This window comes from Lepidochelys kempii, chromosome 27, assembly GCF_965140285.1.
Source record: "Lepidochelys kempii isolate rLepKem1 chromosome 27, rLepKem1.hap1, whole genome shotgun sequence".
NCBI classification, from domain to species: Eukaryota; Metazoa; Chordata; order Testudines; family Cheloniidae; genus Lepidochelys; species Lepidochelys kempii.
Window position 1 is genome coordinate 3,932,592 of NC_136406.1, and position 139,979 is coordinate 4,072,570.

A 139,979-nucleotide genomic window follows, 5' to 3' on the forward strand; every position below is an offset into this window, starting at 1 on the left:
CCTCCTTCAGGAGATGGATCGCAGCTCCCGCTTCTTCTACGCCCTGGAGAAAACGAGGGGGGCCAAAAAACACGTCACCTGCCTTCTAGCGGAAGACGGCACCCCCCTCACAGATCCGGAGGAGATGTGTGGGAGGGCCCGTGACTTCTACGCAAACCTTTTCTCCCCGGATCCAACCGATCCTGGCGCTTGCGGGGTGCTCTGGGAGGAACTCCCCACGGTCAGCGTGGGCGACCGAGACCGGCTAGAGCTGCCTCTCACCCTGGCCGAGTTCTCGGACGCCCTCCGTCGCATGCCCACCAATAAATCTCCGGGCATGGACGGGCTGACCGTGGAGTTTTACCGCGCGTTCTGGGACATCCTTGGCCCAGACCTAGTCACTGTCTGGGCTGAGTCCTTGCAGAGCGGGGCCCTCCCTCTCTCGTGCAGACGAGCGGTGCTCGCCTTGCTGCCGAAGAAGGGGGACCTCCGCGATTTACGAAACTGGCGTCCCCTCTCACTCCTTAGCACGGATTACAAAATCGTAGCGAAAGCAATCTCGCTGCGGCTAGGGTCCGTGATGGCGGACGTGATTCACCCAGACCAGACCTATACTGTCCCGGGTCACAGCATTTTTGACAACCTCTTTTTAGTCCGAGACCTTTTGGAACTCGGGCGGAGAGACGGTCTGTCGTTCGCCCTCCTGTCTCTCGATCAAGAGAAGGCGTTCGATAGGGTAGATCATGGGTACCTCCTGAGCACCCTGCGAGCGTTTGGATTCGGACCTCAGTTTGTGAGTTTTCTCCGGGTGCTGTACGCCTCCGCGGAGTGTCTGGTTAGGCTCAACTGGACCCTGACCGAACCGGTCAGCTTCGGGCGAGGGGTGCGGCAGGGGTGTCCCCTCTCAGGCCAGCTGTACGCTCTGGCGATCGAGCCTTTCCTCTGTCTCCTCCGCAGGAGGTTGACGGGGTTGGTGCTGCGGGAGCCGGAGCTGCGACTGGTCCTGTCGGCGTACGCCGATGACGTCCTCCTCGTGGTCCAGGACCCGGGCGACTTGGCGCGAGTGGAGGCATGCCAAGCCATCTTTTCGGCAGCCTCCTCCGCCCGAGTCAACTGGGTCAAGAGCTCTGGCTTGGCGGTGGGGGGCTGGCGGCAGGTAAGCCCCCTCCCACCCGCGCTTCAGACCATCCGGTGGAGTGCCGGCCCTCTGCTCTATCTCGGCGTTTACCTTTCTGCCACGCACCCTTCTCCGCCGGAGAACTGGCAAAATTTGGACGGCGGCGTGATTGAGCGGATCAGGAAATGGACGAGGCTACTCCGATGTCTCTCCCTTCGGGGGAGAGCACTGGTGCTTAACCAACTAGTCCTGTCCACGCTCTGGTACCGGCTCAACACCCTAGCCCCGGCCCCGGGTTTCCTGTCCCACCTCCGGAGATTGATTCTGGAGTTCTTTTGGTCAGGATTGCACTGGGCCCCTGTTGGAGTTCTCCACTTGCCCCTGAAGGAAGGAGGGCAGGGCCTGCAGTGTCTGTACACTCAGGTCCGCGTTTTCCGCCTCCAGGCCCTGCAGAGGCTCCTTTATAGTGCAGGTAGTTCGACGTGGAGCATATTGGCGCATGCCTTTTTACGCCGCTTCCATGGGCTCCGATATGACCGACAGCTCTTTTATCTTTGTCCGAGAGGTTTTCCGCGAGACCTCTCTGGGCTACCGGATTTCTACCAGGACCTCCTCCGGGCCTGGAAACTGTTTTCAACGACCAGGTCCGTGGCGGCCATCGTGGGGGCAGATCTCCTCACGGAGCCCCTGCTACACAACCCCCAACTTTGTGTGCAGGCGGCGGAGTCCCGCACGGTGCGCCAGAGGTTGGTCCTGGCGGGAGTTACGAGGGTCGGGGACCTCCTGGACTACGACCGGGGGGACTGGCTGGATCCCCTGACGCTCGCTCGACGCATGGGGCTCTCCAGCCTTCGCACCCCCCGGCGCGTGCTTCAGGAGGTGGAGGCCGCTTTGACCCCCGCCGCTCGGGCTTATGTTAGCCGAGCCTTGTGCGAGGGCGCGCCCCGCCCATCCCTTACCCCAGGCCCGCCGGACCTTTCCATCGGGCCCCTACCCTGCCGATCCCAACACACCCCTCATCCTTTCACTGCGAGCCGGCTGCATGAACTGCAACCGGTCGGTTTTCAAGTTGCATCACGGAAATATTTATATACACTCACGCTCCATACCCTTCATGCCCGCACCCTGGTGTCCCGCCCCGATACAAAGTGGCGAGATCTCTTACCACCTTTGGAGGGCGAGCAACCTCGGTGGGCCAGCCTGTACTCCACCTTAGTCCCGAGGCCCGTCGGGGACATCAGTTGGCGGCTCCTTCACGGGGCTGTGAGCACGGGCGTGTTTTTGACACGTTTTACCTCCCTTCCGGAGACTTGCCCTTTTTGCAATGTGAGGGAAACCCTGGCGCACGTCTATTTAGAGTGTGCCAGATTGCAGCCTCTTTTTCGGCTCCTCACAAATATTCTTTTGCGCTTTTGGCTTCATTTCTCCCCCCACCTCTTTATCTATACACTCCCCATCCGTGGCCCCACCAAGTCGCGGGATCTCCTGGTTAGCCTCCTCCTAGCCTTGGCTAAAACAGCCATTTATAAGACCAGAGAGCGGAGGTTGGCTCATGAGGCGTCCTGCGATTGCGAGGCCGTTTTCCGGCTCTCAGTACATTCACGTATCCGGGCGGAGTTCCTCTGGGCAACGTCCACCGACTCCCTTGACACCTTCGAGGAGCGGTGGGCGCTGTCCGGGGTTCTCTGCTCGGTGACCCCGTCCGGTTCTCTCCGTCTGACCCTCTGATTGAGGGAAAGAGCGAGAGCCGCCAGTCACAGCCGTTAGTTGCTGTGAATACCATCATTATTGTTTTCTAGGAGGGGTCCTATAATACATGGGTGTACCCCCCCTCCCTCCCAACCACCCACCCCGCAGCCGTGCCCATTTTGTTGGGCACTCTCAGGAGAGGGAGGGTCGGTGACCCTGGGCGCGGCACTAGGTACCTCGAGAGGGTGGAAGACCACGAGTGTCGAGGAAGCCCCCCCGCTCTAGGCCACCAGGTAACTCAGGAGGGTGGAAGACCACGAGTGCCGAGGAAGCCCCCCCGCTCTGGGCACGGGCTAACCTGAACACCTCTCCCTCCTGAAAGCTGTTGTGTTATACCTCTTGATTGCGTTGTTTTGTTACTAAGTTTTTTTTTCTCCTTTTGTATTCTCTGTAATTGTTACAAATAAATTTCCTTTCTGTTTAAAAAAAAAAAAAAAAAAAAAAAAAAAAACCTTCCCTGTTACCTTACCCAGGGAAAAGGGACCTACTTAGCCTGGGGCTAATATATCTGCGTTCTATTACTCTCCTATAGCCATCTGGCCTGACCCTGTCACACACCTTAGAGACTAACAAATTTATTTGAGCATAAGCTTTGTAGCTCACGAAAACTTATGCTCAAATAAATTTGTTAGTCTCTAAGGTGCCACAAGTCCTCCTGTTCTTTTTGTGGATACAGACTAACACGGCTGCTACTCTGACACCTAAAAACTGAGTCATGCATGGAGATGTGACTTGCCCAGGTGACTCCAGAACTCCATCTTGGAGCTGGACTTTGCATAGGAGAGAGGAGGGGGTCTCCACCCACAAGAGAGAGTCTATTTAAGCCCGTGGGAGACCCCTCCATTTTGTCTTCAGCTGGCTAAAGAGAGAGCCTCTTCACCCCCAAGAAAGAAACTGGAACAAAGGACAATAACCACAGGGGGTGCGAGTGATTGCTGGACCTGGACTAGAAGGAGATTAGTCTGTAAAAGGAAACTTACTGGAACTGGTGACGTTTTTGTCTGTATTCAGTTTTATTAGACATAGACTTGCGGGTTTTATTTTATTTTGCTTGGTAATTCACTTAAATCCTACTTTCTGTATTTGATAAAATCACTTTTTACTTACTAATTAACCCAGAGTATGTATTAATACTTGGGGGGGGGGGAAACAGCTGTGCATATCTCTCTATCAGTTTTATAGAGGGTGAACAATTTATGAGTTTACCCTGTATAAACTGGGTAAAAAAGATTTATTTAGGGTTTGGACCTCATTGGGAGTTGGGCATCTGAGTGTTAAAGGCAGGAACACTTCTGTAAGCTGCTTTCAGTTAAGCCTGCAGCTGTTAGGGGACGTGGTTCAGACCTGGGTCTGGGTTTGCAGCAGGCTAGCAGCTCTGGCTCAAACCAGGCAGGGTGCTGGAGTCCTCAGGTGGCAGCTCCCAGGGGGTTTCTGTGATCCAACCCATCACACCCAGCATTTGCAGAATTCCAAGTGTCAAGCTGCATGAGCTAAGTGACCAGTTTCAGGACATACAGAACTTTGATGGGAGCAAACCCAATGGTGCGTGTCTGGTACTCTGGGTTCTGCTGTTGGCATCTGCATGGCTGCAGTGTTTGTAATATAGAACAGCAGGGGTGGAGCATAACTGCACAGCAGTGGAAGGTTATAATCACACCGAAGATGTGAAATTGGCACTGGCCTATAACGTGGCTGAATTGAAGAGAAGAGAACCAATGCACTAAGGATCAGGAGAGGAGCTGCCCTCGGGGTGAGGGCCCTATTGTTTGGGACACTTACAAATAGATTGGGCCAGCAGCGCACTGGACTGGCAGGAGCCCTGGTGTTGAATGCTGGCTCGGCTGGTGACCTGAGGCATGTCATGTCTCCCCTCCTTGCTTTTGGTTGTTTGGGGCAAGAATGCTCTGTGGAGATGTGGTGCCCAGCACCCCCTAAGCCCCTAGAGCAGCTGAGGAGGATGAACTGCTCCCAACATGCCAGCAGCTCCCCTCCAGCATGAAGGCCTCAGCTTCCAGTGGTAACTGCAGGACTCGTGTCCCCCAGGTAATGCTCAGCAGAGGCCAAGGAATGCTCTCAGCTCTGAGTGAGTGATGCTCTCCCTGAGCTACCCCAGACCTTTGCCTTAATCTCCATGCTCTGGAGTGTATCTTCTCCCTGCTGCTGTTTCACTCCCTGGAGAGACAAGGTGGGTGAGGCAGGATCATCTCTGCTGGACCAGCTGCGGGGGGTGACGAGATGTGTGAGTGTACACAGAGCTCTTGGCTGTAAGCTCAACTGCATCTCCCCCCCTTCCCCCCCAACCAGTTGGTCCACTGACTAGATGCTATTGCCTCTCTCTGCCCCCCCACCCCCACCCCACGGGACCAACCTCATGACCCCAGCCCTGCCTGCACCAAGGGAAGGCAGCGACATTTCACATGCTGGCTGAGGAGGCCTCACGGGAGCAGCCGGGAACTGTAGCCGTAGTGGGTTTATTACCAGATTAAACCAGGCCTCACAGCCAGGATATAAAAATAATGTATACAAAGGAGCAGTTCCTGTTTCTTAAAGGCATCATATAAGTTACACATTCATTTCCCCACCCCCCACCCCGCCTGCATTGTGATGAGCGTCTGGGAGTGAGACCAAGCAGCTGGCATTTTGCCTCTTAATTACAGCAGGAAGCAATCACAGCTCTGGCTTGCAAACATGGCTAGTCCTGCTCGAAAAGCCTGGCCTAGCAAGAGGATCCATGGCAGCTGCACGCCCTGAGTAGGGCCGAGAGAAGGGGGGCGAGCACCGTGGAACTCAGGGCTCGATCTCAGTGGGCTCCTCTACTCCAGCAAGCAGGGGGGGGCTGCATCATTCCACCAGCGCCTGGGGCTGAGGCATGAGTCCGGGGGCTAAAGGGGAGGGGATGGGGAGCCGCAGCCCACAGCCCTCGCTGCAGCTGGGAGCGTAGACACACGCTGTGCCTGTGGTTGCTGCAGCTGGCCAGAGCCACATCCCTGCTCTGCAGCCAGGAGGGCACAGCTGCATTACTGCAGCCCCCTGGCAATGGGGGCACCCGTGCAGCCTGGTGTGTGCTTAGGGCTTCGACAGACATCCCGGCCAGCCTTGCAGCCCAGAGCCAGCTGTTCTGATTGTCACTCATCTGCCTGTGAAAGGCTTAGCTGTACAATTAGAGGCTCCAGCCCTGCCCAGGGCTTAGGGGGCACTAGGTCTGAGCTGTGGCCCCAGCCCAGCCCGGGGGCGGGGGGGGGGGGTGCAGATGGCATGGGGAAAGGGTGACACCTTGTGGTGACATGAGGAATAGTGCTGCTTTACCCCTGTTGATTGTCATTGTTTGGAGCCTCCCTGGGGATGAGAGAGGGGCTGCTCCCATCCTGAGCCCAGGGAGGAACAGCGGCATCCCCTCCCTCCCCCATGCAGTGCAGCATAACAAGAAAGCCAAGGAAGACATTTAAAAGCCACCCTAAAATACTGTTCCCACGTTAGGTGACCAGAGAAGGGTGTGACTACTCGGGACACTTTTTCCAGGGGCCAGGAGGGAGTATAGGTGCCTATGTAAGACAAAGCCCCTCAGCTCAGGATGGCTGGTCACCCTATTCCCACCTGCCAGCCAAGAGGGTTGGTGCAACAGCCCCTCTCAGCCTAGCACTGCTCTGTAGGTCCCCCTTGCAGCCAGGCCGGGGCCAGGGAGGCGAGAGCCTGGGCGCTCTGTTCTCACTACAACAGAGATCAGGGCAAGGCAGTGCCAAGGCCGAGCGGGAGGCTGGGGTCAGGGTCAGCCCTAAAGCAGCACGAGAAGGCCAGTCAGGGCAGGGGAGGGGCAATCACAGTACAAGATGCAGCCCATGGACTGCAATCCCAAGCCAGACAGCATCTGCCAGACATTGGCAGGCAGGAAGGCAGGGCTAGAACAGACTGCGGGCAGACCTCACTCTTGGTGCACTGGGGGGCCCCCCATCAGTGGCTGTGGTCCAGCCCAGCATGTGGTGTTGCGTGAGGGAGAAGAGGGATAGGAATCGCTACTGGGGCCCTAACCCCCCTCTGGTCTCTCATGTGGAGCTCAAGCAGCTGCCACACACGTAACATTCCCCCTCCCCCGCGAGCCAATGACTTGGCCACTGGCTTTGCTGCCCAGGCAGCAGGGACATGGCCAGCGTGGGAGAGCCCTGTGCCAGACGTGCAGGGCTGGTTTGGGGGGAAGGGTGTGCATGGCACCAGCTGGCACTCGGAGCAGTTAAGCGGCTTGAAGCTGCGAGCAGGGATTCTCCCATCGGTGAGAGTCCTTGGTTCAGGCCTTGGTCCATGGTGGCCCAGTCCCTGTGGGTCACATCCACCTCCTCTCCCCGGGCGGGGCGGGGCGGTGCTGCAGGCTGGCCTCCTCCAGTCAGGGCATCACTGTAGGCGGGCGGTCACAGCGAGATGTCAGGGGTCACCTGGAGGGTCTGGCCCATGGGTCGTTTCTTGCCGCTGCACCGGCCGGTGTCGCCGCGTCTGTACGGCTGGTTCCGCAGACCTGTGCCCAGAGAAAACGGAGCCTGGTTGGAGCCTGACCAGCAAGGGGGAAACCAAGCAGCCCTTTGCACCTGCCCTGAGGTGATGAGAGCAACTCCCCTCACTGGTGCCCTTCACCCCCCGCAGATGCCACGTGCCACCCTGTGCTGGCTGCGGGGTGGGGTGGGAGGGGCCTTTCCCATCCAACCAGCGCTGAAGGGAAGTGGAACGCCAGGAGCCAGGGACACGGCTTCATGTTGCAACGCTCGCCAGACAGGCCAGCAGGAGAGGGCCAGCACCTCGCCGGGCCTCCCCGTTCTGTGCTGGCACCAAGGGAGGCCCGCCGCCTCCTGCACCAATTGCTGAGCCACCTGCCGTTTGTCTAGGCCTCTGCCACCCCCATATGGACCGGGCCCAACCCCCCTGAGCGCGAGCGCAAACAAAATCACGGCCCAAAGCAGACGCACGTGAGCCCCCGGCCTACCGCCTCCCTGGCTGTCGTGCTGCGCAGGGGACGGAGGCAGCCGAAAAGCGGCCTCCCGCCGGACACGCACCCAGCTCAGAGGGAAGAGGTGGAATTCCCGGCAGGTGCCTGCACAGGAATCTGCTCCCCCAGCCCAGCTCCTCCAACGCAGTCAGTAGCCCAGGCCTGGGCACCCCTCCAGAACCCGGCTCCCCAGGCAGGGGTTACCTAGAGCTACAGGGGACTCTCCTCATTGAAGCTGGCCTCGCAAAAGAGCCGGGACGAGCGCTTGCCTGTCCGGGCTGTGAAAGGAACCGTCTTCAGAGCTGAGCAGAGCGATCCGCCGAGAGGCAGCAGAAGGGGGGGAGAGAGAGAGAGCAGGAGAGAGCCGCAGAAGGAGGTGAGGCCAAGGATGTATGAGAGACAGACCGAGGTGCACGGGGAGAGCTCAGCCCTGCACAGCGGCCAGGAGTGCTCTAGAGGAATGTCGAGCCCCTGCGGGGTGGATGCCTTGAGCCTGCCCCCTCTCAGCTGCTGGGGAGGTCAGTTCAGCCCGAGGCCAGGGGACGGCTCGACTGTTGGCACAGCCCAGGGAGATTTGGAGGGCTAGAGATCCAGGGGCATTACGGAAAGGCAGCAGGGAGCCCCCAGGCTGAGCTGCAGCTGCCAGGCAGAGATGCTCTGTCCCGGCCCTGGCAGCTCTTTGCACACCCTAGTGCCTTACCGGCTCACAGCACCGACCCACTGCACGGCTGGGGACACCAAACCCCGGAGAGGTGCAGCTCGCCCCAAGCACGACAGTGCCAGAGCTGAGAACAGACCCCGGAAGCTCCCTGCTCCACCTATTGAACACACTCCTCTGGGCTGCGCAGCCCATTGGCCCACCCCTCCCCGAGCCCCAGGGGACGGGAGAGCTGCCAGCCAGGCCAGGGGATGGCAGGCGATGGTGCCTTGGGAAGCAAGGCCAGAGCACAGCCCTGTGATTGGCAGCAATGGTGTGTACCACATGGCAAGGCATGGGAAAGGGAGCAAGGGTTAGTGGTCATGTGACATGCAGAGCCCAAAGAAAACTCATCACAGAGCAATGGGCTCTTTCTGGTGCCACCTGGCCAGGACCCCGCTCTGCACCAGCTGCCCTGGCTTTGGCCCCCTGGCTAACGTATGGTGCGTTAGTTCCCATGGGCGTCAGTCTGAGCGTTCAGGAAGACCCTGCTGGTCTCTGGGTCTGTGCCCCCTTACCTGAAATGATGTCCTCAATGGCACCATCTCCTCCCTCGTAAATGAGGGGCTCCTTCACCATCTGCTTCTTCTTCAGCTCAGCAATCATGTCCATCTGCTGGCGCTTGGCCTTGTGGACAGGAGACTGTGGTAGCAACCGTGGAAAGGAGAGAAGTTAGTGCCCTCAGCCATCTGGCCCCTCACACACAGTGTCTCCTTCTTCGGTAGGAGGAGACCCCAAAGTGCTTTACAAACCAGATACAAGAAACACTTCACCCACCACAGAACTGCAGCCACCTCTGGGGTAGAGCAGGGCAGCTGTGTACCAGCAAACAGCAATGCTACACTCTGGGTTATGAGGAAGTGAAGAAGACTCCAACGGCCAGGGGAGGTTTGAGGGAGGCAGAATGTCGGAGCTGGCAAGAATCTGGCTCCGACACGCCACCTCTTGGGAAAGGCTCCTGAATGAGCACATGGGACAGGCGCTTGGTGTCACGGCTGTGGGACGAAGCGGGGCCCAGCTCTGGGGGCTACAGCTTGGCTCGTACCTTTGGCTCCGGCTTCCTGGGGGAATTGGACTCCACTTCTTTGGCAGCTGCTTCCTCTTTCCTCCATAGCTCGATGTCCTGCTCCACTTTCTTGGGAGGAGAACGGTGCGGGCTCTGGTTACACAGGTTGGGGCTCTACACCCACCGCCCGGGAAGCAGACCCACCCTGCCCCCTGGCTGCGAGGGATCGCAGCAGATGAGCTTGCAAAGCCTGGCTGGAATTGGCCCTGCAGGCAGGGCCCAAGGCCAGTCTTTGGGCAGACCCTGCTCGAGCCCCGCAGGGTTACACGGCACATGGCCTCTGAGTGCCACGGAGCTCTGTGCCCATCCCTCATGGATCCCAGATCCAGTCTGCCCAGCCAATACGCCCGGGGCCAGGGGGCCCCACAGGGTCCTTGCTGGCGTAGGTCAGTCCCAGCCAAGGCAGATTCTGAGGGCTGCTGCCATTCTCTTGCCATGGCACGACCAGAGCGTCACCCCACAGGCCGCAGGGCAGCGTGGCCTCTCCCCCCAGCTCCTGGGGCCCCTTTACCTTATAGGCCTTGACGAAGCGCACGAATATAGGGAAGAACATGGTGGGGGGGCTGGTCTTGGGGTTCTCCCCGAAGTACTCCACAGCTGACTCATAGGCCTCCTGCCGGCAGGGGGGACCCATTAGCGCAGCCACCCCCAGGTAGATTCCCTGCCGGGGTCCTGGAGACCCCGCTCCCAGGCTGGCGTCAGCTGGCTGGGGCCGAGGAGCCTTGCTCTGCCTGGGGGCGCCCCGCTGCGGTGGATGGCATTACGCAGGGCCGGCAGCACGTTCGCTCCCCCCACGGCTCCCCTTCCCAACAGCGCTGCCATTGGAAGCCTGCTCCAGAGGCAGAGCCCCCCAGCAACCCCACCTGGGCCCTCCCCCTGCACCACCAGCAGGCACCGGCCTTCCAACCAGGTCCCCTTCCAGGCCAAGAGCACCCCCAGCTCAGCCCCCGCACCAGAGCATCAGCCTGCTGCGCACCCCCCTAGGCCGTCTCAGTCCAGCCTCCTCGCCAGAGCATCAGCCCCAACCCTGGCCTGGGGTGACCCACCCCCTTAGGCAGTCTCAGCTCAGCCCCCCCAGTCTGGGGTGACCCACCTACCTGGGCAGTCTTGGCACAGCCCCCACTCCAGAGCATCAGCCCCACCCTGGTCTGGGGTGACCCGCCCCCCTAGGCTGTCTCGGCTCAGCCCCCCGAGTCTGGGGTGACCCACCTACCTGGGCAGTTTTGCTGTCAGTCTGCAGCTTCTCCATCACCTCTGTGTTGGCCTTGAGGAAGTCCTTGAGCACCTGGCTGTCGTCCTGCCGCATGAACTCCTTGCGGGTCAGCTCCATGCCCCGCTGCAGGGCCCTCATGTCCTGCAACACGCTGTCCAGGGACACTGGGCGGGCAGAGGAGAACGCAGCGTCAGTGGGGAGTGGCAGGGCTGCAGAGCCGGGCCGTCCTGTGCTCCTGGCCTGGCTCCTCTGACAGGCTTCACACAGCCCTGCCGGGACTGCGCCCTCCAGCTCCACGCCCCAGGGCTCGGGCCTGGCCCTGCCTGCGGGCACCCTGAGCTCCAGCCATGCTCGCTGTGACGATGTGACGCAGCAGGGAGGGGGGAGTGTTGACCTGGGAATGTGCCCTGGGGGTGGGAGACCTGAGAGCCTGTCACCTGAGCGGGGCGGGGGGGGGGGATGGGGTGGGGGGAGGAGGTAACACCTCTGCCCAGGAATGTGAAGACAGGCTGCAGAGGGGAACCTGCTGGGGGGGGGGGGTTAGTTTTCAGTTTGGGGCTGGGTGGAGGAACACAGGGAACCCCAGGGCTGGGGTCTAAGCTCCCTGCTCCCCCAGAAGGACTTGACTGAGGGGTCCTGCTTGTACCCACAAGCTCTGTTTTGGACTGTGTTCCTGTTGTCCAATAAACCTTCTGTTTTACTGGCTGGCTGAGAGTCTCAGTGCACAGCTACAGACTACGGACCGAATGGCTCGGCAGCAGTTCTGCGGAAAAGGACCTAGGGGTGACAGTGGACGAGAAGCTGGATATGAGTCAGCAGTGTGCCCTTGTTGCCAAGAAGGCCAATGGCATTTTGGGATGTATAAGTAGGGGCATAGCGAGCAGATCGAGGGACGTGATCGTCCCCCTGTATTCGACACTGGTGAGGCCTCATCTGGAGTACTGTGTCCAGTTTTGGGCCTCACACTACAAGAAGGATGTGGATAAATTGGAGAGAGTCCAGCGAAGGGCAACAAAAATGATTAGGGGTCTGGAACACATGACTTATGAGGAGAGGCTGAGGGAGCTGGGATTGTTTAGCCTGCAGAAGAGAAGAATGAGGGGGGATTTGATAGCTGCTTTCAACTACCTGAGAGGTGGTTCCAGAGAGGATGGTTCTAGACTATTCTCATTGGTAGAAGAGGACAGGACAAGGAGTAATGGTCTCAAGTTGCAGTGGGGGAGGTTTAGGTTGGATATTAGGAAAAACTTTTTCACTAGGAGGGTGGTGAAACACTGGAATGCGTTACCTAGGGAGGTGGTAGAATCTCCTTCCTTAGAGGTTTTTAAGGTCAGGCTTGACAAAGCCCTGGCTGGGATGATTTAATTGGAGATTGGTCCTGCTTTGAGCAGGGGGTTGGACTAGATGACCTCCTGAGATCCCTTCCAACCCTGATATTCTATGATTCTATGAATCCCAGGAAGAGGGGTGCAGGGCCTGAACTCCCCCACACTCCGTGACATTCGCTACCTGAGCCCGCCTTGTCCAGGAAGTGCAGCTCGGTGTGGAAGCCCGTCAGCTCCGGGTACTTCTCCATGATCACCCGCACAATGTAGTGCAGCAGAGTCTGCTTCCGGTCCGTTGACTTCATCTCCAGCAGCTGGGGGACGGCAGAGTCAGGTTGGGGCCATGCCCAGGTGTCCACCCCCAGAACCTGCACCCAGCCGCCAGCCTCCGCCCCCTGCCCCATACCCAGCCGCCAACTTCCGCCCCCTGCTGCCCCCATGTGCCCATACCCAGCCTCTGCCCCCTGCCCCATACCCAGCCACCGCCCCACCAGCACCCATACCCAGCGGTCACCATCGTCCCCCCTGCTATTCCCCCCCAGTGCCCATACCCAGCCACCACTGCCCTCCCCCTGCCATTCCCCCCAGCACACCTAACCAGCTGCCACTGTCTGCCCCCGCCACCCCCCAACACCCATACCTAGCCACCGCCATCCCCCCAGCACCCCTATCCAGCCACCACTGTCCTCCCCCTGCCATTCCCCCCCAGCACCCTCCTCCCCCTGCCATCTCCCTCCCCTCCCTGTCCCCAGCCACTTCTTCTCAGGGTAGATGCAGCTCTATATTCCACATAGGCGCGCGCACCAGCCAGAGCGTTTTCCTGGCAGCACCCAGAGGAGGTGGCGCTCACGCCGTGTGGCCACAGCCCCTCGCTTCCTTGCCACCCCGACCCTCCTTCGGTTCTTTCGTCCCCCTGTGGCTGGAGTCAGAGCTCTGGGTGGCTCTGAACCTCACAACTCCTCCTCCTCTGACGTGGCTGGTCCGGGAGCCCATCGCTAGCTAGTGCCTTTCATGCTAGCGTCAGCGTCAGTCGGTTGGCTGGGTTAAGTGTTCCCCGGCGATGCCCTCGCCAGGGTTCAAACACCGTCCGTTGGGGTGGGGGGGAAGACCCCCATCAACGCCCTCACAGGGTGCTTGCTCCGCATAGGCGAGGCCCCCGTCCGAGAGCAGCCTTCGATTTGTAACGCGTTCACAAAACACACTCGGGTGGCTGGAGACCTCTGCCTAAAGCAGCACCGTGTCCAGAAGGCCACGAGGCCTGTTTCAGCACCGAGGCCTAGGGTCAGAGGGCACCCTCGGCCTCAGCGAGTGGTACCAGCCCATACTTTGGGACCAGGGCCTCTCCGGACTTGTAAGACAAATCGAGACCACTCCAGGTCTCGTGGACACTCATCTTCCTCCTCCAAGAAGAGCACGGCTACTGCTGGCATTCAGGATGGAGCAGGTGCTTCCAGTCACTGCCCGGTACCACACAGGGGCGAGCGAGACCCCATACCATCGACTTCGGTTCTGGCCCCGGCGCGTCTATTGAATCCGGTACCGATGTGGGTGACGGTTTCCATGCCAGCAGTGGATCAGGCGGCAGCGGATCTCCCCTGCCTTTCCCTCCTGAGCTCTTCCTTAGTCCAGGGTTTCGCTGGGGCTATGGAAGCCACAGCCTCGCTGTCCGGATGGCCTGCTGAAGCTCTGGGTCTGTCAGCACCGCACCCCGATGTGCCTTTGCCGCAGACTGTGCAAGTGAGGCTGGTGCTGGGCTTGGCACAAGGACCTCCTCGGCACCACTGGACGTCACGCCGGCAACGTTACCATGGCGGCACTCCCCAGCCTCGCCGACTTCAGTCACAATGGCCCGAGCTCTGCACTCCTGCAAGGATTCTAGGGGTTCCTTGGGGGTGCGCACCGGCGGTGCAAAGGCGCCACTACGGGTCACTACCCACAATGCCCCTTTGGGCAATCTTTCCCCCCTGAAACAGCAGGACTACCCCAGACAGGGGCACAGGTCCCAGAGGCAGCAGCATCGGGTTCTGGGGTCGGCCAGGCGAGATGCCCTCCCCCAGCCTCCTTCGCCCAGCACAGGGGTCCAGTCTTGACTTTCATTCCCTGTCCCCTCCGTTCAGGGACAGGCTTGATTACCACCCACAGCTGGGTCCTAAGCACAGTCAGATCGGGCTATGCTCTCCAGTGCCTCTCCCCTACTCCTCTCCACCCTGGCTCCCTGTCCCGCGGGCTGCAGGCACCCCACCGGATGAGTGACAGCTGCTTCCTCAGCAGGTCCTCTCTCTACTAGCTTTGGGAGTGGTGGAGAAGGTTCCTCCAGAGCACTGGGGCCAAGGTTTCTATTCCTGGCACTTTCTGGTTCCCAATGCTCCAGACCTTCGGGACACTCATTTCCATGTGATGATTCTCCCGAGCCACAGAAGATTTCTCCGATTTGTCGTGGCAAATGGCCATTTGCAGTGTACAGTCTTTCCTTTCGGTCTGTGTTCTGCCCCTCCCCGGGTTTTTACCAAACTCCTGGTCTCAGGAAGAAGGGAATCTGTGTCTTCCTGCCCCTGGAATAACGGTTACTAAGGGGCAGGCCCAGAGAAGTTCTCTCTCATGTGCACATTACGCTGTGCTGACTTGACCGTCTGGGTCTCACCCCAACGCCTGGAAGTCAACATTGGGCCCCACTCAGAAAATGGAGTTCACTGCAGTCCTAATAGACTCTATGATTTAAGGGTGTTTTTGTCAACTGATGGTTTTCAGACGATTCTCTGCCTTTGTCTCGCTCTGCACTTCAACCTTCCACAACAGTTCGGAGGTGCCGAAGGCTCTTGGGCCACATGCCCGCATGCCCACAGGTGAGTCCATTTGCCGGGCTGCATGTTCGCCCTCTTAGAATCATAGAATATCAGGGTTGGAAGGGACCCCAGAAGGTCATCTAGTCCAACCCCCTGCTCTTCAAATATGGCTCAGGACCATTGACCGTCCAACCCTTCCCGCCCCTGGACAGGTTGGTCTGCCTCCCTCGCTGATCCTGGGGGATGCTCCAGGGGAACGTCAGGGTATTCCCTTCATCCGGCCCTTACCAATCTGGACTGTGGTCACCATCACCTTCCTGATGGACTGGGGACCACATCTGGTGTTTAGGGTCTGTGGTCGGAGCAGGAAGCGTCACTGTATATCTATGTGTCATCTACAATGCCTGTCACGCTTCTCTAGAGCGCATCGGGGCTCAGTGGCTTGCATGATCGCTGACAAGAGCGCCGCGATGTGTTATGTGAACAGGGAAAGGGGTGCCACGCAGTGGCAGTTCTACGCTGGGTTCTGCTTGCCCAGAGTCCAGAACCGTCTCGTGACCAGCTCAGCAGGAACTTTTCCCTGAGTCACGAGTGGTCCTGGGAGTCCAGTGTCCTGCGCGTCACTGTCACAGCTTGGGGCACCCCAATGATCGCCCTGCTTACCACATGGGACAACCATCCGTTCTTCTCCCTTCCACCTCAGCTGGCAAGCGGCTCTCCTGTATGCTTCTCCTGCGCTCCCGACCATCCCACAGGCCATCCCTTGTTCGGGCCTTACAGTTAGTTCATTGAAGGTGCATCCGGTGGCAATCTCAGTGTTTCATCTGCCAGTTCATGGAAGATTGGTGTTTTCCAGTATCGTGGTAGCAAGACTCTTAAAAGAAATCCTTCCTCTCACTGGTGCTGGAACCGGTTCCCTTGTGGGACCGTCACCTGGTCTTGGCAGCGCTGATACAACCCCCGTTTGAGGCTCTGGCAACTTCCCCCTTTTCTCTCGTGTCAAAAACCTGCGTTCCTGGTTGTGATGACATCTGCGTGGAGTCTGGGAGCTGCAGGCTTTGAAAGCAGAGCCTCCTTACTTGTAATTCTCTAGAGTGATGTTGAGGCCACCCCAAAATTTGCGTCTAAGGTGGTCTCTCAATTTCATCTGAACTAGGCGGTGTATTTACTGTGTTCTTTCCTAAGCCACATTCTTTCGTGGAGGAGCAGCGTCTCCACACATTAGATGTCAGACAACGTCTTGCCTTCTACCTGGACAGGGCTAAAACCTTTCCATGCTTTGCCTTCTCTCTGTGTCATAGGCAGACCGTGCGAAGGGACAGGCAGGCTCCATACAGTGGATAACTTCCTGCGTCAAAGCGGTGTAAGAAACAGCTTTGGCTAGGGGCGCTGGGACAATGTGCAAAGTGGGGGGCGCTGAGAGCCACTGATCCAAACTGCAAACCCTGCATGTGATGGAAACCACCTCAAGCCCAGGGGCATGGCAGCCCCCCCAGTTCCAGCACCTCTGGCTTCGGCTACACCCCCTCGAGGTCATTGTCCCCCTACACCCCTCGAGGGGTGCGAGCTCATTAGACAAAAGCACGTCAAAGCTTCCCTCTGTGGTTTACAGCCCATTAGGCCATTACCGTGGCACCCAGAGCAGATGCAGGCCTTGGTAAGGTGGCCCTGTAATCCCTGTGCAGGCAGATGCCGAGCTCGCCTCCCAGGTCCTGCTTGTGAATCACCACGTGGAATACATGGCTGCATCTCGGAGAAGAAGAAACAGTCACTCCCTGTATCTGTGGGTCGTCCAGGTGGGATGCAAACGTCTCTTCTACGACCCCCACTCTGGCCCCTCTGCACTGGAGCCGTATCTCAGGGGTGTTCGGTGCGAAGGAACAGAAAGGGATCGGGGTGCCCCATACAGCCAGGGATGGGGTTGGCCACGAGGTGGAAGCGCTGCCCCTATGGGTGCTGCTAGGGAAAACTCCCAGCCCTGGTGCACTGGGCGTTCACGTGCCAAAGTGAAATATATGGCTGATCGCATTTGGAAGAACCACAGTTACAGGGAGTAACCGTTTCCTGCCCTGCCACTGCCCCGTCCCGTGCCACCCCCACAGGGCCCACCCCCTGCCAACTCCCACCCTCATCCACACCCAGCCGCCACCGCCTGCCCCCTGCCAACCCCCCAGGGCCCACACCCAGCCACCGCCCGCCCCCTGCCAACCCCCCAGAGCCCACACCCAGCCACCACCACCCACCCCCTGCCAACCCCCCAGGGCCCACACCCAGCCACCGCCCGCCCCCTGCCAACCCCCCAGAGCACACACCCAGCCACCGCCCGCCCCCTGCCAACCCCCCAGAGCCCACACCCAGCCACCACCACCCACCCCCTGCCAACCTCCACCTGCATCCACATGCAGCCACCACTGTCCACCCTGCCAACCCCCCAGATCCCACATCCAGCCAATACCACACACCCCCTGCCACCCCCCAACACCCACACCCAGTCACCACTGCCCACCCCCTGCCAACCTCCCAGGGCCCACACCCAGCTGCCACTGCCCACCCCCTGCAAACCTCCTGCTCCCTTCAGTTCCCAGCTGTCACTGTCCACCTCCTGCTAGTGCCCCCGGTGCCCACACCCAGCCATCATCACCCCTCCCTGGCATGATCAGAGGAGACAGTGAGAGGACACTGTTTATGCCCTGGCAGTGAAAGCAGACTTTGCAGACCCTCTGATCTAGTGCTGGATTTCCTCACTGGGGGGCAGACCTGGCTGACAGAGTCAGGAGCCCCCAGATGCCAGCTCCTCACTCCCCCAGCATGAGACCCACAGAGTGAAACCTGCTGCTTGACCCTCCTCCCCCTTGTCCAGTCAAAGCAGGTGCTGCCTGGGGACTACTGGGGCTCCTGTCCCCAGAAATCTGTGGGCTGAGGGGGGCCCTCCTCCCCAACAACCTACCGCGTCGAGGCTCTGCAGCCGGAAGCCGTAGGCCGCTCCACGCTTGCTGCTGTTCATATAGTTCCCGAAGGCCAGGACGATCTGCAGAGAGATGGCTGCTAACGATCACCAGGCCGGGCCCTGCCAGGCGGGGCCCTGCCGGGCTGCAGAGACATGGCTGCTAACGATCACCAGGCCGGGCCCTGCCGGGCGGGGCCCTGCCGGGCTGCAGAGAGATGGCTGCTAACGATCACCAGGCCGGGCCCTGCCAGGCGGGGCCCTGCCGGGCTGCAGAGAGATGGCTGCTAACGATCACCAGGCCGGGCCCTGCCGGGCTGCAGAGAGATGGCTGCTAACGATCACCAGGCCAGGCCCTGCCGGGCGGGGCCCTGCCGGGCTGCAGAGAGATGGCTGCTAACGATCACCAGGCCGGGCCCTGCCGGGCGGGGCCCTGCCGGGCTGCAAAGAGATGGCTGCTAACGATCACCAGGCCGGGCCCTGCCGGGCGGGGCCCTGCCGGGCTGCAGAGAGATGGCTGCTAACGATCACCAGGCCGGGCCCTGCCGGGCGGGGCCCTGCCGGGCTGCAGAGAGATGGCTGCTAACGATCACCAGGCCGGGCCCTGCCGGGCGGGGCCCTGCCGGGCTGCAGAGAGATGGCTGCTAACGATCACCAGGCCGGGCCCTGCCGGGCGGGGCCCTGCCGGGCTGCAGAGAGATGGCTGCTAACGATCACCAGGCCGGGCCCTGCCGGGCGGGGCCCTGCCGGGCTGCAGAGAGATGGCTGCTAACGATCACCAGGCCGGGCCCTGCCGGGCGGGGCCCTGCCGGGCTGCAGAGAGATGGCTGCTAACGATCACCAGGCCGGGCCCTGCCGGGCTGCAGCTCCCATGGGCAGCCAGGGCACAGGGTGCCGATCCCTGTTAGCCAGCCAGGTGGGGCATCCCCCTGGAGTGGGGAAGTGGCCTGGGCACGGGGCAGAAAGGCACTGAGACTGGCAATCACAGATACCCAGCCTGGCAGCTCAGGACACCAGCCAACTGGCTGCAGGGCTGCTTGGGGGAGTCTTCTCCCAAATAAGACACTGCACCCAGCCCCGCCTGGACTCTCCCCCGCAGCCTAGCCCAGCCCCTCCGACCCAGCCCGGCCTAGCCCAGCCAGCCCAGCCCAGGGCACAGGGACCCCCTCAGCCCCGCTGGGGCTGCTCTGGCCTTGCTCGGCACCCGGTCGGGCCCCAGGCCCCTCACCTCCAGGATGTTGCGGAGCTTGGTGGAGGACTTGAGGGACATGGAGGCTGCGATGATGGCATTGAGTTGCTGCAGACAGAGGGAGAGGCGGGTGAGATGGGCCAGCAAGGCAAAGCCTGAGTCCAAAGTGCCTGCAGAGACTGCCTTCTGCTCAGCACCAATCACCCCTCCCCCTGTCAGCACGAGGCCCCCCCGCTGGCCCCAGCCCATGCAAGAGTCTCCCCAGGCATCCCCACCAGGGAGCCCCCACAGTACCCAGAGCTGGGCTCCCACCCCAGCCAAGCCCTGCCCAAAACAAGGAACCCCACCCACCCGGAACACACCATGACACCGGTCCCAGCGCTTCCAGACAGCCAGCGACACTCAGGATGGGTTCTGGACCCGCTCATCCAAAGGCCCTGGCCCTTGGTCCTGACCTGCAGCCCCTGCCACCCCAGCCCTGGGCTGCCCCGGCTCGGCTGCCCCGGCCCTGGGCTCTCCCACCACGGCTCAGCTGAGGCACCACCGTCCTGGCGGGCTGCCCTCCTTGCTATCCCAGCCCCAGAGGCGAGCTGCCCATGCAGATGTCCCCCAGTGCACGTGGCAGTCTGATAGCTAATGAACTAGCTTGAGATGCACCAAGACTGTTCCCTGGGTCTCCTGACCTGACTGGGCAGATTAGAAGCCAGACTGCTGAAGAATAAATGCCCGTGATCCCCCAGCCCACCCCTCCCCTCCATCTCCCATCCCCCAGCCCACCCCTCCCCTCCCCACCCCTCCTCCTTCGGCCTTTCTTTGGAGGCCTGCGATGCTTCTCAGTGTCCGCAAGCCCCTGCTCGCCGATCTCATCGAGTCCCGGAGGAGGCCCAGGAGGGAGCATTCTGATGTCACTACCCCCCGGCCCCCGGCAGAGCCCCCGCCCGGGTCACTGCGGGTGCAGGCCAGGCGGCCACCTGCTCTGGCCCATACCGGCATCAGGAGCTGGGCCGTGTCGCTGAAGTTGCCCAGGAAGGTCATGATGTTCATGCGGTCGGCGAGGCGAGGGATTTGGCTGAATTTGATCATGAAGATGTCCTCGTCCGACAGCTCCTCGAGCGGCCGTTGCTCCTTCTCGTACTTGCGGATCAGCGTCAGCTCATACTCGGTGGGCAGAAAGCGCTGCAGCAGCTCCAGGAAATCCAGGCTCAGGCTCTGCAAGTCGTATCTGGGGGAGGGAGGCAAAAAGAGGCCAGTGCAGCATCGCACACCCAGCTACAGCGTCCCTCGCTGGGAACAGAGCCTTAGCCGCTCATCTCCCCGCCCCATTCGGCCTGCAGCTCTGGATCCACTCTGCCACTCCCCTGAACAGCCACTCCCGCCAGGTGGTCCTCCCCACGCCCGGCTCGCTCTGAGCTCTCTGGGGCTGAGCTCCCCTCTGATCCTCGCCCACGCCCTGTCACTTGGCCCTTCTGTGACTCAGCCCAGCCTGCTCTCAGCCCTCTCCTCCCTGCCAGCTCTTCCCTTTTTTTTCCATTGACCAGAGTGCCTGATTCTCTCCATGCTTCAGTGTCCCCCCACCCCCCTCACCCTTGATGTCTCTGCTCCTCTCCCATCACATGGTCTGCCTTGTCAATCTTCAACCCTGGTTCACCCTCAAAATCCCCTTCCTGCTCTCGTGCAGCGGAGCATCTCTGGAAGTTCAGACCATGCTGACTTCCATTACAAGTTAATTCTCTTCTCCAGTTCTACCATTTCCCGAGCTACGTGGCTTTACTTTTCCAGCCACACTGAATCCCGTACCCACCGCAGACACGTGTTGCCAGCCTCAGCTCTCCCACCCCCTCTTCACAGAAATGTTACTGGCTTTCACAAAGAGATAACAGACAAGATCCAGTGTGACCTCCCCCTTCCATCCTCCCTCCCCTTCTTCCTGTCGCAGACTCTCTTCTGCTCTTCCTTTGCCATCCCAGTGACGCCATCCCGTCTCCTCCCCTCCCCTCAGGGACCTTTCCCTCCCAATACAAGGATGCCTTAGTCTTTCCATACGAAACCACCCATCCTTGACTCCCCTGCCTCTCCTCCTCTCCAGGCTCCTTGAACGCAGTGTCTGCAAAGGCTGTTTGCAGTTCTCCAATCCCATTGCAGGGAATTCACCAGCACAGTTACGAGTGCTACAATTACACAGGAAGTTTCCCCTGTCGACAAGCCCTTAGACCCGCTCCAGGCATCTCTCGCTCCTTGTACACCGTCAAATCAGCTCTCACCAAAGTCTAACGGCTTCTTCCCAGCCAAACGCCAGGGCTCCACTCCATCCTCTTCCTCCTCAACCTCTCAATACCGGCGACAGCTCCCTGCTTCCGATTCCATCCTCCCTCCGCTCTCATCCCGTCCACATTCTCCCATCCCTCTCCAGCTGTCCCTGCAGCGTCCCGTTCGTTGAGCCCCCCTGTCCTCTCTGTGGGCATCCCCTGCTCCTCACCCCTGGCCCCTGCTTCTCACTAGGCCCTCACCTCCAAGCCAGGCTTCCGATGCCAGCCTTAGCCAGAGATGCCCAGACCCGCCTAGCCAGGCTCCCCTCCCCACAGCCCTACACCTCAGCTCAGCCTCCCGACATCAGCTCCTGGATGTCTGGCCAGCAACTTCAGCTCAGCTGAGCTTTGGGCCCCTCCAAGCCTCTCCCCTCCCCCGAGGTTCCACACCCCACCTCTGGCCATCACCTGGGCGTCTCCTCTCACAGGCCCTGGATCTAGACTAGAAGCGGGCAAACTACAGAACCACGGGCCACATCCGGCCCGCAGGACCCTCCTGCCTGGCCCCTGAGCTCCTGGCCTGGGAGGCTAGCCCCTGGCCCCTCCCCTGCTGTCCCCCCTCCCCTGCAGCCTCAGCTCGCCGTGCCGTGGGCACAATGCTCTGGGCTGCTGAGCAGCACAGTTGCAGAGCCGCAGCCTGACCAGTGCTCTGTGCTGCATGTAAGGGTGCAGGGAGCTGTGGGGGTTGGATAGAGGGCAGGGGAGTTCAGGGTGGTGGTCAGGGGGTGGGGGTGTGGATAGGGGTCAGGGCAGTCAGAGGGTGGGGAACAGGGGGGTTGGATGGGGGCAGGGGTCCCAGGGGGGCAGTCAGGAATGAGAAGGGGGGTTGGTTGGGGTGGCAGAAGGCAGTCGGGGGGGGGCCCAGGGGTGGTCAAGGGACAGGGAGCAGGGGGTGGTGGATGGGGCAGGAGTCCTGGGGGGGCTAACAGGGAACAAGGGGGTTGGATGGGGCAGGAGTCCCGGGGGGCCATCAGGAGACAGGGAACAAGGGGGTTGGATGGGGCAGGAGTCCCGGGGGAGCTATCAGGGGAAGAGAAGCAGGGGGGTCGGATAGGAGGCGGGGGCCGGGCCACCCCTGGCTGTTTGGGGAAACACAGCCTCCCCTAACCAGCCCTCCATACGATTTTGGAAACCCAATGTGGCCCTCAAGCCAAAAAGTTTGCCCAGCCCTGCTCTAGACCCTCCAGCCAGGCTGTGTCCAAGCCCTATGCTCCTTGCTCGCTCCCCTGTCTCCTGCCTCCGGCTGCAGCCAGCCTGGGCTCGGGCCTGTGCTTTGCACAGGTGGGGCAGGGCACTCACGTCTCGATGGCCTTGCAGATGCTGTCGATGCTGAGGCCGCCCTTGCGGAGCGTGATGGCCAGGTTCTTGGCTCGGTTGGACTCGATCAGCGTCACCTTGCTAGGGGCCTTTTGAACAGCCTTCACCTTCAGGGTGCTGATGTCTAAGCTGGGGCCCTGAGCCTTCGTCTTGAACTGCTCCTCAAAGTCATTCATGTCCAGTTCCTGTGGGGAGGGGAGCGGAGAGGCAGAATGAAGCAGGACAGAGATGCAGAGAGGGAGGGGGAGCACCAGCACAATGTGGGGGGGTGTGCAGGGGAGAGAGGGGGAGCCCGTTCCTCTAGGGCTGGGCCGGCTTCATACTGGTGATGTCCATGAAACTGTCCCAGCACTAGAGCCCCTCTCCAGGGTGCTGAAGAGCCTCCTCCAGCCACTTTCCCAGCAGGCTGGCAGGCAGGAGGCTCTTCCCTCTGCTTCCCGCACGCTGCTGCCCCATCTCACCTCCCTGGGCTGGGCTGTGCCAGGGCTGGGTGCTCCCGGGCTCAGGAGCCCACGCGGAGTCTCGCGACACCAGGCTGCCAGTCCGGCCTACAGGCCCCTCGGGCAGTCTCCACGCAGAAATGCCTCGGTCAGCACAGCTCAGAGCCTGCTCCGCCCCCCAGCCTATCCGCCCGGGACAAGGCAGCCTCACCTGCAGGACCTTCTCGTCGTTGAGCTCGTTGAAGACGGTCCCGTTGATCTGGGTGGGTTTCAGAGCCACCCAGTTGAAGATGGGCATTCTGAACTTGGTTTGAATTGGCTTCTTGATCTTGACGGCTAGCAGGGAGAAGGAGGGAGAGGAGTGGGCTGGAAAGCTTGGCATGAGCGCCCACAGAACCAACCTGTGGTGCCAGGACAGCCAGGACCTCACAGCTCCTCCAGCACCCTCACAAAGCTTGCACAAGGGTTTCCACGCCTCCAACAGAGCACGGCCCAGCTGGCCAGGGGCATTGTGGGCAATCTCCTTTCCCTGGCGCACGGCTTTGCCGCTGGAGGCAAGGCAGCAGATGGACCGATGTTCTGATCCATTTGGCAGAAGGCCAGGGACCAGGCTAAGCGGCCAGGACCCGAGCTGGAATGGCCACAGGTGCGATACTGAGTTAGACGGATCGATGGTCTGATACAGGCTGGCAGGGGGGTTTCACTGCTAGGTCAGGGGGACAGATCGGCCCCAGGTCATTTTCAGCTGAAGGCTGTTTGGTGTGAAGTGATGCATGTGATCAGTCTCCACAACACATCCAAACCCATTCCCCTGGCTGACTCAGCAGGGGTGAGGGCTGTCTGGACCAGGGGGACTGACCATCCCTTTTGTGATTAGGGTGACCAGATAGCAAGTGCGAAAAATCGGGATGGGGGAGGGGGGTAATAGGAGCCCATATAAAAAAAAGCCCCAAATATTGGGACTGTCCCTATAAAATGGGGACATCTGGTCACCCTATTTATGGTGTGAATGATGCTATGCCTAATCGGTGGATAACCAGGGGACCCGTCTTCCTAGGGCATCCCCGGCCCCTCTGCCCAGCGCTGTGCTCTGGCTCTCACCCTGCACACTCCATGGACACCATCATATCCCGGAAACTGGACTCACCTGAACTGGCTGCTGTGCTCGGGCCACTGACCTCTCCAGCTGGCATTCCCAGGGGTGGGGGGGGCGGGGGGGGAGGTGCCGGGCCACCCTCCACTGAGAGGGGAGGAGGTGGTGGGATTTCGACCCCAGGAAGGGGCGGGGCAGGCGGAGGGGGTGCAGAAGGTGGGGCTTGCTGCTGAGAAGGCAGGTTGACAGAGCCTGCGTCATCGGTGTGGGGCAGTGATGGGGGAGATGGAGGCGGAGGAATCGTCTGGGCAGCAGCAGGGGGCGGCAGTGGGGAGCAAATGGAAGGAGATGGGAAATCTGCAAAATAAGTAAGAGAAATGTCACCCATCCACCCTGCCAGCAAGGGAGAGACTAGGCTCAGCAAGACGCCGAGGCGTCTGTCCCCAGCCACTGACCTGCTGGGTGACCTCTGGCAAGTCACAGCCCCCTCTCTGTGCCTCAGTTTCCCCATTTGTACCATTGGTGTACGATGCTGACCCTCCCCTGCAAAATGCTTTCAGATCCTCAGCTGGGAGGTGTAGCCAGAGAGCGTATCTGAACAGATCCGTGCAGCCCCTGGCCTGGGGGCCCCGATCCCAGGCAGCGGCCCGTGTGCACCATGGGGCGAACACAGGCAGCCGGTGGGCAGCGGGGCCAGCACCAGCATGTGGAGATCCAGCTCCCTGCCGGCGAAGAGCCACCCTGGGGGCTCCGGGGCTTGCAGCCCCAGCCGGGACAGGCCGGAGGGGAGGAGCCCAGGGGTGGGCCACGGTAACCCAGAGCCTCACTCCCAATGCAGGGGTCCTCTTAACCCCTGCAGCCCCCCAGCTACGCTGCCCACTGACGGTACCTGTGCTGGTAGAGGCGGCAGCTTCTATAGGAACCGTGGGGACTGCTGTGGTTTCCATGACAACAGGGACAATCTCGATGGCAACGGCTCCCTCTGGCCCACGCAGGATCCGGACTAACCCCTTCTCCTCCAGCTCCTCCAGCTTCTGCTCCAAGGCCGAGGGCCGGGCGTCTGCCGGCCGCTGCTGCGGGGGGGGCCGGGCTTGGCCGCTGGAGTCGTTGAGCCGCTCCTGAGCGGACACACACAGCACCGCGGGCATCAGTGCCGTCCCCCCTCACAGGCGGAGGGACCCGATCCCCTCTGCCTCGCGTAGCAGCCAGCAGGGACCAGCCCGCCCGAGAGATCCAGCGGGGGTGGGGGGATCATCCACGAACAGAGAGAGGCACCACCATGCCCCCCCCGCCCCATCTCCGGCACTGGCAGCTGGGTGCCAGGAGCCCACCGACAGCAGGAGGGCCCCCGTCCCAGCCTCGCCGCCCTGGGAGAGGAGCCACTCGGGAAGGCTGACAGCAGCATCACCCCCCCACCATTGCGAGATCTCAGTGCGGGAACATCTCCCCACTGGAACGCCCCCCACGCTGCCCGTCTCCCTGCCCCCACCCCGCCCGACACCTCTCTCACTGCCCCCCTGCACCTCCCCACTTGGCCTCACCCTGCCCCAGCCGAGGTGCCCCGCCCTCCCCTCCCCGCTGGTCTCACCCGCAGCGTCTCTGCTTCACGGCGCGTCTGGCTCAGCTGTTTCTCCAGCTCCGCGATCTTGGCCATTGACTCGTTCTCCACATCTTGGAGCTTCTCTGTGAGCTGCAAGAGGAGCCAACGCTCAGCCAGTCCCCCACGAGGGGTGGGCCTGGGCACAGGCTCCCAGCATCCCGAGGGAGGAGGGGAACTGCAGGTCAGACAGCCCCGATGCCAGGAGACCACGCTGGGAGCCCCCTGCCCAAGAGAAAGGTCCCAGCGCCCCCCCTCCAGCTGCCAGGGGCTGGGAGAACTCCTGGGACCGCAAGCCCAGGACGTGGGAAGCCCCTGGGCTAGGCAGCGTGCCAGGGCACTCGCTGCCAGGGTCAAAGCTCCTGGTCCGATAGAGCCACAGGCGGCATGGAGGCCTTGTTCCCTAGCAACTCCCATTGGACGAAAACAGGAACAGCGGGGACCAAAGCAACCAGCCCTCCTGTCCCGGAGCTGGGCGGTACTAGGGGCCTGGAGGAGCAGCCCTGGAATCCCTCCCCGCTCTCAGGTCACAGAGACGCTGAGCACACGGCAGCGTTTTCCTGCCCATACGCAGATGGGCTCCTGCAGCCGCCCTTTGCAGGAACGGCTCCTCGCTCCCTGCCTGCCCTGGCTGGTGCCCCAGGGCCCTTACATGCCCCACTTGCTCCTGGAGGTCCTCCATGTGCTCCAGCACGGCATTCTTGGTCTCTGTGTCCTCCAGCAGGGCACCCACGTCGAAGATGTTATCCAGGTACGCCTGGATCTGCACCTGCAGCTTGTCGCTCTCCGTGTAACGCAGCCTCTGTCACAAGACAGCAAGGGTCCCCATTCAAAGCCAGGCCCAGGCCCAGGCGTCCTGAGTCTAACGTTCTCAGCTGAATGCACATCCACACACACCTCCTCTTCTGGGGTCTCCGCGCAGCCTCCAGAAACACCCTGCTCCTCCAGCCAACACAACTGGTCTGGAATGTGGCTCTGGGGAAGAGGGAGCCGGAGGAGCCCAGTCCTAGCCCAGCCCTTCTCTTTCCCAGCATTTCCAGGCTGCGTGGCCAATAGCCCAGGCTGGTGTGTCACACGTGGTGCGTGCGGACGAGGCCCATTAAAGGAGATGGCTGTAGACAGAGGATGTCCCTCCTTGAGAGGACAGTGGCTAACACCTCCAGTGATGGGGGCATACAGACCAGCCTCCTCTCTCCTCCCTCAGAACTCAGGGGGTCAGAGCAGCCTCACCTCCAGATACTCATCCAGCCCCAGGTGAGTGAACTCGTACTGCAGGAAGACGCGGAAGTTCATGTTCTCCACCGAGTGCACCACGATGTTGATAAACTGCATGCAGGCCACCTGCCGGGGAGCCCCAGGGTTAGCACCAGAGCCTCTCCTTCCACCAGGGCAAGCGGCGGGCGGGGGGTAGTGAGACACAAGCAGGGACACTATAGCCATCAGTGACCAGCACCAGAAGCAGCTGCCTGGCCTCCCAATCTTGTGACCTTGCCGCTCGAGGGTCTCGTGCTAGGCACATAAGCCAGCGTGAACAGTTCCAGCACGCATGAGATGGCGTCTCCCAGAGCTAGTGCCCTAGCGTGGCCGCGGAGTGCTTTAAGGAATTAGCAGAGAGGAGGCCCAAGGTCAAGCAAGTCAGCAGCAGAGAAGAGAACCCCAGCGTCCTGCCACCCACTCCAGAACACGGTCTCCCTTAATCAGAGCAGAAGAAATCATTGATCGTTTTTGTTTGGTGGCTAAACCCTAAATAAATAAATAAATAAATAACTCATTTTCTTTCAAACCGAAGTGGGATTTTTTTCGTTTTTTCCTCTCAATGAAACAAAATCCACCACCACAACAATGTCATTTGCACTGAATGCAACGTTCGGAACGCCGACTTGGGGGGAGGCATAGCTCAGGGGTTTAAGCATTGGCCTGCTAAATCCAGGGTTGTGAGTTCAATGCTTGAGGGGGCCATTTAGGGATCTGGGGCAAAAATTGGGGATTGGTCCTGCTTTGAGCAGGGGGTTGGACTAGATGACCTCCTGAGGTCCCTTCCAACCCTGATATTCTATGATTCTATGATTCTATGAAACAAAAGCGTCAACCCAGTTTGTTTAGACATTGGCTAAATAATCTTTTTTGCTTTCAGGGTTTTTTGTGGCTGAAACTATTCACTGTGTTCAGCCCAAATTCAGTGCCCGAAAAATTTTATGGTGGATTTACTATTTGCCAAAGAAGTGTCACCCAGCTGGACCCTTAACACAGGCACGCTTAGTGGGAGGAGAGGAGGCAAGCCCAGAACCAACACAGCTGCTGGACACAGGGAAAATCAAGCCTCGAAGACCCAGTCAGAGGGGCTAATGGCATTTGGCTAATGGCACCCCTGCTCGCTCCGAGAGACCCTCCAGACTTGCAATATATCAACTACTGCCCTCTAGTGGTCTGATGCCTGTGTACGCTAAAAGCCCTATTACTACTGACCCCAAATGGGATTCACCCGTAGTTCAGGTGGCAGAGGCCTGGGAGTGAGGTTACAGGTTCTTTCCTCAGCGCCGCGCATGTACGGTTTAACAGAGGGCTGAAGGCTGTGTGCGGAGCCCTGGATCCATCCCAGGGGCAGGGGGGCATGCCCACCTATGGTGACAGGCGGAAGGAAGGGGTGCTGCAAACAGCTCTTTCCTGCACTAAGCAGATGGAAAAACCAGCCAAGTCTTCACATCACACAAGCCCTGAACACTCAGGCAGCAGCAGCATGTTATGGATGGTCTGGGGGATGGGGCAGGCGACGGGGCTGCCCTCCCCCCCCCGTCACTCTCCTCCCCCAATGCTCACCATGAAGTCAATGTTACTGTCCTCATTTCGGAAATACTCCATCAGCTTCTCAAAGCGATTCTTCTCTCCGCAGACCTGTGGGCAGGAGCAGAGACCGCTCAGCGCAGGCGGGTTCTGTGCCACGGGCTGCTGCTGCTCCCTGCCAAGCAGAGAAGCCACCCAGCGAGGGAGCCGGGCCCAGACGGTGCCATCCTGCTGCCCTAGAGAGCAGTACGGTGTCTGCCCTGCAGCCAGCCACAGTCCAAAAGCTTTGCAGTGCCCAGAACACGTGTGAGCCTGGGCAGTGCACGGGTCTGCGAGTGTAGGTGCACGAATGAGTGTGCCAGAGCAGACACCCTGCTTCGCTGAGCTCGCCCCAGCGTAACCCCACCCCTCACCACAGCCTGTTCCAGCTCTGAGCCCTCGGCGTAAAACCCCTGCAGCCCGTCTTCTGTTCCAAGGCTTGTGGGACTGAGATTTTTGTGCACTCCTAGAAATGAAGCCAAAGGCAGCTGGGGGAGAAAGGGGGGTAGATTTCCCAGGGGATCTCCAGCTCCTCCTCCCTGCCACATTACTCTAGTAGGTCAAAGCCCCCCAAGGTAAGAGACCATGCAGCGCCCCGCACATGGGGCCCTGGTCTGTGACCAGGCTGCCAGGTGCTGCTGCAGTACAAATCCTCGATAACAACTCGGCCCAGGATGAAACTCCAAAAACTGGCATCGATCTGCCACTAACTGGCATCCATCAGCTGACCAGATGGCTCAATAAAGCCAATGCCTTGCTGCCCCATGGGACTCATAATGACAGCGACCCAGAGCAGGAGAGGGACTCTTGTACGTGGACATGGCCAGGGCACACCAGCAGGCGGCCACATGGCGATTGCTGGAATCCCAGCTGCAGAGGGATGGAAACCACGGAGGCATAAATGTTCAGTCCAGTGCAGCGACTCCTGGGAAGGGTCAGGCCAATGCAGTGCAGCGGGCAGCCCTTTCTGTGAGCCTGGTAGAGGCTGGGCCAGGCCCTGGGAAGACCCAGGATAGGGATACGAGGAGAGGTGGGCTGGGAGCTAGAGCCAGAGAGAACCGGAGGGTGCGTCTGAGTCCAGCAGCCTCCTTGGTTCACCATGGCCCTGCCCAGGCTCCTTCCCTACCAGGAGGGACGCTGCAGCTCAGAACAGGGCCCTGTGATGGTCAGGGCATTTGGGTCCAGCTCCAGCGCTAGGTCCTTTGCCCAACGTCAGGGCATGAGGACATGGGCAAGGTCTGGCCCTCAGAGAGACGGCCTTGTTCTGGGCAGGACTTCTCCAGTTAGCGATGCCTGCGCCATCCTACCCCTGTGCAGTGCAGGGGCAGTGCCCGGGCCACAGGACCTGGGCCAGAGCCAACCAACGAGGGGAGGGAATTGGGGGGTTGTGGACAATTAAATTCCTCCAGCTGCTCCCTGGCTCTCATTTCTCTACTGTTCCTTGCAGGGTGGGGGCTCTGCCATGGGGCTGTGAGCCCTCCATGGCCCATCGTGCAGTGCCAGCAGGGGCTTGGAGAACTCACTCAATACATTAATTAATACCGATTCCCCTCGGATAGCACCTTCCAGCCGAGGCTCGGCACTGGAGCCTCACGCCCCCTTTGAGGTGGGTTAGTTTCATTATTCCCATTATACAGATGGGGAAACAGAGGCATGGAGCTGGAATGGTCTGGCCCATGGTCACCCAGCATGCTAGCAGCAGAGCCAGGAATAGAACCCAGCCGTCCTGGCTCCAAGCACAGCCATGGCTGGGATGCAGGGATAGGAGAGAGACAGCACGGGTAGCTGCTGAAACAGACATGCTAGTGAACTGTAACCCGAGTCACGGAGCCAACAGAGCCCCCCGTGTCCGGCCCCCATGACTGCAGGCCATGCTCCGGCTCACTGGCCCATCACCAGCACAAGAGACCAGGTCCTCTGCCCTCCATTCATCGTTCAGCTGTCAGCCTGGGTTCCCGTCTCCCGCTCGCCTCCCGCTAGCCTCAGCCCAGCTCCCTGCTGCTGCACCCGGGAATTCAATCCAGCCTGCAGCCCATGTCACCCAATCGGCCCCTTTGTTGGAGCCCCCTTGTAGGGTTACAGCAGTAACAGAGCGACAGCTGGGGCAGCTCATTGCCAGGCACCAGCAGCCCTGCCCGAGCATTGTATCGCTGACCGAATGCGGCCAGCACTTCGCACGCTGCCAGCGTGGAACAGCCACCACGCAGGGGCCCTCGGCACATTGGTTCTGTTCCACCAGGGGAGAAGGGGGAGCAGCAAAGGGCAACAGCAGGACACGGTGTGACGAAGTGGGACTGTTCTTAATGTTTCCTCTGAATATTGTGGGGGTGCCTCAGTTTCCCCTATGCAGTTCTTAAGTATCTAGGGGGTGGGGTAAGGTTGTATGATCATTGCAGAGCCCTAGAGGGCAGGTGTGTGCAGGGGTCTGGACACAGAGAATGGCCGACACCCTGTTTCCTGGCAACTGATGGCCTGGGCCCTTCCCCCCTGCAAGGTGAGAGCTAAAGGGTTGGAGAACAAAGGAATCAGGTGACCTCCTGGCCCGGAAAGGGACAAAGCCCAGAGGAGGAGGGGCTGGAGAGAGTTTCAGTTTGGGGCTGGTTGGAGACATGGAGTGAAGGGCGGACGTGGTTGTCTGGCTCACTGCCCCCCAAAATGGACCCAACTGAGGGGTCCTGTTCTCTGCACTGACAAGCTCTGGTTTAGACCATGTTTCTGTCATCTAATAAACCTTCTGTTTTACTGGCTGGCTGAGAGTCACGTCTGACTACGAAGTTGGGGTTCAGGACCCTCTGGCTTCCCCGGGAGCCCGCCTGGACGGACTCGCTGTGGGAAGCGCACGGAGGGGCAGAGGAGGCTAAATGCTCTGAGGTCAGACCCAGGAAGGTGGAAGCCGGGTGAGCTGTGTGTCCTGCAGACAGGCTGCTCACAGAGAGGACACTCCCCAGAGTCCTGCCTGGCTTCGTAGGGAGCAGTTCCCGAGTATCGCCCGGGGATGCCGTGACACACGGCCCCGGGGGCTGCTGGGCAGGACAGAGGGACACTGACAGCGCTATGCTGGGTGGCAGGGCTAGGCTGGGGACAGGGCTAGACTGGGGCAGCGTGGGGCTGCCAGGCAGGACATGGGGACACTGGCAGACTTCATGCAGGGTACCCAGGACTCTGGCACAGCCTCTGCCCATCGCTTGCCATCATTAGCAGCACCACACTCAGGAGCCCTTCCCTCAGTGCCCCGAGCTCTCTGGGCGGGGAGATGAGGGAGCTTTCCCCAGTGCTTGGCCTTCCCCCGAGAGGCAAATCTCCACCACTGCGTGAAGTGCCCCCGTCCCATCCTGTGCTGCACCAGAACCTCCCTGAGGGAGCCCAACGGGAGACGCTGGCAGCACCCGGGCACTAGCCACGCCTGCAAGAACTTCACGGCTGGCAGCGCAGAACCCGCTCTGAGTGCCTGGCAGAGGAGCTGGGCATCCCCCTCTCCGGGGGCACGGGCCGTGGGGCCGTTGCAAAGGGACGTCAGACCCTTCCTTCAGAGCCGCGACACCAAGGGGTCAGAGGTGAGGGGATTTTACAAACCCCAACAGCAAGAGGGATGGTTTCAGGAGCCCAGAACGGGCAGGCTGTTCCCCAGGGACGGCAGGTGGGGGGGCGGCTAAATGTGAGTGGGACGGAAGGATTGTAGGCTGGCTCCAAGGTCATTTGGGGGAGATTTTCAGAAATGTTTAAGGGAGTTAGGAGTATGACTCCCATTGATAGCCAATGGGACTGTGCTCCTAGCTCTCCTAGGAACTTCTAAAAGACTTCCCCTTCCTGGCTGTATGGGGGCAGGGCAAGACTGGTCATGGGCAGAGATACCGCTTTCCAGGCAACGCCCTATGGTCAGAGCCAGGGTCGAGGATTAGGAGACCTGAGGTCCATTCCTGCCTCTGCCACTAACTCACCATGGAGCCTTGGGTGAGTCCTTTCCCCACTCTGTGCCTCAGTTTCCCCATATGTACCATGGTGGGTAACTGTGACCTCCCTCCATAGGATTTACAAGGGTCAATACATCAGCGTCTGGAAAACACCTTGAGATCGTTGGCAGAAGGGGCTAGGGAAGGGCGCCGGATTGTTCCTTGCTACCACTAAGGGCTGGCGCAGAGAGGAAGAGACGGGAAACCTTCGGTACGGCGTCCATCCGACACCCTGCGACACACCCGCATGCCAGCTGTCAGCCCTGGGCAGGGAGCCACGGAGGGCAGAGGTCACGTTCTGACCCCATTCTGAACACCCCCACCTGCAGACAAGCCGGAGCCAGTGCTGGGGGCTCCCAGGAGGCAGCAATGGCAGGAGGGTTGGTTCTTGCCCCAGCACTGGCAGCAGAGACATGCCCTGCCTCTGCCCATCCTGGCTAGAGCATGGGGTCCTGGCCCCCTGCTCTGTCTGCAGAGACACGCCAGCCCTGCCAGCCAGGGCATGCTGCGGAGGGGAGGGGAGGGGATGGAGGGAAGCGTGAGCCAAAACACACCGAGCTGGTGAGGGGCTGGCTGGCGTGCAGATGGCCGCTGGGCTCGGGGAAATGTCTGTGTATTCCGGGGACGGAGGACAGGCTCCAGGGAGCGGGGCTGTGAAGGAATGGGGGATTGCAGAGGGGAGAGGGTCCCGCCGCTCCAGCCCTGCGTCAGTGCCAAGGAGAGCCCCTCATGGACCCGGCCCACAAGGTGTGAGGCAGGGGCTCCTCAGAGAGAGACGTGCTCCATGATGCTCTCCCCAGCCAGAGACCTGTCCCTCAGAGAGACCCCACCTGGGCCCAACCCGATGCTCTGCTCAGTTCTGGCACAGGGCGGGCCGGCCACGCGCAGCACCCACGTCCTTACGCCGAGGGCACAACGTGGTCCTCGGACTGGAGGGGAGACGTAGCTCGGCCCCCCCACAGCAGCGACCAGGTTACCTATCTGACTGGCCAGAGCCCTAGAGGAGGGCCGTGGGGTGCAGCCCTGCGCAAGAGGCGGGGCGGGAGGTGACCGAGCAGGGCTCCCCCAGCTCCTGACACGCAGACACAGCAAGGCGGCACCGAGGGACCAGAACCAGGCTGCTCAGTCACGGAGCGTAAATTCCTGTGGCTGCCACGTTCCTTAGTACCTGGCGCGTCTCCTCTCCTCAGACCTGGCCCAGCTCAGCCCCCAGCAGGCAGCTGGGTACCAGATGGGGAAACTGAGGCCTGGGGAAGGGCAGGGATTTATCAGAGCTACACTGAGAGCTGCTGTCAGAACTGGGACTAGGAGGCAGGAGTTCCTGGCTCCCACCCCTAGGCCAGGCCCCACCCCCATTGCCCCCATCCTCTCCAGCAGGGGCTCTGAGATCCTCAGGGCCAGCCGGCTCCTGGGCCCCACCGGCTCTGACCCAGTCGCTGGGGGACCCACCTCTTTGAAGTTGTCAAAGGCAGCAAGGATGATGTCGTGCCCTCCTCGGACCAGGCACACGGCGGCCAGCAGCTCCAGGACGAGGGCTTTGGTCCTACAGGGAGAACACAGGGTCTGACTCCCTCTGGGGGCTGCCCCTTCTCTATGGCATCAGCCACAAGGTGCTTGTCTTCACTCACAAGCCCCCGCACAGCCTGTGCCCCCTCCCTATGGTCTCTAGTTCACTCCCAGGTCCGTCAGCCCCCTGCCAGCCTCCATTGCCCATATGTTAACCTCTCAAATGACGTGTCCCGTGCTGCCCTGCACGCTTGGGGGAGCTCCCCAAAACATCAGCAAAGCTGCCTCCTGACCCTCCTTAAATCCCTCCTTTGCCACCATGCCACAGCCAGGCCACCGCTGACCAGCCCTACCTCGCTGCTTCCTTGTGCTCCCCCATCTCTGTCTGCAGCTGCCGTCTCTTGTTTCTTACTTAGTCTGTCAACTCTCTGGGGCAGGGCCTGGCTTTTTGTTCTGTGTTTGTACAGCACCTGGCGCAGCAGGGACCCACAGCATGAGGAAGAGGGGCGGGGAGCATACCTGGGGTTTTTGTTGTTCAGACTCAAGGTGATCTCGTTGACACAGGCTGGATGGTTCATCACCAGGCTGAATCCAGACTAGGGGGAGAGGCAGGTGTTAGCAGGTTTCATAGAATCATAGAATATCAGGGTTGGAAGGGACCTCAGGAGGTCATCTAGTCCAACCCCCTGCTCAAAGCAGGACCAATCCTCAACTAAATCATCCCAGCCAGGGCTTTGTCAAGCCGGACCTTAAAAACCTCAAAGGAAGGAGATTCCACCACCTCCCTAGGGAACCCATTCCAGTGCGTCACCACCCTCCTAGTGAAATAGTGTTTCCTAATATCCAACCTAAACCTCCCCCACTGCAACTTGAGACCATTACTACTTGTTCTGTCATCTGCTACCACTGAGAATAGTCTAGAACCATCCTCTTTAGAACCACCTCTCAGGTAGTTCAAAGCAGCTATCAAATCCCCCCTCATTCTTCTCTTCCGCAGACTAAACATCCTCAGTTCCCTCAGCCTCTCCTCGTAAGTTGTGTGCCTCAGCCCCCTGACCATTTTTGTTCCCCTCCGCTGGACTCTCTCCAATTTATCCACATCCTTCTTGTAGTGTGGGGCCCAAAACTGGACGCAATACTCCAGATGTGGCCTCATCAGTGCCGAATAGAGGGGAATAATCACTTCTCTCGATCTGCTGGCAATGCTCCCACTAATGCAGCCCAATCTGCCATTAGCCTCCTTGGCAACAAGGGCACACTGGTGACACATATCCGGCTTCTCGTCCACTGTCACCCCTAGGTCCTTTTCTGCAGAACTGCTGCCTAGCCATTCGGTCCCTAGTCTGTAGCGGTGCATGGGATTCTTCCGTCCTAAGTGCAGGACTCTGCACTTGTCCTTGTTGAACCTCATCAGATTTCTTTTGGCCCAATCCTCTAATTTTTTTAGGTCCCTCTGTATCCTATCCCTACCTGCCAGCATATCTACCTCTCCTCGCAGTTTAGTGTCATCTGCAAACTTGGGGCGGATCCCACGCCTCACCCTTCCCCCACACACACTCTGAAATGCTTGTGTGTCTTTAAGGCAGAGACCACCTGGGCAAGACCAGAGGGGCACGGATTGCAGGCCCATCGCGCCCAAGGTGCTGGCAAGCACCTGCCAGCTGCTCTGCCCCCTCTGCCGGCCCCCACAGGACCCGACACACCAAGCTGAGCCAGGCCAGTTACAAGGACCACACTGAGGAGCAGCTGATGCCATGGTGATGCCATGATGGCAGCTGATGCCATGATGGCACTCAGAGCCCCCTCCCCTGCCGAGGAGAGACCGCAGCACTTAGGGGTCTCTCTCGTGGACCAGGCCCCCAGGCTCAGAGCCACAGAGAGTCCAGGCTTCCAGGCAGCACATCAGGAGGGGCTGCAGGGATGGCAGCTGGGGGCAAGAGGGAGAACCCAACCGGAGGTGAGGGGAGAAAGGGGAAAAGGAAGGAAGGGGGAAGAATCATAGAATCATAGAATATCAGGGTTGGAAGGGACCCCTGAAGGTCATCTAGTCCAACCCCCTGCTCGAAGCAGGACCAATTCCCAGTTAAATCATCCCAGCCAGGGCTTTGTCAAGCCTGACCTTAAAAACCTCTAAGGAAGGTTCCCACCTCCCTAGGTAACGCATTCCAGTGTTTCACCACCCTCTTAGTGAAAAAGTTTTTCCTAATATCCAATCTAAACCTCCCCCACTGCAACTTGAGACCATCACTCCTCGTTCTGTCATCTGCTACCATTGAGAACAGTCTAGAGCCATCCTCTTTGGAACCCCCTTTCAGGTAGTTGAAAGCAGCTATCAAATCCCCCCTCATTCTTCTCTTCTGCAGGCTAAACAATCCCAGCTCCCTCAGCCTCTCCTCATAACTCATGTGTTATAGACCCCTAATCATTTTTGTTGCCCTTTGCTGGACTCTCTCCAATTTATCCACATCCTTCTTGTAGTGTGGGGCCCAAAACTGGACACAGTACTCCAGATGAGGCCTCACCAATGTCGAATAGAGGGGAACGATCACGTCCCTTGATCTGCTGGCTATGCCCCTACTTATACATCCCAAAATGCCATTGGCCTTCTTGGCAACAAGGGCACACTGCTGACTCATATCCAGCTTCTCGTCCACTGTCACCCCTAGGTCCTTTTCCGCAGAACTGCTGCCTAGCCATTCGGTCCCTAGTCTGTAGCGGTGCATTGGATTCTTCCATCCTAAGAAGAGGAGGAAGGGGGGATGCTGGAGAAAGGGATGCAGGGGAGAGCAGGAAGGTGGCAACTCAGTCACATTCAGGTTTCAGGCCCCACGTGGTGGGACTGACCCTCTGGTCAGCACAGCCCACCCAGGAACGCCTCCGGGGTGCCAGGTGGAACCCGCACTCGCCCCCACCCTGTGTGCCTGGGCTGGAGATGAATCAAACAGTTCACTGCCCGAGGGGCAGGCGAGAGGTCCCCAGTACCATCTGGGCTTCGGGGACTGTCTCCTGCTGGGACCCCGCAGATTAAATGGTGGGGGCTGCTGGCACTGTGCCTCTGGGGTCCCTCCATTTTCACGGGCGGCTGGTGGAGTCCGGGCCACCGCTGGGCGGGGTGATTTCCCTGAGACCGTCCCGGAGGGGCAGCACTTGGTAACAGCAGGGGACAGCGAGGCTCCCTGGGGTGGCTCACAGCTAAGTGGGGCCGAAACTCAGCAGGGAGATCACAACGCCAGACACGTCTCTCCCCGCCTGGCTGCTGGGAAGGGCGAGGGGCTCCCTGTCCCAGAGTGGGGGGGCTCTGCTCTGCAGTGCCTGGACAGGGAGCTCCAGCCCGAGGGTTACCATGGTCCCTGCACAGCAGCACAGAGCAGGACCCAAGCCCCCCTCTCTGCCCAGGAGTCTCCCACCCCACCGGGAACTGCCTTGCTGGCGAGCGTGCTGGCCGGGGACCAGCACCTGGCCCCCCGCAGGGCTGCGCTCGGGCCGCGGCCTTGCCCCACCTGGTAGTTCATGATGGCGCGCAGACACATGATGCAGACGTGGACGTCGTCCTTCTGGCCGATGATGCGCGAGTTCCGCAGAGCCTTCCTGCTGGGCGCCGGGTTGAGTCTGGGCCAAAGGGAGAGAGCGGGTGACGCCAGGGAAGGGCTCGGCGGGCAGCACAGTCACAGAAAGCACCGGCTGGGGGCCTGGCTGGCTCAGACTGGGAACGGGGTCCCCTCTGACCCGTCCACAGTCTGCAGCCCAGACACCCCCCCACAGGCCGTCCTGGCAGAGAGGCCAGCGACTGAGTGGGCTGGGCTCTGCCTCGCGCCAGGACAGGACTGAGGCCCTGCGGTGGGTCGAGCGGGGCAGTTGCTGAACCTGCTGCGGGAAATCAGGAGAGGACCCTTGTCCCAGGGCTGTCAGTCCGGTGCCTTTCACCAACACTACGGGGGCTTATGGCCTGGAATGACCTGGCATTGCGGCTGGGGGAGAGCAAAGGGCACCAGCCCGGCCCAGTCTGCACCCTAGTGCACTGGTGATCTCAGATGGCTGCGGGAGGCTCACCGGGGCGCATAGGAGTTCATAGGTGGCCTGGGTTTACTCTCCTGATCGCTCCAAGGGGTGCTGGAGGGGACGCTTGGGTGGACTTGTTGAAAGAATGTGTGGATCTGCTGGTTCAAGTGGCAGCACCTGAAGGAGGATTACGGCCTGCAGGACAGGAGGGAGAAACAGTCCTTGATGGGGAGGTGCCCTCCTTGGAGGCACGTGGCGGAGTGGAATGGCGGGGGCTTGGCGACCTCTCTGGGGCACAGGCAGATGGCCAGGAGGCCTCAGCGTCCAGCAACGGAGCAAGGCCAGGTTGTGCACTAAGCACCACGCTCTTCTTACAGGTGGCTAGAGGGCCCAGGGCCTGGATCTTCCTTGGCTTTACCACCAGGCCCTGCTCATCACACCTCTGATCTTTGCATGCAGTGAACTTCCTTTGCCTTTCCATGCTCACATTTCTAAATATCCAGTCCCTAAAGAGGGTCCCTGCCCTGTCCATGTCACTGCACTGGCAGCTGCTCCCTCGCGTCCCAACCCCTCAGAGCGGATGGCACACATTGACACCCCCACAGCCTGCAAGGGCGCAGTCTCCAGGGGCACATGTGTGGGCTTTAAGCCAGTAATTCTGGGCTGGGTTCCTGAGCAGTCACTGCAGGTAGCAGCCGGGTGAGCTGGGAACTCAGTATGTCCCTATTGATTCTTAAGGGGTATTTCTGCTCTGGAAATCAGCTGGCACAGTGCCTGGGGTGCCATGGCTATCATCTCTCTGGCTCCATGCCCAGCGTGCTGTGGTTAGGTGATTTCCTAGCTGCCAGCCTTGCAAACACACCCCGGGGAGTGGGGGGGACGACACTCCAGGCTCTTTCCTCCTTGCACATCACCATCAGCAGCCAAGGCTCTGCAGGCCAAAGCAGACACCACCTGCGCAGCCCTAGAACTACCCAAAGGAGCGATTCTATGCATGCACAAAAGGCTCCTCCCCCGGCTAAACAGGTCCCGCAGCGCTAATGGGGTCAGACTCCGGCCGTCCCCTGCCACCCGTGGCTGGGCTGGCCCCACAGGGCCAATGGGATCAGACTCCAGCTTACTCCCCCTGTGGCTAGGCTGGCCTCACAGGACCAGTGGGGTCAGACTCCAGCTCCCACCCCCACCCCCTGACTGGGCTGGCCCCACGGGGATAACAGGAGTAAACACCTGTATCCCTGAGTCAGTAGGTCTGACTGCACACAAAGGGAGCGTGAAGCGGCACCGTAGGACGACCTCACACACGACGAGAAACAGAACTGGGAAGTGAGCCAGAGCCTGACCCCAAGCACCAGGAACCCTGGGGCAGACGGCAGAGCCAAATCTCCACCATCCCCAAGAGCGAGCCCTGGTTACCTACCGTGAGACACGGCCCGAGGGAAGCGTGCAAAAGAAGCCTGTGGTTAGAATGTAGGAGGGGAACGGACATGCACAGAGCCGCATGAGGTGAGCGGGCTTTGAACTAGAACCGTCTCCCATCAATATGGATCAGAACCAGCCAGATTCAGCCTGGGTGTGGGTGGGTCCAGCTCCACAACGTCCACTTTTAACATTTCACCTTGTTTTCAGATCCACAAGATTTTACCCTATTGTCCTTTTAGGCCTCACAACCTATCCTGTGCTAGCATCCTGATGGGGAAACCGAGGCACAGGAGGGGACAGGACTTGTCCCAGGTCACATGGTGAGTCAGGAGCAGAGTCGGGATGTTTTAGTGGTCAGGGCACTAGGTTCAATTCCCTGCTCTGCTACAGACCTACTGTGTGACCCTGGGCAAATCGTTTAGTCTCTCTGTGCCTGAGCTGGGTGAAATGGGGACAATGGCACTTCCCTACCACCTGGGGGTGCTGAGGAGAAATACATAAGAAGAGGCCAGTGGTAACAGATAAGTAGTTATGATAATTTCTCAGGGACAGAACCTGGATTCCTGGCGCTGGGTCCCTGCATTAGACAGTCCGTGCTTCCTGGGGCCGCGGGAGTGGGGTGTAATTCAGGTACAGATGTTCTCTGAGTCACCAAGCTCCATGTTTATCAGTTTAGGGGGCAGTTGTTAGAGACCTCCCAGATTATCATTTACCCACACTTGGCCTTCTGGCCAACATCAGGTCACTGCAGTTTCTGGTGGTCCTCTAGCGGCTACAGCCCTGACCCCGCTGCGCAAGCATCACTCAGCCACAGCCAATACACTCAGAACTCAAGGAGCAGTGCTGGACATTTATTTCTTGGTGGTGGTGGGTCTTCTTAAATTTATTTTTATTTTAATTGTGAAAAATTTCAACCGGCTCCATTATTCAGGGCTCTAACCCTTCCCTGACACTCACCAAGCCATTAGCCTCAGTAACATCCTGCAGCATGGAGTGCCACGAGTTAAATATATGGTATGCAAAAAAGGAAACGTGGTGGGGAGAGGGGCGGGTTCCTCAGACCAGCAACTCCAGGCTGTACTGACTCCAGATGGGCAGCGTGTCAGCACCAGAGCAACTGAGACAAAGCTGTGTGTGTCGAGATTCATAAGAGGCCAAGTGCAGTGGTGCCCCGGGCGCTCCCACAAGGGGAGCTGATGTTCTGGTGTGTGTGTGGATGTAATTCTTCCCCACTGGGAGCTGGGCACCTCCCTCCCGGCCCAGGGCAGAATCAGGCCCACGAGCTGTGCTAACGTTGGGACGGGAGAGGACTCTCTTCAGCCTGTTTGCTTGGCCAGAAGAACCCCGACCGGATGGCTGCCTACTTGCAATGGCCTCTCCTCCAGCATCTCTGAGGAGGGCGGGGGTGTCCCATGCTGGCTGCGTGTGTTACCTGATAGTCAGGTGCCTCGTTTTGGAGGAGCCCTGTGTGGGGGACGAGGAGCTGCTCTTGCTGAGGTCCTCCATGGATCTGTCCGGGGACTTGCCCTTGTCAGAGCCCGGGCTCCCGTTATCTGCGCTCTCCATATTGTACCTGGAGCCACACACGTGAAGACAGACGTGTGAGTCAGCAGAATGTAGTGAGGCCTCATATGAGGCCGCAGGATCCCGGCCAGTGGCGGGGAAGGGCAGACCCAGCGACAGAGCCCGGTGAGAGGAGGTCCCCCGGCACAGATACCTCACGGCTCCTCGGCAGAGGCCCCACACTCGAGCCCAGGGGCGGCATGAGACTGCCCAGCCCAGCCCAGCTCTCGCTCCTCTGGGGCTGCAGAGACTGGCCCACACCAGCTCGCTCCCCCCGCCAGCCTCCAGCCCCCTCAGCCCGACGCTACCACTCAGCCAGCCAGAGCCACACGTAGCCGCACTCGCCCAGGGCAGAACTGCTGCCTCCAGAGCCCTGCATGGCCCCGCAAACGCCCCCGGGGACCAGCAGTGCCACGGCCGGCGGTTACGCGCAGGGGCGGCCCAAGGCAGCAGGTTGAGGGAGTGGAGACGGACGGGCTTTTAGGGAGATCTCTGCAAGCTGCAGAAATTTCAGCACCCAGGACAGGGACGGAGAAGGGGATGGGGGAGGGGAACCGCTCCTACATATGGGGCGACATTTGTTAAGGGGCCGGGGGTTTCAGAGATTTTAAGGCCAGATAGGGTCATCTAAGCCTGTCCTCCCGCACAGCACAGGCCCCAGACCCGCCCGCAGGGGTGCCACCCGGCCCAGAACGTCTGAGCTAGAGCAAGTTTCTCAGCCTTTGCCAGCTGGCGACCCTGTCTCTGGAGCCAAAATCCGTGCAGCCCCCTCAGCATGGGCGAGAGAACCGTCCCAGTGCCCCCATGCTCAGCCAACCCTGCCTCTCGGCTGGGGGTTAGACTAGATGGCCCCTAACCCTGCGGGTCTGGGAGCTCTGCATGTTCCCAGAGGCTGGCACGACGCACTTGGCCCTGAAGGCTCGGGGCGCGTGAGGGGAGGGGGACGAGACTTTTCTTGAGATGGTGACTCTCAGGTGACTGGCCACCCCCGATGGCCTCTCATGCCACCCATGGCGAAATGCCAGGCTTGAGCAGAGCTGTCAGGAGATGGCCAGTCTTGATCTAAACACTCCCAGGGATGGAGAATTTACCCTGTTCCACTAGTCGGAGTTTGTCCGGCTTCAGCTCCCAGCCCTTGGGTCTCGTTCTGCCAGGCTGCTCAATCCCAGACCCCTCTGCTCTCAGAAACCTGCTCCTGGTCACACGGGGCCGAGGGAGCCCCGCTCCCACAACCCGCTGGCCTCCCATGGAGAGCTGGGGCCCCAGCCCTCATGTCGTAGGGGGCAGGCTTGTGTGGCCCCTCCCCTCCCACGACCAGTCCAGGACAGGCTCTGTTGCACTAGGGGCTGGCACTCCTTGCATGACACCCGGGCCCTGGTGCCAGAGGGCACAGACTGGTGCACTCGTGGAAGGCTCCTATGGCAGAGACGTGGGCTGCCCCAGCCTGTGGCTCTTGGCCCTGCCATCCCGGGAGGCTGCTTTCAGAGACTCCTTCCCAACGAGCCACAAAGAAAGCAAAGGGACCGCCTCCCCCCGGCTCATGGGCTGCTAGCGAGGGATGCAGAGGGCAGTCTAGAGAAGTCAATCTGTGGCCGAAGTCCAGAGCCAGACCCTGTAGACGCAGGAGCAGGGCTCCGATGAAGCATGGTGCTCAGGCAGGTCTCCCGCGTTAGGCCTGAAGTCACAGGCACGACTCGTGCTTACAGCTCGGTGGGGGTCTGAAGCAGGGCCGACGCTTGGGGAGGAAATGGCACCCGGCCCATCGCCCTCCCCTCCCCAGCAGGAGCAAAGGGCTCAGCAGCAACTTACGTGACGGCACACTGGGCGAAGGCGAGGTATTCCAGCAGCACGTCCAGCCCCTTGTTCTCCTCGTTCAGGAACTCCTGCACCCAGCTGGGGGAGAGGAGGTGCGTTAGCCAGGGAGATCAGGCAGGGACAGCCCAGCTGCACCGCCATCCTCAAGCCCATTTCTCTTTTCTTCCTTTTACTTCCTTTCTAGAGCATCTCTCCCCAGCTGCAGGCTGGTGCTCTCTCCCCACAGCCCTCCCCTCGGGCCGGAGCGACCCAGCCCTGTGGCTACCCCTGCTCAGACTGAACCCAGCTGTGACGGGTCTGACGAAGCAGGACTGTTCTTAATGTTTCCTCTGAATATTGTGGGGGTGCCTCAGTTTCCCCTAGGCAGTTCTTAAGTATCTAGGTGGTGGGTGTGACGATGTGACTCAGCAGGGAGGGGGGAGTGTTGACCTGGGAATGTGCCCTGGGGATGGGAGACCTGAGAGCCTGTCGCCTGAGCCAGGAGGGGGAGGGGGAGGTAACACCTCTGCCCAGGAATGTGGACGGAGACTGCAGGAGGGAACCTGCTGGGTGGGTTTAGTTTTCAGTTTGGGGCTGGGTGGAGGAACGCAGGGAACCCCAGGGCTGGGGTCTAAGCTCCCTGCTCCCCCAGAAGGACGTGACTGAGGGGTCCTGGTTGTACCCACAAGCTCGGTTGTGGACTGTGTTCCTGTTGTCCAATAAACCTTCTGTTTTACTGGCTGGCTGAGAGTCTCAGTGGATCCCAGGAAGAGGGGTGCAGGGCCTGGACTCCCCCACACTCCGTGACAGTGGGATATGGGTGTATGATCATTGCAGAGCCCTAGAGGGCAGGTGTGTGCAGGGGTCTGGACACAGAGAATGGCCGACACCCTGTTTCCTGGCAACTGATGGCCTGGGCCCTTCCCCCCTGCGAGGTGAGAGCTAAAGGGTTGGAGAACAAAGGAATCAGGTGACCTCCTGGCCCGGGGAAAGGGACAAAGCCCAGAGGAGGAGGGGCTGGAGGGAATGGCAGTTTGGGTCTGGCTGGGGACATGGCGTGAAGGGCAGATGTGGTTGTCTGGTTCACTGCCCCACAAAATGGACCCAGCTGAGGGGTCCTGTTCTCTGCATTGACAAGCTCTGGTTTAGACCATGTTCCTGTCATCTAATAAACCTTCTGTTTTACTGGCTGGCTGAAAGTCACGTCTGATTGCAAAGTTGGGGGGCAGGACCCTCTGGCTTCCCCAGGAGCCCGCCTGGGCGGACTCGCTGTGGGAAGCGCACAGAGGGGCAGAGGATGCTGAATGCTCCGAGGTCAGACCCAGGAAGGTGGAATTTGTGTGAGCTGTGTGTCCTGAAGACTCCCCAGAGTCCTGCCTGGCTTCGTAGGGAGCAGTTCCCGAGCATCGCCCGGGGACTCCGTGACAACTGGTGTCAGAGGTGCGATGTACTGCACCCCATGGATGGCGCTTCCTGCAGTAAGCGACGGGGGAGCAGTAAAATGAAGGGGGATTGACGAGGACCAGGCGTGCTGAAGGCTCGGAGAGGAGCGGTTTCGGGGGGCGGTTAACCCCTGGGAGTGTGTGACCAGCGAGAAGGACTGTGCAGTAATGGGGTCCCCTGGGGACTGTGGTGGGCCGTCTCAGGGGCGGAGGAGCCTGCGGCTTGGCCCTGGGAGAGAGAAGGACTTTTGCAGTAACAGGGTTCCCCTGGGGATTGCAGCGAGCAGTCCAAGGGGTGGAGGAGTCTGCAGCTCGACCCTGGCAAAGAGGTGGTGACCTCGAGAAGGGCTGGCACACTAGGGGTTCTCCCTGGAAACCGTGGGGAGCTGAGAGCACACAGGCCTGTGAGTCCACAACAACTTGGGAAGAGCGGAGTGATGGCCTGTCACCGTCTCCTTAAGAAGGACATTGTAACCCTGTGCAGAAAGAGAGGGTTGCGCATTGGAAAGTTCACCAAAGCACAGTTAATCATGCAGCTGGAGGAGGATGACCGCTCTAAGAAACAGATTCCTGACCCCAAATGGGGCTATAGCAGGATCTGGGAGCAGCTGGAGCGGGAGCCAGGCATCGCCAAGACTCCTGTCCCTGACCAGACAGGGGTCTTCACGATCGGGTTCCCCATCGGGGGATTGGAGATGGACGGGATTGGAGCTGAGTCCGAGAGAGCCAGAGGACCGTGAGAGACAGCGAGAGCCCGAGAAAGAGCTGCAGAAGCAGCAGCAGCATGAACTGGTGGTGGGGGAGCGGAGAGGCCTAGGGGACCTCCCCGGGGTGAGTGGGGATAGACCCCGGGGGGCCAGTTCCGCAGGGAACCTCAAGACTAAATTGCTGCCCCTGGTTAAAGGGGGGGGATGTGGATGCCACGTCACTGCCTTTGAGCAGGCTGGAGATCTGAACCAGGGGGACCCTGCGGAAAAGCCCCGGTGTCTAGCTCCCTTGCTGGGTCCCAAGGCCACAGACTCCGTCAGCCAGATGGGTGGGGAGGTGGACAGGCTCCCACTCCTGACCCCAACCTATATGTCTGTGTGGAGTTTCCTGGGCTCAGGCCCCTCGGACCCCCAGTGGGAGCGGAAGGTGATAGTCAATGGGGAGACATTCCTGGGGTGGCGAGATCCTGGGACAGAGAGAACTGGTGTCAGGCCCCGGCTGGTGCAGCCTCACCAGATGCTGAGGGGCTGTGTGAGCTGGATGAGGGTCCTAGGGGTGAAGCCCCTCGCCCTGCCTACGGCCCAGATCCCTGTGCAGACCCAGGAGGGGTGGGGATGGCTAGTTGTTGGGGTTCTCCAGGATATCAGCTGTGAGAACCTGTTGTGGGGTGACTGTGTCTCTTTGGAACAGGATCCAGGCCCTGCTCCTGTAACAGCCAAGGGTTTGAATTTGAATCCAGGGAATCACGTCTGATTGCAAAGTTGGGGTGCAGGACCCTCTGGCTTCCCCAGGAGCCTGCCTGGGCAGACTCGCTGGGGGAAGCGCACGGAGGGGCAGAGGAGGCTGAATGCTCCAAGGTCAGACCCAGGAAGGTGGAAGCCGGGTGAGCTGTGTGTCCTGCAGTCAGGCTGCTCACAGAAAGGAGACTTCCCCAGAGTCCTGCCTGGCTTCGTAGGGAGCAGTTCCCGAGTATCGCCCGGGGACTCCGTGACAATGGGGAGCACAGGGGCAGCCAGTGGGAGGGGCAGAGTGGGCTGGAAGCATGTTGGCTCTGCTCCTCTCACACACGGGCCACAGCCCTGGAATTAAGTAATCTGCTCCCTTCCTAGAGCTGTGGGGAAGGGCAAGGCTGCGTCCCCCCCATCCCAGCTCTCTCCCCACTAGTCTAGGCCGCCCACACTCAGGGCGGACAGCAGAGTTAGGACGCAGCCCTCTGAGGGTATGGGTGGTGTCGAGTCAGCCTGGTCCGGCCTGGCTGGATGCATGGGCAGGCTTCACAGGAGCAGAGAGGTTCACTTTCCATCAGGACCTTGCTGTGTGGCTGCATCCCCCAAGGGCAGCCAGCAGTCCCTCTTCTTGATTCCCCCACTGCATGGCTATTCACAGGTTCCCTGCTCCAGGGGGAGCCTTTTACTCTTTTCCTGAGAGCTCAAGTCCCTCCGCCTGGCCCCCAAAATCTCAGAGCTCTCCCCAGACTGAGCCATAGGTCAGGCATGCCATCACTGCCACCCCATCTCGCAGGTGGGGGATGGCAGCTCGGAGACATGCGGGGACTCGCCCAGGGCCAGCAGGGGGTCTGTGGCAAGGCTGGAAATTGCCCCCAGGTCACCTGAGTCTCAGAACCCAATGCCTGAACCCCCAGACCTGCCTTCCTGCTCTCCATGCAACCCCGCCGCTTGTCTCCTGTTCGGCTGCCGTCACCCCCAGCCCATCTACCACAGGACCCGCCCACAGATGCCTCCAACTGCCTCCATTGCTTTGAGACATGACTGGCTTTGGGCCAGGCCCCAGATGGCACCGGACAGCCCCAGCCCCACGATCAGGGAGGGGCACTGCCCATCTGCTTTTGCCCCATGCTCAGACAACAGTTCCAGATCAGTGCTGGGTCCCATTTGCCAGAGCACTACCCAGTGGGTTTGCCCCACAGCACGGGGGTAGATTTAGCAGTAGACATACTCCAGGTCACCCTGGCAGCGCAGACACTGGGCTGGCCAGGCCTCACTGCCCATTCCCACCCAGCCTGAGTCTGATCCTGAGAGCCCATCACACGCTGCACTCCAGGTAACTTCAGAGAGGCTTCTGCACGAAGCCTGGGGCCACAGACGTGCCAGTGTGGACACAAGAACAAAGGGATATAAACTGCCCATCAACAAGGTTAGGTTTGAAATTAGGCAAAGCTTTCTAACCCTCAGAGGAGTGAAGTTCCCATCTCCACCCAGACTTGCACCTGTTCTGGATCTTCCATGATCCGGATGGGGCTGGGAGACAGCCAGGGGCCCACAAAAGCCTCACCACCACAGTCATGAGATTTTCGCAGTGGGATGGTAGCACTGAGGCAAACTCAGTGGGGGCCATCCCTAGTTCCCCACAGGGCTCACCCCCACAGACACGGCACGACCAGTTATGACATCTGAAAGCCAAGCTGAGGAGCAGCAGCAGCTGGAGCATGGCAGGAACCCACCCTTGCCGGGTCGTGAACCAGGGACCTTTGTACTCAAAAACCAGCCGCTCTGCTGCTGCAGCCAAAGCAGACCTCCGGCTAGCATTGGTAGCAGCTCCTGCTTCTTGCCTCCTTGCAGGCCTGCAGCGATTAGCAGCCAAGAGTGCAACACCCCTTGTCTGCTAAAACACAGACCTGCAGCCCCAAAGCACAAGCCCTATCGCGAGTTGAGCCACATGCAGGCTGGGAGCGGCCACTAGAGGGAGACAGTCATCTGCACTAACCCTGGGCATCAGATTCTCACCGGATATAGTTGGTCCTCAGCGAGATCTCCAGCTCTCGGAGCACCTGTGTGGACTCCTGCACTCGCCTCTTAAACTGCGTTTCAAAAAGCAAAGGGGAGTTAGACAGATCTGCCACATCACTGGCCAGGTCGCAGCCTCATTTCTCTTTTACCACCTGTGTTAACTCCAAATAACCTCTAGAGCAGCAATTCCCAAACATTACTGGTCCATGTACCACCCTCTGAGAACAGATGCTTGCCTTCCCTCATAGATTCATAGATTCATAGATATTTAGGTCAGAAGGGACCATTATGATCATCTAGTCTGACCTCCTGCACAATGCAGGCCACAGAATTTCACCCACCACTCCTAAAAAAGACCTCACACCTATATCTGTGCTATTGAAGTCCTCAAATTGTAGTTTGAAGACCTCAAGGAGCAGAGAATCCTCCAGCAAGTGACCCGTGCCCCATGCTACAGAGGAAGGCGAAAAACCTCCAGGGCCTTCCAATCTACCCTGGAGGAAAATTCCTTCCCGACCCCAAATATGGCGATCAGCTAAACCCTGATGCCAGCATCCCCTTTTTGTGCACAGTTATTTTAGGCCTTAACAGACTTAAGTATTTACAGTCAAAGTGAAATAAGTTTCAAATTTGGCTGGTGGAGATCTGCCTGGGGGAATCTAGAAGAGAAGGCCTTTTGGCTGGGGGTGCCTGGTGGGGAGGGCTACAGGACGTTAGGTTTAGAGGGGGTTGGAAATTTTTTGACTAAATGGTTTTTCATCAGAAAATGCCAATCTGTTTCGCAGGAACGTCCCAGCTTCAACTAAACTTTTGTAAGGAAGGTTCCTCGGGCCCAGGATGGAATTTCGAGTCAAAATGAGAGAGCGACGCAGCCTCAGTCCAGAACAGCCTGACTCAGAACAAGCCCTGGGACCTGGGGCTGTCACATCCCAGGGGAGTACCCTGACCCCAGGCTACCGGCTATTCTGGAATGATGGGGGATGGCAAGGGGGAGGTGTCTCTCTGAGGTTTTTCCACACAAAAAAACTACAAAAAGTCGCAGTTTCATCCCGAGGCAGAATGGGGAAGTTCTTGAAATCAGGAAAAGTTTTGTGAGCTGGGAATCCTGTTTCCCACCGGCTCTAATGAGGTTAGACTGTGGGGAGGGGCGCTGCTAGTGCGTGAGGGAGTGGGCGTGTAAAAGGCCAGAGAGTGCTCAGAAGGGAGGCATAGGGAGCTGAGCTGAGGGGGCCTCAACTGGCAGCAGGCAGCTCCAGCTCCAATTCACCTCGTTCCAGGGCTCCCTTCCCATTTCCTCTGAGCCAGGCAGCTCTCCCAGCCCCGACCCCTCTGGAGCATGGGGGGAGGGATAGCTCAGTGGTTTGAGCATTGGCCTGCTAAACCCAGGGTTGTGAGTTCAATCCTTGAAGGGGCCATTTAGGGATTGGGGCAAAAATTGGGGATTGGCCCTGCTTTGAGCAGGGGGTTGGACTAGATGACCTCCTGAGGTCCCTTCCAACCCTGATATTCTATGAAAAACCAACCAACAAATCTTTCCCGTGGGTCTCTCTCTGCCCCGGTCCCTGGACTAAATGCCTTCCTCGCAGCCAAGGGATTCCGCAGCCCCTCTCCTAAGGGCTGTGCTGTGACTCAAGCCAGCTTCCCCAGCCCGCCAGTATCCAGCTGCCAGCCCCGCTCCAGGGAGCCTCCTTTGCTCCCCCATTTGTTCCCTCTGGTTCTGGGGCCCCCACCGATCCTTGGGGGCTATGCTGTGACTCGGGCAGGCTCCCCAGCCCCCAGTCTCTCCTCTGGGTCCCAGCCCCGGGACCCTCTCTCCTGGGCTGCTGCTGCCCTGTAATTCTGCTCTCCCTCTCCTCCCGGGAGCCAGCCAGCCAGCCAGCCAGAAGGAGGTAGCCACCTGACCCGACCCCCAGGTAGTCTGCTGCACCCTGCAATACCTGTGTCCTTGAAGGGCTCATGGCATGGAAAGGGGTTGTCTGGTCCAGGCTCTCCTCCCCCTTACAGAGGACAGACCACCCTCTACAGTGCACTACTTCTGACAGCTCCTGTGCCCCTGGGGGTGCACTACCCCATTTCGGGGACCTCGGCTCTCGACTGCGGTACAAAAGCTAAGGGGCGGCAAAGGAGAGGGGAGAATAAAAGGGGAGGATAATACCGCCATGGCAATCAGCCAATCGGAGGTCACCTTTCTGCTGACTCCGCCCGTGTCCAAGTAGCTCTTCAGTTTCTGGATGTACGCAGAGGGGGGGTTCTTGACCTGGAACCGCTCCTGCGAGGATGGGGGAGAAGGGAGACATTCAGGCCCAGCTTCCTCAGACGATGGAGGAGGACACACAGCCCCGAGCACCGATGCAGCGTGTGCACAAGTGCACCCGCAAGCGAGCGGGACGCTGAGGAGACTGCAGGGGTCTGAGATGTGCGTGAGAAACGGCTGAATAGGGCCAGGGAGAGAGACTCGCTCTTTGGAAGCGACCTGCTGCCCAGGTTGTCTGCCCCCGGGAACTAGCCAGACGGGGAATTAGTGGCTTTACACAGACAGGACGTTTGCCAGGATCCAGCAGGATTTCCATGCTGAGTGGGAGCAAGTGAGCCTGCCTGGCTCAGAACTCACAGCCAGCCCTCTTCTTTAGGGCACCAAGCTGCCATAGGCCAACAAGCCACTCTCAGACACCTGTCATCACGTAGTGCTGTGGCTGCATGGGGGCGGGGGACTCACAGGGACCCTCCCCAGCTCGGAAGCTACGCCAGTGAAGACAGAACACAGACGCTGCCTGTGATAACCCTGCAGTCCCCTGCCCCAGACCACACCACCGCGCTCTCTAGTCAGGTCTCCAGTCTCACCACCTCCAACCGCCAGTCCTGCCCAGCCAAGGATGAGCAGTGCCCGGAGCTGGATGCTCTGTAAACCTCACAGGCCACATCTGTTATAGTACGCCGCACCTTCCTATCCCCTCCAACCCAGGCTCTCAAAGCTCTTTACATGCACTCGTCCATAAAGCTGCACAAGCCCTGACCACGAATTAGGTGAATATTATCCCTATTTTACAAAGTAGAGAAATTAAAGGACTTGCCCAAGGATAAGTTTGTGGCAGAGGTGGGATTAGAACCCAGATCTCCTGATGTCCAGTCCTGTGCATAACCACAGACCATGCTTCCTCATCCCATGATATAGCACCAGGCCTGCCTCCCTCCCTCACATGGCCCAGCACTGGGCCTTCCTCGTCCCCAGGGCACAGCGCTGGGCCTGCCTCCCCCCCTGCAGGGCACAGCACGAGGCCTGCCTCCCTCCCCCGGCAGGGCACAGCGCTGGGCCTGCCTTCCTTCCCCCCACTCCCCCGGGGCAAAGCGCTGGACCTGCCTTCCCTCCCCCGGCAGGGCACAGCGCTGGGCCTGCTTCCTGCCCCACAGTATACTATTGTGCAAGAGGGATTGTTACCTGACACCAGCCGGTGAGCAGTGTGCCCATCAATCAATTGCTATCTAGTGTCACTACAGATACTGGGCACACAGATGTTAACTCATTTTAAGAGCTACTTGTCCTAGGTCTGGTCTACACGGAAAACGTACATGGGCCTAGCTCCATCTCTGGGGGCGTGACAAACCCACACTGCTGAGAGATATCACTGTGCCGACCTAACCCCCGGAGCAGACAGCACTAGGTCCACAGAGGAGTTCTTCCACTGACCTAGCTACCGCTGCTCGGGGAGGTGGATTAGCTACAGTCAGGCCATGTCGACACCACAAAATTACATCGACCTAACTTACATCGGCATCCAGCCACTGCAGTTATTAAATTGCTTGTGCGTGCACGCTTGGCTCCTTGTGTTGGCGGTGCACAACCTCACCAGTCGCACGGGTACCGTCACTGGGGGGCATCGTGGGACGGCTCCTGAAAGTCAGCACCTTTCCATATAAGCATCAGAGTCTGCACTGACACTGTCCACCTACGTACAGTGGCCGTGACTCTCCACCGCTCGGGGAAGTGGCATTGCTAAACCAGCGTAGAGAGGCACTTACGTCAGCAGGACCCACAGTTAAACGAAGACACTTCCATGGCTAGGTTGATGCAAGGCAACTTACGTCAACCTAACCACGTGGCTAGGCAGCAGTCCTGCAGAAAAGGAGCTGGGGATTACACTGGACGAGAAGCTGGATATGAGTCAGCAGTGTGCCCTTGTTGCCAAGAAGGCCAATGGCATATTGGGCTGCATTAGTAGGAGTATTGCCAGCAGATCGAGGGAAGTGATTATTCCCCTCTATTCGGCACTGGTGAGGCCACATCTGGAGTACTGTGTCCAGTTTTGGTCCCCCCACTACAGAAGGGATGTGGACAAATTGGAGAGAGTCCAGCGGAGGGCAATGAAAATGATCAGGGGCCTGGGGCACATGACTTACGAGGAGAGGCTGGGGGAACTGGGTTTGTTTAGTCTGCAGAAGAGAAGAGTGAGGGGGGATTTGATAGCTGCTTTCAACTCTCTGAAGGGGGGTTCCAAAGAGGATGGAGCTCGGCTGTTCTCAGGTGTGGCAGATGACAGAGTGAGGAGTAATGGTCTCAAGTTGCAGTGCGGGAGGTCTAGGATTACCTAGGGAGGTGGTGGAATCTCCTTCCTTAGAGCTTTTTAAGGCCCGGCTTGACAAAGCCACAGCTAGGATGATTTAGTTGGGGTTGGTTGGACTAGATACCTCCTGAGGACTCCTTCCAACCCCAGTCTTCTATGATTCTGTGTAGACCAGGCCTGACAGCAGAGCCCCTCCCATCACTGTCTCCACTGCAGCTATACCACTGTAGCAGTCTGAGTGTGGACGCACCCTTCATAACAGAAACATATAGTTCTCTAATGATGATCCTTCTATGGGGCTTGAACTGGGACCACTGGATTTAAAAGCTTGAGCCACACTTTGCTGGCCTGGGTTAGGCATTGAGATCCCCTTTCATCCAAGTGCCTCAGGACTTCTCCTTCCTGGTAGATCGATGGGGTAACTGAGGCAAAGGGAAGGGAAGTGACTGCAGCAGAGCAGAACAGTTCTGGGGACAGAGGCTGGCACACAGAGGTTTGATAATGGGCTCTTCAATCCAGCAGAGGAAGATGTAACACGATCCAATGGCTGGAAGTTGAAGCCAGACAAATTTAGACTGGAAAGGTGTAAATTTTTAACCGCGAGGGTAACTAATCATTGGAACAACTTCGCAAGGTGGATTCTCTAACCCTGACAATTGTTAAATCAAGATAGGACGTTTTTCTAAAAGACCTGCCCTGGGGATCACTGTGGGGCAGGTGTCTGGCCTCTGCTATCCAGGGGATCAGACTGGATGGTCCCTTCCGGCCTTGGGATGTAGGAATGCACGAGCCCCCTCTGAGATGCTGGACTCCTGGCACCCTTGCAGGGCTTCACTGATGGGTGGGAGATAGAGACAGAATCAGGGCCCTGAGGCTCTGGCCATGGAACAAGCCAAGAAGAGCCTCCTCTGCGCAGTATCCCCAGTCAGCACGTGATGACTCCTGCCCTGCACCATCTCCTCAGGGAGCACATGGCCCAGCAAGCTCTGGTCAGACTCAGGCCCCCGGACCACAGGCAGGCGAATGGGGTGATGACACCCATTGCCTTTGCACAGCCCTGGGACCCCTGAACAGAGCTCTGGGCTAGGGCCAGGGATGACTGTGCTGGGTGAGCCCCGAGGTGAACAGCCCATGGCCTCCATTTATCTAGAGCGCAGGGACAGCATGATTAGCAGGGCACTGAGCCCCAAACCTGCAGGGACTGCCCGAAGGTAGACAGGGAGGTCAGTCTCCATGGCCCACCCAGCCTACAGCCTCTCCGCTGGCCGGTCTTCAGCCATGAATAGGGCTTTGTCATGCCTTCCATGGCCCCCAGGAGCAGGAGCCAAATTAACTGCCCATCAGGAGAAACAAGGCAGCCCTGGGGCAGCAATGCCCAGTGGTCACTGCCAACCTGAGTGAGCCTGGGGCCTCGCTGCTCACAAGCTCAGCATCCCGCCCCCATCCCCAAACCTGAGGGTTTCGCTCAACACAGACCCCCCCAAAGCAAAATCTGGAGTCACCAGAGCCCCTGAGCTAAGAAGCAAGTGCAGAGGCTGACTGGTTAAAATATCCAGTCACTAGCAAAAACTACCAGCCCCTCCCCCAGGGAAGCAGTCGCTCCAGTGAGATGCATCAATTACAGGGTTTTCTGAGGCATTTGATCTTTCACCGGTTTCTAATAATACTCAGCACTTACACGGCGTTTGCATCCTCAAAGCGCTTGGCAGGCATTAAGGGCCCCATCCGGCAGGCCTCGGAAGCACTGGGCCTTGCTCCCCCCAACCCCTCTGAACTGGATAAGAACTAGTGCACACACATGCCCAGTCCCTGCTCCCTCCCGAAGGCCTCTCAGCACCAACGCACAGCGAGGGGATCGACCCCCAGCTTTCTTTGCAGATCACCAGGAAAAGGCTACTTGAGCCTGGGTGGAAGCCCAGCTAACGGCCTCTGGCAGAAAGCCCATCCCTGCAGCGGAATGAATCTTTCTGCTGATAAGGAACTGACTGGCTGGGTGCAGAGATGACAGACGGGGAGAGAAATGACTCATCGAGGAACCGCTGGGATTCCTCCTTGGCTTCAGAGGATTCAACCCATCAGATTCCTCTCAAGGCACCTCCAATGACTGCGACTGCTGGCAGGGGAGCCAGCCCCAGACCGTCCCAGCTGGGAGCAGAGGCTGCCAGCCTAGCACCTCCCCTGACATCTGGAACATCTGTGGGCTGAAGCAATGAGCGTGACTTCTCCTGCTCTGGCCCCACTATCGTGAGTCATGCTGCGAAGCGGCAGACTGAACGCCCGTGATCAGGTACCAACCTGAGCAACACAGGAAGTGTCTGGGTGTGAGTTTCCTGCTGTGAGTGTTGTGTAGCAGTGGGTAACGGATGGAGCTGAATCTCTGGCAGCAGGTGCTAGGGTGGCCATGGGGGGTGGCGCATGGGTGCCCGCAGCTCCTGGAGACTTCCCTGGATTAGGCACCTCAGTCTCACCTGGTCACAGATCAGCTCCCACTTCTTCTCGCTGTCGTACTGGCTGAGCAGTTTCATCTTGTCGGGCGGCAGGTTCATGGAATCCTGCAGGGGAGACAGACAGGATGAGACAGGAGTGGGCGCTGGGCGAGGTACATCCCAGCTGCCAGGACCATGAGGGAAGCAGATGAAGGAGGAGAGCCCCTGTGTGGGGAGGGCTGAGTCCTATCCATCTGTGTGTCTAGGCCCAACCTGGACGAGGCAGGGTCCCTCGCATCCCAGGTATCTGGGTGATGTCACCCCATCTTCCTCCAGTGCCCTGTACCCAAGGGGCTGAGCTCAGGTCTCCACCTCCTACCAGCATTGCATCCCCACCACCCCACCCCACCCTTCCACCTCCAAGGACAGAGCCCCTGAGTTCCAGCTCCAAGTCAGGAAGTGGTTGGGTTGCTCCATCACCAACCAGAGCTGCCTGGCCTGGTCAGGTCTCAGAGAGACAGACTCCCAGCCCAGCATGGCCACTGCCAGCTGGACCCCGGCACAGACACAGACAGTCTGTCCTGGACAGGTGGAGATCTCCGACATCCACTCTAGTGTCTGGCTGCAGAACGAGAAGCTTCAGCCTATAGTGTCCTGAGGACTTCCCCCTCCAGTGCTCCTCACCACCAACCCAGGAGTCGGCCCATGCCCTCTCGGGATTTGCACTGTGCACGGCGCCGGGGGGGCAGGGGGGAGAACCAGGCCAGAACCCCAGGCGCTCGCTCAGTGCTGGGGCGCGGCCTGTGTAGGACACAAGGATCAATAAAGCCAAGTCGAGTTTCAGTGCAATGATTTAAGCTCCCCATCACCCGTCTCAACAAGCTCAGACTCCCTCTGACAGCATGTTTTAACCGGGGGTCTCTGGACGCTTTACAATCAGCTACTCAAGCCTCACAGCTTGGCCCTGCCTGATGGGTCAGTAACGTTAGCTCCCATTTTATAGAACGGGGAAACTGAGGCACTGATGGGGGATGTGATTTGCCCAAGTCCGCACAGTGAGTGACTGAGTGGGTTGTAGAACCCAGGAGTCCTGGCTCCCAGCCCCCAGCTGCAGCCAGTGAACATTGCCCCTTGCCATCTGAAAGGCTGCATTAAGGGCGGTTAACGCTCTCCCTCCGAGAGACTATATGAGAGCCGTGTGCAGCCGCGTGATGGGTCTCAGCCCATGAAATCGGTGTCTGTTTAGAGGCATTAGCTCAGCGGCAGGATGTTGTGTGCTGCAGTGTTCCCAGCACTGATGTTGCTCAACCCAGCTCCTTCCTGCTTCCCCATCCCGTGGCAGTCGGTTAGGGCCCAATCTGGAGAGACGGGGAGCCAGCGAGGGCCCTGGGCAGCTCGGCATGTCCCAGGATTGGGCCCCTCGTGTGGTAATTGGGCACAAACGGTTGGCTTCTCCAGAGGCTGCCCCCGCCTCGCGCGTGAGGGAACAGGACATGACCTCACTTCCCCTTTCCAAACAGGTAGCACGCGGGACTTCACTTCTCCTTATGCTCGGCTGTGCTGGGGGAGGGCTCGGGCCTGACCAAGTAACATTATGTGCAGCTCGCTCCCTGAGTGTTGGTGCCGGGAACCCAGCGAGGAAGCCACCAGGCCAAAGTCCTGCTCCCTTCCAGCACAGGGCCCATTGAGCTACAACTCCCAGCAGTCCATGCTCCACCCTGGCGTCCAAGATGGAGCCCGAGCACACAGACCTGCCTGCCCTGGGGCTTCTGGGGCTCCCCGGGCAGCCTGCCAGGACTCAGGGCGGCAATGGGGTTGCAGCCATGAAAGGAGCCCCGAGGGGCACTAAAAGAGGACGGGGGCCACAGATCCTGCTCAAGAGATGAAGCCCACAGTTCCCCACAGACATTTAATGCAGGGTGTGGGTTATTTTCCTGGTTCTAAAGCAAATCATCACTTTTCCCCACAAACAGCAAGGAGACAGGAGCTAAGGCCCCAGGGAGGGGCAGCTGTCAGGAAAAGCGCCATTGCCCAACGAAGGCAGGAACAATGGCACATGGGGCTCCGGGGATGCACCTCCATCATGCGATGAGCTGGCGGGTTTTTATGTAAACCAGCGCCCTCTACCGGATGGACTGAGAACTGCTCCACTGAGGGTCATAGACCCTACACTGCCAACAGGGGTTCTCCTTTAGCCCAAGGGCTCAGGGCTTGTGCTTTGCGAGCAGGAGGATCTGAGTTCTAGCCCCACCGCTGCCATGACTCTGAGTGGTGACAGTGACAGCTGTGAAGTGCCTGTAGATTTCTCACCGTGCTCAAAGTGGAGGGCAGCCAATGCTCATGGCATTTCACACAATATAGTTTAAGTCATCAGGCTACCAGGCTGCAAAGCCTGGGCAACATGGACAGAACATCCTAGGAGCCCAGCTAATGAGAAATGAGAGGAAACACACTCCCAGAGGGATTTGGGATTAAAACCAAAACTGCTCAAGAACAAAGCGAAAGAGACTCAGCTCACTTGAGAGGAGTGCATCCAGGAGGAGACCTGCCAAGCCACTCATGAAGCGGAAATCTCACCACCCGCTAACTGCACTTCAGTGCCCTTTGTGGTGCATTCGGGATGAATGAGGCTGCCAGAGACAGTGTGTGCGACTCAGAGGAGATGAGATTCTGCCGAGGACACGGAGCCACCTCAGGAGAGGGCTCAGGGATTCTCCAGCAGTGGGGAAACCTGCGGCAGAAAGGCATCCCAGGGTTTGGGGAGAGCCTTGCTCCAGGCACAGCTGGGTTTAGCCAGGTCCCACTGGATCCAGCTCACTCCCCTCCACACTCATCCCATCCGTGCTGGCTCATTCGGTCCCTTTGCTTTGGAAACACGAGGGTGAGCATCTGGCGGGGTCTCTCCTCCCTCCCTCACGCAGCCACGCAGAGCCGAGCTGAGCAGAGCAGGCTGCGAGGCTAGAAATAGAAATAGCCTCGCTGAGACAATCAACAGCCCCGGCGCTCACTGCCTAGGTGACCAAACAGGATTGTGCTGCTGTTGAGAGCAGCCGGCTGAGAGCCCACATTGCACCTGCACTGGGCGCTCTCCTAAGGAATGGGTCCCATCCCCACGGCGCCCACCAGCCAGAGGGGATGCGGGTTATGCTGCACGGTGCCACCTGGTACCCAGGAAGCAGTGGACACAAGGACGAGTGCGGCATGTCAGGCGGTCCGCTAACTAACAGCACAGGGCACTCCGGGCAGGCAGGGCTGCCTTCAGCTCCCTGAGCGTCACACACAACCGCCCCCACCTACCCGCAGCGTTTAACGGCCCAGTCGCTCACGGACAACGTGGCGTTTCCCAGCATGGACCAGCCCTGGCAGGATGATCTTGGGGCTAAAGCACAGGGCTGGGAGCCAGAACTCCTGTCTCCAACCAGTCACTTCCCCTGCCCATCTGTAAAGCGGAGATACCCTGATGGGAGAGATTTACGCATCACAGTCCTGGCTGTGGAGCCTGGCACGGGAGGGGCTGGCAAGGGGTGGGGCTTTCGCTCCAGCAGAGAGAGAGCAATGCCACCCGCCAATCATAGCCCCTCTTTGGGTAATGTCATTGACCAAGGAGAGCTGCTGGGTGCCACCATCCAGGGGTGGCTAACGCAGTTGGGCAGACCCCTGCCGTTTCACCAGTCCAGGAAAGGCAGGTCAACGGGACTTGAAACCAACGTGAGGGCCCCATGGACACGGGGCAGCTCTGAACCTGGGCACTTGGTTCCTGTCCCAAGAGAGCCACCTTCCTAATTGTCCTAATGCCTTTTAGGGCAGGTTCCTGCCCTGGCTTAGTGACCAGCCCCTCCTCCCCCACTCTGCTGGGGCTAGGATCCCTAACTCCCAACCGTTCAGGGAGTCCCACTTGGCCTCCTCTCCCATTTCCAATACATCTGGGGGCTCCATTAAGGATCCAGGAGCCCAGCTGGGCTCGCAGGTCGGCATGCTCCCAGCCTGAGCACTAGCCCACAGAACGTAGAGCTGCCGTCCCTCGTAGGGATGTACTAGAAATACTCCGGGGCTTTGTTCATCACAATTGCTGTGGGCAGCTTGCTCGCTGTGCTTCATGTAGCCTCCAAAGCGCAACTGTTAATAAACTGGAGCCTGCCCACCCACTTGGCTCGCCCTAGGGAAAGCAGCCATCTGTGCTCCCACAGCTCCCAGCTGAGCTGCCAGCTCCCCACTGGCCTCTGGCCCAGACTTGGCTGCCTGGGCTGCTGCTGGACGTGAAGCCCTCAGCAAGCGAGATGCTGCACTGGCATCGCCTAGACCTGAAAGTCACCAGCCCATCGCCTCAGGAGCGGAGGAGCACATGCTGCCTAAGGCCCCCCCCACCCCGAGCCTCCAGATCAGACCCTGCTTTGATTCCTCCCTGGTCTGGAGCTGCCATCCTGCAGGGAGCCGTCAGCACATCTGCGCGCTCTCAGGTGGGCTCAGGGCACCCAGCTGTGCACCCCGCCCATGCCAGCACACCATTACTTCCTCCCCTGGGAACAGAGGGCAGCACTTGGGCACAGCACCATGCTCTGGGTGTCCCTGCCCAGGTATGTGGAGCGATAACCGGGCCGGGGGAGCTGAGAATGAGGCAAAGCTTCCTCAAGCAGAGGGCAGTAAACCGACTGAATGCTCCATGCCTGCCAGCCCCCTCATCAGATCTCAACAGCTGTGTGGGCATCGCCCCGGTCAGCACTTGGAAGGGTGTTCCCCAGGTGGGGCTGGCACTGCTGGGGGGCGTCTTCTGGATGAGACATTGCACCAAGGCTTCGACCACTTGTGATCATTCAAAATCCCACAGCACCCTACAAGAGGAGGGTCAAGTTAACCCTGATGTCCGGGCCAAGTGCCAGTCTGGTTGATTACTTCCTGCCTCCCTAGCTCTTTCCAGCAATTTCAGTTGCATAAGGAATCCTTCTCCACTTCCTGTCCTAAATGAATGCACTATAAGGTGGGTAGAAAGCTGCCTAGATTGTCGGGCTCAACGGGTAGTGATCAATGGCTCCATGTCTAGTTGGCAGCCGGTATCAAGTGGAGTGCCCCAAGGGTCGGTCCTGGGGCCGGTTTTGTTCAATATCTTCATAAATGATCTGGAGGATGGTGTGGATTGCACCCTCAGCAAATTTGCGGATGATACTAAACTGGGAGGAGTGGTAGATACACTGGAGGGGAGGGATAGGATACAGAAGGACCTAGACAAATTGGAGGATTGGGCCAAAAGAAATCTGATGAGGTTCAATAAGGATAAGTGCAGGGTCCTGCACTTAGGATGGAAGAATCCAATGCACAGCTACAGACTAGGGACCAAATGGCTAGGCAGCAGTTCTGCGGAAAAGGACCTAGGGGTGACAGTGGACGAGAAGCTGGATATGAGTCAGCAGTGTGCCCTTGTTGCCAAGAAGGCCAATGGCAGTTTGGGATGTATAAGTAGGGGCATAGCGAGCAGATCGAGGACGTGATCGTTCCCCTCTATTCGACATTGGTGAGGCCTCATCTGGAGTACTGTGTCCAGTTTTGGGCCCCACACTACAAGAAGGATGTGGATAAATTGGAGAGAGTCCAGCGAAGGGCAACAAAAATGATTAGGGGTCTGGAACACATGAGTTATGAGGAGAGGCTGAGGGAACTGGGATTGTTTAGCCTGCAGAAGAGAAGAATGAGGGGGGATTTGATAGCTGCTTTCAACTACCTGAAAGGGGGTTCCAGAGAGGATGGCTCTAGACTGTTCTCAATGGTAGCAGATGACAGAACGAGGAGTAATGGTCTCAGGTTGCAGTGGGGGAGGTTTAGATTGGATATTAGGAAAAACTTTTTCACTAAGAGGGTGGTGAAACACTGGAATGCGTTACCTAGGGAGGTGGTAGAATCTCCTTCCTTAGAGGTTTTTAAGGTCATGCTTGACAAAGCCCTGGCTGGGATGATTTAACTGGGAATTGGTCCTGCTTCGAGCAGGGGGTTGGACTAGATGACCTTCTGGGGTCCCTTCCAACCCTGATATTCTATGATTCTATGATTCTAAACTAACGTGTTGCATTGTTTTGCGCTATTAAGCAGCTGCCCATTCCACTCCAGAGGTGGCTGCATTTCAGTGCTGGGTGAAGCAATTCCTCCCTCCACATGGCACAGTGCGTTGGGATAAAAGGAGCTCTATAAATGTAGGTCAGTATTATTACTACAAACAAGGAGCTGCAACAGAGGCAATTGCCTACATAGGAGTTTTTAAACTCCAGTGAATTGACTGCCAATTAACACCTTTGTACATGCTGTCTGGACAGTCGATAGCGCCGGGACCCAAGCCTTAGTGGCTTACCCCAGCCTAGGGGTCCAGACTCCCAGGTGCCCCTTGAGTCTTTGTGCCGCATGGTCCCTACTGTTACCAGTGAACACAGTAGGGCCCCATCTCAACTGGGTGCTCTGGGGACCACTGCAATACAAATATAAGAGCGTAAGACTTGCCACATGGGGTCAGACCAATTGTCCATCTAGCTCAGTATCCTGTCCCTGACAGTGACCAGTGCCAGAGCTTCAAGGGGGACTGTACAGAACAGGGCAATTCTGGAGTGATCCACCCCTGTCTTCTACTCCCAGTTTCTGGCAGCTGGAGGTTTAGAGTCACCCCAAGCACGGGGTTGCATCCCTGCCCATCCTGGCTAATAGCCATCGATGGACCTATCCTCCATGAACTTGTCTAATTCTTTTTTAAACCCAGTTATACTTTTGGCTTATACAACATCCCCTGGCAATGAGTTCCACAGGTTAGTTGTATACTGTGTGAAAAAGTACTTCTTCTTGTTGCCAGTTAACCAGTGCAATCCCCAGCTATACCGATTCCACAAATGGGCCATTGTGCACCACTTTTCCTGTTTAGAGGGACATTGGTGACCCAGCAGGGAGAGGCTGATGTAATGGCCTGAGCAGAGGAGTGAGAGCCAGCAGCTCCTACCATGTCTCTTTCCCATATGTGTGCTCAATACTGTTTGCAGCCAGGACTGGACTAAATCATCGGGCTTATGACCCCGTGGCTAGGACCCCAGGATCTCAGCTGTCATTTGAAAACATTACATTTCCAGCCTTTGCAGATGTAAAGAAAAAGCTTGAAAAACGTGACCGGAATGTGACTGCCTGAGTCTGCAGAGAGCCTAAAACAACATCTCCAAAAAGCTCAGACTTCCCCAATGATCTTAACTCTGACCCCTGCTGCCACTCCTCAGACAGGCAGGGCCATGGGGTGGCGGGGGGGTGGCAGGGGGCCTCCAGTGGGCTGTGCCACCAAAGCACCAGATCCCACCCCCAGGAGCTCTGCCCCAAATCCAGGCTCCAGTGCCCGAGGAGCTCTGTGCTGATCCGATTGGCATGCAGTCACCTGAGGTCCCGCAGAGCAGGGCTGTGGAGCAGGCAGCTGCCTCCCCAGGGAAACCTGGCCTATATTTGGCAACGACAGCGGGTCCCTTGCGCTTCAGTCGGCAGCCTGAGACATGAAGGCAGCAGGCTCCCCTGCTCCCGCCTGGCACAGGAATCGATGCTCGTTGGGCTGGCAACACTGCTCCACTTGGGGGACACAGGGCAAGGTTTGCGCGGGACGCTGGCCCTATTCCACAGCAGTGCCAGAGAGGCACCAGCCCGTGCTGGGCTGGGATTCCTGGGGACACCGACCTAAGCCATCTGGCTCCTTCCCGGCTGCGTTCCCTCAGCTGCTGTGTGGGCTGCAGATAACGAGGCAACTGGGCTCCGATCTCAGCCCAGGCTTCCCCGGCAGCCCCACCCCAACACACGCACCTCGCTGTGCCAGGCAGGGGGCTGCCACCTTACTTCTCTCTGCCCTGTCCCAGGCACCCATGGCCTCACATAAATAAGGATCAGAATGCTCTGCACTGCTTTAGCACTCTCATCCACTGATCTCTGGTCATGAGCATCATTAGCCCATTTTACAGACGGGGAAACCAAGGCCCAGAGAGAGGCCATGACTTGCCCCAGATCACGCAGTGAGTGGCGGAGCTGGGAACCCAGGAGTCCTGATGCCCACTGCAGGGCCCTGTGTGTCCTACAGAGAGTGGTTCAGACACGTTTTGAAACCTCAGGAAACAGGGCACCGCTGGGGGTGGCTGAAGACTCGGGCTCAGACTCTAGTCTGAGCTGGACCAGAGGACCCTCTCCAATCGGGTTACGCCAGCGCCTTTAGCCCAGAGGGGGTCCTGCCTGGCCAAGGGCAAAAGTCATTGACCCAGCCCAGAGAAACTGTTCCAGAGGGAAGGCAGGGTAGGGTGGGAGCCAGAAGGGCAACCTTGGACATGCTGGCATTTGTATGCCAGCAGCACCCAGAGCTCCACCAAGATCAGGGCCCCATGATGCCAGGCATGGAACAGACACATGGGTACAGCTACGCAGCCAGCAAGAGCCCGCAACAGCGGGCCTCCGAGCCCAGGCTGAGACAGGCTCTGGCTGATGGGCTCAGAACAGCTGTGCAGACAGCGCCTTGAAGCCGTGACCTGGGCTGGAGCTCAGGCTCTGAAGCCCCACACCCCACGCCCCACCCCACAGGCTTTGGAGCCCGAGCTGTACCATCCATACGGCAATTTTCAGGGTGGCAGCACGAGCCCAGGGGCATCGAGACAGGCCCAGGGGCTGCTGTGCAAAGGCACCCAGAGAGACAGGCCCTGCCCCAAGGAGCTCACAGCCTGAACAGACAAGAGCTGAGAGGGGAAACTGAGGTGCAGAGGGGGAAGGGAGTCAGCCACTGTCACCCAGCAAGTCAGGATGGTGCTGGGAGCCGAACCCAAGTCTCTGAGTCCCAAGGCGGTGCCCCAGTCAGTAGACTGCACTCGCTCTCCCACGCTGGTGGCAGGATGGGGGGTGAGGCTCCAGGGTTGTCACCCAGGCAGATCGAGGGATGATGTGGAGACAAAGCAGCAGCAGCCCCTGGGGGGGTGGGGGGTGGGGATGCAGCCAGGGGCTGCCTTGGCCCAGCCAAGCCAGCTGGCAAGTATGCTAATCCCACCTGACCGCTCAGTGATGAGAACAGATGAGAGAGAGCGAAACGAAGTATAACATGAGCCAGGGTCTGCCCACATGCCCAGGGCACACCCCAAGGGCACCCAGAGACAGGTACATGCCCAGGGGCGCCCAGAGACAGGCACACGCTTGGGGCACACACCCACAGGGGCGCCCAGAGACAGGCACATGCCCGGGGCACACCCACAGAGGCACCCAGAGACAGGCACATGCCCGGGGCACACCCCAGGGGCACCCAGAGATGGGCACATGCCCGGGGCACACCCCAGGGGCACCCAGAGACGGGCACATGCCCGGGGCACACCCCAGGGGCACCCAGAGACGGGCACATGCCCGGGGGCACCCAGAAACGGGCACACGCTTGGAGCACACGCAGAGGCCCCATCACACGGAAGCCACCCATGGGCGGACACACAGCAGGCAAGCGGGAGGGCAGCCACAGCTACAGCTCAACACCAGCCCTTCCCCAGAGGCAGCCGCGCTGTTTCCTGTCACCACCTCCCGCCAGCACAGCCTGGCCTGGCAGCAGCACCCAGGGCCTGTCTGGGAGCAGCTGGGCGGTGGCTGCGGCTCGTGGGGGGTCCCCCTCCCTCCCGCTTCCCAGTGCCCCTGAGGCCGGCCAGGCAGCGAGGGGCAGGAAGCAGCCGCCCTGCTGCTCCCCTGGCTGCCATCACGGGTGGCTTCAGCGAGTTGTGGCACGAGAAGCAGAGCGAGAAAATGCCGGGCCCTCCCTGTGGGTTCGGTTTCCCGTCGAGAAACACGTGCTCCTGGCACCTTGGGGAGAGGGGGAACTCCCAGGGCAGGGGCCTCAGCCTGCTCTTGGGCGAGGACAGGGGGTAGAATGCAGGAGCACCCTAGGGTGCCAGGAGCTGGTCGTGGGCGGGAGTAGTGGGGCATGGAGAGGACTGCGGCCAGAGTCCAGCTCATGCTGATGGAGGGGCCAGTACAGCAGCAGCCCCAGGGGAGACTCCTCATGGGGGAGTCCCCAGAACCCCCCACTCTGGGGATGCTCATGGGTCCCCACCCCAGCCCCCCATGCTGCCCTTTGGAGACACTGGACTCCGAGGGCCCTGTTGGGCGCCAGCCGCGATCATGCCCCCAAGCTATGCAGAGGGGCCTCCGACCCCTCCCCCCCCGCACCCCGGGCAGGTTCAACAAGCCCCACAGGTTCGGCACCTGCTCCTGTGGCCCCCCCAGCCCCGACGCTCCCCTGGCTTGTTTACAAACTGGGCCCGGTAACATGCCCATGAGCTCCTCCACCCTCCTCCACACCTGCGCCTGTGCCCCTGGGGCTGGTCAGTATCCAGCCGTATGGGCCCTGTGCATAGGGACTGCGTGGCCAAACGAGCTCCAGGGGCCTCCTTCCCCCGAGGTGCCGTACTGCACGGTGCCGCTGGCTCTGCGCCCACCCTCCACGTGCTGTTGGGCTCTGCCTGCTGCTGCCATGGCCACGCCGGACACCGGGCAGCGCAGCCGCTGCCTGCATTCTTGATGGCCCAAGGTTCGGCTCTTCCCCAAGGAAGGGAGCGGATTATTCAGCAGATGCAACCACCTGGGCTCCGGGCCCCTTGCAGAGCAGGAGGGATGAAGACGAGCCTCTGGCCCCCGAATCGGGGGGGGGGGGGGGCTTTACACTCCCCCACAAGCCGCCAACCCTCCTGATACAGTGCCAAGGAGGCACCTGGCAGGGACCATGCTGCTGCCATGGTGCCAGGCGGAGTATCAGAGGGGAAAAAAGGACTCGCTCCGACTCCCAACCAGGGCTGGGATGAGGCACTTGCTACCCGCGTGGGGGCTGCCCAGCGAGGAGGGAAAGCAGCTGGCCAACTATCAGAGCTGAAGGGTTCAGCTGACGGAGGCTGGTGACTGGGTTCCATAAACCCTCCTAGCTGGCCCAGTGCCCGTGGCACTGAGACACGGCTAATGCTGGCCAGCACTACGCTGGCTTCCACCCGCTATTGCAGTCCTGAGCTTCTCAGAGCCCAGAGCGACCTTCCCGGGAAGCTGGGGCCAGTGGCACCATGCTGTTGGCATGCAGCCATCTCTGCACTGGGCACTGATGAGAGACCCCCACTTATTTCAGGGGTGACTGGATTGGAGTCCTGGCCCCAGGGGCAGAGACTCAAGTGCTCGGATCAGCCCCACAGGTGCTGGGCCACAGGAACCGGGGGCATAAGGCCATGGGCAATGAAGGGTTATGGCCTTGAAATGCAGGTGCCCCTGGCCTGGGCCTGCTTGGCCCCAGGCGGGGATTATGGTTCTAGCTGCTGAGAGGGGAAAGAAGCAGAGCTGGATCCAGGGCACCTGGAGCAGACTTGGCTGAGCACTAGGCGTGTCCTGTGTGGATGGCCGCCTTCATTCCCTTCCCCCGGGGCTGGGGAAGTGGGAGCTGAGGGTTGGGCCCGGCTGACGAACTGACGGCTTCAATACATTGTCCCACAACCAGACGAACCAGATCCACTCTGGAGACTCTGCGCCCCAGCACGGCAGGGACCAGCAAGGAGACAGGCCTAACTGGCTAATCACTGGGGGTTATTCATCCACCTAGGCTAATCACTGCTGGCTTCTGCCATCTGTGCCATATTAACCCTCCCTGACCCGATGCCCCACCCAGGGCACCACGGCTTATTTCTGGAGCCCAGAAGTCAATGCTGCCTCTGGGGAGAACAGTTGTCAAAGCACTTCCATTTATACAATGCCTTTCCCTGCAAACGGAGCACATCCCCTAGCACTGAAATGCAGCCACTGCTGAGGGCTGAGCATGGCAGCTGTTTAACATCCCAGCGTGGGGCAGGGTGGCTGATCCCCAGCTTTGCGGGAGCATTGGGAGGCTATGCCGTGGTACAGCTCTGAACAGCACACGGTGCTCAGAGCGGAGTGACTGCAAATTCCACCGCGGAGGCAGGGGGATGAACTGGGGGCCTGGGATGGTGCAGGTAGAAGTGATGGGGGATGAAGTTAAAAGGGACAGTTTAGGCTGAGCCATGAGATGCATGGCGCTGTATAGACCCAGAGGTCTCCTGGGCTGGGCCCTGCATCAGGAGCCAGGGTCACTGCTGCCAAGTGGGAGTGGCAGGTGCGTCCAGGGAACGTCACCCAGGATATCCAGGGATCGGAGCCTCACGCTGGGAGGCAGAGGGAGCTGGGGCCTGGGAGAGAGCTCCTGCAGGGGAAGCCCCAGGAATCGCCACGCGGGGGAAGAGAGCTGAGGCGGAGGGTTCTGTCTGGTGGAGCCTCCATTGCTCGGGACGTTTAAAACTAGCACATTACAAGAGGGACCACTCCTGCTTGGGGGGCAGGGGGGGTGTCTCCATGAGCCAATAGGCCTTCTCCATCTCAAGCTTTTAGAATGGCATCACTCCACCCAGCATGTGGGGCAGACCCACAAAAACTCAGGGGCTGGTCCTGAGGTGACCCTGACGATCAGTGCAGGGGCAGACACGTGCGGTGGGAGGGGGCTCTGCCCTGGGAAGTGAGGGACAGGGCAGCCTCGCAGAGTCCATCTCCCGAGGTTCGGGGGAAGGAGCGGCTCAGCTGGAGCCAGTCCGAGCACAAGCAGGAAAGACGCGTCTCACACTGAGCAAGAGATGCACGAACCGCACCCAGATCTGGTGTGGGAATAATCACCAGCCCAGCTTGTGTCTGAAAGGCAGGAGCCTCGCGTTGCCCCTCACTACTAGCATCACCATCAGAAGCTCTCAAATCCCTGCCCATGGTCAGCTCTCACACTCACCCGGATGGAGGGAGATTGTCCCCATGGCACAGAGAGGAGACCCAGGCCCAGAGAGGAGCAGTGACGGGCCCACGGTCACACAGAGGATGGTAGAAAGGAACAGAACCCAGGAGTCCTGGCCCCAGGTCAGCGGAGTACGGCCGGAGCAATGGTTCACACTCCTCCCTGAAGTAGGCTGAAGGTTTGCCACTGCCAGGTTTGCCACTGCTCCAGTTGTCTCTCGACCGGCTCCAGGATCAGACAGGAACCTGTCCTGTTCACCCCACCCTGCTGGACCCCTGCTCTCAGGCATCCTGCACCCAGGCCCCAACAGATCCACTTGCAACGGCCCCACGGAGACAAGCCACCGGGGAGCGATTGCTGCACTCCCCAGCATGGCGGCTGCCTCTGCAGTAGGCGACAGCAATGGTGGGGAGACAGACCCCTGGAGCCCACCTAGACCTTTACCGGACCACTCAGAATACATGGCAGGTGCAAGAGTCAGATCTTCCCTCCCATGCAAGCTATGGTGGCACCATGGCCTAGTGGGTAAGGCCCTGGATTGGGCATCAGGAGGCCTGGGTTCTATTCCAGAGTTGGACACTGAGCTGCTGGGTGACCTTGGGCACATCGCGGGGCCTGAGGGGCCACAGGTCGCCTGTGTCTTCAGTGTCAGCACAATGGGCCCTGATCTCACTGGGGGCCTCTAGTGTTACTGGAATAGAAACGCCCCCCTCAGCCCTGCTGGGGCAGGATACCCCGACCTGCCCAGGGGAATGGGGGAGGCAGAAACAGACTCCAATTCCCTGCCCAAGTTTGGAATTTGTTCAGCACATTTTCCCCCAAGAAAGAATAAAGTGCATCTACCCCCCTGCAGCAACTGGCCGAGCCACTCCCAAGGCCCCCATGCCTTCACGGCGCTCAGCTGGGTCGGGGGGCAGCAGGGCTGGGCCCGCAAGGAAAGCCAGGGCTTAGCTGAGCAGCCTCTGGCCCCAAACCCACTGACCCCATCTGAGGAGCAGGGCCAGTCGCCTTGCCCCAGGCTCAGGGTTGACAGGAGCCTCACCTGGCAGCAGGGCCCGGCTTGCCTCCTGCCCAGGGTCTCTGGTGGTGCTTAACCTGGCCTCAGGGCCGGCTCCTCACTGCAACACCTACTGGCTCCAGCTCAGTGAGTTGTTCAGATCAGGTAGGTCCAGAGCTGCCCCCACTTCGTGGGAACGTCACGCAGAGCCAGGCAGCCCCTGCCCTGGCCCGGGCTGACCAGCACAGGCTTCCAAAAGCCAAGGCCACTGACTCTGCTCCCTGGGTCAGGTCTCCATCCCTTACGAGGTGAGGCTCCGGGGGCCGGAAGCGAGCAGGTCCCCAGGCTTGGAGCATTCCCCCCTCCCACCCGCAGCACCAGCTATGGGGTCTGCTCGGCCCTCCCGGGACCCTGATGCCAGGAGAGAACCCGCCGCTCGCGCTCCACGGCTGACGCAAGGAGCTGCTAAGACGCTGGAGGCTGCTTAGCTTGTTGCTGTGACAGAGCAGGCGCCTGCTGCTCCCACCTCTATTTTAAGAGCAAGCAGCAGCTTCTCTCTGCACATGGAGTCACTGTGGTTGCTCAGCCACCCTCGGTCCCAGCCTCTCACACCCCCTCCCACACCCCCCGCGGCTCCAGGTCCGCGCTCCCTCCGCTACCTCACAGGCCCAGGTGCAGCGCCCGCCCAGGCAGCCGGCAGAGAGCCCACGGGTCAGGGCGGGGCCGCACGGCCAGACGGGGCAGGCAGTCGTGCGGAGGAGGCAGGGACGGTGACTGGGGACAAGATTCATTGCCAGTCCAGGTGCTGGGGAGTATGACCAGGGAAGGGCTGCCAAGCAGCAGGAGCTCCTTCCACCCCAACCCACTCCAGTGCAGGATTGTACAGAGGGGCAGATGGGTCTAACCTGTTCAGTAACTTCTGGGCTTGGTAGGAGGGGGAGTCCGCAGCGCTCAGCCCCAGCATGGGTCAAGCTGCTCAGCTGCAGAGGAGCCTTATAAAAGAATGGCAGGAATGGGTCACTGCCTGGGCTGGAGAAGAGAATCATTGCGTGTGCTGCCAGAAGGGATCGTTGTGCTCATTGGGTCTGGCCTCCTGTATAACACAGGCCAGAGAACCTCACCCAGCCCAGACCTTCTGGTTGAGCCAGAGCGGGGCCGTGAGAAAGACACACCCAATGATGTAAAGGCTCCAGGCCACAGAACCCTACGTCAGTTGTTCTAATGGTTATAAATTGTGCCTTGTTTCTAATCTGAGTTTCTCTAGTTTCAGCTCCACACCGCTGGATCTCGTTATGCTTTTGTCTGCTAGATTAAAGTGCCCTCTGCTATCAGAAATCTCCCCACATAGGGACTTGCAGACCATAATTATGTCACCTCTCAACCTTAACTAAATACACTGAGCTTCTTCAGTTTCTCTCCCTAAAGCTGGGCTGCAGGTCTCTTCTCAGCAATTTGTCAACATCCCTTTTGAAGGGTGGACACCAGCCCTGGACACAGCAGCCAGGAACAGTCTCACCAATGCCATACCAATGCACCTTCACCTCCCTCCTTCCACATGCACAGATTGCATTCGCTCCCTTAGGCCTGGTCTGCACCTGGAAGGGCTTGCTGTGTTCCTAGTGGAGACACAGTTTATGCTGATCCCTGAAAGAATAAGCCACCCTTGGAGAAGGACTTTTTGCCCTGTCTTGTGAGTGTGATCTATGTTCTTTGTTCCGAGGGGTCTGACCTTCCAACTACCTGCATGAAGACACACATTGTGCATGTGAGGCCATCCTACCCAGTTATCCAGATCACTCTGTAGGAATGACCTGTTCCCATCATTGTTTACCACTTGCTCAGCGTGTCTCATCTGCACACTTTACCAGCAATGCTTATAGTTTGTTCCAGATCCTTAATACAGACAGTGACTAGCAATGGGCCAAGCACAGATCCCTGTGGGAGCTTACTGGAAACACCCCTGCTGGATGACGATTCCCCATTAACAAGTCCTTTTTCAGATCTATCAGTTGGCCAGCTTTTAATCCATTCAACATGTGTGGCACCGATTTTGTGCAGTGCTATTTTTTAAATTAGATTGTGGCCAGAGTCTTCAAGAGAGCTTCCTCCGGGCCAGATTTTCCAAAGTGCTCAGCTCCCATTTTAAGCACCAGAGTAAGAGCCAGTTTTTCAGAAGAGCAGAGCACAGTGGGCTCAGAGCTCGGTGGAGAATCTGGTCCCAGTTGTGGGTGCTGAGCACTTGGAAACTGAGAACTGGAGCCCAGCTGGTCCACTGGTTGGACTGGTGTGGTGAGCGTAGGAGGCCAGGCAAGATGGACCAATGATAAGATCCAGTGGGGGCCACGGCTGCTCCAACGCGGCAGGCTACAGGAGTGCAGCAGGAGCCAGAGAGGCTGGCCAAATGGATGTGCTCTGATTCACTGAAGCAAACCCACTGTTCACGAACACTGCGCAGGCCTGGTGTAGACAGCCCAGTGAGCTCACAGAGCTGGTTGTTGCTTTCCCTGGTAACGGGGTTGGAATTCCCTGGGGCTTTAGAGAAGCCCAAATCGCTTCCCTACCTCATGACCCCACCTGGATTCTGCTGGTCGCTTTTAGATCTGAGGAGGAGAAAGAAAAACCTGCCTGGGTGAAGAAAGGGAGTTTGTAGAACCTGCATCGGGGGAGGTTCACCTGCCCTGCCCTGGAACCGCAGCTCCCACTGTTGTTATCCCCAGCTGGCAACACCCCCCCCAGTTCCCATCTTCTGAGCCCCCTCCCGGCCTGCGCATAAGCCCCACAGCCAAATTCGGAACAGAGCTGTTGCGAGGGAGGGGTCATGAGGCCTCGCCAGCCCAGCTGAAAATTCATTCTGCTATTTTTGGCCGGGCCTGCCTTCAGCCCCTGCTCACATTCCCCTCCCCGCATCTTTGGCCTCAATTCCCAGCTCCATCTTCCATTCCGGACCTCTCCCCCCCTCTCGGTGCCAGCGGAGAAGCACCTGGGCTTGCAGGCTTGTGGGCACCGGGGAATTCTCACAAACTGCCCCTGGAAAAGCTGCACCAGTGGGAATCCCTCCCAAGCCTGGACCGAGGGCACGTCCAGGCGGAGAAGCTGACGGGTAATGCTGCAGCAGAGTACCTCTGGGTGGATGCTCTTCTCCATAGGAAAAGCGATTTTATTCCAGATTAGACTGACTTTATTCTGTTCCCATGGGGAAGTTCTAGAGGAACAGCTATTCCGCTAGAGCAATTCCAGTGTAACTCGCCATGGAGAAAAGGCTTTAATAATCAAGGATAAAAAGCATTGACTACAGCCAGGAATCCTGACCTGCAATCCCCCTGCAATTCCAGCCCTGGGCTGTCCCCCGTCCCCCAGCTCTGCCAGTGCCCCGCAATTCCAACCCCCAGCCCCCTGCTATCCCACCCCCAGCTCTGCCAGAGTACCTCATTCCTGACTTACAGGCTCATCCTCTGCTAGCCCAGTCCTCAGCCCCTTACCACAGTTCAGCCTGCCCCTCGGCCATCTCCTGCAGGACCTCTGTAACTGCCAGGCCTGGCTTCTCCTGAGCCCAGGTTTCCATTCCTGCTGTACTGTGTGACTGTGTCCTCATCCCTTGCTGTGTTTCTGTGACGTGACTGTTCTGTGGGGATAGGCCGTTGCTCATCCCCTGTCCTGGAGGGCCAGAGTTCTGCCTTTTGGCTGGTCCCTACCATTTGACCTGTCCAGCTTGGGTAGCCCTCTGAGAAATGACAACTCCTGCTGGCACATCTTACAGGGTGACTGCCAAGGGGCAGTCCCCAGCAGGGGACTTTACAACACAGAGAGATCTCCAGGATAGACAGGGATGGCAGAGCTTTGTCCTAAGTGATGTCCGATGGCATGAGAAGGATTCAGAAACCCACCCACTGGTAACCTCAGTCCTGTTGCAGTCCTGGTCTCTGGGGGTGAAAGGCTAATGCATTAGGCCACATGCTTGACCCACACTGCAAATCTCTCTCTGTAGAAAGACCTAGCTGGTTCTAGTCCAAGGGAACTTGCATGGGGCTGCAGTGCCATCCCAGCTGCCTGCCAAGCCCAGCCCAGCCCAGCCAAGCCCCAACATTTCCACTTTGCTGGTGCAGCTACAGCTGCCAGGAGCTGCCAGAGAGCATGGGATGGTGTGCACATGAATTGCACCCACAACGCAACGCAGATACCAGCAACCAACCACTCTTGTGAATAAACTTTGAACTAACCAGCATGCAGGCTCCTGCTGAGGGTAATGTTTTACCCACCAACTTGCCATTACAGAGAAGCGTTTAGAGAGGGCTGTGAAAGTTCACAAGCAGATTTAGAAGGATTGGGACCTAGATAAATGCCAGGCTCCAATTCCTGCATGCCTAGCAAAAACCACCCCCCATGCTCAGAGCAGGCTCTGGCATGGGGGAGTCCACGGGAAGGAGGAAGAGAGATTGGGACATCAGCAATGTTTCACAAGAGTCAGAGTTCCCAAGTTACTGCAAGCAGGCACCCTGCTGTGAACTCCCTCTTGCAGAGCTAGGCATAGGGTCCTGGAGGTCCGGATGGGACTAAGACACGCTGTTCTAATAATGCTACTTTGCTCTTCTCATCACCTTTCAGCCCAGGATCATAAACGGCTTTGCATGCATTCTATCAGCTTCACAATGTCCCCATCTTCCCAATGGAGAAACAGAGGCCCATGGCCACCCAGCCAGGGAGTAACAGAACCCAGAAATCCTGACTCCCAGTCCCCTGCTGTAACCCGCAGACCATGCTCAGCCTTCAGCGCTGGGAGCAACACATCCTGGGAGCACACTGTAGATACAATCGTCATCTTACCCTCATATAGCCCCTGCCCCAAGCGGCATGTAACCTATAAACATAGAACCACAGAAATTCAACCACCCCTGCAATGGAAGGCAAATTTTGAACAAAGAACCCAGGCCCAACCCCCCCCCCCTTCCCCTCAACCCGCAACTGCATAGAACCCATGTATCTATGGCACATACAAGGACGAAAGGGTCGGTGGACGTTGCTGATGGTAGAGCCGGTGTTCCAGGCAAGGCAGGAATTCCAGGCCTGGTACTGATTACTAAGCCACCCACTCCTGCAATTGGTGTAAAAGACGGCAAAGTCTTGAAAAGAATGCATCAGCCTTGACCTGAGCTTTCCCAACCAGCAGCAGAGTGAAACCAACATGATCCTTGTCAGTTTAAGGACTGCCAGGTGCTAAACAGCAGTAGTGAAAACTGACCAGAGTCTTGTCAATTGTGCTGGGCTCAACACTAGGAACATCCCATGGGGCACTGCCTGGGTGGTACCAGAGTCTCATGTGCAATCTTTGCTGTGTGTCTGTAACAGCCAGAAACTTTGTATTTTTACAGCAAAAGCTGCAGGAACTGAGAGCCGAGCCTCCTTCTCTTGCCAGGGGCAGCAAGGAAGTGGCTCTTTCCAGGCTTACAGAGGGCAGTAAACTCAAGCTGCCCACGTTCTACTGGTCCCTCTGAACTGCATGGCTAACCCCTTCCCCCAGCCTTTGGGAGGTGCACAGACATGGCTTTGTTAAAAGTCAGATCAAAACAAGACCCCCGCCAGGGGCCTTCCTAGGCTGTAGCTCAAGCAGGAGTTCTAGGCTCCTGGGGCAAGATTCCCTGGCTGGCCTGCACAGGGGGTCAGACTAGATGATCATCATGGTCCCATCTGGTCTCAAAATCCATGACACTGTGAAGAGACTATTAAGGGAAATACTCACAGAGCAAAGCTCCTGTTGTGTGTAGGCTCTGATTAACTGACAGGAAATAAAGGGTCATGCAAGGGAAGCGCCCAGGAGCTCAGGACTGGACCATCCAATTCACTGTGTATATGGAGGGCACCAAGGATGATATGAAGTCATTTGGGCTAGTTTCGCTAGTCTTCGCCTGGAGCTCAAAGCATTGTACAAAAATCACTGAATGAAGTCGCACAGCCCTGCTGGGAGGAAGCTTATCCCCATGCTACAGATAGGGAAACTGAGGCTCAAGAAGGGAAAAGGACTTGCCCAAGGCCACGCAGCAAGCCAGTGGCAGAGGCAGGAATAGAACCCAGTTAACCTCGTTACCTGTGATCTCACCACAAGACCACGCATCCTTTAAAAAAAAACAACAACCCATGATGGAGGAGATTGTGAGAAACGCCAAGGGGACGTGAAGGTACTGAAGGACTTGGCAGAATGACAGGAGGGGAAAGGACCAGTTTAGGGAACGTGTAAAGCACCTGTCACCAGAGTGTCTGCGGTAGGTGCTGTGGAGGGATTACACAGTAGAAGCCCCACCACTTCAATGTGTGTCTAACACGGCTTGGTCCCAGCAACTGTACAGGCAAGACCAAGAGTGCGAGGAGCTGAAATCCCATTTCCAAAAGAGACTCAGGCACTCAGGAGCTTAGTCTCCCTTATGCACTTTCTGAAAACGGTGCCCCAAGCCTTGTTACAACTTGATCAAGTGCAGCATGCAGCGGCAAACAGATGGACGCTGAACTTGGGAGAGCCCCTGAGACATGAGTTAGGACTCGCCCCAGGAGTGAAGGAATCAGGAGCAGCAAGCTCCCCAAATGGGATAAAAGGGGAAAAATGCAATTCACAATATGGTTTAAGTACGGCCTCTTAACTTAAACCAGGAGTGGAACCCAATGTGCAGCTCTGTGCCCAGTTTTCATCACCTCGTCCTGAGGTGGAGAAGAGGCTGAAAAAGGCCTAGAAGAAGGAGAGCAAAGCTGGTGACAAGGATGAAAGGGGGGGGAGGTGTCTCTAAAACAAGGAATTTCAAAATCAAATATTGTTTAGCATGGAAACCAGTAGCATTAAAGAGGGTTTGACCGAGGTGTTGAAGATTTCAAAGAGCTCTAGTGACTGTGAAAGCTGGACTGTTCCCTTCTGTTTGTGCTTGTCCCATAACTGGATGGGGGGTGGGGGGAGGGGGGAGAAGCCACTCAATTAAATTAGAGGGCAACAAATTGAAGCAGCATATAAACAACTTGAGGAATTCCTTGCTGCAGGAGGGCAGAATGTCAAGTCTGAGACTAGATTTAAAACAAGGATGGACTCCAAATACCAAAGACGCACTGCCATGCAACTTAAGGACACAAACTGATGGCTGCAGAGGTCAGGAAGGAACGGTTCACCTCCTCTGGTGTGCAGCACTGCACAGGGGGCTGAGTGCATTACACCCACACACACTTTCATTGGAATATCAGGCATTGGCTGCTGCCAAAGGCAGGATCACGGACTAGTTGGACCAATGATGCAATCTGACAAACGACAGTTTCCAAAACATCTAAAATTCTAGGCCGTGCCAGGAGTGGGCCAAGCACTAAATCTCTGGGTTAGAATTTAACCCCTTCCCCCCAGGTCTGTCTCCCAACAATCCCAAAGATCAAGGCATTGAATCAAATTACACATCAAAGGGGGAGGGAAGTGATGTGTCAGAACTTCATTGCTCCTGCCTGGGGGGTTCCCCTGGCCAACGCCCGTCCATTTTAAATTGACATTGTGAACCATCCATTCTCTCTTTTTTGAAAGCAGAGAGAAATCTGCTTCCGTTTGCAAGGCACCGGCCCAGCTAGCCAGGCAGCCGAGGTAAGGTCATGTAACCAGAACGCAGGAGGGAGAAGTTATGGTGCCTGTGGAGCTCAGGGCGGGCGTGTGACCGGGTGGCCATGCAGTGGGGTGCCCCCAGAGGTGCCTGATGTCAGCCGGGTTTTCCAGTGCTCTTACACACCCGCCCACAGCAAAATTTCTCCAGGAGGCCTGATATTTCCTCCCCGAGGGAGAGAGGCCAAGAAGCTTCACCCACTAGCTTCAAGGAAGGAGTGGAAGGTCTTGGTGACCTTCTCTCTGGACACCAGACCATCCTGCTTGGCTTGAAATGGGGGCTGGGCTGGCCAGTCCTGTGTGTGGCCCCACCACCCCAGTGACTTGGACACCATGGGGCCTGCCGCTTTGAGGCCCTCCCTGCTCCAATGGGCAAGTCCAGAAAGTTGTCTTACAGGCCAGCCAGAGGGGGAAGGTTACAGGTCCCCCTGGGTGCGATGCACCCTCAGACATCCTCTGGCCATTAAATAATAGAGGCTGTCACTGCACATTGTTCCCCACAGGGACCCACAGGGAATGCAGGTGGGCGGGCGGGCCTGGGGGCACAGTGACTTACCAGCACATGGGTGAATCTTTCCTCCAGCTCCCCAGCGCTGGGCATGGGCTGCTTCGGCGCTGCAGGCTGCTTGGCTGGCAGAGCTGTCGCTGGTGGCGGGGTCTTAGTCTCCTTCGCCGGAGCCTGGTCCATGCTACCGGCCGCGTTGCCCATCCTGCTGCTCCTGCCCAGCCCAGAAAGCTGCTTCCAGGCTCCCAAATCCAGATTGGAAAAGAGGAAGGGGCCAAAAAGGAGGAAACTTTCCTCCCAACGCGCGAGGGGTCGGGCGACAGCGGGGCCAGCTCCGAGCCCCCGCCGGCACCCAAGGGGGGCTGTCCCAGGAGCTCCCCGCACTCCCAGCCGCCCCCGCGGATCAGCAGCGGGCGCCAGGCGCGGCTGCTCCCCTGCGGGGCTCCATCTCCACGCGGGCGGGTCTCAGCGGCTCCCAGGGGGTCGCCTCGGCGCGGCGCGGCTCGGCTCAGCTCGGCGCGGCGATTGCAGCAGGCGCTGGCTGGGGCTGGGGGAGGAAGTCAGGGAGCAGCTGCAGGGGCTGCGGTTCCGCGGTGCGCGCTGGGCAGGAAGCGAAGCTGCAGCCGGGCTCGTGTTTCGCTGTCTCTGTTTGTAACTTCGGGTGCCTCTGGCCCCGGGCTGCAGCCCCTGCCCGGCAACGGCCCCTCCCCGGCCGGCCCCACGGCCAAGGGCGCTAGGGAGAGCCGGGGGCCGGCGGCTCCGCCCGCTCCCCCAAGGCAGGAGCCATGGCCCGGGGAGGCAGGGCCCAGGCACCTGCCGGGAGCAGAGCGCAGAGCCGCGGGAGCGGGAGGGCTCCAGGGTCCCAAAGCCCCCAGCTCCGCGGCCCAGATCCGCCACTCAGCCGGGCTGGAGCCGGGAGGGACCGGGTCGGGCCGCTGCTTCTTCAGGGGGAGCCTGGCCCGGCTCTGCCCCGCGCCGGGCGGGCCCCTTCCAAAGCTGAGCGAGCCCCCCGCAGCCCCTTGTGCCCTGAGCTGAGACCAACCTCACGCCCCCCCCGCAGCCCCTTGTGCCCTGAGCTGAGACCAACCTCACGCCCCCCCCGCAGCCCCTTGTGCCCTGAGCTGAGACCAACCTCACGCCCCCCCCCCGCAGCCCCTTGTGCCCTGAGCTGAGACCAACCTCACGCCCCCCCCCCGCAGCCCCTTGTGCCCTGAGCTGAGACCAACCTCACGCCCCCCCCCCCGCAGCCCCTTGTGCCCTGAGCTGAGACCAACCTCACGCCCCCCCCCCGCAGCCCCTTGTGCCCTGAGCTGAGACCAACCTCACGCCCCCCCCCCGCAGCCCCTTGTGCCCTGAGCTGAGACCAACCTCACGCCCCCCCCCCGCAGCCCCTTGTGCCCTGAGCTGAGACCAACCTCACGCCCCCCCCCCGCAGCCCCTTGTGCCCTGAGCTGAGACCAACCTCACGCCCCCCCCCGCAGCCCCTTGTGCCCTGAGCTGAGACCAACCTCACGCCCCCCCCCGCAGCCCCTTGTGCCCTGAGCTGAGACCAACCTCACGCCCCCCCCCGCAGCCCCTTGTGCCCTGAGCTGAGACCAACCTCACGCCCCCCCCCCGCAGCCCCTTGTGCCCTGAGCTGAGACCAACCTCACGCCCCCCCCCCGCAGCCCCTTGTGCCCTGAGCTGAGACCAACCTCACGCCCCCCCCCCGCAGCCCCTTGTGCCCTGAGCTGAGACCAACCTCACGCCCCCCCCCGCAGCCCCTTGTGCCCTGAGCTGAGACCAACCTCACGCCCCCCCCCGCAGCCCCTTGTGCCCTGAGCTGAGACCAACCTCACGCCCCCCCCCGCAGCCCCTTGTGCCCTGAGCTGAGACCAACCTCACGCCCCCCCCCGCAGCCCCTTGTGCCCTGAGCTGAGACCAACCTCACGCCCCCCCCCGCAGCCCCTTGTGCCCTGAGCTGAGACCAACCTCACGCCCCCCCCCCGCAGCCCCTTGTGCCCTGAGCTGAGACCAACCTCACGCCCCCCCCCCGCAGCCCCTTGTGCCCTGAGCTGAGACCAACCTCACGCCCCCCCCCCGCAGCCCCTTGTGCCCTGAGCTGAGACCAACCTCACGCCCCCCCCGCAGCCCCTTGTGCCCTGAGCTGAGACCAACCTCACGCCCCCCCCCCGCAGCCCCTTGTGCCCTGAGCTGAGACCAACCTCACGCCCCCCCCCGCAGCCCCTTGTGCCCTGAGCTGAGACCAACCTCACGCCCCCCCCCGCAGCCCCTTGTGCCCTGAGCTGAGACCAACCTCACGCCCCCCCCCCGCAGCCCCTTGTGCCCTGAGCTGAGACCAACCTCACGCCCCCCCCCGCAGCCCCTTGTGCCCTGAGCTGAGACCAACCTCACGCCCCCCCCCCCGCAGCCCCTTGTGCCCTGAGCTGAGACCAACCTCACGCCCCCCCCCCGCAGCCCCTTGTGCCCTGAGCTGAGACCAACCTCACGCCCCCCCCCGCAGCCCCTTGTGCCCTGAGCTGAGACCAACCTCACGCCCCCCCCCGCAGCCCCTTGTGCCCTGAGCTGAGACCAACCTCACGCCCCCCCCCGCAGCCCCTTGTGCCCTGAGCTGAGACCAACCTCACGCCCCCCCCGCAGCCCCTTGTGCCCTGAGCTGAGACCAACCTCACGCCCCCCCCCGCAGCCCCTTGTGCCCTGAGCTGAGACCAACCTCACGCCCCCCCCCCGCAGCCCCTTGTGCCCTGAGCTGAGACCAACCTCACGCCCCCCCCCCGCAGCCCCTTGTGCCCTGAGCTGAGACCAACCTCACGCCCCCCCCCCCCGCAGCCCCTTGTGCCCTGAGCTGAGACCAACCTCACGCCCCCCCCCCCGCAGCCCCTTGTGCCCTGAGCTGAGACCAACCTCACGCCCCCCCCCGCAGCCCCTTGTGCCCTGAGCTGAGACCAACCTCACGCCCCCCCCCCCGCAGCCCCTTGTGCCCTGAGCTGAGACCAACCTCACGCCCCCCCCCCGCAGCCCCTTGTGCCCTGAGCTGAGACCAACCTCACGCCCCCCCCCGCAGCCCCTTGTGCCCTGAGCTGAGACCAACCTCACGCCCCCCCCCCCGCAGCCCCTTGTGCCCTGAGCTGAGACCAACCTCACGCCCCCCCCGCAGCCCCTTGTGCCCTGAGCTGAGACCAACCTCACGCCCCCCCCGCAGCCCCTTGTGCCCTGAGCTGAGACCAACCTCACGCCCCCCCCGCAGCCCCTTGTGCCCTGAGCTGAGACCAACCTCACGCCCCCCCCCGCAGCCCCTTGTGCCCTGAGCTGAGACCAATCTCCTGCTCCCCCCCAGCAGCCCCCCGTTGCTTGTGCTGGATTAGGGCTCCCCCGGGCCTGGCGCTCTGCTCTGGGCTGGGCCGGTGACTGGCTCTGGGCAGGGGGAGCTAATGCAAGGGGCTACTTCCAGGTGCTTCCCTTGGTCACTGTGAATTGCAGCCTAGGCCCCTGAATTGTCAGCTCCCGGCCTAGGGTGCCCTGGGATCCTCGCTCCTTTTCACTTTCACTTCCCACGGGCCAACTTTCCTTCGCCCCCGGATGCCTCCAGGAAAAGGGGGAAAGAGAGGGACAGCTCAGTGAGGCAGGATTCTGGCCCAGAGACGTGTCCGCTTTGGGTAGCCAGGCTCCTGGGGCGCTGGCTCACAGACAGTGTCTCTGTAGATGAAAATGAAGCAGGCGCAGGTAGTGTCCACCCACTGACCCTGTGGCTTGCCTGGCATCTCCTGCCTTAACCAGCGCCCTGTCCTGCCTCCGCCTGCAGGCCCTGCCTCGTTCTCCACCCTCCTTCGACTCCTCCGGCTAGTGAGGCAGGGATCCTGCAAAGAGCTGGGACCAGTGTGGCACTTGCCTGGACAAACCTTATTGAATTACGTGTCTGTATGGTTGTGGGCCGGGGATTGTAGGTCATTTCATGGGGGGGGGGACCACAGCCCCCTAGGACCTGAGTCGGGGGTGGGGCTGGCACAGTCACTCAGGAGAGGTGCCATACCCTGGAGCGACTCTCCCATCTCCTGGGTCAGACTGGATTCTCCAGAGACCAGGGCTGGCGTTAGGGGGTCACAAGCAGGGCAACTGACGGGGCCACCATGCCACAGGGGGCCCTGTGAAGCTAAGTTACATCATATCTACAGAGTCACTGGGATAAATGTAATGCAAGTACGACAGTCATTTCATCTCTAAAAGAGGAAATAAATCACACTAAAGCAGAGATTTCCAAACATTCAGGGCGTGAACGGTGACACCAGGCAACTCGGGCTTCAGCAGGTTGGGGGCCCACTCCTTAGTTTCCACCCCTGGACTCCAGTGAGTCTCACACTGGCCCTGCCAGAGACCAGCAGACAAAGAAAGGACTTTTGGATAAATATCCTTCTTCCTGATCCAGCAAACGGACAGGACCTTCTGTCTTAGGGGCCCCCAATCCTTCCTTGGACAGGCTGGAAGGATTTTGGCCTATGAGGCCCCACAAGACTGATGGGTGCTGGTTCTGAGCTGGGGCTGTTATGAACTTGTAACCCCAGAAAACCCCCTTGGTGGGGTCTAAAGGACTGACTCCTGCCAGAGCTTATGGGTGGGGTGCTCCTGGTGAGCTTATTAGCATGCGTGCAGGTTCTTTTATTGTTTTTAATCTGTTTTCTCTGTAATGCTCTTACCTTAAGAATAAATGGGCTTGCTTAGAAAGGGCTGGGTGGTAACTCCACCATTTACTGGGGCAACTCCACCATTTACTGCCTCTGAGGAGAAAAGTAAAACCAACCAGCTTGGGCAGCCCAGCCATGTAGGCAGGGAGCTGGGCAGTCTGGAAATACCCCAGTCGGGAGGGAGAGATACCGGTCTTTGCCCGAGAGAGCTGGTGGGGAAGCAGCTGGGGATTTTACCGTGGCTGCCATGAGGGGGAATCGGGGTGCATTGCCCTGAACTGTAAAAAGAGTCTCATTCACTCCTCCCCTGAGCGCCGTCACTCCAGTGCCCTGAACGAGGGAGGATCCTGTGCAAAACAGGACTGCAACACAGGGTCGACGTCAGGGCGGCTGGTCCAGTGGTTATGGTGCTAGCCTGGGGCTAGGAGATGGGCATTCCAGTCCCTGCTCTGCCCGGGGAATCTTGGGCAAGTCCTTGTCTCTCTGTCCCCCGCCCGTAAGGTGGTGCTGCTTGGGAAGTACCATCTCCCAGGGGTGCAGAAAGGATGAATGTGGGAGGGAGCCAGAGAGGTACCTAAGGGCTAGGGTAAGGGGCACCCTAAGTCCTGGCATTTCCTGACATTTGAGTGCTTGCCTTTGCCATTTAAAGAACATTCTTTTATTAAACATTTTTGTATTTAATCCAGTAGGTTTTCTTTTAAAAAAGACAAATGTAAAATCAAATGGGGATATATGCAACTCCCTCCCGCCCATCATACAGCAGCAGGGTTTGAACCCGAACCTTCAGCACTGCTCAAGCTTCCAACAGGAAACAGCTGTTACCCTGGGGATGGGTTGCTAGGGCCATTGGCTAGCTCTGGGGGTAACCTAGTATCTCTTTTCTCTCTCCTTCCCTCCCTCACCTTGGGGGAGCTCCTGCCCCGTGTGGTGCCCCCAGAGGGGAATGGGACACTGAAGCCGTGTGCTGGGTCCAGTCAGCAAGGGCCCCCCTGCTTGGCTATCTTCCCCACCCCCGGGAGAGGCTGGCTGCTCCAGTGTAGTGCGGCTGGGGCAGGAGGGTCCAGCCTCTTTGAATGTTCATGTTCACTTGTCATTTGGGCTGCTGCCAACATTGTGCTGAAAATGCAAGTGCTGGAAGGGGGGTGATGATTTCCAAAGTCAGCATCTCTGCAAGCCCAGAGCAGAATTTCAGGGGAGAAAGAAAAGACACTTTGCAGACCCCAGGGCTTTCTCCCTCCTTGATTTCAAAGGTTTGCTGCAAACAGCAGAGGCATGAGAGTGTCGCAGGCGAAGACTGCAGGAATCTCTTATCATGGAAAATGTTATTCGACTTATTATGGGTCGCTCCCAGCTGCCGTATAATTACAGACGTAGTTGTAACCAGTCGAGATCGGGTTCCCATTGTGCCCAGTGCGATACAGAGAGACAGGCCCTGCCTCAAAAAGCTTACAGTCCAAACAGACAAGACAAAGAGTGGGAAGGGAAGTGACTTGCCCAAGGTCACCCAGCACAGCAGGGTCTCCTGTAGCCCGGGCTCATGCCCAGCGCCCTAGCGCAGGAGCAAGCTGATGGAGCAATTCCTTTCACCCCAGTGCTAGAGGCCTGTGCTTTGAAGCCGAAGGTCCAGCTAGGTCTGTTCTGGCTGACGGAGCGGGGCTGGGCTGGGGTGTGTTAAATGCACAGCACTGCACCCAGGCTAGCTGCTTGGCCCCAGAGGCGGCGTGGTCTGCTGGGCTGTACAGTCTCCCGGGGGGCACCAGCTAGGGCAGCTTCGGGTTCGAGCGCCACAGGCTGCCGAGCAGAGCCAGGGGATGTGTGAGCTAAGGGAAGCTCTCTCCAGCCGAGCCCAGAGGGCGAGAAGCCAGCAAGGCCATTTCTTGCATCCTCTCTGGGCTCATGGACCAATCCATCTTTCCATCTCACGCAGCTGCCCCGCACGTGGCCCGTCTACCCTGCCGTGCGGCCAGAGATGGGTTCTGAACCTGGCCGCGATCCCAAGTGAAGGAGCAGGGAATGTTTTATTTCATCCCCCCACCGACATTTACAGGCTATTAGCCTCCTTCACCTGACCGTCATTTCCAGGCAGTGCTGTGCAGCCTGGCGGCTGGGAGCACCCAGAACCTCTGCCGGAGGGGAGCAGGGAAAGGGAGAGCTCAGCTGCAGGGAGGGAGGGGAGCGTCTGTCTGCTAGTGGGTCGAGCAGGGGACTGGGAGGCAGGACTCCTGGGTTCTATTCCTGGCTTCCCCACCATTGTGCTGTGGGACTGAGCAAGTCATTTCACCTGGGTGCGCAGCGGTATCTCCATTTGTAAGTGCAGGCTGACGGTTGCTCCCCGTGCCCCAGGGAGGGCGAATGGATGTTTGCAACAGTTCCACGACCCCCGTCGGAAAGTTATTATAGCGGCCGGCGGCAAAAGTGCATCCACCCGGCCTCGAGCAGGGGTCACGACCCCGAAGAGGAGCACAAACAGGGGCTTGCAACCTACATTCCCTGTAAGCTGCACCCCTGCCCCAGCCCAGCCCCGCCAGAGCTTCTGGGGAGAGAAGCCCCTTCCTCGGCCGGCCCAGGCCTGCTGGAGCAGCCACTGGGGACAGGCGCCTCTCACCGGCCCCAAGCTGCTGCCGCAAGAGAGGGCTGGGAAGAGTCCTCTCTTCCCACTGCAGTCCTGGGGCAGCCCGGCCCCACCCCAGAGCCCACCCACCCTACACCCCAACCCTCTGCCCCAGGCCTGAGCCCCCTCCCGCACCCCGAACCCCTCATCCCCCGCCCCACCCCAGAGCCCACCCACCCTGCACCCCAACCCTCTGCCCCAGGCCTGAGCCCCCTCCCGCACCCCGAACCCGTCATCCCCCGCCCCACCCCAGAGCCCACCCACCCTGCACCCCAACCCTCTGCCTCAGGCCTGAGCCCCCTCCCGCACCCCGAACCCCTCATCCCTGGCCCCACCCCAGAGCCCACCCACCCTGCACCCCAACCCTCTGCCCCAGGCCTGAGCCCCCTCCCGCACGCCGAACCCCTCATCCCCCGCCCCACCCCAGAGCCCACCCACCCTGCACCCCAACCCTCTGCCCCAGGCCTGAGCCCCCTCCCACACCCCGAACCCGTCATCCCCCGCCCCACCCCAGAGCCCACCCACCCTGCACCCCAACCCTCTGCCCCAGGCCTGAGCCCCCTCCCGCACCCCGAACCCGTCATCCCCCGCCCCACCCTAGAGCCCACCCACCCTGCACCCCAACCCTCTGCCCCAGGCCTGAGCCCCCTCCCGCACCCCGAACCCGTCATCCCCCGCCCCACCCCAGAGCCCACCCACCCTGCACCCCAACCCTCTGCCCCAGGCCTGAGCCCCCTCCCGCACCCCGAACCCGTCATCCCCCGCCCCACCCCAGAGCCCACCCACTCTGCACCCCAACCCTCTGCCCCAGGCCTGAGCCCCCTCCCGCACCCCAAACCCGTCATCCTTGGCCCCACCCCAGAGCCCACCCACCCTGCACCCCAACCCTCTGCCCCAGGCCTGAGCCCCCTCCCGCACCCCGAACCTCTTGTTCCCATCCCCCCCACATGAATTTTGTTATGTGCACCGATACGAAGGTGGGGCGTCACACATCACCTCCACCTTGGTGCACATAACAAAATTCATTCCACACACGGGTGGGAAAAATTAGAGGGCCACTGGTTGTAACTACACATCCCTTCCTCCACTGCTGAATGGTTGCAGGGTCCTGGGGAGTGGCGATGGAAAAGCCCCTCCAGGCTGGCAGGCACAGCGCCCCAACTCAGGGGTCTCAAACTCAAATGACCACGAGGGCCACATGAGGACTAGTACATTGGCCCAAGGGACACATCACTGACCCCCCTGCCCCTGCCCCGCCCCCACTCCACCCTTCCATGAGGCCCCGCCCCACCCCACCTCCTCCCAGCCCTTCCCCGAAATCCCCACCCCAACTCTGCCCCCTCCTTGCCCCCAGGGGGTGCAGGAGGGGTGCAGGGTGCGGCAGGGGGCTCAGGGCAGGGGGTTGAGGTGTAGGAGGGGAGTGGGGTGCTGCAGGGAGTTGGGGTGCAGGAGGGGTGCGGCAGGGGGCTCAGGGCAGGGGGTCGGGGTGCGGGGTGCAATAGGGGGCTCAGGGCAGGGGGGCAGGGTGTGGCAGGGGGTTGGGGTGCAGGAGGGGTGCGGGGTGCGGCAGGGGGCTCAGGGCAGGGGGTTGAGGTGTAGGAGGGGAGTGGGGTGCTGCAGGGAGTTGGGGTGCAGGAGGGGTGCGGCAGGGGGCTCAGGGCAGGGGGTCGGGGTCGGGGTGCAGGGTGCAATAGGGGGCTCAGGACAGGGGGGCAGGGTGTGGCAGGGAGTTGGGGTGCAGGAGGGGTGCAGGGTGCGGCAGGGGGCTCAGGGCAGGGGGTCGGGGTGTGGGGTGCGGCAGGGGGCTCGGGGCAGGGTGTGGCAGGGAGTTGGGGTGCAGGAGGGTTCGGGGGGCGAGCTCCGGCCTGGTGCGCACCGGGGGCAGGGCAGACTCCCCGCCTGCCTGCCCTGCCCCCGCGTCGCTCCGGGAAGCGGCCGGGACCTGTGGGGGGGCAGGGATCTGTGTGTTGCCCTGGCCACGCCTCCAGGCACTGCTCCCCGCAGCTCCCATTGGCTGGGAATGGGGAACCGCGGCCAATGGGAGCTTCGGGGGCGGTGCCTGGAGGAGCGGCCGGCGCAACACACAGACCCCTGGCTCCCCCCCCAGGTCCCGGCCGCTTCCCGGAGCAGCGCGGGGGCAGGGCAGGCAGGCAGGGAGCCTGCCCTGCCCCCGGTGCGCACGGGCTGGCCGGAGCCGCTCGAGGTAAATGCTGGGGGGCCGCGGGGAGCTGGCCGGCCGCAGAAAATAACCCCGCGGCTGCGTGTTTGAGACCCCTGGTCTACCTCCTCCTGCCTGCCCTGAGGGTCTCCAGCTCGTTAAGAGGAGCCTGTTTCCCCAGTCGCTCTCCAAGACGGCCGGTGGTCCGTGCCACGAGCCCCGTGACTTGGAGGGGGAAGCTGAGACACAGGGAGGGCTGGTGACTGACTCACGGTCACACAGCAGGCGAGGGCCAGGACTAGACCCCAGGTCTCTGCAATCCCGCTCCCGGCCTTGTGCACTGCCCACGAGCCCACACTGCGCCCTCCCGGCAGCTGCAGTTCCGGTCCCATGCGGCCTTTGAGCCTGGCACTGGTGTAATTTTACTCCCAGCTTATTACTGAGGACACTGAAGCAATTACTGTCAGTGATGAGGCTGCAGCACTGGCGCCCCCTGGAGGAGCTGAGGCACCACAAGAGCAGGGTACAAGTGTCATGAACATGGAAGGACTCTGGACAATCAGCCCCTAGGGGCCAGGGTTGGCAAGTCAAAAGCAGCCATTGCTTTTGGGAGTCTTGGTTTTTGGCTGCCCAGCTTGAGGCCCCAGGAGCCGGTTCAACCCGGAACTCAAGCAGAAGGCTTAGGCCTCTGGCCTAGCGTTTCTGGGGGCCAGTTTGTCACCCAGGGGAGCTAAGACTTGTTATTGCTACAGTAAGAGAATCAGCATGACTGTAAGCTTCTTGGGGAAGGGCATCTTTTGGTTCTATGTTTGGCCCCAGGCATCTGGGGCCACAATTGGAGCCAGGCACCAGGAGATAGATACTCTTTAATCATCATCATCATAGCTCAAAACCCCCTTTAACAAACAAACAACCCCCTTTCAGCCTCTTTTTATCCATCATCAAAAAGCCGGAAAGGGCACAAGTCCGGTGTGTTTAAACTCTAGCTCGGCGTGGTGTATGGCCCCACCCCAGCGTTCGCAGGAGCTGCCCTCTTGCCTTTCAGGATTCAGGCCCATCATTAATCAAGGGTAATTTGTAAAGCCCTCGTTGCACTCCCCTCCCCTCTCTGCCCTACATTGCTGTCCTTCCATCCCCAATCACAAGTTTTTCTAGGGCACCATTCCCCGAGGCACCCCTGGAGTAGGAGATCTAGGATTCAGCTTTTGGCTGATGCAGTGATACAGGAAACTCTTGTGCATGGGACCAAGGAGAATTCAGGACCTGCAAGGGGCTCTAGTGAGGACTTTGGGGTGTCCGGAGAGAGCCCCATTCTCTCTGGCACCAAAACACCACGAGCCTGGTTCTGGTAGCAGCGTGGGTGTCTCATGCTACCAGCTCAGCCTGGGACGCACTTGCACTGTTGCAGAGGGTGGCAAAGAGTGCAGGGCAATGGCGAGGCAGGCCCCAGATTTGGGTGAGGGAATCGCTAAGTGCCCTGTGTTATTTTCAGTGGAGGAGGACGCTGCTTTCTCCACGATAAAGGCAGGATTTGCTCTGCTGAGTCAGGAGTACAGAGGTGGACTTCTTTTGGGCTCGCACTTTGCCAGACTGAGGGCAATGCACCAGGAGGCCAAGTGCCAGGCCTAGTTTACATCGAATGGGGCACATTGCAGCCGCTCAGAGGCTTAGTGAAGCCAATATAACCGGGGTGGCCAAACTGCGGCTTGCAAGTCACAGGTGGCTCTTGTACAGGTAAAGTGCAGCTTGCGGAGTCCCCCCGTCCGCATTTTCCACCTACCATATCGGGGTGGTGGGAGCTCGGGGCTTCAGCCCTGCGGGAAGCACCTGCTGGGGCTTAGGCTTCAGCAGGACGAGGGCTGAAGCCCTGAGCCCCGGCAGCCATGCCCCACAGGGCTGAAGCCCCAAGCCCCAGCAAATGCGCCCGGCTCTCAAACTTCTGAAGACTGTCGTATGCAGCTGGGAGGGTCAGTAACTTTGGCCACCCTGCAATATAAAGCTTTGGAAGGGACAGAAACCCTCCTGCTCCAGGGCTCAAGCTGACCACTAGGGAGCAGGGTCAGGAAGCTCCCATAACTGCTGGAGGTGGGGTTCTTGCCCCTTCCTCTGAAGCAGCTGGTGCTGGCAGCTCGCAGAGGGAGGACTCAGGACCCCTGTTCAGACCCAGCCTGGCCATGCCCGTGTAAAGTGCTTGGACAAGCAGGGTCAGATTCTGATAGGGTGACCAGATAGCAAGTGTGAAAAATTGGGACGGGGTGGGGGGTAATAGGCCTATATATAAGAAAAAGCTCCAAATATCGGGACTGTCCCTATAAAATCGGGGCATCTGGTCACCCTAGATTCTGATCTCGCTTACCCGGGTGTTAATCTGCAGTCTCTCCATTGAGTGACTCTGTACTGACAGCCGTGTGAATGAGCTCAGCGCCTGGCACTGTTTGCCCTGCGGTGGGAGAGAAAAGCCACACCTCCCACGCTGCAGCCCTCTGCCCCCAAGCTCCTTCCACGCCCCCTTCCTTCCCACCCTGCACACACCGGGCAGAGCCAGGGTGCCCCCGGTGCTGGGACCGTGCAGGCCAGAGCCCCGGCGAGCGGACACTGTGGTGAGGTCTTGCTGCCCCCTGCTGGGCCTGGGAATCGGGTACATCTAAGCAAGCCCCGAAGACAGCTCCAGCCGGCTCTGGTTGTAATACAAGGGGCTGGTCTGCTCAGCGGGTCTGGGCTGCCTGCAAGAGGTGAACAGCGGTGGCAGAGCCTTTCCAGAGGCAGTCGTGCCCCTTAGCAGAGTGCGGGCAGGGGAACTCTGGGAACAAGCCTGGGCCCTCCTTGCTTTGGGCACAGCAGCGTGCGTGGCTCTGAAGGGGGGGCATCCGGGGGAGTGACAACACACCAGCTCCAAGTCCACATTCATTAACGCAGTGTTAAGGGTGCCTGGTGGGTGCCCTCCCCAGACCATCAAGTTCGGCAAAACTCAAACATCCAAACCAGGAACTCGAGTGAAGGTAAACGCCTACAAACCCTCAGCTCTGCCCCCCCTGGAGCCGGCAATAGCTTTTGGGCAGCCTCCGCTCATGGCACTCATGGGGTTGGGTGTCGCTGTGCTGAGCGGTGGAGGAGCAGTTTGGCAGAACGGCGATTGTGAAATGAGACAATGTGGCAGGGCAATGCCCAGGTGAGGGGTGCCCCTCTCCCTGACCCTGTGTGTGTGATCATAGGAAAGAGGGGAGCCTGAGCCTCAGGAGAGCCAGCTTGCCCCTGTCCAGAGCTGCGCTGTGTGGGGCAGGTCAGCAGGGGGGCACAGGGATTTTCTTGCCATGGGGCTTGTCAGCAGTGTGGTGGGAGAAGCGTGAGGTCTGAGGGGTTAACGGAGGGCAAGCAGCAGTACAATGTTAGTGGCCATGGTGTGCGCGGGGGGGGGGGGGGGGGGCTGTAGGTAGCCCCTGTCCAGTACAAAGACAGCGGGAGTATGTGTGGGTCACAGTGGAGCAGATCTCAAAGCAGGCGGGGGGCTTGGGATACCAGGGCGTCAGAGGCAGGAGCAAACTGGAGATTGGAACCACAAGTCAGACACCAGGAGGCAGCCAGGTCAGGCTACCCAGAGATCAGAGCAGGAGCAGGGTCAATCCCAGCTGCAAGGACGTCTTCCTGGTCCTGTGCTGGGTTTATAGAGACGCTGTGAACCAGTCGGGCCCCCCAGCATCCTGCCAATCAGGCTCCAGGAGTGGAGTGCTCCCTCACGGTTTAGCTTCTGCTCTAGCGGCTGTGGCAGGCTGGGTGGCAGGCTGGAGCTGACTGGTACTTAAGCACCCTGTGGCCTATGGTTCAAGACCTGTGGGTCCTGGCAGGAGCAGCAAAAGCTTCTTAAAAGGGGGGAAAGAGGCTACCAGCAATCAAACTGTGACCCTACATCACCCCTGCCCTTGTACTGCCTTCATGGCAGGTAAAAGGTGGTGGGGCCGTGGCTGCCTGTTCTGGCTCCTCGCATGCGGGCTGCCTGGTTTGGCCAGAGGCTTCATCCTAAATCTGATCATTGCCAAAATTGTCCACTAAACCAAGAAGCGTCCCAAGGAAGCAAGGGGAGTTTCCGTTGAGCTGAAGAGTGGCTGAGTATTTTCTTCCCCAGCTTGCAGGGAGGGGAGGATGAGAGGGGTCAGTGACCTGGGACAAGTCTGCTAACTTCCTCTTCCTCGAATGTGCTTGTCTTGCTCTTCTCCCTTCTAATAAAGACACCGAGGGTGGAGGGGGTAGACCTGCTTCGCTGAGAGAATGGCTTTGAATCATTTTCCTTTGCTCCTTCCCATCTTCACCATGGCAGACAGGCGGGATGGGCCCAGAGCAGGACCTCAGATCCGAACAGCTTGCACTTTGGCACAGCTGAATCGGTGTTCAAAGTGCCTAGGCCTGCTCTGTTTGAGAGGACAGCTTCTGTCCTGCGGACAAAGGGAGGGGATTGCCCTGGACACGTAATTCTCCTGCCTGTGTTTGTGTGTGGAAAGTTTGGAAGTAAGGAACAGGCAGGGCTCTTCGGCTTCAGGTTTTGGTGATTTTTTTTTAATTGTAAATTTCCCAGGTTTTACAAAAGCTATTATTCCGGGGTGGGCGGGGGGGGGGGCAATTTTCACCCAAATTGTGGCCCCCTGAAATACATGAAAATACTGATTGCTGAGGAAATCCAATGCATTCCATTAGGTGGCGGTGTGTATGTTAATAAATTAGTCTGTCAGGGATTTCCCTAGACTCCTCCCTTGAATTCCCCCCTGCAGTTACATGCAGTGTTGCCAATTTAGTTGTTGGTTGGAAATTTGAATTGAAATTGAAACATTAATCCACACTTTGAAACATTAATCCACACTTAGCTACAGACTAGGGACCGAATGGCTCGGCAGCAGTTCTGCGGAAAAGGACCTAGGGGTGACAGTGGACGAGAAGCTGGATATGAGTCAGCAGTGTGCCCTTGTTGCCAAGAAGGCCAATGGCATTTTGGGATGTATAAGTAGGGGCATAGCGAGCAGATCGAGGGACGTGATCGTTCCCCTCTATTCGACATTGGTGAGGCCTCATCTGGAGTACTGTGTCCAGTTTTGGGCCCCACACTTCAAGAAGGATGTGGATAAATTGGAGAGAGTCCAGCGAAGGGCAACAAAAATGATTAGGGGACTGGAACACATGAGTTATGAGGAGAGGCTGAGGGAGCTGGGATTGTTTAGCCTGCAGAAGAGAAGAATGAGGGGGGATTTGATAGCTGCTTTCAACTACCTGAAAGGGGGTTCCAAAGAGGATGGCTCTAGACTGTTCTCAATGGTAGCAGATGAGAGAACGAGGAGTAATGGTCTCAAATTGCAGTGGGGGAGGTTTAGATTGGATATTAGGAAAAACTTTTTCACTAAGAGGGTGGTGAAACACTGGAATGCATTACCTAGGGAGGTGGTAGAATCTCCTTCCTTAGAGGTTTTTAAGGTCAGGCTTGACAAAGCCCTGGCTGGGATGATTTAACTGGGAATTGGTCCTGCTTCGAGCAGGGGGTTGGACTAGATGACCTTCTGGGGTCCCTTCCAACCCTGATATTCTATGATTCTATGATTCTATGAAAGCGGATACAGTGTATGAGAAAATACTTCTACCTGAGAAAGCAGAATGGGTTTGAAAAGTGTGAACAAAGTGTGAAAGTGTGAACAAAGACTGGCTTCCTCACACAGCTGTTATTTATGACAATGTCGGCACACTTGTTTTGGCTATATTGGCCTACCTAATAATTTCAAATTATGATTTGTAAGCAAGGTCTGAATCAGCTCTCCCGTGACAGCCAGTGATGAGCCAGTGAAGGGTGGAAAGGCTTCAGGACCAGACCGTATTTACATGAACACACCTACTCTGCCTAGGTATCAGCAGACAGAGCTCTGCTGCCCAAGTGATCAATTTTGGCTGGTGTTGGGTTACAAATCCAAGTTTGGGGGTTGGACTAGATGACCTTCTGGGGTCCCTTCCAACCCTGATATTCTATGATTCTAAATCCCTGTAGCATTCAATGTGGGGGTCATGAACTGTTGTTCTCCTGATTGCAGGAGTAAAGGGCAGCAGACCTGGGCTTAGCCTGGGCTTAGCCTGACTGAATGAGGGGGTCTCCCTCCATGCTTAATTTGTGCCAGGGCTTGCCAGGGCTGAACCCCGTCACCTCTAGGCTTGGCCGTTCAGAGCCCTGGGACCTCTGAGCTTGTCACGTCAGTTATGAAAGTAACAAACTTGCCTGAGCCCCGGCGCCTCTTTCCTTACAGATTAAGCCCTGGTCACCCGCAACTGAACTGCACTTGCTAAGCAAGAGGTTTGGATGCCAGATCCGAGTGAAGCGAGAGAGGATGGGGACAGGTGGTTTGCTTGGTGGGGTGGACTCTGCCTAAGAGTCACAGGCACTAGTTGACCTGCCCCTCTCTCCTGTTTAGAGAGAGAGCGGATTAGGCTCCATAGAGAGTCTTTTGGTTTAAGTGACCCCTCGAGCTGAAATCCCTGAGAATCAGGTCTACGTGCTCAGGCCTGCGGCAGGACAGTGTGTCTGTGGAAGAGACGGCCCAGCCTGCACCAGCAGCGAGCTTGCCCCACTGAGAGGTGGTGGAACCATGAGAGACCAACTCGCAGAGGTCACAGTGGCAGGAGAAAGTGACAGTGCAGGGCCATGGGGGATGGAGTGGTAGAGTGAACGGTGGCACAACAAACCTGGGCCAGAGCATTGGACCATGTTTTAGTGGCTTTGCTAGATTTGTGACTGGGAAATTTATATAAATATGTGTTTCCCAGTAGGCCAAGATTTTAAAAATGTATTATTTGCCAAGGTCGTTATCTCACATCATCGCTATCTCAAGAGGTCATTATCTTGGAGTTTTTGTACTAAACTTTTTTATGATTATAAATATTTTTATGTGAGAACGGCCATATTGGGTCTTATCAATGGTCCGTCTATCCCAGTATCCTGTCTTCCGACAGTGACTATTCCAGATGCTTCAGAGGGAATGAACAGAACAGAGAATCATCAATTGATCCATCTCCTGTCACCCATTCCCAGCTTCTGGCAAACAGAAGCTAGGGACACTCAGAGCATTGTGTTGCATCCTGGGCCATCCTGGCTAATAGCCGTTGATGGACCTATGCTCCGTGAAGTTATCTAGTTCTTTTTTTTGAACCCTGTTATAATTTTGGCCTTCACAACTTCCCTGGCAAAAAGTTCCATGGGTGACTGTGTGTTGTGTGAAGAAATACTTCCTTTTGTTTGTTTTAAACTTGCTGCCTATTAATTTCATTGGGTGACCCCTGGTTCTTGTGTTAAGTGAAGGGGTAAATAACACTTCCTTATTCATTTTCTCCACACCAGTCACGATTTTATAAGCCTCTATCATATCCCCCCTTACTCGTCTCTTTTCCCAGCTGAAAAGTCCCAGTCTTTTTAATCTCTCCTTCTATGGAATCTGTTCCATACCGCTAATAATTTTTGTTGCCCTTCTCTGTACCATTTCCAATATATCTTTTTTTGAGATGGGGTGACCAGAACTGCACACAGTATTCAAGCTAAGCCAATTCAAGCTAAGCTGATCAGCTAAGCCAATACTGGCAACCTATATGAAAAGGCTGTAAAACACCACGCCTCTGGACTGCATCAACATGCAGAAAGCCTTATAAGCTAGTCACTGTCAAAGCCAATTTTAGAAGAAAGTAATGAGGCTGTTAAGAAAGCTGGAGACACAACTCAGTTTATGTGAACCAACATGGCTGTTGCATTATACTTTCTATTTAAGCAAGAGATACCACACACTGCAAACTGGAGGCCAATGTTAAGTGGAAGTTGGACACTGGTTTTGAACAAGACTGGCAAATGCTCGCTATCTTTCTGAAAAAACTCAGCTGACTCTAGAGAAGCATGTGCTGCAAGAGTGAAAGACTCCACAGTTGGAAAAGTGAAGAACTCTCTCACCATATTCAAAATATGTGCAAATGTGGCTGGTGAAGCACCAATGCAATGCAAACAGGCATCAAGTATTAAGTCATTGTGTATGCTATCTTGATGTCCGTGGTAGGCCAGTAGATGCATTCTAGATGTTTAGGTTATAGAAGACACATCAGCTGCATCTGTGACATCTTAGAAGAGTTAAATGCTTGTCAAATGGACCCCAAACAGATGGCTGCTTGTGCATTTGATGGAGCTATAAACTTCTCTGGAAGACATAGTGGAGTACAAGCTTTGCTCAGAGAACAGTGTAACCCTAATCTCTCCTATACACACTGCAGAAGCCATCTACTCCAGCTAGCACCAGTACAAGCTGCAGAATCTTCAAAAGACATTTAAAAAGCCACACATTGAATGGCTTTTTATACTCTTTTTTTTTTTCAGCAAGAGTCCAAAAGGACTGAACGACTTGGAAACAAATAGAAGATACACTGGTATTGAAGTTCAAATTAGTCCAACCTGGGAAAACCTGCTACCTTTCTCATGAGCGATTCTTGGCTGTTGTCTTAAAATTACTGCAACCGTTATTACTGGCTTTGGAAAGTATCCACCAAGATGGGACGGATCTAAGTAGTGAGCCTGGTGGATTACGTTTGTTACTAAGTTCAGAGAAGACTATCGCCCTTCTCTCTCTTGTAAGTCTACTGTTGAAACCACTTGGGTCATTAAACAATGTCATCCAGGCATCTGTTACAACAGTGGTAGATCTTTGTCCAGCAATAGAAGCTGCATTTGAATCAATCAGAGAGATCCATTGAAAATGGACTGGAAGAAGCAAAGACTTCAGTCTAGAAGTTGACTAATGAAGGTCCTTAAGTGAAGAGGGTAAGAAGTGGTTGTTAAGCCAGCTGAAAAAGTACACAGACTTGATTCTTACAAATCTACAACAGCGATTTCTGGATTCTACTCAGCCTCCATGTAGCTTGTACAGATGCCTGTCTTATAAAACACTGACAGTTGAGTGGAGTGAGGCACTCACTCCCAGCAATGGGGCTGCCATGTGCTCAGGACAGAATAGAGAATTTTGAATACAGAGTGGAATATCAGATGATGAACGAATGAAGATTTAACTTCAGCTTCTTTATCATCGCTCGTGGTTCGACACAATTTTTGTGCTATGTTTCCTGGGATGAAAGAAGTAGGTATACCTCTCTTGCTACTCCCAGTCACAACAGCTACATTTGAGCATTCTTCTTCCTCATTGAATAGGATTTTGTGTGCTGAAAGAAGTCACCTTCTGTCTGATCATGAGCATATCATGAAGGACTGGAAGTGACAGACACACAAGAAGACACCAAAGAGTTGTGCAAAATTATAAGAAACCAAGAAGGATGTAGTTGTCGTGCTTCGTAATAGGCTTGAGTAGCCAACTTTAATTTTTGTGATGATTTTAAAACATGAGTTAAATCTAATAAAATGATTGTGAAACATTTTTCAGTTTTTACTATGGTGCCATACATCCCACCTTCATCCTCGCGGTCTCATCCGTCATTGGCCCTCATCCCCCCCTGAATATTCCAACACCTCCCCTAATTTCAATTCCTGGGGAAAACACTGCTCTGTGTAACTGTGAAGTGGTCCGCTAAAGTAAGGCCGGGTAGTGGAAGACACGCATGTATGTGTACATCAATAGTCAAGGTCTCAAATAAGGTGTGTGGAGCTCCCCAGACCCGGCTCCCTGCTCCAGAAGGAGAGCTGGTGGCTCAGGAACCCAGGCAGATCTGGTTACCAAGCTGCCATCTCTCATTCCAGAGGTGGGAGCTGGGTCTGGACGCCAGGGGGATCTCCCTGGAAGGGGAGATGGTGGCTCAGGAACTTGAGCAGACCACAGATGGACCCTCCCCCAAGACCCAGCTCCTCACTCTGGAAGGAGAGGTGGCAGCCCCCAGGAAACTGAGCTGCCAGGTCTCCTGCCGGAGTCGGCCCAGAGGAGGCAGCATGAGGAGATGGCGCCCTCGCTTTCTCCATCTCTTCCACTTCTGAGCCCACTCCAGGAGGAGAGACGGTGGCTCAATGAGCTGGGCCCTCCAGGTTACTGAGCCGCTTGCTCCTCCAGTGGGAGGGAGCCTTGCCTGGGTGTTAGCACCCTAACACCACCAGCCCATCAGCCATCCAAGCCCCCTCCTCTGGGCTAGGCCAGCCCTGTCATGAAGAAACGCACACCAGTCCCTTTGAATCATTGCCCTGTAATATCCCTGACACTGGCTACTCTCAGAAATCCCAGCTCCTCAGCTCCCAAAGGAGCAGTGGGCCCCAGTTGACCAGCTTTACCTTAAACTCCCCCCCCCGCTCCCCGCCACTCCTACGTCACACACAGCACGTCTAAGAAAACGAAAGGTGGTGTATTTATTTAAGAAAGAACGGAGAGTTAACTAGAAACAAGGAGGTGTGGTGGAAACAAATGGTTATGATACAAAACAAAATGCACTCCCACTTTTTGTGCCAAGGTCATTAATAAAAATGTTAAATAAGGTTGGTCCCAAGACTGATTCCTGAGTAACTCCACTAGTAACCTCCCTCCAGCCTGACTGTTCACCTTTCAGTAGGACCCACTGTAGTCTCCCCTTTAATCAGTTTCTTATCCACCTTTCAGTTCTCATATTAATCCCCATCGTCTCCAATTTAATTAATTGCCCATGTGGAACTGTATCAAACGCCTTCCTGAAATGAAGGTAGATTAGTTCTACTGTGTTTCCTTTGTCTAAAAAATCGATTATTGTCTCAAAGAAGGAGAGCCGGTTGGTCTATCAAGATCTACCTTTTGTAAAACCCTCTTTTATTTTATCCCAATTACCGTTTACCTCTATGGCCTTAACAATTTTCTCTTTCAAAATTTGTTCCAAGACCTTGTGTACAATTCAGGTCAAACTAACAAGCCTGTAATCTCGTGGATCACTTTTTTCCTTTCCCTTTCTTAAAAATAGGAACTATATTAGCAATTCTCCAGTCATAGGGTACAACCCCCAAGTTTACAGATTCATTAAAAATCATACAATCTCAGAGTTGGAAGGGCCCTCAGGAGGTATCTAGTCCAACCCCCTGCTCAAAGCAGAACCAATCCCCACTTTTTGCCCCAGATCCCTAAATGGCACCCTCAAGAATTGAACTCACAACCCTGGGTTTAGTAAGCTAATGGTCAAACCACTGAGCTATCCCTCCTTGCTATTGGGCTTGCAATTCCATGTGCCAGGTCTGTTAGTTAATATTTTTGGTTGGAGATTATCTGGGTCACCCAAATTTAGTCCCATTAAGCTGTTTGAGTTTGACTTCCACCTCCCATGTGGTAATTTCTACTGCCATGTTCTCGTTTCCTTACCAAACCTGCCGCTAATCCTCAGCTCCTCATTACCCTTATTAAAAACGGAGGCAAAGTATGTGTTGAGGTATTGGGCCAGGCCTAGATTATCTTTAATCTCACTGTTTAGCAGCCCCACGTTTTCTTTCCTTGAGTTCTTTTTATTTACATGGCAAAAGAACATTTTACTGTTGGCTTTAATTCCCTTTGCAAGGCCCAGCTCTTCTTGGCTTTTGGCCTTTCTCATTTTTCCCTGCGCTTTCTGACAGCCAAGGGGTAGCTTTCCTTGCTGATCCCGCCCATCTTCTGTTGAGACGGATAAATACCCTGCAAGCTGTATGTGTTGTAGTGAGCGTGGCAAATTGGAGATGAGTGAGTTGTTTGCAAAGACCAGGGGAGCGTCTGCTAAGAAGCCTGGGTCACAGCTGCCACCTCTCTAGCTGGGGCAGGGAGCCGGGGCAGAAGCTCTTGTACTTTTTTCGATTTGTTACTCTGTTTTTTCTGTTCTCCCATCCCCCAAGGTCAACCCTGAAATGTAGCCAGCAAACTGTGACGCTAATTTTTGCATCAATTTTCACCCTTTTTTTTTAAATGGTAATAAACACTGAGACATTCCTGAGAAAAACCAAAACTAATGGGCCATGTGAACAGCCCATAGAGCCCTTGGGGTGTAAAGTTAATAGATCCCAAGGCCAGAAGGAACCACGGTGACCATCCAGTCTGACCCCCTGTATAACAGAGGCTGGAGCCCTGCCCCGAAATAACCTCGAGAGCAGATCTGCTAGAAAAAACATCCAGGCTCGATTTTAAAAATTGTCAGGGATGGCAAATCCACCACAATGCTTGGGAAACTGCTCCAGTGGTCTATGACTCTGTTAAATATTTACATCTTATTTCCTGTTTGAATTTCTCAAGCTTCAGCTTCTAGCCACTGGATCGTGATACACTTTTTCTCCTAGACTAAAGAGCCCATTATTAAATCTCTGTTCCCCACGCAGGTACTTATAGACTGGGATCAAGTTACCCCCAAATCTTCTCTTCATTAAACTGAACTGGAAATCCGGGGGGGGGGGGGCGCTGCAGTGAGGGTCAGTGGCGGGGCGTGTGTGGTTCATGAATCCCATAGAACAGCCTGTAGCTCCCTGCTTCAGACACAGGCAGGCTGCTGGTTGCAAGGGCTGTTTGAAAGGAGCCCTGGCCCAGACATATTGTTCTTGCTCTGTTTCTGTCTTTATTGCTGGGGCAGGCCTTGCTGGCTGGTTATGATTTCCTGGGCAGCGGGCGAGCACTCCCCTTCCCCCCGCTATGAATGGTGTGACAGGCGGGGTGCTGGAACAAGCTGGACTTGACGTGTTGGCCGTAGTCTCACGATGTGGGCCAGGGTGACGAGGGTTTGTCATCTGATGGGGCCAATAATTGCTGATGCCAGCGGCACTGCCAGCTCCTACAAGCATGTGACACACGGAGCGTGTCCCCGCCTTAGCTGCAGCAGGGTAGCGGTCGCGTTTTCTGCACTGAGCACTGACCCAGGCTGTTGCCTCCTGAGACAAGCATCAGAGAGGGGCAGAGGGCAGGGGACTGACTCAGAGCTGAAGGGGAAATGAGGCAAAGGGGCATGGAACCAACGGGCCCTGATTTCCACAGAGCTGGCCGAGGATCTGGCCCATCACTGTGATGGGGGGATGGGGGGGGGGCGGACACTGTCTTTTAATCAGCAGCTCAGCCTGAGAGATCCAGCCAGGGAGAGAATATTTGCCCCTTCCCCCGCACTCTGAGACAGAACTGGGGGAAGACGCATCCCCTGAGGCCCACCCCAAAGGGTGTGAGGAGGCTGAGAAAGGGCCAGGAGGGGGTGCTCTACTCTTCAAAGGGAAGGACACCCTTGTAGGACAGACAGCGAGAGGGAGAAACGCCCCCTCTGCCCCAGAGATGGCAGTAAGAGAGCAGTGGGGGGCAAACATTCCCTAAGGGCACCATCTGCCTCTCAGCACAGGAGGCTGAGGGAGGGGGATGCCTACTGCTGAGACCCCCAGCCAGAGCTGCGCGCTGTGAGAGGGGACAATGATCCCGCAGCCCCCCCCCCCCCCCCCGCCTGCTGGGGCCAAGAGCAATGATTCTTCTCTCCCGTCGCCCCTCACTCCTGCCTGAGACGCTCACAGCAGGGAGTTGCCCTGGCAGAGGCTTGTGAGCTGTTGCACCAGCAGCATCCCAGAGCCCAGCCAGCATCACTCCCCCAACCCCCGCCTGCTGGAGCTGTGGGGGTCCTGGGCTCCGGGTGTGGGTGGCAGGGGCCTGGAGCCCACCCTGGGACTCAGACTGCCAAAGGAGACAGAGCCCTCCCTAGGCAGGCAGCACCAGCCCCCCACCCGCTGCCTCCCCCGCTCCTGCTCCCCAGGGCACCATGTGGGGCTGAGGGCGGGGACGGGGTGTCCTCCAGAGGCAGCTCAGCCCTGGGGGTGTCCACGCTGCAGCTGGGAGTTCCCAGCCTGGCAGAGAGGAAGTGGAAGCAGAGAGGCTGGTCTAGGCACTTCAGGCTCGATCCTGCCGTCCTCACAGGCCAGACTCCCTGCACACTGAAATGGATTGACTGGGGATTTGCCTGTTTGGGGACTGCAGGATTGGGCCCTTCTTGTCCACTCTGTGGCTGCCTGCCATGTCCTGGCCCAGTGGGAAGCAGAGCGCAGCAAGGTTCACTCCCGGAGCCCAACAATGCAGTTAAAAGGAACGAGGGATGAGGGAAAGAGCCAGACTGGAAGCAGAGCACCTCCTGTAAGCCATGCCGCCAATGCCGGGCAGAGAGCCCATGACCTGCTGCACTCACGGCTGGTCAGTTCCAGGGCCCTCCTCTGCATTTGGCGTCTGCGTGTTGCTGCCTCTCTGTACAGTCAGCCTGGCACTGCATTCTGTCTCCCCTAGGGCACTGGGGGCCCTGCACACGTAGTGCCCCGTGTCCTCCACCGAGAGCCTCGCAATGGCAAGGGAGCAGCTTCCATTCTCCTCCTCCTCTATGCGGAGCCGGGGAGATTCCTGGATAGGGGCATTGTTCCAGAGCCACGTCACCTCCGGGTGGGGAAAACCTGCCAGGGAAGAAGGCCACAGTGATGGGTCAAAGGTCCACCAGGCTACCCAGAATTTTGGGACATTTTATTTGACCCTACTGGGTCTCCCAAGTTGGGTGTCACATCACAGCCTCTCAGGTCCCTAATCACCCTGCACGCAGTGCCGCACTGCTGTGTCCTCTACCAGGGACACACACATTCAGCAGCATGGCGCCTAACACCATGCCAGGTGTTAGTCCAGTACAAGATAACCACCTAGTGCATCAACGCCCCCTTTCCTAGAGTACCAAGGTATCCCAAGAAAGTCTCATCCAAGCAGCAATGCTGCTTAGCTTGTGAGAGTTCAAAGCACACAGCTGTGCAGCCCCCATTCGTGCACAAGGCTCCCCCTGTTGCACAAGAGTGATTTAGGCCCTGCAGAGCCTGTCCTTGAGGGTGAGCACCCTGCCAGGGGACATGCTCCAAGGTCATTCCAAGGACTTCAGTCATTGAGGGGGTGGGAATAGCCTTGCAGGCTTTCATAGGAAGTTACCTTCAACGTGACACTGGAGGCAGGTACTGCTGCCTTCCGTTGCTACTTGGTCCTTCAGCGGCTCCAAGAAGCTGGGCCCCTGCTCCATCTGCTGTGGCAGGAAGGTGAAGATCTGATCCTCTTCCTGGCTGTGGCCCAGCTCTGGGGACCGGGGACGGTGGTGGGGCGAAGCGACATGTTAATAGGCGAAGATTCATATGCAGAGCAGATGGCTGCAAAAATCTGAGTCTATTGATTATAAAACTAGAACGATCCAAAAAATGAACATGGCCCACACGGATCAAAGAGTTCACGGACTGACAAACTGATAGGTTTAACGGGCAGAAGGGACCATGGTGATCAGCGCAATCTTATGGTGGCCTGTGTTATACAGGAGATCAGACTAGCTGAATTAATCCCCGTTTGAACTAGAGCAAATCAACAAAACATCCAGTCTTGTTTAAAAATCTCCAGCGATGGAGAATCCGCCACGACCCTGGGCAAGTTGTTCCAATGGTTAATTACCCTCACTGTTAATAATGTACATCTTATTTCCAGCCTGAATTTGGCCAGTTTCAACTTCCAGCCATTGGCTCTTGTCATAGCTTTGTCTGCTCGACTGAAGAGCCAGTTACCAAATATTTGTTCCCATGCAGGTACTTATAGGCTGCGATCAAGTCACCCCGTAACCTTCTCTTTGTTAAAACAGGTTGAGCTCCTTAAGTCTATCACTACAAGGCATGTTTTATCAATATCCTTCCTGAATTGTTGACACCAGAACTGGACACCCTATCAGCTCAACAAGCCAGTCAATTGATCAGTCAAATAATGTCAATTGACTGCCTATTATTTGACCATGGCCAAATATTACAGCAAGAATGCCCTGATGTAGGTAATGGCCTATCTTTTTTCATTGCATCATGGTGCTCTCTGTTGGCAAGTCTACTTAAAATGTCTTGACCACACACTTCAATACATGCTATTGCCCCTTTTTGGGAAAAAGCCGAACTAATTGAAAGTTGAGCATCTTGACTGGCTGGAATCTTCTAGAGCAGACACCCTAGGCCTATCTTTATTTGTATACCAGGCCATCAGTGTACATGGTGGTTTACAAAGCACATTAAATATGGAAAAAGACATGGTCCCTGCCTCGAAGAGTCTACAGTCTACCCTGACTAGACAAACACGTAGAACTCAACTCCCAAGGGAGTGGGGGAGGGAGAAGAGGGGTCACAGTCACTAACCCTCCTCCCCCAACATAAAGAGAACAGATGCACAGCCATTAAGTAGCTTGAAGAGTCTGTTATAGCAGGGGGTTGGACTAGATGACCTCCTGAGGTCCCTTCCAACCCTGATATTCTAGGATTCTAGTTGCTCTGGGTGTTTTATTTCTGTTTAATTTCATTCCTCTTTTGTAACTACAGCTGGTAATTATTTTCCTTTTTAAAGCTTCATTTCATTGTTTCACATTTTTCAGAGTTAAAAATCTTGGTTTTTGTAATTAGGTCCAAGTATCTGAGGGCAAGTCTGCATGACCGCACTACCCTGGCACACCTGCGCCACTGTCGTGCACCTGGTGAAGACGCGCTCTCCCGTCGGCTACTCCACCTCCGGGAGAGGCGGATGCTATGTGGGCAGGAGAGCGTCTCCCGCCAACATGTGGACACCGCTTTAAGTCGATGTAACTTACGTTGCTCAGGGGGGTGTCGTTTTCACACCCCTGAGTGACGCAAGTTACATCGACTTAAGCAGCAGTGGAGACCAGCCCTAAGTCTCACCGATTGGAGGCCACAAATTCTTACTTTATTTTGTTACTGTTCTAATAATTAGCGTTTTAAAATATTTTACCATTTTTGAGACTATTTGACCAATTAGTCAAACATCTAACCCTAACATCTTCCAGCAGCGGTTGTACTAAATGCAATTGAACAGGGCATAGTCACCAAGCGGGTATATTTCTCCTGGGGTCCCACAGGGATTAGTTCTTGGCCATACACTATTTAATATTTGTATCAATGTCCTAGAAGATAAAATCCTCACCGATAAAGTTTGCAAGTCACACAAAGATTGGAGGAATGGTAAATAAGGAAGAGGACAGGTCACTGAGAGCGAGATCAACAACATGCATTTCATATAGCTAGATGAACACAGGCCACACTTACAGGACAGGGGACTGTATCCTGGGAAGGAGGGACTCTGAGAAGACTCAGAGGTCATAGTGAATAATCAGCTGAACATGGGCTCCCAGTGCGACGCTATGGCCAAAAGGGCAAATGCTATCCTGGGAAACATGAACAAGGTTATATTACCTTTGTATTTGGCACTGGTGTGATGCCACAGGTGTGTCCAGCTCTGGTGTCCCCAGTTCCAGAAGGATGTTGGTAAATTGGAGCGGGTTCAGAGAAGAACCATGAAAATGAATAAAGGATTAGAACACCTGCCTTACAGTGAGAGACTGGAGGAGCCCCATCTAGGCCATGAGGGAGATTCGCACACCCAAGCCATTCTTTTTAGGTGAAAAATCTAAGGAACTGTCTCAGACTGAGGTGTAAACAGAGGAAATTTTGGAACAAATGGATAAATTAGACAGTAATAAGTCACCAGGCCCAGATGGTGTCACCCAAGGGTTCTGAAGGAACTCAGATGTGAAACTGCAGCACTAGTAAGTGTTGTATGTGTCCTATTGCTTAACTCAGCCTCTGTACCAGATGACAAGAGGATAGCTAATGTGATGCCAATTTTTAACAAAGGCTCCAGAGGTGATCCTGGTAGTTACAGGATGGTAAGCCTGACTTCAGTACCAGGAAAATTGGCTGAAACTATACTAAAGAACAGAATTATCAGACAGGTGATGAACACGATATGTTGGGGAAGAGGCAATCATGCCTCACCAGTCTCTTAGAATTCTTTGAGGGGGTCAACAAGCACGTGGACCAGGGTGATCCAGTGGATATAGTATACTTGGACTTTCAGAAAGCCTTTGACAAAGTCTCTCACCGAAGACTTAAGCAGTCATGGGATAAGAAGGAAGATCTTCTCATGGATCAGTAATGGTTAAAAGATAGAAAACAAAGGGCAGGAATAAATTTCACAGTGGAGACATAAATAGCGGGGTCCCCCGCAGTGTTCCCTCTAATTTTTTACATCCTTGTGCGGAATGAATTTTGTTATGTGCACCAATATGGAGGTGATGTGTGGCGGGGGTGGGGGCCAAGGGGTTTGGAGTGTGAGAGGGGACTCAGGGCTGGGGCAGAGGGCTCTGGCTGGGAGTGAGGGCTCCGCGCTGGGGCCAGGGATGAGGGGTTTGGGGTGCAGGCTGCCCTGGGGCTGCAGCGGGGAGAGAGGACTGCCCCCCAGCTCTCTCTTGCTGCAGCAGCCCAGGGCTGGGGGAGAGGTGTGTTTCCAGCCCAGGCCCTGTGGCTGCGCACCTGTGTGGCCCTTGATAGCCTGTTGTGTGGCCGCATGGCCACGCAGCTTAGAGGGATCTTAGGTCCCTTAGGGATCTGTACTGGGACCAGTGCTGTTCAACCTAGTCATAAATGATCTGGAAAAGGGGGTGAGGTGGCAACATTTGCCGATGATCCTAAACTGCTCAAAAAAGTTAAGTCCAAAGCAGATTGCGAAGCGTTACAAAAGGATCTCACAAAACTGGGTGAGTGGGCAAGAAAATAGGAGATGAAATTTAATGTTGATAAATGCAAAGTAATGCACATTGGAAAACATAATCCCAACTCTACATATAAAATGATGGGGGCTAAATTAGCTGTTACCACTCAAAGAGATCTTGGAGTCTTTATGGAGAGCTCTCTGAAAACATCTGCTCAATGTGCAGCGGCAGTCAAAAAAGCGAACAGGATGTTAAGAACCATTAGGAAAGGGACAGCTGAGAAGACAGAAAATATCATAATGCCACAATATACATTCATGGTCCTCCCATCTCAAAAGAGATATTAGAATTGGTAAAAAACAGAGAGGGCCACCAAAATGATTAGGGGCCATAAATAGCTTCCATATGAGGAGAGATTAATAAGACTAGGATTTTTCAGCTTGGAAAAGAGACGACTAAGCGGGGCGGAATATAATAGAGGTCTATAAAATCATGACTGTTGTGGAGAAATTAATGGGGAAGTGTTATTTACCCCTTCACAGAACACAAGAACCAGGGGTCACCAATGAAGTTAACAGGCAGCAGGTTTAAAAACAAACATAAGGAAATATTTCTTCACACAACGGACAGTCAGTCAACCTGGGGAACTCATTGGCAGGGGATTTTGTGAAGGCTAAAAGTATAACTGGGTTCAAAAAAGAACAAGATAAGTTCATGGAGGACAGGTCCATCAATGGCTATTAGCCAAGACAGTCAGGGATGCAACCCCATGCTCCGGGTGTCCCTAGGCCTCCGACTGCCAGATGCTGGGACTGGAGGACAGGGGATGGATCACTCAGTGAATTTCCCTATTCTGTTCATTCCCTCTAAAGCATCTGGCACTGATCACTATCAGAGACCAGATACCGGGCTAGATGGACCACGGGTCTGACCCAGTGTGGCCGTTCTTAAGTTCTTATTTACCTTATCAAAGAGAAGATTAAGGGGTGACTTGATGACAGCATGCAGGTACCTACCTGAGGAGGAGATTTCTAATCGGAGAGGGCTCTTCAACCTAGCAGACAAAGTGCTAACAAGATCCAATGGCTGGAAGATGAAGCTGGACACACGCACAGCAGAAATAAGGCACGCATTGCTAACAGTGAAGGTAATTAACCCCTGAAACAACCGTACCGAGGGCTGTGATGGATTCTCCATCACTGCAAGTTTTTAATTAAGATTCGATACCTTTTCTGAAAGATCTGCAATGGCAACTAGTGGACTCTAAGCGGGAATCAATTCAAGGAAGTCCTATGCTGTGTCATGCAGGGGGGCTCACTGGATGATCACAGGGGTCCCTTCTGGTCTTAAAACAAAAAAACCTATGAATCCATGAAAAAACTCAGGCAAGATGGCAGTGAAGTCAATGGGTCAAGGAAAAATCATTTTGAACAACTAGCCAGCCCCACAACATCTCCTTCCCTTGAGGGCATCTGCCTTAGCTTGCCAAGATGGACCTCCGTCCTAGAGTTCTTCCATGCTGCTCAACAAACTAGATATCTAACAAGTGACAGATAGCCCAAATGCTGCTAAAATGCCTTCTCCCAGCTCTAGCTAGCAACAGACTGAGGGATGTCCATACACTGAGGTTAGATTACTGTAGTTCTCTATGTACCAGGAGGAAATGCAGCCATGCAAGACCTCCAGCTGGTTCTGCAGACACCAGCTCACCAGTTAAGTGGCATATGTTTAACAAAGCCCATCACTCCAGGACTCATTGTCAACAGCCTGATCCTCCAAGCCTGCAGTAGATGGGCTTGGACTGCTCCAGAGACGACCTCTCTCCATGATGAGGCTCCACCAGGATGGTGATGTTCCCCAGGCACAACGGGATTGTTAACACAGTGGGCGTTGGGAGGACACATCATCCAGAGCTTTCCCACAATTAAATTAAACCCAGACTGGTCGGCCTGCCTGTGGCCAGAGAACCATGGGGGAACTAAGCCTCTTCTGTCTCTCAGCACCGAGCTGCCATTTCACAAGGGTGAATGTGGGAACAACGAAGCCAGGAGTGGAGCGGGAGTCAGCTGGGTGGGGAAATCGGGGGATCGCAGCAGGTGGGCTCTGAGGCAGAGGCTGGCATGGTGGGTGCGGGGGGACAGCCTGGGGGCTGGAGGAGATGGTGGGTGGGCAGGCGAGGCTGCTGGTCGCGTGGAGGTGGGAGCCGTGGTTGGGTGAGCTGGTAGATGTCACAGGGAGGGCAGGGCTAACTGAGTCAAAGAGCCCCGGGGCGCAGACAAGGAGCCTATGCCAGTTGTGTGTGTGGGGGGTGTGTGTGTGTGTGATTAACACATTCTGACAGGCTGGGCCATTACCTCCCTTCTCCTGGGCACTGGGGGTGGTCACCGGGTCATCCAGCTTGTGGGCCAGCCGGGACATTCTCCGCAGGGCCAGCACGGCATTGCCTGTTTTCTAGAGAGGAAAGAAGCAGTGAAGGTTCCTAGAGGAAAAATCCCAGCTGGCTGGGAACGAGCGACCACTCCCCTACCCCCTCAGGTCCCGAGCACAGGCTGGCCAGTGCCGAAGGGCAGGAGACCTCTCTGCCCCCAGAGGACAGCGGCATGGGCATCCCCGGCTCCACGGCAGAGGGGAGCTCTCTCCTGAAGCCCCTTTCCCAACCAGGCCATTGCACGGCCCCCCGCAGAGCGCGGGCCACACGCTGTCCAGCAGGCAGAGTGCAGCCCCAACGCCAGCAGAGACGGCATCAAAACTGGCACCAAGCGCACCTGCCACTTCTGGCGGGCCAGGAATCGCCTCATCCTCTCCTTGGACAGAACCTTCCTGTCGCTCTGCTCAGTCTTCCGCAGCCAGGGGTGCACGAGGGCCTGGTCGCTGGGCAGCCGGCAACTGGGGGCGACAACATTGAGGGAGATGGGCAGTGATCTCCGCATTGGGCTCCAGGCTCTGTGGCCTGGCAGGAGGTCAAGTCAGTGACAGCTCAGCCCTCACAGGCCCCATTGCCTGGGCTCCAATCCTGGGAAGCAGGATGCTCTGGTCTTGGTGTGAGCTGAGGGGGCCAAAGAGCAAGGGGGTGGCAATGCCTCTTTGGCTCCTGCTCCCACAGGCATGCTGCCCTCCCCAGAGGCTCCATGGGCACGGGGCCCTATGTGCCTTCTGGGATTTCCATTTATCCCAGTGTTGCCAACTCTTGATGTTCTTCAGTGACCACGGTACATGGCCATTGCAGAGCCCATTTGGAGATGCCAGGAGAAACTCTAGCCTCTCACAAAGCTCAGCCGTACCAGAAGCCAGCAGAGTTTGTCCCCTCCACTCGCTGCCCCACAAGGAGGGTGGGGAGGGGAGCAAAGAGCCAGCAGCTCAGTAAGCCCCCACACCACTGGGAGCAATGGGGACAGGATGGTGCCTCTGCTGCTCTCTCTTGCCCCCAGCACCTGCCTGGATAGTGGGTGTCACGGAGTGTGGGGGAGTCCAGGCCCTGCCCCCCTCTTCCTGGGATCCACTGAGACTCTCAGCCAGCCAGTAAAACAGAAGGTTTATTGGACAACAGGAACACAGTCCAAAACAGAGCTTGTGGGCACACCCAGGACCCCTCAGTCAAGTCCTTCTGGGGGAGCAGGGAGCTTAGACCCCAGCCCTGGGGTTCCCTGCGTTCCTCCACCCAGCCCCAAACTGCAAACTAACACCCCCCTCCCCAGTAGGGTCTCTCCTGCAGCCTGTCTTCACATTCCTGGGCAGAGGTGTTACCTCCCCCTCCCGGCTCAGGTGACAGGCTCTCAGGACTCCCACCCCCAGGGCACATTCCCAGGTCAACACTCCCCTCTCCCTGCTGCATCACGTCGTCACAGTGATAGAGCAGGGTTAGGAGCTCCTGGAGCTGCCCCCCAGGTCCTGGAAAGGGGGTGAAGAACAGGAGGAGCAGCAGAGGTGATGCTAGGGGATGGGGGGAGGAAAGAATAATTAAAAATTGAAGTGAATCATATTTAGCTATTGGGACAATTATGAGATTTTATTAAAAGCTAAAAAATTTATGGCAATTGCTAGATAATGCATATAGGTATTGTGACAAAGCTCTGTCCTTGTCTCCGTGGGTCCTGCGTTTCCTGGCGGATTTCACTGTGACCCTCCACATAGCCCTTCTCTCTCTAGAGGCAAGGGTCACAGCTTACTGAGCCATTTTCATCATAAGCCAGCAAAGGAGATGAGGAGGTGAGGAGAAGCTACCCTCCCTTGCACAGTCTCTGTTGTCTCCCAGTCTCAGTGATTAATCAGGGGCAAAGGGGGGAGCCTGGGCCCGCCCCCTACTCCAGGACCCTAATAGTATCAGTAGCTGATTTTTTAGAAACAGGATGCTTATAATTCCCTGGGCCACTTCCCCACAGCAGCCCCCACTTCCTCAAGATCCACTTCACCCTGGTCTCCTTCCTTGTGCCTGATATGGTTTGTGTTTGCTCAGTCTCTCCAGCAGCACGACTTCCTGCTACAGCTCCTGACACATGCACCCACCTGACTAACTGGGAGGCTTTTAACTAGTTTCAGCCAGCCCCTGATTGGCTTCAGGTGTCCCAATCAACCTAGCTGTCCTCCCTGCCTTTTGGAAAGATCTTAATTGGCCCCAAGTGTCTTAATTGACCTGGAACAGCTGCCATTTGCTTAACCTGGTAACAGGGATTTGTTTAGCCTGTGGCTAATATATCTATCTCCCACTACTTTACTATAGCCATCAGGCCTTGCCCCATCACAGAATGTAGGTGTTACCAAAAGTATACAAAGAGAAGAAGGGTTTAAAGTTATTTTTGAAATACTTTGATTCTGACTGAACTGATTATTTTAAAAACTAATATTTGGGGGGTTATAAATATAGTCACTGCACTGACATACAGAAAACTCAGAGGTGCTTGGGGTTGTAAAGATATTCTTGCATGGAGAGCTCTGGGCCACTCACATAAACCTTGATTGAAAAATACTAGGAGACTGTGATACGGATAGAGAGCACTTTGTAGTTTCTCGGGTGTTTGCAACATCCTTTCTGGGGAGTGTGCGTCTCTCAGTTATCAAAGCCTAAGTCTCACCAAGTTCACTCTAAGTCCAGCCTGCTCAAAACTGTGTTCCCACTATTCAAAGTTGGTTTGCAGGGCCTCCCAATCTTCTGCACATATCACTAAGTCATCAGCAAATAGCAAATTCCAAGGCTCCCTTCATATAGTCTCACTTATCACATCCAAGACAATGGCAAACAAAACAGGGCTCAGCGCTGAGCCCTGGTGCAGGCCAGCATTTTCTAGAAATTCTCTACAGGAGTCCCATTTGGTTTTGGCTGTGGTAGTCATGCCATTGCATGTAGCCTGGACAAGACAAACACATCCTTCCAGCACACTGCTCTGACACTAACTCAACCAAACTAATTCTCTCGGGACATGACTGTACACCTTCCCCAAGTCCACAAAGACCATCTCTTTTCTCTGAACTTCTCCATAAGGATTCATAGACCATACAGAGCATCAGTTGTACTCCTTCCCAGTGGAAATCCACACTGACCTTTCCAAATTTCAACTCTTCCATAGAGATGCTTTTCAATATTCTTCTCCCATATTTTCATAGCATATGACATCAGCTTCATTGGGCAATAATTAGCATACAGTATAATATCTCCTCTATGTTTAAAACTGGGCACCGCAAAGATTTTATGCCATTCATCTGGCATTTTGTCTTTCTTAAGAATATAATTGAACAGACTTGTAAAATATGTTCTGCCTTCCCTTCCCCATGACTTCAGCGCATCCACCCGTATTTCACCTGGCCCAGGTGCACTCTCATTTTCTCAAGTGCCTCTACAATCTCTTCCTCCTGCTTGCAGTCTATCACGCCCCGGTTTGGCTCACATGTTCTTAGTTCCTTCAGTTCTCCTCATTCATCACTCTTTCAAAACAGTCACTCTGGACTTCAGCGATTGATTCACCATTCGTTTGCAATGTACCCCGCTCATTTTAACAGGAGAAAACTCGTTCACATTCCCCTTTGATTTCTCTCTTGCCTTAGAGAGTTAGTAGGTGGTCTTTTCTCCCTCATATCCTCCTAGTCAGTTACCCAGCTTGTCATTTGTAGCCATTAACAGCAGCATTACAATGATATTGAAATAAGTCTCGTCACTTAGGACTAACCCAAATAAAACAAAGACTTAACCATTTTGTATCAGCTCCATTCTAATTCTCCTTGAGCATATCTGAACCCTCCAGATTACAGCACGTCTCCATCTGAGTGCACACACACACACACACACGAGTAGAGGGGAGTTAAAGTCAAGACAGACTAAAACTCATGGCTTGATTATGTTTTTTAAATCATGATTGGTGGGGCCAGTCTCAGGATTTTTAAGGATCTGACTCATGGTCTTTGATGTCTCGAGGTTGCCAATGCTGTTATCAGGCACACATTCACACAACCTGTGGAATTCTTTGCCGGCAGATGTTGTGAAGGCCAAGACTATAACAGGATTCAAAAAAGAACTAGACAAGTTCATGGAGGATCGGTCCATCAGTGGCTATTAGCCAGGCTGGGCAGGGATGGTGTCCCTAGCCTCTGCTTGCCAGGAGCTGGGAATGGGCGACAGGGGATGGATCACTTGATGATTCCCTGTTCTGTTCATTCCCGCTGGGGCCACTGTCAGAAGACAGGGTACTGGGCTAGAGGGACCATTGGTCTGACCCAGTATAGCCGTTCTTATGTTTTTATCCAGCGTCACCCATTCTCCCAGGCATTGGCAAACCCCCTGGGCTCCTATCCCCACCCCCAGGGAGGCCTGTCTCCCCATGGAAGGTGTCCCTCCCAACCACCTACTCAGGGCTGGAGGAGGAGGTATGTGTGTTGGGAAGGGCCAACCTCACAGTCCGCAGCCACAGCTCTGCACCTGGTGCCGCTCCACCCCACCCCCTTGGAGTGCTCTTTCTGCCCCCCTCCCCGAACACTCTGGGTAGTACCGCTTCTCCCTCCCCGCAACATCAGCTGCTCTACCGGCTGTCTTTCTGCAGTAGCTCGCTGATGAAGTCCTTGGCCTCCTGGGAGATCTCCGAGAAGGTCTCCTCATCAAACTCCCACTGGGCAGCCGTGATGTTGTGCAGCGTCTCCATGTCACTGTTCCCCTGGAAGGGGGAGTCCCCACTCAGCCTGGGGAGCAAGAGAAGAGGCTGTTACTCGCTCAGCCGGGACCTCTGCCCCAAAGGCTGTTAATGGGCAGCAACGTACAGGATGTAGCAGATCACGCCGATGCTCCACATGTCCGTGGTGAATCCCACTGGCTCAAAGGCGATCACTTCCGGGGCCATGAACTCCGGGGTGCCGTGCATCACCTTCACGGGGCTCTTTGGATCTGAAGGGGCAAGATAAGAGCAGTCCAGCATCCCCATCCCTGCAGACCGTGCTTCCCCCAGCCACAGCAAGGGATCAGCACAGCCTCCCGTGTCCATGTCTCCGGGATCCCCCATTGCAATGTGCTGCCGCAGCGATTACCCACACGCGCAGGGTAGCAGCACCGAGAGCCCAGAACTGATACTGGAGCCCATTGTGCAAGGTGCTGCACAGTAGGAGACAGGCCCTGCCCAAAGAGCTGACAGCCTGGATCCACAAAGGGCAGAAGGGGAAACAGCGGTACAGGGAGACTCGCCCAGGGTCACCTGGGATAGAGAGCTGGTCTACTCCAGCTCATACAGCTCTGAAGGGCCAGCCTGACACCAAAGTCAGGTGCATTGACTGACCATGCCCGGGGAGCTGGTGTGCTGGGGAAGAAGGGACTGCAGACTAGCAGGGACTGTCCCTTGTCTCAGCCCAGCAGGAGCTGGGGAGCTGGTTTTGTGCTCTCCAGTGCCAAGGTGCATGGGCAGAACCCAGATATTTGCATCCCAGGTGGCATGTAACTGAAATGGAGCTGGAGCTGAATTTGCAATAAAGATGGGGAATCTACTTGGCAGGTTGACAGCACCTTGCTTCTGTGGGTCTCCAGTGCTCTGCAGTCAGTCAGAAACAAAGCCCCCCAACTCCCCTGCAAGGGCCACGTCACTACCCTCACGTTACAGACAGGGAGACAAAGCACAGAGTGGCTGTGACATGCCAGCAGTAGAGCTGGGAATAGACCCTGGTCCCCTGAGCACCAGCCCACTGCCCTGCCCAGTGTCTTAGCTCTACAAAAGTGGGCAGGAAATATTGCAGGAAAGTCCCTGTAGCTCCAAACGCCCCAACACCAGCCTTTCTGGGGGTTTCAGCTTCCAGCCAGAGCCAGGGAGGTGCATTGCAAAGACACAGCCACAGAAGCAAGCCGAGGCTCAAGGCATCCTGAAGAGACCGGCGGATTGGGCGAGCCCTCGCCATAGCTGGGGGGGCAATCTGCCGGGACGCCGGGCACTGGCAGCTCCGACTGACTTCAGCGCCCCCAAGAGCCAGGCCCCAGGAGCGTTGTGGGGACTCCCCAGTGTGGAAAGTTTGGTTGCAGTTTTGGGCAAAGGGTCAGGCTGGTTATTTCCTGGGACCCCTCTGCCCACCCCTATTCCAGACACATGGGGAAGTCCCCACTTGTTGGCCCGGATTCAGCAAGGTTTGAAACACAAGCTCTGCTGAAGAGGGACGGACTCAGGAACATACTTCAGGTTAAGCACGTGCAGCAGCACTTTGCTGAATCGGGGCCTCTCCCCCTGTGGAGGCAGCGTTCGCTCCGGGACAGGGAGATCCCAGGACAGGGCTCCCCAGCCGGGCCCTTCTGGCTCACCCAGTCTCCGTGCCAGGCCAAAGTCGATGATTTTGACCCAGTGGCTGCTTGTGTTGACACAGACGATGTTCTCGGGTTTGAGGTCCAGGTGGACGATGCTCTGGCGATGGACGTACTGGATCCCCTCCAGGATCTGCCTCATGTACTGAATGCTGGTGGGCTCCGTGTGCTCGAAGTCGTCATCCACAATCCTCTCAAAGAGCTCCCCGCCCGCGACGCTGCCGGGAGCAGAGGGGGAGTCTGTCCTAGGAATTCACTCCGAGGGACGGCTTTATCTTGTGCCCAAGGCAGTGCCGGCCCAGACCCCACTGCCCAGGGACCTGGCTCAGGCACTAAACTCAACTAACAAGTACATGGAGAAGCCGCTTGGACACAAGGAGCAGGGAGCAAAGACACCCAACCAAGTCAAATCTGGAAATCTGTGCAAACAGCCCTCCCCCACCCTGAACCCTCTCTTCCCGGTAGGGGATGGAGGCTGGAGCCCTGGGCACTGGCCCATCTGGAAATCCCATAGTTTGCAGTCCCTTCTTGACGGTAAAGTCTCCGGTGGGAAGAGGCCAGGGCAGGGGTTCTGTAGAGGCTAGATTTGCACCACCCATGCTGCAGCCGCCTGAACTCCTAATGCCAGAAAGCGGGGTGGGGGGCTCAGCCGACGCTGCCCACTTCAGGGCTCAGCCTCCCATTCAACTTCGATTGACCGTCTGCAAGCCCCCACGGGCACACGCACCAGAATACATGGAGCCCAGGGCAGCAGGGACGGAGCCTGCGGAGGTGGGCTGTCTGCTATCCCCTTCGAGGTGCAGCCTGAACACCTGTGCACAGAGCAGTCCCCTTCGCCCCCCACCCCCACGCCGTGTCCCTGGCGGCGAGCGAGACCCCCGCTCCCACCGCCCTGTACCTGCCCAGCACGCCCCGCTCACTATTCCATCACCATCACCAGCTCCGCCCGGCTCTGGAAGGCCGCAAGGCACTGCACCAGCCTGGGGTGATGCAGCAGGTTCATCAGCTCCACCTCCCCGCAGGCTGCCTCCCGCTCCTTGGGCGTCCGCGTCCGGAAGTATTTCCCTGCCCAGATCTTCCCAGTGGCCTTCTCCTGCAGCTTGTAAACCATCCCGAACTTCCCACTGGGAGAGACGAGAAGGAGGGACTGTCTCCTGCTTCCCGCCCAGCAAGGCAGCTTGCACTTCCGTGCCTGGCCTGCTGGGGCAGCAGCTTGCAGTGGGAATGGGGAGCTCCAGGCCAGCTCCTAGGTGTATCCCAGCAGCACCCAGATTTGAACTAGACAGCTGGGGATCCCCAGAGAGAACTGGACAGAACAGACCATAGCTAGTAAAGCTGGCAGACAGCGACAATGAAAGTCGATTGTCAGCTCTTTGGGGCAAGGACTGTCTTTTCGTTCAGTGTCTGTACAGCGCCTGGCACGCCAGGGGCCTGGGCCAGGACTGGATCTCCTAGGTGCTATGGCAGTGGTCCCCAAACTGTGGGATGCGCCCCCCCCAAGGGGCGAGTGGAGTAATATTCTGGGGGTGCAGCGGGGCCCGGGCTAGCCCCAATGGGGGGCAGGGAGGAAGTGTCACCCAGCTCTGCCTCCAGCCCAGCTCCAGTCCTGTGCCCAGCTGTGGCCCCGGTTGTATGCTGCATATGCCTAAGGACGGCCCTGTGGCCAATCACGACAAAGCAAGGAGATACAGGAAAACGGGGCCCGAGGCCAGGAGCTTCAGCTATCCCATCCGTTCATACAGCTAGAAAACCCTGGTCATTTACATCGACACCTTCCTGTCCCCCAGCCAGCTCGGCCCATCACCGTGGCCTCTGAGCACCTGCATGGCTTTACAGATTAGCTGCATTAATACTCAGAGGTCTGGTTGTGCCGCATGCCGCAGACACAGTGAGGACTGCCTCTGCCCAGAGAGTTTGTAATGTGAATGGCCAAGGGGTGGAAGGGAAAACAGCGAGGCAGAGAAGGGAAGCGACTTGCCTGAGGTCACCCAGCAGGTCAAGGACAGGACCTGGAAGAGAACTCAGGTCTCCTGTTGCCCAGCCCTGCAGCCTCTCCATTACACTCTGCCATAAACACACACAGAACCAGAACAGGGAGGGCCCCCTTCCCTGCCCTCCCCGAGACATTTCTGCTGCGCAAGCCAGAGCCACAGGGCATCTCTGGGGACAAGACTGTCCCGGCACTGCAGAGTCCGGTTGTTGCAGATGAACCCCACCATCGACTTACGCCCCAAGTTTCTCGAGCTGGGTGTAGAGGTCCGAAGCCTTCTCCATGGTGTTTACTGTAACGGTGTGGTATTCAAAAGCCTCCTTGCTTCTCCCACCTGCAGGGAGAGAGACAGGGCTGAGTGGTGACAAGCAGCTGAGTGACACATTAGCAAGGATCCCAGCCTGATACGAGGGAAGGGCAGACAGAAGACTCCTGTGTGTGTCTCTTTCTGTCCTCCGCTATCCTCTTATCCTCGCTCTCTCTCAGCTTTTCTCCTGGTCCCGAGACCAGCCACGCCTGGCAGCACCAGCAGGATGGGAGGAGACGGCCCATCCAGCTTTGTCCTGCTTGAGCAGGACTAATGCAGGAAAAGGGACCTGCAGATACTGTCTCAGACTGGGGAAGGGAGCCATGGTCCAGAGCAACAGCTGCCATGCTAGCCCAGAGCATCTGTCTCAGGCTGACCTGCTGCTTTGGACTCCGAAAACTTCTGTATTTCTCCCAACTTTTCTCTTCTCCCCCTTTGCCTTCCTGCTTTTGACAAGACAAAGTAACCACCAATCACAGAGATCCACTCGCAATTCAGTAGCGGAACTAGCCCTTTCCTTCCCAGGGCTGTCTGGAAGCATAAGAGGCTCTGTCCAATATCCTCTTTCTGGAGCAGGGTGTGACGAAGTGGAAATGTTCTGTTATATTTTTATGATTCCTAGGTGTGCCTCAGTTTCCCCTCTGTACTTTGCTACCCAGTGGCGGTGAAAGGGTAAAAAGCTGCCCTTGGCACAGCAGGCAACATGGGGGCGGGGTGTCAGGTGACTGCCTGGGTGGGATGAATGGGTCGTTAATGGCCTGGCTGAAATGGACCCATATCAGTGGAGGGTCCACAAAGATCATGGAAGCCCCACAACTGAGAAATTGACACTTATCCCGGGGAATCTCCGGCAGGTGGAGCACGGGAACTCAACAAGGGCGTGCAGGAGCTGGACAATGGACCGAAAGGTGTTGGGTGGCTGGAATCCCTGGGGGGGAGGGATCGCTCAGTGGTTTGAGCATTGGCCTGCTAAACCCAGGGCTGCGAGTTCAATCCTTGAGGGGGCCATTTGGGATCTGGGGCAAAATTGGGGATTGGTCCTGCTTTGAGCAGGGGGTTGGACTAGATACCTCCTGAGGTCCCTTCCAACCCTGATATTCTATGATTCTAATACAGGTGAGCTCTTGGGAGAAACGTGGCAGGTCTCAGCTGGGACTGACACAGAGAGACCCAGAGGGGATCCCAGGCAGCTTGGCTGCGTGCAGCACCCGGACTCATCTTATCCTTTGCTGCTCTGTGCTGACCCCAGGACTTCCCAGTGCTGCGTCCAGCTGACTGACAAACCCTGCTCTGTTCTGAAAAGGCTGCCAGGCCTCACTGCAAATACTTGCCGAGGGGCTTTGGTCCCTGAAGAGTGTAAACATCTGTAACCAGGAGGCTGTCTCACTCACTGGGCAGAGGCTCAGCCTTGGAGGTGTGGCCTTAGGGAAGAGCGGGACCCCTTGGGTGACCGGCACACTGAAGGGGCTCCTCCAAAGGACGGTTTAAAGCTGGGGAGGAGCTCAGATCCTTCTGGATCTGGGACAGAGGAACTTGGTGGAGTTTGGATTAAATTGGTTTTGCAGAACCATTCGATTTCAACCTCAAATGCTTTAGGTTTTGTTCCTCTCTCTCTCCCCCTCCCCCCAACCTACCATATCTAGACCTGGGCAGGAAGCGTTTGGTGTGTTTGCCATGGGACTAAGCAGGCCAAGGTCTCTGTACTCAAACCAAAGCCCAACCCATGTTTAACTATTTGGTGTTGTGCAGTGGACGTGGTCATGTTAACACCTTTGACTCTCTGGGACCAATTATTCCATCCAAATGAACCCAACAGAGACTAGGTTGGGTTTGTGTTGGGCAGGGTCTAAATCCTGGGTCACAAGCACATGGAGGCTGGGACCATGTCTGTGCAGTCCGTACAGCTCCTAGCACAAACCGGGTCCCTAGGCACTGCGGCAACGTGAGAAACAGGGTGGGACGGAGCTGGAGTGGAGTGAGAGGATGAGGGTGACCATGGAGACAGGGGAGATCCAGGGACAGGAGGAGTTGGGGGCAGGGAGACAAGAAACCTTATCGGCGCCATGGGAGAGGGAGGGCAGGGAGCCAGCACTGCTCACTGGTAGTCACAGGCCCTGCACCCCCCACAATTTGGGGCAATTCTCTGTTAGTTCAGTAGGGCCCGAGATGTTTGGTTCCCACTGGCTCAGCATGGCCATGGCGTGCTCCATCGCGACAGCTCTGCCATTCCCATCACCCACAGATTTGTTACGTTCAAACCAGAGTTGATTTAGTTCCACTCCTGTTACACTTTGCAAAATAAACTCTAAACACTGGGCTCAGGTGCCCCTGGCTGGGCAGAGCCCCCCCGATCTGGGTCTGGCTTGGCCTGCCCATTGGGCAAATAGCTAACGACCTCCCCTTGTCAAAGGCGTCATAGCTGCTTGAAGGGTTTGTAAGTTCATTTCCCCAATGGCAGTCGTGGTGGCTGCCCCAGGCAGTGGCAGGGACAGGGTGGGAGGGACTGAAAGGTGTCAGCCCTCTCATTCAGCACCTTACCTTCTCCTTGGGACATCCTAACCACTCCTGGCTGGGGGCGCTGAGCCCGTAGGTGCTGGCAGCTCAGACCTGGCACTGGTTCTCCCCTCAGGACTCCAGACAGCTCTGCCCCTGCTAGGGGGCAAGTCCTGCTCAGCGTGTGTCACTCCCACGTCCTGACCCACTGGGCTTCCACCAGGTACTCTGGACCGCGCTCCCTGTCGTAACACGGGCTGGCCCAGGGCAGGCTGAGCAACTGGACAGACAGTAAAAAGAAAAGGAGTACTTGTGGCACCTTAGAGACTAACCAATTTGTTTGAGCATAAGTGGGGATGCAGAGGGCTTCCCGGCTGGTGGCTTGGACTGCCTGAAACCCACAGGGGAAGGAAGGAGGATGTTACTGGAATGGGACAGGAAGACTGGGCCCAAGCAGAACATGGAGGGATCCAGGCTCTGGTACCTCCCACTCATCCCCACCCAGGAGGCCAGGGTCCCAGGTATGTGGGGCTCTCTCGTCCACCCTCTGCAGCCTGGCAGGTGGCAAGGAGCCACGACGTGAAATACATACACTAGGGGGGCTGGCTGTCATACCACTGTCCCTTCTGAGAGGGGACCCCTGCGAGAGGGACACACACAGCCCGGCTCCCTGCCACCCAGCACCTTGAGCCATCCCCTGCAAAGCGACCCACTCTGATCCGGCAGCACCTCACACCCACACTGCACAGGGGAGTGATGGCACCAAGTGCCGGGCTGCAGAGAATCAGCTTTCTGGGGAGCAGAACTCCCTGAGAACAGCCTGACCACCTCCCTCGGCCCCTAGGCAGGCACTTCAGGCTCCAGGGCCCCTGCCAGCTGGGTCCAGTTGCCCAGAGTGCCCTGTGGGGCTACCTGCTGTAACCAGGGTGTCACCTGGAACCCAGCCTCGGCCCTTTCCAGGGTAAAGTGTGTGAGCGGGACCCTTATGGGAAATCTGCGAGGAGCCACTCCCTGCTTGTCCGGGCAGAACAGGACAGCCAGCCACAGGAGCACAGTGCCCCCGACTGTGCGAGCAGCCTGCCATTTGGTTAGCACTTGCTCCGCTCGCTGCATGGCACCAGCAGGGCCCTGCGCCCGTCTCTGCTCCTTTACAAGGTACAAAGACGGCTGGGAAATTCGTTTAAACTCTCTTCCCCTCGCCCATTAGAAATTCAGGTCTTGTCTGCCCCGGAAGATCCTATGGGCAACTGGAGAACTGGCAGGACCATGACATTTCAGATACCAAAGATGTGACACCTGTTTTGAGATAAGAAGCAATTTTAAGAACACCTATTTCTCCCCAACCTCTTTGAGCTCATCATCAGAAGCAAACTCCCCACAGACCAGGACACACCAACTCAAGCACCGCCAGACCCGGCCAGAACAAGGGAGGCCAAACCTGCAGCCATATCTCCACAGCTACAATGATCAGCCCCCTCCCCTCCCCACACACCCCTTTCATAATCCACGGGTCCTACACATGCCTATCACACGTGTGACGTACCTCATCCAGCGCACTAAATGCCCCAATGACAACTGTGTGGGTGAAACCAGACAAGCACGACGCTCTGGAATGAACTCACACAGGAAAACAATAAAAAACGAAAACACCCTGTCACCTGTGGGTGGGCACTTTTCACAAAGCGATCACTCATCCTCAGAGGAAACCTGCGCAACACTCACTGCTAGACACTGAAAACCCTGGACTGAACAGAGACACTGCATGACAAACACTCCTGGTTCAGAATCACCGGCCCTTCCAACTAAGGACGAAGGGAACTTCCAGGCCCCACCTCAGAGCCTCCAAAGAGTCCTCTGCCAGCGCCATATTGCTCAGGTATTTAAAAAGAAAAGAAAAGCAGCAGCAGAATAGCAAAAACTCTAGCAAAAGCTAGACTCCTTCCAGGCCTCCCTGCACCAGAGAGAAGCCAGCAAGGGCCATCCCCTTTCTAGAGGCCAACATTAATCCACTCCCCAGACCAATGCAGCAGCCTCACAATCAATGAGAAGGTCTCTTCTCCAGGCCAGCCCAGGACAGGTGGAGCTCAGGAAGAGCCGCCATAAGCCTGGCACCCGCCCACGACAGCGAGGCCGATGTGATGGTGCTCACTCCCCGTCCTGTCCAAACGGCATTTGGCAGCCAGAGCTGGCTGCATGCGTGTCCCGGTGCTGCCTGTCTCTGTGGTGTCCAGCGGGGAGCTGGAGTCACTGGTGATCAGTCAGAAACAGAGAAGAACAAGGGGGGGGGGGCGCTCAGTGCCAGGGCATCCACATCAGCCACTGGCACTGATGCAACTGGCAGTGGGCCCCCTTCCTGGCAGAACGGGCACGGACAGCAACTGGGCTCCTCTCAGCTCGAGAGCTGGTTCACCTGCTGAGATCCATTGGCTGCTGACTCGCATCCTAGGGGGGCCTCCTGGACCGTCAAGAGCCCTGTAAGAGCCTGGCTTGCCCTGAGGGCAGAGAGCCTGGGGCTGAGCCCCACCCAGGGGGAATCAGGCACTGCCCCATAAAGGGCAGAAGGTGGCTGCAGTAAAGTGGGAGGGCCAGGCCTAAGTGGTGACAAAGTCTGGCTGGGAAAAGCCCCAAGCAGGGTTAGTGTGGAAATCCCTCCAAGCAGGGAGGCTGGGAGAGAGCCCGACTAAGCAGGGAAGAGAGAGAGAGACCACGAGGGGAAGGTGGGAGCTTAGGCTGTAGGGAGGCAGCCCAAGAAGCCTCAAGGTTGGAAATGGCCCAGGCCAAAGTACAACCCAGGCCAAGGAGCAGACTGGGCTCTGGCCCAGAACCCAGCGCAGAAGGTGGGGCTGGGTTCCCTTGCTGGCTCCAGGCAAGTGGGGGTACAAGTCCAGTGCAGAGATTATTGGGCCCAGTGGGGGTGCTGCAGGCTGAGGGAGGGGCCCAGAGAACATGGAAGGATTTTCTTTGTGTTCAAGGCATTTAGGAACTTCTAGTTTGTAGAGCCGTGACCCAGGAGTGGGTGGACTTAAGAGGGTAACGCCCAGCCCAAGACCCAAGTTACTGGGAGAGATACTGCCACAGTGCCGGAGCCCGTCGGCAGGGGGCGCTAGACGAGCCGCGAGAGCTGTTATGCCAAATCGGCCAATGCGGGGCTGCCAAGCGGTGAGTGAACTGGTTCACACGCCCCCACGGGGCCAGAGAGTGGGGTGCAGTCCTGTCAAGCGCCCGGGGCCTCGGAAGCTTGCGAGATCCACCCCCAGGCCAGGGTGCAAGGCAGGGAGCGGCTCCTCGCAGATTTCCCATCAGGGCCCCGCTCCATCCCAGTCCACCCTCCCCTCAGCACGGAGGCAGCCCTTCATTGCTGCTGCTCTGGGGGATAGACTCCGGCCCATAACACACTGAACAACATGCACAGCGAGCAGCCGGCGTAAAGACCCCACGTGCCGTGCTCTGGACACTGCACTGTCCCACTAGAGCCAAGAGTTTGGTAGGAAGAGGCCGAGGTGAGATACCAGCGATGGGGGTTACCATGGCAGCCCAGTCGTCCTTGTTAAAGGAAATACCTCAATTGTGCCCCTGAGGCCTAAGCACCAACCCCCCCAGCAGTACCCCGGCTGGGTCGTTGATGGGGACTAAGCCCAGGACCGTGACCCTCTGTGCTGCTTGATCGAAGGGAGCTCTGCGGGCTCATGACCCTCTTTGTTTCTCCCCACCGGAGGGGACGAGAGCCGGGCTGCCTTGGCTCGGGGTGCACGGGGGAGCAGGGCAATTTGCAGGAGAGCGGCTGGTCACGCCCAGCAGGGACTCCACAGTGCAGATCCCACGCTGTGGCCATTCTGTCTGGATCCAACCACCACCAGCTGCTGGACCTGTCCAATCTGGCTCCAAACTCTGTGCCTGGCTCCAAACTCCCAGCTCTGATCCCCCCCGCACTCCATAGGGCCCTGCCCCACACATGCCAGAGCAGAGCAGAGTAGCTGCTGGTACTGGGGAAATCAGAACGCAGCTCACCTGTCTCCTCTCTCACCCAGGAGGCAGCAATGGGTGGGGTTCTCCCAATGTAGTGCACCTGCCCCGCCCTCCCCCCACGTGGGGGCCAGCAGTCTCAGGCGATCACCTGGAGCAAGCCATGGTGGTGTCTGTTAGCCCCACTCAAGCTCCCTCCGCTACAGCAAGGTCCCTGCACTCGGGGGGAGTGGGGAGCTTCTCCAAAAGCTGGCTGGGGATGATGGGTTTGGGGTGCAGGAAGGGACTCCGGGATAGGGGGTGGGGCCAAGAGGTTCAGAGTGTGCAAGGGGGCTCCAGGCTGGAACAGGGAGTTGGGGTGCAGGAGGGGGTAGGGACTCTGGGCTGGGGGTGTGGGCTCCGGGGTGGGGCCAGGGATGAGGGGTTTGGGGTGCTGGAGGGGCTCAGGAATAGGGCAGGAGGTGCAGGCTCCAGGAGGGACTTTGGGTGTGGGAGGGGGCTCAGGGCTGTGGGAGGGGGCTGGAGCGTGGGAGGTGCGGGCTCTGGGCAGTGCTGACCTCCCTCTGGCTCCTAGGCGGAGGCTCCGTGCGCTGCCCCTGCCCCCGCAGCTCCCATTGGCTGCGGTTCCTGGCCAATGGGCACTGTGGAGCCAGCACGCAGGGCGGGGGCAGCATGCAGAGCCCTTGGGGCTGCCCCCGAGCTGGAGGGACATGCTGTCCGCTTCCCAGGAGCCACGTGGAGCAGGGCAGGGAGCCCGCCTGCACCACACCAACTGGACTTCTAAGCTGTGCTGTCTGGAGCCACCAGGGTCCCTTTTCGACCAGCTCGAAAACCAGACACCTGGCAACCCTACTGTGCCCCCCACCTCCCTAGGAAGGTGCACCCCACAGTTTGGGGACCACTGCGGCAAGGATACTGACCTCCCCCCTGTAAAGCACTTTGGGATCTGTGGATGAAGCACTCTGTGCAAGAGGGAGCAAACGGGGGCCTGACCCTCTTTGGGCAGCCCTCCCACTGGCTTGCAGGATTGAACTCCAGGATAGAGCACAAACCTCCCAGGCGGTCAAGGGAGTGAGCAGGCCCTTTGTTACCCGGGGCATCTGATCCGGAAGCAGACTGGGTGCCCAGCAGTTCGTCTGAGCGCTGAGAAGGAAGGGCTCTCCTTTGGCTTCTGTATTAGGGAGCAGCTAGCTCTCCTCAGCGGCTGTCAGAACCAGGTGAGGAGCGAGTCTTGGACTAGCGGATTCAAAGACAAGGGGCCCGAACCTCCGCTGACCCCTGCCCTGTGCAACCAGTCAGAGCAGCATGGGGACACTTTGCACTGGTCAGGGAGAGGGCAGGGAACAGAGGGTACGGTCGTGCGACTGGAGTGTGGGTGGGCGCACTGACGCTAGCTTTAATCTACATAGTGCGGTAAGGAGCATGGTGACGACGGGGGGCACAGGCTATCCACCCCAGTCCAAGCTTGCCAGGTAGCCTGGGTACGTACTCTGTTGGCTCACCTAGGCGGGGGTCTGTGCCACCCCCCTTCACCGCTATTGTTACCTCTGCTCGCTCAATTACAGCTCGCCCAGGCGTGCCCAGAGCAGCAGGCCCTGGGGTGCCTGGTCCACACAGGTCCTGCGGGCAGCATTAGCTCTGCCTGCCACCCCTCAGGCCCATGCTCACCCTGGCAGCGGGGTGCAAGAAGAGCAGGGCTCTTTGTACCCACAACAAAGGACAGCGCCCAGGAATGGGAGCAGCTCCTGATAAGGCTCCTCGCCGGCTGAGGTGCCCGCTGAGAACTTGGGCTGGGATTCCTTCTCGCCGCTGGAGCAGGTGCCTCACCCAGAGCCCGGGCCCCAGAGCAGAGAGAAGGCACCCAGCCCCGTCCAGCCCCGGCACGCTTGGGGAACGCGGCTTGCTCCCCAACGGAAAGGCAGCAAGGAGACAACAGGGCCTAGCAGCTGAAGCAATGGGCAGGCGCAGGGCAGGGCTGAGGTTCCTCTCAGCTGTGCCGCTGACTTGCTCTGTGAGCCTGGGGGGTGCCAGGAGCTCTCTGTGCCTCCCCCCCACTACGAGACCCCGAATGGGGAGCCCAACGCATTCTCGCCCCTCCCTGCTGTCAAGTGCCACCGACCTGCTGCTGAGTCTGCGTGCTGGGGAGGTCGCTGGCTCCAGGCAGGGAAAACAGCGCCTGCCTCTGCTATGCCACTACCAAGCCGCACGGGAACAATGGCTTAATTAGCCCCCAGCGACCTGGCTAAGCAGCCTCCCTCCCCTTTGTGCAGCTGGCATCCCAGCAGCCACACCCAGGGGAGGGAGCAGGGGCTAGCGGATAAAGCCCAGGCCTGGAAATCAGGGCAGCTGAGTGCTGCTATCCAGCTGTGTCACTGATTAACTGCGTGACCTTGGGAGAGTCACACCCCATCCCTGAGCCTCAGCTTCCCCCTCTACACAACAAAGCTCTGCTATGCACCCGCCAGAGCTGGGGCCTCAGTGTCTCTAATTCCCACAGACCTCCCCTGCTGGGCAGGGCTGCAGGAGAGGTGCGTATTCCCCTGGCCAGTAGGCTGGCCTGGGACATGAATAATGGGATACGAACCTTTCCTCTCTCCAGGCCTGGTCCAAGGAGCCACCTCCTAAGTGACGGATTGAAATCACAGCAGCTGTCCACAGGCCCAGCAAGTGTGACTTTCCTGGGGGCACATTGTGCCTGAGATTATCACTACTGTGTGTATCATGGCTGGTCCCGGAGGCTGCCTGGCTGTGGCCGGGAGACTGTGACTTTAAGGGCTGAGGTTCCTGGGCAGGGGCTGCAGAAGTCCATGTTGTTCTGTGCACTCAGCTGGGACTGCTCACAGACTAGAGCTCCTGCAGTACGGAGGGTGGGATTCATAAGTGGGACTTGGGCACCTGCTGCCTAGTGGGACCCACAGCCCCCTGTGCAATGCCTAGGGAGAGACGGGCACCTTGGAATGGGAGTGGCAGAAGCCTGGCCCATGGGAAATGGTTAGACCCTGCCCCCTCCCCCTCAGCCTGGGTCCAAGGGAGGCACCAGTCTCCACTTGCGATTCCCAGCCATGAACCTTCTGCATTGGGCATCTGCACCTCAGCCCCTTTCCAAGCAACCAGGTCAATATTCCCCCCTCTACCTGCTGTGGAGAAGGGATTGGCACTTGTGTCTCCCCCCGCCCCCGAGCGAGCGTCCTGCCCCGTGGGCTCTGGGGGATTGTGGGACAGGGCTCTCCCCTGCTAGGGCTGTCCCACGGGGTATGAATAATTAGTCATTGGGCCAGAGAGCTAACTGAAGTGACACTAGCCCAGCGGTTAGGCCCTCACCTAGGAGGCTGGAGACCCAAGGTCCCATCCCTTTGCTCGCAGGAAAATTTAATTATTGATACCCGGAGGAACAGCTTGGGCGAGGGGGCAGCCCCAGTGTACCAGAAGTCTAGGGGGACTGTTAGGATATAGATATTCAGGCCTGTCGGTAAAGGCCTGTACTCTAAGAATTTAGGTCTATTCTTATCACTTGCCTAGTTGTAGAGGTCTAAAAGAAAGAATCAAAATCACTGTCTGCCGGTGTAAGGGCCTTCTCTTCTGTGACAGTCTGAGGCCCTGTGCTTAGGCTCAGGCCTTTGGCTAAGCAGCAGAGGCAGCCATAAGCTGGGAAGCGACCGGTCACCTCCTCACATTCCAACCCAGTCACATTGAAAGAAGGTGCTATTGGGCTGTTAGGATACAATCCTGTCCTGATAATGCCTATCGCCTCCAGAGAAAGGGAAGTGCCTAGAAAATGTAAAAGGAAACTTAGTTTGAGAGCATCCTGTCTGGCAAGAACTCACTTATCAATAGCTGGGATGTGAAATCCTCACTTCTGTGTTGTTTTGTCATTATAGTTCCCACTTTGCTATTGTTGGTCTGTATAATCTCTGTCTGGTTCTGTGATTGTTCCTGTCTGCTGTATAGTTAATTTTGCTGGGTGTAAACTAATTAAGGTGGTGGGATAGAATTGGTTACATAATCATGTTACAATATGTTAGGATTGGTTAGTTACATTTCAGGAAAATGATTGGTTAAGGTATAGCTAAGCAGAACTCAAGTTTTACTATATAGTCTGCAGTCAGTCAGGAAGTGAGTGAGTGGGTGGGTGGGTGTGTGTGTGTGGGGGGGAAATGGGAATGGGGAAATGGGAACAGGGAATGGGGCTGGGGAAATTGGAATCATGTTTGGCTAAGGGCAGGAATGGGAACAGGGACACAGGTGTAAGGCTCTGTGGTGTCAGAGCTGGGAAGGGGGACACTAAGGAAGGAAACTGGAATCATGCTTGCTGGAAGTTCACCCCAATAAACATCAAATTGTTTGCACCTTTGGACTTTGGGTATTGTTGCTCTCTGTTCATGTGAGAAGGACCAGGGAAGTAAGTGGGTGAAGGAATAAGCCCCCTAAAAGGGACCTGCCCCAGGGTACCCAGAAGTCCAGTGGTGTGGGCTGCAAGATGGGAGACAAGTTCAAAGCCCGTCTCCACATCAGCCCGAGGGGGGACTGAACCCAGGTCTTCTGTATCTGAGGCAAATGCCCTAATCACTGGGTTAAGGGTCATAAACGGGGGGGGGGGGGGCACTGCCTCCTCTGGCTATTTGGGATGGGTTTAGACATACTCTGAACACACCTATTGCCTCAGGTCACAAAGTCAAGGCAGCCGGGCAGGGAAGGCCCCGGGGGCCTGAGCGTCCGTCAGGGCTGCGTGGCCGTGTCGGGACGTAGGGGCTGAACGCATGACCACTCACCGGAACCAAAGTACTTGGAGACTTTAATGGCAGAAAACTAGGTGCCTCCAGGGTTTGGGGCAGCTGACTGGGGGTTTGTGAATCCCCCCGAGTGATCACTGAACACCAGAGAGAGCTCACCTGAGACCCCGGGTGTGCCCAGACAGAGCAAGAGACAGGACCTGCCCCAAGGAGCTCCCCGTCTGATCAGACAGGGCAGCCGCAGGGTGGGAGAGAGGGGGTGTTGTTCTCCCCGTGTTACAGGTGGGGATCAGAGACAATGGGGCAGGTTCTGCATTGCCCATGCGCCGTCATTCCCACTAGAGCAGAACATGCCTGACCCAGAACGGGGACGGTTTTCCCTGGCCTTGGGGACCACACCTGGGTAGGGCAGTGACGACCTGGGTGTCTGGCACTGCGGGGCCTTAGCCACAGGGCCAGCCACCCTCCAGTGGACAGGAAGCACCGTGCCGGGAGCAGGGCTGGCTGGAGCAGACTGAAAGCCCACAGCAGCACGGATTCCTGACGCTCCCGGTGCTGTTTACACAGAGGGGCAGGAGAGAATCAGGGCTCCAGCAGGAGAGTGAATTTGTGGGGGGGGGGTGGAGGGTGAGAAAACCTGGATTTGTGCTGGAAATCACTTTAGATAAGCTATTACCAGCAGGACAGTGGGGTGGGAATAGGTATTGTTTCATATTCTCTGTGTATATATAAAGCCTGCTGCAGTTTCCACGATATGCATCTGAGGAAGTGAGCTGTAGCTCACGAAAGCTTATGCTCTAATAAATTGGTTAGTCTCTAAGGTGCCACAAGTCCTCCTTTTCTTTTTAGGGCTCAGTGGGTTACTTCCTTCCCCACCCCGCCCCCCTCCTCCCCAATGGTGCTCCAGGACTCTGCAGCAGCTTCAGATCAGTGAGTGACAAAATGGAGCGTGTTGCTGAATCCCAGAGGAGAATGACTGAAGCTCGGCACAGCCTCCTCTTCCGTCAACCCCACTGCACACCCCGTTCCCTGCAGGCTGCCCTCGGAGCCTTGTGCTCCCTGTGCACCGCGTAGTGAACACGCACAGCCGAGGGGGGAAGCTGCTGGCAGTTGGGGAGGAGACAGGTGGGAGCTTTGACACCTGGACGGGGATTTGGGGGCTGCTGCTTTGGCCTTTGTCTCCACTGCAGCGTTTAACTTGGGAACTAGCAGCAGGGCGCTAGGAACACGCCAGCTGGTGGGTCCCCTTGGGGCCCAGCCTCCCATGGCTTCAGGCCACCAGCGCCAATGCCCTGGTGGGTCTCTGCGGCGGGCAAGGCTCCTGCTGCCCTTCCCTCCCCACCCTCGGGCACATCGCCTGCTCTGGGTAGTTGGCTTCTGCCTGATGGATTCACAGAGCCACGCGTACTGCGTGGGGGCCACTTACAGCCCCATGGCCGCCAACGAGCCTGGGACGGTTGTGTAAGAACTCTGTGAAATAAGAAATTAGAGGCGAATATTGCTCTGCCCTGGGGTGCCAGTGGAGCGCTGGAGTAAGAGCCCGGAGGATGCAGAGCTGAGCCCCCAGGGGCTCCCTGGGTAGGGCTGGTTGGGGCAGGGCAGGGGTGCAGCAGAAGCAGATCCTCTCCCCTCCCCCTGTCCCGGAGCGGGTGTTAGGGCTTATTGCAGCCTCCTGGACGCAACCAGAATTTTGCTAAGGAGGGGACCCAGGTTACCTGCCTGGCTGCCCAAATTTGAGTGGTGATGTGACCCCATGTACCAGGTCGTGACCCCACTCACTGGAATTTGGCCTGGCCATCCATCCATCATCCAGTCAGGGGGGCCACCAAGGGACCTGGGCTCCCTGCCCCCCCTTGCGCCCCTGTCTGCAGCAGGAGCTGAGGCAGCCTGGGGACATGTGGGGAGGGGCCCAGCGCTCAGCCCACCTAACACAGCAGCAGATTGTGCCCTTCGCGCTGCCCCTCAGGCAGACGCTCACAGCCAGACCCAGCTAGGGAGCGGCAGGGCAGTGGGAGCCCATTGCAGCAAAGACACCCAGAGATCCCCCCTTGGGGCACCGCCCCTCGCTTTGCTCGCTCCTCTTGCAGCCTCCCCCCCCCCAGCTGCCTCCAGTGCTAGCTGCCTGGCCCTGGGTGCAGAACGCTGCTGCTTTGCTTTGTCCTGTGGCTGGCTCCCACTGGCTGTGCATACCCATAAGAGTGTCACAGAGAGCGCCCCGCCAGGCTGGCTGCCACCCCCCATATCACCCACCTCGCTTGCCTCCACCTCGTTGTGCCAGAATCCCCTCAGCCCTCTGCTCACATAGCCCCAGTCTCCCCACAGCTGGTTCGAGAGCCAGCTTCTCTGCAGCTCCTGCATATAGATGGGCCAGAACAGACCAGTGCAATCATCCAGTCTGACCCCCTGAACCACAGTCACTCCTATGGGGCAGCCTCCCTCTGTGTCCTGACCCCACTGAGTCCCCCGTCACAGCTGGCTCCTCTGGAAGCTGTTCTTTCTCGCTCTGGCTCATTGCAGGGGGCGGATTACTCGTGTATTCTCTCCCCATGCAGTGAGCTAAATCCCCGGGAGCTGCCAGCTGGGGGCTCCAGAAGTCCCATCTGGAGGACACAGCAGCTCTTGCTAACCAGGGATGGCGCAAGGCAAGTGGGTGGAGAGAAAGGGGGCAGGGGAGATGAGGCAGAGAGCTGTCCAGGTTAAAGTGGTGTGGTGTAACCTGGGGGTCACTCCATTCCCTTAGTGCACAGATGGTCTTAGGATCCGTCATGTCCAGCCTGCTGCCCTCATCAGCATCAATGTGAAAGGGACCAGGTCTTCAGGGACTCACCTGCCCCGAGGAGAGAGGTCTGGTGCAGGCCGCTCTGTCTCCTCCCTAGCTCCATCCTGCTGCTGCCCAGCCCGCACGGAGGGTCTCTCTAGGGACCCCCCAGGGCGGGAAGGGAGGAGCTCATTTCAGCCTGGCAGCTCAGGGTGCGCCCCAGCCTCCTCCACCCCCTCAGCTTTATCCCAGCTCCCAGGGTTCAGGGAGCTCTCCAGGGCAGGAAATGCGGGCGTTGAACCGGCAGCTGGCATGTGGCCAGAGCAGGCCCTGGCAGGTTAAGCCAGCAGTGGGAGGAATAGGGAGTTGGACCTATTATGAGGGCTAACCACTGGGTGTCTCTGTATTTATGGCCAAGGCTTCCCTCACAGCTCTGTAGTCGGGGAGCAGTTCTGGACCCCTGTTTCTGCAGCCGCTGCTGCCCAGCCTCCCACGTGGGCCCAGCCTCCCGGGGCGGGAAGCTTTTCCCTGCAGGGGTGGCAGCTCCTTCCAAGTGCTGAGGGACCAGTTCAGGGGTTGGGAGTGTGATGATGTGACTCAGCAGGGAGGGGGGAGTGTTGACCTGGGAATGTGCCCTGGGGGTGGGAGACCTGAGAGCCTGTCACCTGAGCCAGGAGGGGGAGGGGGAGGTAACACCTCTGCCCAGGAATGTGAAGACAGGCTGCAGGAGGGGGCCTGCTGGGGGGGTTTAGTTTCAGTTTGGGGCTGGGTGGAGGAACGCAGGGAACCCCAGGGCTGGGGTCTAAGCTCCCTGCTCCCCCAGAAGGACTTGACTGAGGGGTCCTGGTTGTACCCACAAGCTCTGTTTTGGACTGTGTTCCTGGTGTCCAATAAACCTTCCGTTTTACTGGCTGGCTGAGAGTCTCAGTGAATCCCAGGAAGAGGGGTGCAGGGCCTGAACTCCCCCACACTCCGTGACAGGGAGCACTTAGGGTTTAAAGTGCACTAATGCCCAAAGGGCGGTGGTGATGGGTGTCTGGGGCGGGGGCATTGTAGTTATTCCAGCTCAGCACCTTCCAGCGCAGGAGGGAGCCGCACGTAGTGGTTAGGCCAAGGGCCAGGGCGCCTGGGTTCTATTCCTGTCTCCGCTCTCCTGCTCACTCTGGGCCCTTGGGCCAGTGCCTGTCCACGGGCGGGTGGGGGCAGCTTCATTAGAACCATAGGTTTCAGAGTAGCAGCCGTGTTAGTCTGTATTCGCAAAAAGAAAAGGAGTACTTGTGGCACCTTAGAGACTAACTAATTTATTTGAGCATAAGCTTTCGTGAGCTATGCATCCGATGCAGTGAGCTGTAGCTCACGAAAGCCTATGCTCAAATAAATTGGTTAGTCTCTAAGGTGCCACAAGTACTCCTTTTCTTTATGCAAGGTAACCTATTTCCCCTTGTTTTTTCCTACCCCCCCCGCCCCCCCCCCGACGTTCTTGTTAAACCCTGGATTTGTGCTGGAAATTGCCCACCTTGATTATCATACACATTGTAAGAAGAGTGGTCACTTTAGATAAGCTATCACCAGCAGGAGAGTGGGGTGGGAGGAGGTATTTTTTCATGCTTTGTGTGTATATAAAAAGATCTTCTACACTTTCCACGGTATGCATCCGATGAAGTGAGCTGTAGCTCACGAAAGCTTATGCTCAAATAAATGTGTTAGTCTCTAAGGTGCCACAAGTCCTCCTTTTCTTATTAGAACCATAGAATATCAGGGTGGGCAGGGACCTCAGGAGGTATCTAGTCCAACCCCCTGCTCAAAGCAGGACCAACACCAACTAAATCATCCCAGCCAGGGCTTTGTCAAGCCAGGCCTGAAAAACCAGTTGGGACCAGCGGCTCCCAGCACACAGGCGATGACAGGCCTGTCTTTACCTGGGACCGCCTGGGCGTTCTCAGCCCAAGTCCCCCCATTTTTAGAGCTGGTCCCCTAAGGGCTTCAAACCAGCAACCTCAGGCAGTGCCTGGCCAACTCCCTGGCAGGCACGCTGGGGCCTGGGCAGCAGAACCGCACCACAGCTGCCATGGCTCTGCCTGGGAAAGAGCGAGCGAGTCCGGGGCAGATTGGCCAGGCTTTGCCATGCGCCTCCAAGCAAACAAAGACACTGCCCTGCCCCTGCCCCTTGCGTGGGACAGAGAAGCCACTCGAAGGGAGCAAGGTGGGGTGCTGCAGCCAGATCAAAGGGAGCCAGAGATGCCCAAGCCCACAGAGGGGGGTCAGCTCTGGGGAAGGGTTTTCAATGGCATCTTTGGACACCCCAGCATGGGCGCTGAGCAGCAGTTCCCAGAACCCACCCTGTGTCTGAGGCGGCCCGTGGACACCCACAAGGGGGCCCCGGGCAGGGTGGAAGGGGGACCGCCAAGGAGGGAAGGACGTCTGAGGACGCCCATGCCCCCCTCGGTACCCTCATTCCCCCCCCCAACCCCCTGGTCCACGGGAAGCCCAGGACGGAGAGGGGCTACCCTGCCTCCCTCTCTGCATTGGGGCTGAAAGGCCGGGGCCCGTCTTGCCTCTCCTCCCCCGCCACCCTCCACCCACCCGGACTCCCACCCCACGCTCTGCGCAGGGAGGGCGGACGGTATCTGATCATCTTCGAACCTCCGACTTTCGTTCTTGATTAATGAAAACATTCTTGGCAAATGCTTTCGCTTTGATCCAGTGCCCTGCTGTCATCACTGAGAGGGAGGCTTTGCCAGTGCCCAGCAGTGAGCAGGGCTGGCCAAACCCGCACATCCAGGTCACGTGAGCCAGGTGAGGGTCGTGACCAGAGCGGTCCATGGGGCTGGCGCTGCGGAGACAGGCCCTGCCCGAGGAGTGCAGTCTGAGCAGGCAACAGGCGGGAGGAGCATCCTTCTCGGGAAGAGCTGGGTCATGGTCACACAGTGGGAGGAGACCCCAGCTCTCCTGGCTCCCAGCCCCATGCCCTACCCCTGGGCCGCACTGGCAACAAGTGTGTTGGCTCTCCCAGGACCCTAATACTTCTCTGGCTTCCCCACGCCCAGCAGACCCTACCCCCCAGCCACCAGAGCCAATGCCCCCCGCTCCATCTCCCCCCAGTGGCTAAGCTGGGGCGGGAGGGGGCGCCGAGGAAGGCAGCTCAGAACCGTTGTTCCATGGAAGACGGAGCGGGAGGGTTTCAATTAAATAAATTCTTTCACGGAACGGCTCTGCTCCCTGGGGGATTTAGATTTTTCGGTTGAAAAAACAAGTGTCAAAACCCCAGAAGGTTTCGGCGTGGGGCTGATTTTGCTTGTGAGCCAGGGGGAGCTGTGGCTTGGGAGCCTCATTCTCCCTTACGGGCCAGGTCCCCACTGGCTTTCGGCCCCCCACCCCGCAGCATCATGGGTAAAGGCTACGGTTTTCTCATGACGGTTACAGAAACCATGAATCTGCCTGAAGCCCGTGAAATCATGGCACGGCAGGCAACACACGCAGCACCGCTCAGAGGCAGCCCGTCCGCCCCGGGCAGGAACCGCACCCAGCCCCACGGAACAGGAGGCAATGCTGCAGGGTGAGGGGGCGAGGGGTGGACTCGCTCTCCAACCCTGAGATCGTTGTTTCCTCCCCCCCTCTGCTGTGAATTTCACGCCACAGCACAGCCTTCCTCCCGGGAGACGGAGTCTGACCAGGGAGCTCCGCCGCGAGGCACCCGAACTACAGCTCCCAGGAGGCCCTGCAGCAGCCTCTCACAGTGAAATAGTCGGACTGGGGATTTTTTTCACCAATTAACCAACATTTCCTGTGGAACATGTCAGTGAAAATGATTTTCTTAAAAAAAGTGTTGACATTTTTCCGTGGAAAACCCCCTCATGTTGTGCCCAGCTCCAGCAGCCACCTGGGTCCTGCAGAGCAGTGAGAATCCCTCCCCAGCCTCTCGCCCCCGGGCCACAGGCCTCAGTGCCCCAGCTTCCTAGCGGGGGACCTGTGAGGAGGCCTCTCTGGGGGGTGAGCAAAGCTCTCCTGCTGCCCTGCACCCCAGGGCCCTTCCAGCTGAGGGGCAGGGTCCCACTGAGGTTGTTTATTGTAGAACAGGCTTTGCATGTATAAAGTCTCTGGCGACTCCCCAGCGGCTGGTGTGATGGCAGGGTGTTTACAGGATAAATAAGGTCACACTTTCTACTACGGTTCCATCTCTAAAGAGTCAATACATGATCCATGGATGTTTTAATCAACGGTTAGAGAATCCAGCTGCTCTGGGATGTTTAGAACCAGGGCTTATCACCAGCTCTAATGCCCCTTCTAGCAACATGCACATGGGAGAGCAGCACCCCCCACCCCCCCTCCCCCGGCGGCAGGGCAGCCAGGAATTAAACCAGGGACCTGAATTAGGACGACATGAGTTCAAGCACATAGCTGAGGCTGTATCAGCCTCTCTTCCCCTGCAGCTCAGCACTGTCTGAATGGGACCCTGTAACACATTAACAAGCGGGTTACACCTCTACCCCATGCAACTCGTGTTCTGCAATGGGCTTATGACAGCTCTGGATCATGTATTACCCTTTCAACACTGCTTTAAATGGAACCATATGACAAAGTGGGACCATAGAGAAATATGTAGTCACCTGGAAACCAGGGGCCAGACTCCCACGTGCTCAGCACCCCACATTCCCCTGCACCGAGCTCCTTGGTGTCTCTGGCACGCCCAGGTTAGCTCTGGATTAAAGGCAGAACAAGGGTTTTATTAAATCTCATTGTTTCACTCCTGCCATTTTCTGTGTGTTCTCTCCAGCTCTCATCTCGTGTCGTATGCTAAACCTGCAGGCTCGCTGGGGCAGGGACTAGCTCGTTTATTACACGTGTCTAGCGTGTAATAGCGCCTCGCACAACGGGGCCCTGAGCCTTGCTTGGGACGGCTGTAAGTAATAAGGACCCAGGTCCCATACACACAGAGCCTGATTTGCCTCTCCCTTTGCACCGACGTAAGTCCCCAGCGTCAGCAGGGGTGTAACGCTGGTGAGAGAAGAATGCCAGTGTGAACTCCCCGTGCTTGTGATTGCTGCCTGGCAGCGCTCTGCTCTCCGCTGACGGCAGTAGCTCCATGCCCCGGAGCAGCAAAGCACTTAGCATGTGCCTAAGTCCCTTGAGAGGCTGAAGTGCCGAACTGGACCCTGGGATCCCAAGGTGATGGCACTCGGGAATGCCACAGACAGACAGATCAGAGGGACTCACACCACACATAAGGGTCCCCCTGCCTGGCACCAATTTTGTCTGCAACCCCCATGTCTTTTGGCAGGAAATGAAAACTGGCTGCAGCACCCAAGGGGCAGCCGTTCATCCCGCTGCTGAGCTCAGGGTGCCCCACACACCGTGCGGTCCTGACTCAGAGCATGGCAGCACCACCTACTGCCCAGAGTGCCCTGGGGTTTCCTGGCCTCCCAACCAAGCCAAAGGCTCATTAGCTTGGTCACAGCCTGGGATGGTTTGGCTTGAGCCTGAGGAGCTAGTTCAGGGGTGGGCAAACCATGGCCCACGGGCTGAATCCGGCCCATGAGCCATTGTAAGCCACCCAGCGAGCTCCCACTGGGAAGTGGGGTCCAGGGCTTGCCCTGCTCCGGCGCTCCAGCTGAGGCGCAGGATCAGGGGACCGCACCATGCGGCTCCCGGAAGCCAGAGCATGGCCCCGCTCCAGCTCCTACAGGCTCCCCCCCTCCGGCACTCCAAAGGGACCTGCAGGGGCGGTGCCTGCGGACAGGGCAGTGTGCAGAGCTGCCTGGCCATACCTCTGCTTAGGAGCCGGAGGAGGGACATGTCACTGCTTCCAGGAGCTCTCCCCACAGCCCAACCCCCTGCCCCAGCCCTGATCCCCCTACCACCCTCCAATCCCCTTGATCCCAGCCCAGAGCACCGTCCTGCACCCCAAATCTCTCATCCCCAGCCCCACCCGAGAGCCCGCACCCCCAGCCGGAGCCTGCACCCCTGCCCCAGCCGTGATCCCCCTCCAGCCCTCCGAATCTCTCGGTCCCAGCCCAGAGCACCCTCCTACACCTCAAACTCCTCATTCCCAGCCCCACTCCAGAGCTCGCCCTGCAGCCGGAGTCCTCACCCGCTCTCCACACCCCCACCCCAGCCTGGAGCCCCCTCCTGCACCCTGAACTCCTCATTTATATCCCTGCCCTGGAGCCTGCACCCCCAACCAGAGCCCTCACCCCCTCCTGCACCCCAACCCCAATTTGTGAGCATTCACAGCCCGCCATACAATTTCTATTCCCAGATGTGGCCCACCCCTGAGCTAGTTCCTGGTTCCCTCTCCAAGCTCCTGAGGGGAGGAGTGAGAGCCTGCCCCAGGGGTGGATGTTGCAGAAGGGCAGGGAACGGGCACATCTGTATGGAGAGGCTACAGCAAAGGATGCGGTGACAGCTGCAACCCCAAGGCGACCAGCTTCAAGTGAACTTCCCCATGTGACTGCCTTGCATCCCAAAAACTCCTCCAGACCTATTGGGTGGGAGCCGGTATCTGGCTAGGGGCCACCCCACACAGGCTTTGTCCCCCAAGGAGCTGGTCCCCATCCCAGTCATGCCAGGTGGCAGGGAAGAGCACTCAATTTTTGGGTTACCACTTGGGGCAAGGGCTCCCGATGCAGCTCCGGAGTGCAGGCCATCCAGTGTACAGGGCTCGCAGCCCAGGTGCTCAGCTCCCCTGGCAACCATACGCCCCACAAGGGCGAAGCCTCTGCCCCCTTCTCCAGGGTGATAGCTGGGATGGGGAAGGGTGCATCAGCCCTGCCACACCCCGTGCACACACACAGCCCATGCAGCACTGTCCCAGCTGCACAGAGGTAAATCGATGCAGTGTGGGGCCGGATTGGACAATGGGTAAGTGCTCTACACTGCACCTTGAGATAGGAGCTGGTGCAGCTCCCTGCTGGATGGCAATGCTGTGGGGCAAAAATGGACAAAGAGGGGCGAATCGCACTGCAAAACTGCACCCTCTTGGGGGCTCTCATTGCACCCTGCAGCAGGATGAGACAAGGCCCAGGGATATTTGGCAGGAATCTCAGGGGAGCGTCTCCTGGCACTGAGCTCTACTAGTCCCCAAGGGGGTGAGAGCCCCATGACTCAGAGTGATTGGGCAAGGCCCTGGGGAACACGCTGGAGAAGGATGGTCTGGGGCATGGACTCTTGTGCCCTTTCCCCAGGCACCAGATGTCTGGACTGAGCCTGGCCCCCTGTACATCGGTCAGCAGAGCTAGCCCAGCGTGGAGAGCGGTGTTAGCTGATCTATGGGAGTGTGCGGGGAGCTGCCAGGGCACTGCCCAGGCCCCCAGCCTAGCTTCTGGCAGAGTCAGCCACAGACATGGCCTTGCCCTGCACCCCTCTGCCCACTCACGGCACCCCCCAGCCCCTGCTCTGTTCCTGGAGGCTCTTTCAAAGCTACAGCAGACAGGTGCAGATCTTGGCGATGAGGCGGCTTCGCTTGTGCCAAGGCATGTTCTTCTGCCATCCCTGACCCCGGGGCAGCGGGGAGCACCATCGCTAGCAGCGAGACTCCCAGGGGGCATGGTGGAAGCCCTGTCATCCCAGTCCTGGTAGGCAGAGGTGAAACCCGTGTGGGGCTATGCCCACGGTGGTATGGCCTTGCGTTTGCCCAGCCTGGGGATGGGCTCAGTGTGCCATGGGCGAGTCAGGTCTGGAGGACGCACCGTAGCAAAGTCTTGCATGGAGAAGCGGTGAGGTGGGAATGCACGGCTTAGAAGGCCTGTTCCAGCACCTGGCCCAAGGACAACGCAGCCCTCCCTTGTGAGCTGGGCTGGCCAAGGGGGCTGCTTTAAAGGCTGCTTGTTGCAATAATGGCCTACTCAACCAACGTCAGCATTAAATCCCTGGCAAGAGCAGAGCCCACCACAGAACTAAGGCTGCTCTTTGGCTTTTTCCCTGCAGCCTGCTCCGCACGGCCTGGGATGGACACATCAGATTCATGTGATGCTCCATTTGCTGCAGTCTAGTTAGCACAGTGTGGAATTCGGGCCAGCCCCACCAAGCTGCTAGTGTGTGACACACAGAGCAGGGACTGCAGTGACAGCTGCTATCCTGGCAGACGTACTGGGGATTGGCCAGGGACCTCCAGAGCTAATGTTCCCCAGCTCGGGCTGCAACAGATTCACATCTTCTGTGGGTTGGGCACAGAGGGGACCTGGGGACCCACCAACGGGTTACACAAAGACAGATAAGTAAAACCAAGAGGAGGGTCCGTAATGCAGTGGAAACAAGAATAATGAACAATCACAGAAGAAGCTGGCGTCAGGACAGTGCAATGTTGCAGAGGCAGGCTCCAGGAATCACCTGCCAGCTGAAAGCTGGAATCTGCCCCAGCTGCTGGAACGTAAGTGTTACTAGAACTGGATTCATTTAACAGCAGACACATTTAACTGTCCATCAGCTCAGAAAGGACTTTGCTCCACAGGCCTCCAGGCAGAGCAGAGCTGCCATCTCAAGCAAACTCATCAAGGATTCAGTTCGTCTCTGCTGCTTTATTGCCTTGCTGTTCTAATTGTGGATCCCACGTGCTCCAGCAGCAAGGACCGACTGCCCCCAGGTTGCCTGCACTAGACACAGGACACTCTGCTCTACTGCTCGAGCTGCAGAGAGTACCGACTGATTTCTATCCTCTTAGACCAGGTCCTAGTGGAGGACAAAGACCTGGAGCCAGCCAGTGTGGGGGTCAGCTCGGGGTAGGCCCGCATTTGGATGGACGACTTCCAAGGAACACTTCGGGGCTCAGGAAGTGTTGTGTAGCAGGCGGGGGTCTTTCCTTTGAACTCTTATTGAACCAGTGCCCCAGCATTGTGACACTGAGCTCCCGCAGCAGTCCCACTCATTACAGATCCCAGGGCACTTTTCACAGGGCACCCTCATCATTCCATTCTGCCCCCTAAATTCCCTTTGCAGGTCCAGGTGTGCATAGAACTCTTCAGCTTCCTACCTGCCACTCTTTTGTGGCATGGCTGTGTGCTCTTAAACAGCTGCTGTGCTCCACCCCAGAGGGGGTGCATTTCAGTGCTTGGTAAGCCACTCCTGTGCAGCATTGTTGTGTGGCTGTTAAACATTTGGTGCACCCCCTCACCTAGCAGTGGCTCCATTTCAGCGATGGTGAAGCAGAATGTAAAGGAGACAAGGTGCTGTATAAATGCTGGGTATTAAATGTAAGTTCCCTGAAAATAGCCCAGCCCCATTCTCCACTGTCCTTTTCCAGGGAAAGACAAATGGTCTTGAAGCTGTTACTGTCTGACGCAGTCCCGGGGGGAGAGACGGGGAGCCTGCAGCTACCGAGGTCAGGGCCAATTTCAAGTCCAGTGGCTGACCACGGCCCTGCTCTCTATCCAGAGGAGGAATAGGGATGCACACTTGTGATGGATAGAATTGGCCACCAGATGTCACTGTTGTCCTGATGCTAAAACTGATCTCAAAGGGCATTTGGATACGCTGGTTCCAGAGAGCCCCGTGGAAATGCAAAGCTAGCTCTGCCCTGGGCACAGAGGGCAGCTCCAGGGTTTTAGTCTTGCTCTCCCATGATAATAAAACTCTGCATTTCTGTAGGACTTTCATCAGAGGATCTCAAAGTGCTCTACACACTTATTTACACTCCCCAGCCCCACTGTAAAACAGGTGCCATTACCCCCCTCGTTTAACAGATGGGGAAACTGAGGCACATACAGGGGACGTGACCTGCCACAGTTACACTATGAGTCAAGGCGGGCTGGGAACAGAAGCCAGGCACCCTGACTGCACAGCAGGAAGCAATGAATCCCACACTGCTCACCCAAGAGTCCAGGCTTCCAGTTCCCTGCTCGAATCCCTAGACTATACTCACATCTGAGTTTTGGGACCAGAACCCAGCAGTCCTGACTCCCAGCCACTGCTCTAACCACTGGACCACTTTGCCTATAAGTTACAACTGGGGAAGCAATTTTCCCAGCCATAGGACTCTTGCATGGAGAAGTTTGTGGTCCACACTCCTTTTACACCTTTCCCATGGGGACAAAGCCATGGCATCCCCATGGCATGAGGGCTCCATCACTTGGTTATGACAATGTGACTCAGAGCCCTCCAGACATTTCAGGTCATTCTCAGGCCCGGAAGTCCTGAGATGTTGGATGATCACAGCAAAAGAGCCCAGGTGGCTACTTGTAGAACTCGGTTCCCCAGGTACTTCCAGGGGGCAATACAGGCAGCTCCAAATCTTCCATGGGACCATCACTAGCCCTCTGGGGATACTTAGTTATTGTAATAAATCCCTGGTGACGGGGAACCTCACAGCCTCCACTGCCACTCAGAATGTCCTGGAGACAGCTCCTCCAGCTTCACAAGCCTGAGGCCCCCACGGCTAGATCTGAAGGGGACTCTTCCTCAGCTGACAGCAGTATAGCCTGGGACCACAGCCGAGCAGTTCTGATTCCAGCCTCCTCAATGACAGTGGTGACACACTACTCTCCCCTATTA

General features: G+C 57.7%; 2 protein-coding genes across 10 annotated transcripts; both read right to left on the reverse strand.

Annotated features, from left to right (window-relative positions):
* Window positions 1–5,300: 5,300 nt before the first annotated feature.
* FMNL1 (formin like 1) lies at window positions 5,301–77,415 on the reverse strand. Of its 9 annotated transcripts, XM_073325670.2 has the most exons (28): window positions 76,649–77,415; window positions 54,760–54,843; window positions 49,888–50,001; window positions 47,730–47,803; window positions 42,851–42,934; window positions 40,911–41,051; window positions 38,111–38,236; window positions 37,561–37,669; window positions 34,580–34,656; window positions 34,004–34,097; window positions 28,602–28,676; window positions 27,015–27,125; window positions 26,437–26,586; window positions 25,776–25,877; window positions 25,077–25,305; window positions 24,242–24,544; window positions 23,306–23,430; window positions 22,637–22,839; window positions 20,019–20,253; window positions 19,071–19,139; window positions 17,846–17,926; window positions 12,300–12,429; window positions 10,791–10,954; window positions 10,089–10,190; window positions 9,557–9,646; window positions 9,030–9,153; window positions 8,019–8,116; window positions 7,261–7,349 (listed from the first exon to the last, which is right to left on the reverse strand). In XM_073325670.2, the coding sequence occupies exons 1-27, from the start codon at window positions 76,799–76,801 to the stop codon at window positions 8,025–8,027; spliced, it is 3,441 nt and encodes a 1,146-aa protein (XP_073181771.2). In that variant the 5' UTR covers window positions 76,802–77,415; the 3' UTR covers window positions 7,261–7,349; window positions 8,019–8,024. The 9 variants fall into 9 exon arrangements, with proteins under 9 accessions (XP_078706818.1, XP_073181769.2, XP_078706822.1 ...); XM_078850692.1 differs by lacking the exon at window positions 8,019–8,116 and having other exon boundaries at window positions 5,301–7,349; window positions 49,918–50,001; XM_073325668.2 differs by lacking the exon at window positions 8,019–8,116 and having other exon boundaries at window positions 5,301–7,349.
* An 18,887-nt stretch (window positions 77,416–96,302) lies between these two features.
* On the reverse strand, window positions 96,303–124,237 carry LOC140903986 (myosin light chain kinase, smooth muscle). The gene is made up of 11 exons (XM_073326064.2): window positions 124,129–124,237; window positions 118,092–118,326; window positions 115,484–115,580; window positions 114,177–114,380; window positions 113,257–113,474; window positions 111,744–111,867; window positions 111,513–111,665; window positions 107,270–107,390; window positions 106,859–106,955; window positions 100,919–101,059; window positions 96,303–100,404 (listed from the first exon to the last, which is right to left on the reverse strand). The coding sequence occupies exons 2-11, from the start codon at window positions 118,105–118,107 to the stop codon at window positions 100,145–100,147; spliced, it is 1,431 nt and encodes a 476-aa protein (XP_073182165.2). The 5' UTR covers window positions 118,108–118,326; window positions 124,129–124,237; the 3' UTR covers window positions 96,303–100,144.
* Between the last annotated feature and the right edge of the window lie 15,742 nt (window positions 124,238–139,979).

Coding starts and splice junctions, on each gene's coding strand:
- FMNL1 (XM_073325668.2), bottom strand. CDS start 76,801: ATGGGCAACGCGGCCGGTAGCATGGACCAGGCTCCGGCGAAGGAGACT. Junction 37,670..38,110: donor ATGAACTCCTATGCGCCCCG/GTGAGCCTCCCG, acceptor CCTTTGGCCCAG/ACTCAACCCGGCGCCCAGCA. Junction 7,350..9,029: donor CATTGAGGACATCATTTCAG/GTAAGGGGGCAC, acceptor CTCTGGGCACAG/GTCTGCGGAACCAGCCGTAC.
- LOC140903986 (XM_073326064.2), bottom strand. Junction 114,381..115,483: donor CAGCTCGAGAAACTTGGGGC/GTAAGTCGATGG, acceptor CGTCTCTCCCAG/TGGGAAGTTCGGGATGGTTT. Junction 111,868..113,256: donor TGGCCTGGCACGGAGACTGG/GTGAGCCAGAAG, acceptor TTGCCCCTTCAG/ATCCAAAGAGCCCCGTGAAG.